A 144,179-nucleotide genomic window follows, 5' to 3' on the forward strand; every position below is an offset into this window, starting at 1 on the left:
GTTTTATGGTGCAAGAATGTTTTCAAAACACGATGTTTTTCATAGTCTTTGGGCTACTTATAATGTTAATGTCAAAGTTTTCGTTCCAGCAATACATGTAAAAGCAAATTGTATTTGAAATTAAATGCAATTGATAACTTTTCAGTAGCACTAGTTGTTCTCCCTAAGCCTTAGGCCTGGTGTATTTTTTTTAGATTAAAACACTGCTTTATTAATATTTTAATTACACCCTAACTGCATTTCATTTGTTATAGCTTGACCACCGACCACCTCAAACTCGATCCATACCATATAGCTATATGCAATTATTCAAAGACTTACAGTTAGTAATACACATTGTGTTGATTTTTGGTTTGTTTTGTTTTAGTTTAACGTCTCACGATTATGCTAAGGCGGCTAAAGGAGACGTGGAGTAACTAATCATAGTGGAATCCGACAAACTTCGGTCGTTGAACATTACCGCCACCGGAAATCGAACTCGGGACCATGCGAACCAAAATCAAGCTTACTAGCCATTACAGCAAATGGGGGTTCTTACATTGTGTTGATTTAAATAATTGAGTCAGTGTTGCCAGATCCAAAGATAAAAAAGTAGCGTGTCTGTGCTCCAAAAGTAGAGGATATGAACTATTTGTAGCCCAAATATATAGAAATGAATTATTTGGCAACTAATGACTGGTACTAATGAAATAATGTTTAAAATAGACCGAAAAATGTGATGGACATATTGCAAGACGAAATTATGATCGATAGACGAAAACAATTTTAGATTGGATACAACGTGACAAAAACAGCCTAGGAAATGTCCGCATACGAGAAATTGTGACAAAATCAGGAACCACTGGGGAGTAACCTGGAAAAGAATTACCCAAGATAGATAGTTATAGAGAAAACTTGGGAAGACTTCATCCAGCAGTGGATTGATAATACTTGATTATGATGATGGTGATGATTTTATATCGAGATCTCAGAGATAAACTAAACCAAGTCATAATTTCGTAATTTTACAGAAGCGAAAAACCGGTTCCTTAACTAAGATCTATAATACTGTTTTTCAAACTATACTAAGTTGTTACAAAGTAGTACGATGGCTTTAGACTTACATTATTACACCACTAGAAAGAACATAGTCTATTAAAAAAAAAGTATTCTAACTCAATTTGACCAAAAAGTGACTTATATATATATATATATATATATATATATATATATATATATATATATATATATATATATATATATATATATATATATAAGTTAGGGTAAAATTGGATCCAAAATTTAACGAAAGTCATACAGCGAAAAAATAATATATTTTTGACTATTTAATACTTCATGTTGCTGCAAAACTACGAAAATGAATACAAAAGAAAACTAGAATGTTAAGAATCACTTGTTTTGGCGAGAGAGAGAAAATAGATACAGCTAGCTCGAATTACCTATATACTTGTATAATATGTATGTTCATGTTTCGCAAGTAATTTTCAATCAATATAAAATTTCAACGTAATGAACGCTGGATTGGTTTTCTCGAATAAAGATCACATGCATAAAGAGCTCAGGAATAAGCTTAATCTATGTTACGGCAGTGGATATACGTATGTGTATGTAATGCATTACAACTTTAGGAACTTGTATAAGAAACAGAATGTACTAAAATTTAGACGCGAACTATGCGAAACATCTGACTTTGAATCTAACTTGTTTCGTGATGCAACCCGAGGCCACACATAGCAAAGATGAGTGCCGAAGCTCCCACCACAAAGTGTTATAAGGTGTCAATTAAACACGTAGATGTGAGACGGTAATAAAGCATTTGATCAATTTTAAACAAAATATATTGTAGTAATAATTTACCCTATTTGTTCAGATAATGAACGTTATATTATGTTTTTAAAATGACAGTCGAAACAGAATGCATTGGATAATAAATGAGAAATTGTAAAATTTCAATTTCGGTACGATTAAATACATTCATGCTGCTGTGTTGCGTTATCCTTTAGAATGTATTGAACAATTCTTATTCTAAGGAAGGAAATAAACTACTGTATAGTACTGAAGTTAATTTAATATAGTTTAATTGTATAGGCACTACTGAGGCCATATAAGAAAGTCTTTTGCTGAAAGTGAAATATGGGTTACTATTAGAATTTTGCTGGTGATTGAAACTGGAACACACGCATGGAAGGCATCAGCACTAGCAAATTAGCTCTGAAGAAGTACAACATACTATAATTCTAAGTCAAGAATAAGGCCAAAAATAAGAAGCAGAAACGACAGATTTTACAATAATAATAATTTTACAATTTTAATTTCACCTATTTATTTCGAGACTTTCGAGACGAGACCGAGATTTGGCCCTCGAGACCGAGATCGAGACAAGCATTTGTTGACCGAGACGAGACCGAGACCGAGACGGCGATTTTTGACTCGAGATGAGACCGAGACAGCTATTTTTAAACCGAGACGAGACCGAGACTGTACAAAGTCTCGTCTCGTCTCGTCTCGATACCATCCCTAGCTCGATCGCTAGACAAATTCTGAAACTTTCTTTTTACTAACGTAGGAAATCTTATGAAAGACTACAACCAATCGTATCCAGCCATTCCATTCCCTTTGTTAAATTTATGCTTCACACCATAACGTTCAACGAAGTTGTATGCTAGTGTTCGTATCTCTTGTCCAGTTGGAGCAAATCTTGCATTTTGTAGTTTCTATATGCAAACAAAGAGCAATTTTAAACAGTGATCATACGATGTGTTATGGAATATGTATAGAAGTGTATGTGCATTGTATACGAAGCGTTTTACTAATAACTAACTCTTATGGAACTCATAGCCACTATATCAAACGTTCGGCCTTTCCGAACTTTAAAATAATACCAGGAGAATAACAGTTCTGTATATTTTCATTTTCAACTTTCTTGATATTAATCACGAAGTTAGGAACTTCGTGACTACCCGAGCAATAGTTAAATTTGCATCTTTACCCGAGAAAATGTACACATGCATCTTTACCCGACATTGATGTAGTAACTTTCCCAAACATCGGGGAAAGATGCCAGCTGAATTTTCGCGCCAAAACTGCCACAAGGTATGCTGAGACTCACGTGCACTTAAACTATGTACGCGTCATTATTAATTGCATTACAAACTCATGCAGAAAATACGACTTATTCACAAACAAAAACATGTGTAAATTTATTGATAATTTGTACATTTTACCATGAAACAAGTGCATAACATATTCATCGACGTGACTGACGACGTCTCTTCCTTCTTCTTGACCTCCGGTAACAGCCTGCGCAAGCTCGTGCCATATGTTGTTGTTACGATGAAGTTATAGCAAAACTAGCATCTCTCCCTTATAGGCATCTCTATCTGAAGCACTCTAATTCTAATATCCTAGATCTCTATGCGCCATTCCTTCAATTTGCGTTTTCTTAGAATTAGCCTAGAACAGTAATTCTCAACCTTTCGAATAAAAGACATCCTTTTTGCTAGAACTATACGATCCTATCTTCTTCACAAATAATAACTATAATGAAATGCATTAAAATCCTTTTTATGGGCAACCCATCGAAAATCTGTCCGCAATCTCTGAAGGGACGTGTGCTCGTCGGTAGAGAATAACTGAATTAAGAAATAAATGTACTTATCATTTCGGAACGAAAAAGCAGTGAATTTCACACTTTGAGTGTAATTAATTGTTTGCACATTAGTTTATCACACTATGTTTACTTGTCCGAGACATCCATCGGAATCATAGTTATTCCTCCACAACGAAAAGCACGGTAGCTCAGTGATAGAAAAAAAAAGAAATGAAATCTTTTAAGTTTTACGTCCCACGGTTATGCCAGCTAGGCTAAAGGAGACAGTGATGATGAGGAATGAAATGGTAAAATAAAGAAAGTGAAAGGAAACGGGACAACCCGAGAAAACCCACGCACACGGTGTTTGTCCACCAGAAAGTTCACTTGGCGCAAGCTGGAATGAGCCGAGGACCCCATGTACCAGAGGTGAACGCTCTACTACTGAGACACCGCAGCCCAGCTCAGTGATAAGAGTGCGAGGATGTGGTGTGAAGGGTCTCTCGTTCGATCCGTGAAAGTTCGTGGGGGACAACATCGTGTTTGTGAGTGTTCTCGGAGATTTTCAATTTTCTCTTACAATCCGTCGCCATTAACCTAAAACACAACCGTAAAACTTTAAAAACTTCGTTTCACTTTAGTCCTTCCTACGAGCGTTTATTCTGCATTTCAAATTTGGTGTTGGGCATTTGAAATCTATTGTTGGCGCAGAATGCTGCGCATTTCATGGACCGAAAGGAAAAGGAAAGAAGACGAACTAATGGAAGCTAAGGAAGGACGACAGATCATGACGATGATTAAAAAAAAGAAGAAACAGCATGCTTGGTCATCTTATTCAGCACTCTAATTGGATCACCGTGCTGATAGAGGAAAAGACAGAAGGAAAACCAGGAAGAGGAAGACCTAGGCTAGAATTTCTAAATGCAGCTACGAAGAAGAGACCCTATCAAATTATAAAACAGCTCTCCCAATGAAGAGGAAAGTTTTAAAATTTCCATGTTGCCCACCAACCTATGGTTGAGGTGAGAAAAAGGAGGAGGAGGATAAAGTCGACGAATCAAATATATGTATCTCTGCTTCTTCCGAATCCTTACATTGTTCTTCTAACTTAAACAATGTACAATGATTTTTATTCGTTGAAATATTGTACATGATCGTTGTTTATTTTCCTCATTCAACTTTCGATAAAATACTCCAGGAATTCTACAGCTTCTTCGAAGTCACCCTTTCACCGTCCCTGTGCCACTTGCAATTGCACGTTAATAGAATCTACAACTAAAAGTAATAGGCATTCTCTTTTACCCGACCTCGATTCGACATGTTATTCTCGAGTTATGGTTGTTTTTGCATCTCTACGACAAACTTCCTGCTAGTCATAACGTCGAAAGGAAGCATTTCTACACCCAGGTAAGTCTATGCTTTTCGTCTCATCTTGGTGTCAGGAATCACCTTCCAAACATTGTCAGTCTTTTGGATTAGTGTGTGTGAGGGGAGGGGGTTATTTGTGTGCTGCTAAGTGTAACTCGGAGCATCAACTTCCAATTTCCTTTATTCCCTACATTTCATAAGTCAACAAATTAATTTCTACATAATAATAAATCCATTTTTTAAAAAAATTGATCTGTATTATTTATTAACAGGCATTCCTAGTTTACTTTTACTCTGATAGGGAAAATTGAATACAAGTTTATTATAGGTTTTCAAAATTCCAAAATTGAAATTAAGGAATAGAATAAAAATATTTTTTATACGGTTTTCAAGAATAAAAGGGAGGGTTCTTTTCAAATGGATTTTGTTTCTTGTTCCCACATAATGCCACCTTCATATATAAAATGAATGGGACAACAACAAATTAATCAATAGCAGTATTTCTTGCTGGCTTACCACCTGGGCTTCCCCGGAGTTGACCCTGTACCACGCCGGAGTTAAGGTAAATTAAGCTCTGAGCACTATTATGTCATTCTTGTGCGCATATCTCCTTTAACAAATAGTAGGGGAAGGCGTTGTACCTGTGAACACTTTTAGTGTCTTCGAAATTTTGGTGCTAATATTCAGCACTTTTCCCCCAATTTTTGTCGTATATTTGAAGTACCATCTCTGCTATCAGATAGGATGATTTTTAAACGTGTTACATAATTACAGTAGCTTTTATAGAATATAACAAGAGCATATCCGTTTTGTTCACAGGTACATTATGGTCGTGTACCATTGAACAGACCCTCTTGTACCTTTGAACACAGTGATAATTACAACATTTCTGAGGCAATAATATAGAAAGAAGCCGTAAATATTAACAGTTATAAATTGCAATAAAAGCTTTAGCCATAAAAAGTTCCCCAGAATTGAAATTTTATTAATTAAATTAAAAATTGAAGAGAAGTTCTAACAAAAACTTGTGAATAATAAAGTTGAGCATATACAACTCTTAACATTATGTTATACAATAAGCGAATATATAGAAATTACTTAAAATTATAAATAATAACTTTATATCCTAACTTAACCTATATAAAATATATCAATTGTTTTAACTACTTACATTGTGTAGCTTTAAACAGTATTATTTATCGTTCAAAGGTACACGATGTATTAATGTTCATAGGTACAAAAGGGTCACCATTACGAAAAAAAAAGTTCTCCACTAGCTTAAATCATAATCATAATCATAATTTATTGCATCCGTTCATCGTCATACAACGAAATTGGACATGTCATTATATATATACCAGTATACATAAACATACATACTATTATTACATATAGATTCTTATGGTTTCACTAATTTACTTACTATATATTTAATTTTACGTATGCGAATTATTTTCTACATATTCTTCAACCGAGTAAAAGCATTGTTCTATCAAGTACCTTTTAAGTTCGGATCTAAAGCTATTGACAGAGACCTGATTTTTTATACATGATGGAAGTAGATTGTATAATAGAGTACCTTTGTGCGTACCTGATTTATTGTATATATTTGTCCTATGTGCATGCAAGTGAATGTCGTCTTTACTTCTTGTGTTATAACTGTGAATGGCTTTGTTAACAATAAATTCACTACTATGTTTTTTCAAATACATTAATATTTCGAACAAATACATTGAGGGAAGAGTTATTATTCCAAGTTCCTTAAACATATTTCTGCAAGAAGAGTTCCATTTTACTCCTGCAAGTATTCTTACTACTTTCTTCTTTAGTCTAAAGATAGCAATATTTTTAGGTGCATTTCCCCAGAACATCAAGCCATATTTTATTGTAGAATGAAAATTTGAGTAATATATACACTTAGCTGTTTTTACATTAATCTTATCTCTTACACATCTAATTGCATAGCATAGTTTGCTTAGCTTACTTCTTACATGTTCTATATGTGGTTCCCAGTTGAAATTATTAAATATTTTAACTCCGAGAAAGGTAGCAGTTTCTACATATTTAACTGTTTTATTATTTATTTTTATTATTGCATTGGCTTGATTACTTTTACCATTGTTAAAATTTAAGGCACATGCTTTATTTACATTAATGATTTGGTCATTTTCATTCATCCAACTTGAAAGTTGGTTCATTGCCGTTTGGCAGTTTGAAGCTAATTCGCATTCATCTTTCCCACTAATTATTATGTTTGTATCATCTGCATATAAAGTCACACATGAACTATTAATACTTTCAGAAAGATCATTTATATAAAGAAGAAGGAGAAGTGGTCCTAGAATTGATCCTTGTGGTACTCCACGATTAATAATTTCTTCATTTGACACGCATTTTTGAATTTCTGAAAAAAATCCATCGAAATTATAAACATGCAGTTTAAATAGGATCCATATGCACGCTCTTAAAATACAGCACTATCCTTTAAAAAATGTCATGATACTGTTTTTTAACAAATGAAAATAACGAATGTTTGTACATTTGGTTAGAACTTCACATCCAATCATTTTCATCCAATCAACTATTTAATAATAGAGATAAATTATTTGCCTCAATTTATCTTTTTTCATTGTCCATATCTTCATTTAGAAAAAAAACTTTTACATATATCGTTCCATGCCTGTTCACGAATGTCACGCGTTTTGTATTTCTCACAAGAGGGATCCCATTAACATGGTGTAAATTTAACCTCCGTGACAATTGAAACTGAAACTGAAATTTGTTGAAAGAAAGACGAAAAATTACAATAGAAGCCAAGTACTGTTAAAAGTGGTACGTTAGAGGCACCACATGTACAGTTCCAATTAAGCAAAGACATTAATTGGAAGTTCCAATTAAATGAAGACATTATAGCTAAATTAAAAATAACACTAAAAAAATATGAAAATAGCATTATAGAACAGTATAAAATATTATTTAGCAACTCACTCTCAAAAATAAGAAAAGAAATCTGAATCAATTATCATTTTGCTTTTGCTACCATGCGTTTCTTTTTAGATTTTAAAGAGAAGTGGCTGCTCCGCGCGCGGAGTTCCGCTTGACTATGTAAGCATCCATGTGCTCAATGGCCCTATCCGCCTCATGGAGCGCGGATAAGGCCACGCAGAGGCCTCCGCATGACTATGTATGCACCCATAAGAACCAATAGAACAATCTTGCCACGCGGAACTCCGCGTGACTGTGTAACGGACCTTACCAAGAGCCGAGAATCATTTGGTGTTTATTACTATTGGAAAATGCATAGAATAATTCTCTGTATCTCGACTAGAAGTCGAATCTGGAACTCCTGGTAGCCTGCTACCGATAGGTGCTTTACCAGTTAAAGTACCGAAGCATTTTCATCTGGTAGCTGACCACTAAAAAGTCTGGATTTGGCTTCCAACCGGAGTGCTCTGTTAAATATTATCTCTAAAAGTTGAGAACAATGATCTTTCTTATGTAAACCTAGATGCAAAAATGACGACTTTTTTAAATGGCAGTTTCTTTCCTATAAGTCTAACTACTACATTTTCAGAACAATTTTGTCACCACCATAAACTTTTACTAAAACATCTTTCTTGTTGATCTACCTTTACAAAATAGTTCGACCTAAAAAACAAACAAAAAAAAAAGCTCTACGTTATATTGGAGATGAAAGGTGGAACGTAGTGTTACTTTTATATTAAAGTTCAAATAGTCAAAGAAGTCTAGTTTGTCCCGAATCCTTGTACTTCTATGCAAACTATCAACAATGAGTATTTATTCAGAAATGATGAGGCCTTTGAAGGAGGCTATGAGGAAGAACGGAAACAAGAACAATACAAAAACGAAACATGGATGCTGCACCACGACAATGCTCCTAGCTGTTTACCGCTACTCACCAGGGAAATTTTCGCCAAGAACAATACAACTGTTGTATCTCAACCACTCTACTTACCTGATTTGGCACCTGCAGAATTCTTTCTATTCCCCACGTTGAAATCCACATTAAAAGATCACCAATCTATAGAAAATTTAAAACAATCGCTACGAGAGCTTTATGCTGTCCTAAACTATTAGTTCCAGCAGTGGAATACACGCTAGGAACTATGGATTAACAGTAAAGGGAGCTATTTTGAAGGAGATAAAATTGAATAATTTGCATTATCCCCTAAGTACCATTATATTTAGAAACAGATTTTTTGCTAGACAGCTGTGTTTAAGAATAAAAATTGAGATTAAGGGAAGAAAATGAAATACGGAAGATAGTAAAAAGATCCATAATCTGCTATGTAGAATGTAACGTGGAAAACTGAATTTTCCATCTTATACTTTCTGTCGTTTGAGGAATCTTAGACAAATGGACTTCAGATTAAGTGAATTCATTATTTTCACGCAAATTTATCAGTTTTTATAATAGTTCTCAAGAAAGTTACTTAGGCAGCTCCAAGATTAAACTGTAACTTAAACTTTACAAATTTGTTTCAAAACTTACAAGTAAGTTAATTCAAATATCAAAGTAATGTTTACGGAACTTATTTGTGAAGATCACTGGCGCAAATTCCGGGGAAGAGGGGGACATGTTCCCCAATCTTGCACCTGGGGGGGACTGTCCCTCAATAATCTGACGTGAAAAGTGCTTTTTGGGATAAGTGTGATGATTTGTGTTCGACTGCCACAAAGGAAAGTAGGATGAAATTGGTTTCTCTTGGCTTTTCCATCTTTCAAACTGAACTTCGTGCTGTAGTGCATTTAGTAGTCTCATCAATATGTATTAATTCCACTCCCGCTACTTGGGCAGAAATTGGAATTAGTGCCAGAGGAGGATATGTGCCTCTCCTCATGCTGGAAAGTTGTCTCAGCTGTAGGTACGGGCTCAAATTCCGGGGAAATGGAGGGACATGTCCCCCCAACATTGGAACTGGAGGCTCTCCCAATAATCCGATTTGAAAAGTGCTTTTTGCAGATCAGTGTGATGATTTGTGTCCGACTGCCCAAAGTAAAGTGAGATGAAATTGGTTTCTCTTGACTTTCCCATTTTTAATGAAAGTGAAAGCGTGCGACTGTGTGTGACGTAACGTGATGTGAAATCCTATCTCCTCCTCTCCCCTAGGCCCTAGAATTCGAAGAGTATATAGACTACCCAATGTCAGTAGAACTCATCTTTTCAGTAAATGCGCATTTCATCTATTTGTAGTATCAGCCTAGGCATCTACTCATGCTTCGTAAGCTAACTCTATGGCCTATGGAACCCGGAGGTCCAAAGCCGTGTTCAAAAAACCCCTCCATTGACTTCTGTCTATAGCCATCTGGATCCAGTTTCTACTTTGTATTCCTATTTCTGCGAGATCCATCTTAATATTGTCCTCCCATCTGCTCCTTGGTCTTCCTAATGGTCATTTTCCGATTGGTTTTCCATTCAAGACTTTGAAAACGTTTCTACTTTCTTCCATCCTAGCTACATGACCTGCCCACCTAAGCCTCCTAGACTTGATGACCCTAACAATGTTTGGTAATCCGTATAAATTATGTAGTTCCTTGTTGTGAAATTTCCACCATTCCCCATTCCCGTTCCTCTTGGACCCGAATATTCGTCTCAGGATCTTGTTCTCAAATACTTTCAGTCTATGTTCTTCCCTCAGAGTAAACGACCATGTTTCGCAACCATACAGAACAACAGGCATGATTATCGTTTTATATAGGCCTATTTTAAGCTTCAAATTCCTCGACAGAATTAGCGACGACAAGAGATTTTGAACTGAATAATAACACGAATTTCCTGTTTTTAGTTGACATTTAATTTCTTCTTGAAATATGATTTTCGTTTGTTAATATTGATCCTAGATATTTGAAAGTATCCACTTTATCAAAAGTATTATTTAAGATTTTAACGCATTCATAATTTGCCGTATTACGGTCCCGACGCACTTCCATGTATTTAGTTTTCTCTGCATTTACTTCTAAACCTATGTCCATGCAAGCGTTTAATATGACTTCTGCATTTCTTTCTATTGTTCTCCTATCATCCCCTATTAAATTTACATCATCAGCATATGCAATAACCTGGCGAACAACGTTCAACTCTAGGCCCTGGTTGTTATCTTTGATTTTCCTTATGACGTATTCCAGACAAAGTTGAATAATAATGGCGACGACGCATCTCCTTGTTTCAGGTCATTCTCAATGTGAAAGCTCGTGGACAAAAAAAATCCTGCCCGCACTTTACTTTGGGATTCATTTAAACATGCCTTAATTAATCTAATTAGCTTTTTCGGTGTTCCAAATTCTGTAAGAACGTTGCACAATGTTTCTCTCCTAACCGAGTCGTAAGCCTTTCTAAAATCAATAAATAGTTGATGTACCGGGATATTGTATTCCCACTTCTTTTCGAGTATTTGGCGAATGGTAAATATCTAATCGATAGTTGATCGATTTCGTCTAAATCCGCACTGATAATCCCCTATAATTTCATCTGCCTATGGGGTCAATCTTGCTAATAGAATGTTTGAAAGGATTTTATGGGATGTTGACAGAAGAAAGATGCCTCGATAATTATTACAGTCAGTTTTGTCGTCTTTCTTGTGGATTGGAGCAATGATTGATTCTTTCCACTCTTGTAGCAATTCTTCCTTGTTTCAGATAAGGAGGATGAATTTATTTATGTTATTCCACAATTTTTCGCCTCTAGCTAAAATTAACTCCAGCCGGAATTTCGTCTACACCCGGAGATTTGTGTTTCTTTAATTATTTCTTTATAGCGATTTCTACTTCTATTTGGTTGGGTTCTGGAATATACGGTTCTGCGATGTGTATCTCTCTTTCTCCACTCACATTAGTTTTTGACTGCATGTTAAGCAAATCGTCAAAGAAGTATTTCCATCTATTTAAAATGCTACCTGTATCAGTGAGAACTGTTCCGTCAGCTTTCTTTAATATAAGCACGAGATTGATAGCCTTTCTTAAATCCCTGGATCCCTTATGTCCTTAATGTTTATATTTTTACTATTATCTTCAAGTTCCTTAATTTTAACTGTCAAAAAATCGCGTTTCTTTGTTTTAAAAATTTTAGAAGTTTCCTGCCTGATGTGTACGAAATTTTGTGTAGTTATTTCATTCGGACTTTGTAGCCAACGTAAGTTTGCCTGTTTTCCCTTCTCTGTTAGTTTAATGCATTCCTGGTCGAACCATGGTTTGTTCCTACATATTTCCGCGTGTTCCAATTTTTCTTTTGAGAGAGGATGCTTCGTAAGCAAAGAAAATAATTTAATTGCTGAAATATTTTTCTCCACAATCTTAAGATTACATCTGTTAACTAAAGTGTAGATGGCGTGCGTCAGATTTCTATAACGATTCCCGTAATGCTATTGAGATTATTATCATTTTGCCCAAATAAGAGTATTGTTGTGTCATACATAATTGATATTTTTTCTTCATAGTTTTGGAGAAATTATTATTTATATTATTTTATTAATATAAAACAATTTTAACGTGGATCTTTGTGGATGCCTATTAGAAACAAAAAATATGCATGTATTCAGTTTCCAGAATGTGTTCACGGCAGTGTTTTTTAATACTGATATGTACTACTACTTCATCTAATATATAATATACTCTACAACAGGTTCACCTCAGAAATCAGATTCATCTACCGTAATATGAGTTTCATCTCCCTTCCCTAGAATAAGCCTCAAATCTGCCCACCTCCCAATTTTGAAGACAACCAATGGCGTATTTAGGATTTGTTTTGAGGGGCTATACCCAACACAGGAAAGGAAGTGGGCAATTGCCCACCTGGGTTTGAGAATTAAATATATTTTAATTTATGCATAAATTGAAGTTATAATAGTAAGAATTGCAGACCGATAAATCCTATATGATATGATACAAAAATTTAGGAGTGAATCTAACTCTTTATTCTATTCATACAAGGAAAAGGAAGCATCCTCTTGGGCTATCTAATTTCCCGGGCTAATTATTCCCCCGTTTTGATTTTCTTTAATTCAAACATTTTCTTCTTTTAAAAATAACTAAACGATATAATTTTTCCTTTGTTATAATAACTAAAGTCCCGTCATGTTGATATCCGCGCAAGTTGGTGTGGAACACCAGTTTCGCTTATCAACACCTCTTAGTTTTGGTGTTACTAATGACGACCGACTTGAATCACAACTGACAACGGTCGATGAAGCATAATAGACGAAACGAAAGAAAGTAACATCAAGAAAAAGAAACAGAAAAGTAGAAAGGACGAAAGAAAGAACAAAAGGACGTAGTTCTTACATGGAATGAAATTTGACAAATACAGTATTATTTCTGAACAAAAAGCATAAGAAAATGGAAAGTCAATGACATTTTTAGAAATGGTAAGAAGGATTATTGTTGTACGTAGAATGCGAAAAACTAACAAATTTTTTCGGAAGAGCTTGAGCCCGATAGCACCCTAAATACGCCACCGAAGACGATTCTGCTCCCCTGATCCTCCACAGCATTGTTTTTCAACTTCATAAATTTTTGAGCATCGCTTATATATATATATATATATATATATATATATATATATATATATATATATATATATATATATATATATATATATAAAATATGGGAACGGTCTTACACGTCCCCCCAACGTTGAAGACAGATTTGCGCCGATGGTTAAAATGGAAAACGTATAAGCCATCTGTAGACTTCAATATAGCGTAAAAATGAGATATACCGTATATATGTTAATACAAAACTTCTATGTAGTGTCACATCTAGCTTCGCGCCTTCTCCCTATGGACGCACCTCTTCGTTGGCGGGGGCGCAGTGGCTCAGTGGTAGAGCGTTCACTTCCGGTGCTTGGGGTCCCTGGTTCGATCCCAGCTCGCTATGTGTGGACTTTGTGGTGGACAAACACTGTACGCATGTGTTTTCTCGGGGTTCTCCCGTTTCCTTCTACTCTTCATCCCACCATTTCATTAATTTCTCATAATCACCGTCTCCTTAAGCTTAACCGGCATAACCGTTGGACGTAAAACTTAAAGATTTCATTTCATTTTTCACTTCGTTGGCCCATTAGCTGAGCTTTGCTCTGAACCAGAATAGATAGAAAATTTGTTATTGTGACTACTTAGTACAGGTTTGTGCATGTTTTCTCACAAACAATAGCTCTAATGATTATATTACTTTCTAGATATTTTATTTGATATAAATGTGTACGCATTTTGTTTATCGTATATAAGTTTGTAGGTATATTATAAACCTGTACACACTTTGTGGATAGGTGGAATCTTGAAGGCACTAGGAAATAATTAACAAAACAAAATGTAATTTTTGAACAATTATTGTTGGGTTGAGTTGATTTTGAGTTTAATGTCCCGTTTAGCAGCGACGCTATATGAAACATGGACCTACTGATTAACGAAATCCGAAGTACATGAGCTCCCGCTGGAAATCGAAACCCGGTCTCCCACGCCAAAGGCGCATACGCTAACCGCTTAGTCATGAAGGAGCTCAATTATTTTTGGGTCCATCCTTAAATTTTAGCTACTGTTCGAAGTGGAGTATCTCATGCGCCGATACTGAAAAAAGAATAGTCTGACATGCAGGTCAAGAATATGGCCCTAGTACTTATCACTACATACACGTTAAATTTATCATAAAATAGATTCTTAGTGCCCTCATTACTCGTCTTTCGTACACAGATGGAAGGGATTATGTTGTTGGCAGAATAAACCATACCCATTCATTATGACTTTATTAATCGTAAATGAGCAGTGCCCACTCACTGGGTCCTTTAGGAACAGTACATCTTTCAAAAACAATGTTTCCGGGGGGGGGGGCACACAGCATTCCGGGGGGTACTGCTGGTACTATTCTATTTATTATTATATTATAAACGTATTATTTTGGTCTCTTCAGGAGGGGCAGTGCTCCCCAAAAAATGTCTGGAAGAAACACTGTACTGGAGTACTGGTATTATTTCCTATATGCGTAGCGATATCGCAAATTCATTGTCTAATGCAACAATAGCTACCTCTTGTACCACTGAATGCGGTTCGCTTCATGATTTGTGCAATACTGTGAGAAAAATTATATTGGCGACTGTGCAAAACTGCGATGTGCCGTATATTATACTTATGGCACAATCTTTGCAGTGCTGTATCTTTGTTAATATACCATTTGTCTGTCTTTATATATATATATATATATATATATATATATATATATATTTACGTATTACTCTCCTTTTGTAAATAGAGAGATGGTTAATATCATGGTGCCTTTTCCCTTGTTTCAATAAAAATGCTAACTTTATAAAACGTTACATGTATAAATCATTTCAACTTTGATAACAACATAGGCCTACATTATGCATCAGCACTCAATTTATTCAATCACGTGTTGTCACGGAAATAGGAAGTGAACGTTTATTGTCACGTGATCTGATCAGCCAATATGAATGAGGCTGTGGTTAGGCTGGGCAGGAAAACAAAATATGCGGAAAGGATTATTGTAACACACAAACTATCTCACATCAACGCTCATTCATGCTTTTAATTTCTCGAGTTGTTCTTTTGAATTACGTCTTCATTTTGTTTTACGTAAGTTGTAGAGCGCCAGCTTTATTACACTGATAAGAAAACCTACGGTAGAGTAGAAGCTAGACATTCCTTAGAAAAAGAGTAATGCAAAGACCGGAAGAATTGGGTAAACGAGTGTGAACTTTTAGGAAGGCAAAGAATAGTATTGCTGTATGAGGAAGCTATAAATGAGTATATTGTAAAACGGAAGAAAAACCTCTTTTACACAATCTTTATCATATTAACTTGTGTTATTAACATATTAAATTTTCATTAACACCTAATATTGCATGCGTTCATTTGATATCACTAGCACAAATATGTACATAAATAACAACAACGTTAACAGTTGTAGATTCATGGGCAACCAGTCCAGTGTTTTCTTACAGTATATATATTTATTTTACGTCTCATATAAAAAAATTCTTAAAATATTGTTTCATAAACTTAATGCATATACATATTTATCATTATGCTATTTGTAAGACGATTGCTTTATGGAGTGTTTGCAAGAGTTTGTTGCGTTAGATTTCTCAAGCGCGAGCACTGTTACCACAGTCCTAGCTCTGGAATGGGCTGAAAAATAGTACCATGAATTTCAGAACCAAATTTACATGAATTTCAGAACCAAATTCTAACATTGTATCTTTACAAAACATTATAGGGATAAAAAAATGGAATTAATTTTTTAACTTTGTTGTCAACATTCAGCAAACATGAAAGATGTCGACAATCACACCAAAGAATCTTGAACATATTTGGCTAAGCTTATGTAACAATTAGCGATAACATCTAACAAGCTAACTACTAAAACAAACTGTATCACAATAGCTGTACCACCTGTAGCCGATTTATACGATCCGTTACAAGTTACTTTGTCTTGACAAATAGTATTGTTTTTAGTATTTGTTCAATAGCTCTTCCTTATGAGCAGATGAAGAGTTTGATATTCATGAAATTGTGAGTGCCAACGGAACTTCTATTCAGAGTGCTGAGTACAGCACAATTATGGAGTACTTTGGTGATAAAATTTGACGCAGTATACTTAAACACGTTTGTTTATCCGATTTTTTGACTGCTACAGACAGAAGATACATTTTGAGCATAACTAAGTCATTCTCCTTTAAGATTTATGTTAGACTGCCGTGTTACCCACACCGTAGGATACCCGTATATTATATCAGGACATCCGGCAGGGGCGTCATTTAGGGAGGGCAGGAGGGGGCAATTGCCCCCCAAGAGTTTGAGAAATAAATATACTTTAATCGATTGTCTACTAATATACTAGTACAAAACGTGAAAGTCTTATGTCGGTGGTACTCTTGTCCCCCCCAAGCGAAGTCTGAAATGACGCCCCTGACATCCGGTAGCCCAACATATGGGTACATACAGATTGCTGATGAGGCCAAACCGCCCACAATGTATGCGCACCGATCACCGGTTTCTTATGATAGTTTCATTTAGCTGGTATAACAAACACTAGTGGCTGGAGAAAATTTGTTTCCAACAGTGGCGGTTTTAGCGGGTAGGCCGGGTAGGCACGTGCCTACCCAAAAATTTTGAAAAATATCTAAACGCTAAAAGATACAACAAAGAGTAAACTAATTTTCCACTATTCATATTACTGGTGTGTCCATTTAACAAATAGCATCAACCCCTACTGTAAAAGTAATTTCCTACTGTCATTAATCAATTAAATGTGTATATATATCCATAATCCAGGGAATGGGCCAACCCAAAATAAAATCCTAAAGCCAACCCTGTTTCTAAGGCTAGTTTTAGACGGAAGCATTTATCGTAGCATTTCTCATAGCAAAAATCGTATCATCGATATCCTACCGTGTAAAGTAGCAAATGCTATAGCATTTCCCATGCCATGGCATATCCTATGGCATTTCTTGTCGATAGAACCTGCTCTATTTCGTAGCATTTTCCCCAGCATTTCTGGTCCGATTGCAGCGCCGTGGTGTGTTAAAAAGAAGCGAAAGATTTTGTGCCAAATATCCATGTTCTTTGTTTTGTGTGGGAAATTGAATTGTAGTGAACAAAAAATGAGTTGGATTAGGGATGCTCTTTGTCCACATACTTCTGTGTGATTTTCGTTTTTTATTATGGCCGGCGAGAACTGTTGTTACAATTACTATAGCTTTAGCTACCTCACGCTTAATTTTAGAGCCATAATTGCGCTCTTCTCCAGTGATTTGTTTGCTACGTTACGACAGATGCTTATAAAAATGCTACCGTTTAAAAGCACCATATACTTTTGATGCCATAAAATATTATATGAAATTTTTGACAGCACATCTGCTACGAGAAATGCTACGATAATTGCTTCCGTCTAAAACTAGCCTAAGAAAAATATACATATGATTTTTTGATTACAAGAGTAATACGTGTACAACTTATGATACACATTGCATTGCCCATGATGTGGAAGAGTCAAAAATGTTTCTTATGGTGGCAGTTTATATGTGTTAATAGGGATTGCATAGGATTCGGTGACTCATTTTTCTTTGGTTGTTTGAAAGGAGAAACATCAACCATGAGATTTCTATCCTCCACGTCGTTAGAAAACAATTCTCATGGCAATGGATAGCGAGTCTTGAAGCTATAGTTAGAGTGCCGAGAACAAGATAAACAGTTCCACTGGCCATTGGCCAGTTGAACTGCTAATAGAATAGTTTAATACTTTTTGCATTTCTTTGATTGAATCTCTCCTTCAGGTTTAATCTTCGTTAAATCGAAGCCCGAATATTCTGTCGAGCTTTCGAGCCTGTCGCTCAATCATTCTATACTGTGTGGTATAATGCTGACTCATTGAATGAACCTTACAAAGTTCCTTCCACGTACTAGGCATAAATTATGAACCTTCGTTGGTAATAACATGTTCGGGGCAACGAGAGTTATAAAAGTGGAGTTTTGTTAAGATCTCGATTATCTTCTTCACATGTGCCATTCGCAGAAGGTAGAAACTAACGTATCTACTATATAAATCGATTATCAATTACCGTTAGAATGACCAAAAAACCCTGTTCTTTTGGCAATTTACTCACAAGATTTAGACATAGTGTGAATAGTTATCCTCAATATAATATACTTCACTAGCAATGGTTTTGTTCTAGCCTTCATTGTAGCACGCTTTAGGTAATCATTAACCTCCCTTACAAAATTCTGTCTGGCCCTGCCAATAAAACCTACAATATTTCAACGCTAAAGCGTCCCTTGATTTGTATTCTTTCGACTAAGTTTCGTACCATGGAATCACCACAACCATCGGTAATTAGTTTTGTCCTTGAAAAATTACAAATATTGTACGTGGTGATTTCTCAGAACATTTTCCGATTCCAATAATCTTCGCAGTTTCGTGCAGTAACAATCTTCTACACATTAGTCGAAAACAGCTCCGACTCTTCACGGAACACGAGGGGGCGCGGTGGCTCAGTGGTAGAGCGTTCGCCTCCGGTGCTTGGGGTCCCTGGTTCGATCCCAGCTCGCGCCGTGTGACTTTGTGGTGGACAAACACCGTGTTCATGGATTTTCTCGGGGTTCCCCGCTTCCTCCCACTCTCTCCATTCCACCATGTAATTTATTTCTCATCATCACCGTTTCCTTTAGCCTAACCGGCATTGCTGTGGGACGTAAAACTAAAGATTTCATTTTCTTCACAGAACACAAAATTCGGGCCCCATACTCCTTTCTGTTGAAGGTTCGCGTCTTCCCTCTAGGTACGGTCGCTACTTACATTTCCTACAGCAGTAGGTGCTACGGTCTATTCGAGACCATCATCGCTCAAGGAATCAGGTGTTTGACATCCAGCTTGACTTTTCTTTTGATGTTATTTACATGTGGATTTGCTTCGTTTCAATTATAATTGAAATCTCTATTACGACTATATCTCATCTACGCTAATGTTTCATAATTCTTGGTGCTGGATTGCGGTTATGATGCGTTGGTTTCAGATTCCTACTTCACCTTCTTTTACATTTATTTTAAACGTGATTCATTTCCTAACGCCCTTATTCCGTAGCGGTTTGTATAAATGCTATGCAAATTTTGTACTTTAGTTTATGATATAGCAGTGATAATTGATTTATCCGTATTTTGCGTTTCGTTATGTACCAGAATTTTTTGCGAAGTCTGGTACGGATTACGAGTTAGGGCTTAGTTAAAACCGATAATCGGTATCAGTGTTGAATTCAGGTATGTTTAAGGGGAGTGAGACCCCTAGAATATATATGTGCTCCCTAGAATATCTATATACATGCATTGAAATATTTACTTTTTTCTGTGTAATATTTTTTCGGAAATAAAAGTCTTAAAAGCAAAGATTCTTGTTTTTATAAAGAAAATTAGTTTCTTCTTTTGCCCAACCTAATTGTTCTCGTATAAAGTCGAAGTTAAATAAAAACTTGGAAAATAGATACAGAGGCACACAAACTCTTTATAACGTTGGTTACGGGGAAATGGCAATACTTTAGTTATTGCATTGCAACCGACCAGACAATAAGAAGTTGCGAGTTTTGTTGCGACAGATTCTTGCTGCTCTGCAATTTAGAACAGGGTCCTCTTAATTTTTTATTGCCTTCCTCTTATACGAAAGTCTGAATTCTTCATTGATCGGTATAGTACTCACAATTGTTTGTTGCAGCGTTTGTGTTGCTTTTTAGTGTGGAATGTTTTTCGTAGACTTCTGGGAATATCCACAAGGGCCTGTGAATCAAAGTAAAAAAATGCATAGAAAAATTATATGCGGATTATCGCAAACTAAAATATAAATTTTACCCTGCGTTGACGCAATCTTCTACGGATTAACGACTATGTCCTTAATTTTCTGTAATAAAAATAAATAAATAAATAAAAATAATGAATAACATGTTCTGTTTCAAACAAAAAGTTTATTTACGGTGATTGGCAACACTAAATTGAAGGAAATTTGTTTCTTATTAGTACTTGGCAACACTAACATGGAGGTTGAATTTGAAATTAGCAGAAGGTATTTGGAGTAGAATTTTGTCGGAATCATCTATGTATCTTAAGAAGAGATATATTATCGTGGCTTATTTTATATATAAGGTACGTATGTTTCTTTTACAGTATTATGTATTAGTTCATACAAAAGGAAAGGATCTGTTATGCGAAAGAATGTAACTCTATGACGTGCCTCTTTTGTATAAGAAGTTAGTATCTCTTGAGTAGATATTGTCAAAGTTTTAAAATGTGAACCGTAGCATACCCAATTCGTTTATATCTTGTTTAGTACGAATTCACTCATAAGGTAATCATTAACTACAGTAAACAAAGTGAAATTATGTACCTGAAATCCGTATAGTAACTAAGGATGCGCAACATTTTTAGTTAAGGGATCAACATATTTTTAAAATTTACCTTTCCATTAGTAATGTGTTATATTATTTTTGGAACAAAAATGTGTAAGTGATGAAAACATATACGAATATTAATCTATAACGTCCTTAGTAACATACAAATACATAATCTAAGGCCTATGTTTAGCAGAAGGGGTCCAGCTTTTTTCTCTAAAAAATATTACAATTTTGGTAATTTCTGTTCACATTCGGTTAGTTTAGGGTAGGTTAGGATAGGTTAGTTTGGTTTAGTTTATGTTATATTAGTGTAGGGGTTCCGCATAATATTCCAAAAAATGATAGAATTTCGCTTATTTCTACTAATATTAGGTTAGATCAGGTTAGCTTAGGTAGTTTATGTTAGGTTGGTTTTGGTTACGTTATGTTACGTCTAAGTACTTGCATCATTCATTTCTCCTGTAAATTTTGTGTTTTTCATGTGCTTCTGGACCCCTTGTACTAAACATACTCCTAATCCAACACGTAAGGTAAGTATGTTTGTCTTACAATGTTTTACGCTATTCTCGTTCATGTGTATACCCAGCGTCACTAACGTGTCTACTCTCTGTGGATGCATCCTTCTGCTGAGTTCCTACCCTGACTCGTTTAGATAACATTCGTGCTTTTTAGTGGCCACCTAGCACGAGTGTAGTATTTTTTTTGCACAATAGTTCTTATCGTGTACGTTCACTAAAGTCTTCCTAAAGTGAGTCTGCACAAAATGTAAGTCCACACTCTAAAAACTATTGTTTAATACGTATACTCGATTTACTGAAACAGAAGTATTTATGTATGAATCCGTACATTAAATATGCTTGCAAAAGATTTTTTCAATTGGTTGATCATATTAGATATAATTAGGTAAATTGAAATTTTCATTTAAGAAAATATTTTGTCGCAATATGGGTTAAGTTTAGAGTTACCCTTCCGCTTTTTATAAAAATGAGGAAAATTTACAGGAGAAATGAATTAAGAAATGATAATTTTAAGTGTTTATTTGATATTTAGGAATGTAAGTTCGGCAGGAGAGTTATGTTTAATACGAGAAAAGATATGTGGAAGTTAATACTATTTGCTGGTTGCGGAAGGTTTCAGCAGCATGGTACTTGTAAAATTTGGCGAATATGGCGAACAGGTATAACGGATGCGCAAAAATAATGAATAAAACCTTTTAAATTTTTGTTAAGTACACGGAGTACTTAAGTTAAGTGAAATGTAACAATTTTTAATACTTTAAGCACTGTTTTTTGTATGTTGCAAAGTCCGAGGGCACCTTCAGACTGGAGGGGCAACTCTAAACTTAAGCCGCAATATTTTTGTCTTCCTCAAATGTTCAAAGGAGAAAATCAAAAGTCATGTAAACTGACTAAACTGTTTTTGCCAAAGTAAACCTTCATAGCTTCTGTTTTAGTAAATATTAATTGGCTAAACTGCCGTAGATTGCGGCCCCGGATAAGGTCCACATAAGCCTCTTTTCAACGTTGTATTACTACTTATTTGTTCTTTCTTCAATGATGACTGTTTACTTTAGGTATCTTTTAGTTTCTCCCCCAATCGTGTTCATATAAGATTTACAGTGTTACTTGCGTCACGAAGTATAGATGAGCGAGTGAAGGGGGTTAGAAGCCCCGGAGGGCTCGTTTTCTACTTGTATTACAATTTAGACAAAACCAAGGTCCTCGGTTCTGAAGCCATGAAACTGGTTGTGAGAGATGCTAAATGCTATCCTTCACTTTTTTTCTTATTCCCGTGCTGACCTTTCGTCTGATTGTTTATTTTCCCATAAATTTTGTATTTCGGGGCTGCCATCTGCGGAAGTTAATCCTTTTAATTTTGTACGTTTGTCCTACGTTCATACGTAAACATTTATTGGAAACTAATTAGTGCCTTGTACGTTATAATAGGTTTGAATTTAGTTGTATTAGGAAGTGACATGACTGAAGGAGTTGCATTCGTCTGTGCATCTTCACTTTGGGAGGGTTTTTATCATTTTCCATATGATATAAATTTAGTTTCCGGACATATGCCATAAGAACTTCAGAGCAAGTAAGAAACCAACTTGTGCTAGGTGGTCATTAGAAAGCACGAATGCTGTCTGTTTGTGCCAGGGTGGGTGGAAGTTGGTGGGCCCACACCGACGTGTGTCCGTAGGGAGCAGCTGTGCATCAACGATGGTGAGTACACGTGTAGACTAAGATGTCACTAGCAACACTGGTTTAGGTCCAGTTAGTTGCTTTCACTCCTTACCACATTTATTGCATTGTGCTTGATTTCAGTAATCCGTGCCACTCCACGAAACAATAATTTTTATTTCTTTAACAACGAACGTTGTTATGAAAGTTGAAATATTAAAGTCACATCTTAGAATAAGTGCTCATTACATCCTAATGTCTGACGTGTACACGAATTACCCGAAAAATTTCCGATTCACCATTTCTTTCCTGTAAACTTTCCATTTTACTTCCGGAATTTTTTACCCCAGGAAGATCCATCATATTTATTTATTCTCCTAACAAGAAAAGATCATTCTTAGGTAGCAGGCTCAATATTGGACTTAAGAAGAAGTTGTCAAGTGCTATATATGGAGCATTGGACTGTATGGTTCAGAGACTTGGATATTACGGAAGTTAGGGAAGAAATATTTGGAGAGCTTCGAAATGTGGTGTTGGAGGAAGATGGAGAAGATAAAATGGACAGAGAGAGCAACAAACGAAAATGTTTTACAACGTATAGGAGATAAGATTACACTTCTGAACACCATTCTTCGTATTGGATTGGACACATCTTGCGAAAAAATTGTCTTCTTCACACCGCCATAGAAGGAAAGATGGAAGGGAAGCGTGGTCTAGGAAGAAAAACGTAGCTGATCGATGATTTGAAAAATAGAAGGAAATATTGGGAATTAAAAGAGGAAGCTGAAGATCGGGAAACGGGGAAGGAACATTTCCAGGCCCAAATCTAAAATTTAAAAAAAAAAAAAAAAAAAATCCTCATTAGTCCCAAAAGGCAGAATACTTAATAATAATAATAATAATGACCGATTCCATTTCAAATGCTCGCAGTAATAATAAAGCTGCTTCAATAACTAAAACAGTTACTGACATACCTGCACAGACTGTGTCTTCAACGAATTTATCTTTAGGTATGTTTGTTCCATGAACAATTTCAGCTCGATGATCTGGTACAAGCTGTGGTACCTCATTTCGGCTGCTATGAAATCCACTTCTTGAATCTGTAACAGTAGTGATTCGTCTTCCTATCGAATAGATGTTCCTTAAATGGTACGTTTAGCTACTCTAGTGACGCATGTCACTGGGGTTTCCCATAAAACACCCTCTCCCTTTTTTCGTGATCCCAATTTTAGCTCTATTTCTGGCCAAATACGCACTGCTCCTCGATAAACAGGATGTCTGCTACATACTGCCGTATAGTAGTACGTTCCAAATATGGTAAATTATCCACTAAGGGTGTACAATTTTCCGCCTCACATGTTTCAGCAGACTGACTTAGCAATCGTGGTAATTTTATGTAACTTTGGTAGTCCCAGGGATAGACCATGTTTGTGTCGTATTCTGTAGGAATTTGGTTGCAATTTGATGTCAAGCGGTGCAGTTTTGCAGTGTCAGTCTCTTGCCGCAGTACTTTGACCTGAAAGTTCTTAAGGAAGTTTTTATTATTATTATGAAATTTGTCGTTGTTTCAGTTTCGTTTTATGCGTAGTGTATTACGCAGATTTTTCGGTTTTTCACAACAGTAACAATTTTTCTTGTTGCAATTGTCGTCTGTCTAACTGGCTTGTTTTTGTTTGTCATTCTTTTCCAGAATAACTGAGAACATGTGGATTTCAGGGTGAATGTGCTACTATTATCAACTTACAGACAGATAAGAACACAAAGGATATAAAAAATATTTAATATTACGGCAATTAAAAAAAACTACATATTACATACTATATTAAGTGCGATTATCTGTGTGCACATGTAATAGGAATACATGCCCTACGCAATAACTTCGAGAGTTTGATAATTTCGTATATCAGCAGATATGTTTGGAAGTGTATTCATTATAGAATAGCAGAACAACAATTATTTTCAAAGGAACATAATGTAACCGCACAACAGTAAAATTATTGCTTCGAAATTATTTATATTATAGCATGGACGAACAAACCATGAAATCTTCCTGGGGGATTTCTCGGTACTGGGAATCTGTCATAATATAACGAATGAGAAAATCAGGTAAAATAATTTGGATCACTTGTTTTCTATAGAAAAATAAAACGGAACATTGACACAAAGTCATACTCATACTTCGATGAAAATCAATTATTACGAGCTCTGTGAAGACTATAAAATACGTATCTCCTCTGCTGCTATTTAATGGATCAAGACGAAATTTTCAGTTTAAGTTGAAGATAAAACAGAACACCTAAATACGTTTTATTCACCTAGTTAGCAGTTTTGCCGCGTAATAACTAAAAGAATCGCGAGAAGGGACTTTTTAGTGAAATTTTCTTAAATATCCCTCAATTAGTTTTCCTTTGTACACAGAAATGTTCCGTTCATAACGTAAACTGAAAGCCTACAGTCTTACAAATCGATCGAGGTATAACTTGTTCCAGTGTTGCACTAATGGTCTGATCTATGGTCATTTAAAGATATCCCATCGATGCCTTTAAATATACACGGGTGCTAAAGGGTTAAGGGCCCCAGGAACCCAGGTGTTGCACTTATATGTTGACCAACAACTATTTTTTGATTCTAAGGGCTCTAAGGAACATTTCTAATATATTGGCAAAAGTTCCCTAGAGGGGGATGGGGAGTTATCACCCCCTTGGCCCTTGGTCTATAGAATTATGATGAAGTTCAGAAAGTTGATTTGTATCAATATGATAATTTTTACGTGCGTTACAATTCGATTGGCAGTGTTGCCAATTGATAGAACTTTTATTTGTTTCCAAATAATACTACGTGGGTTTTATTTGATATTTGGTATTTATTAATGATTGTAAACATCACATGAAGCACAATTTTTCCCACATCACCACAGTTTTCGAAAACTTGCATGTATTTCATTAAAAGGTTTTATCCCGTGCGTTATTGATAGTTTGCAACAATAAGTGTGAATTTCACTTGATGTTTTCCATCATTAGTAAAACGAAAATGGGGAATATAAACTACGTCTGTGTAAGTTGTAATAATAATAATAATAAAATGAAGAAGAAAATTTATTTTTTTATTATTGCAAAACCTCTCGTAACTCCACGCATCAAGTTCGATCTTGTTCAAGAAGTTCTGCTGCAACCACGAAACAGTTTATTACATGATTCGGTGTCGTGAACATCGTCCTAGTGTTCTCTGGAACCGTGAAAATTGTTTTCACTGGTAACATGACATTGTAGTGCACTAGTTTCAGCGTTTGTGTGAATAACAATGAGAAGTCCTATTACAGTAAGGACCTGTTAAATGTGTTGATTATTCTAAAAGACATAAGAGGATTATGTGCAGAAAGAATTCTTGACAAAAATTTTATCTTCCGGTAAAATATATGTATTGCGTACAGCGCGTCTGCCAAAACGTAGTATTAGGAGAGGATGATCATTTGTGTAAAGGGTGCTTTGAATATTTACCGTGAACAACGTGAATCTGTGTGAGATATTTGTGACCACGGAAGGAGATGTAAATTTGAAATTATTCACCAGCAAGATAAAGAATTTGTTCCACTAAATGTAGATTTGGAAACCATTAACCAGCCAGTTAACATGTTAAACACGAATGTGTAGCCATTAAAACGGCCGTTATCGGTGAAACCTAGACTACGGTGAAGGATTCACCTCTCAAAATTTTTCATACTGCCTTTCAAATCGCGTTGTGTACAGGACACAAATAATCATCCTCCCCTAATAGTAGTGTCATTTGGAAACAAATAAAAGTTCTACCAAGTTGGCAACAGTGCCAACCGAATGGCAACGCACCTAAAAATCATCATATTGATACAAATCAACTTTCTGAACTTTATCAAAGCTTTAGCACACAGTTTCTGATTTAACGCGAAATATATATATTTTATTTTCTATTGTCCCGAGCCGATTTTGGGCCCCGAGCTGGAAACCCTGTAACTCGAAAACTAAGCGGAATTTGATTCATGTTTATAGGAACTATTCTACTGGATTTAATGTCAGGATTCATCACTCAAAATTTTCATACTTCCTTTCAATTCGCCTTGTGTATAGGATCTAAATGCCCATGGGAAATATTTACATTTCAAGTACAAAAATCAAAATTTCAATAATTGCGAATGTTAGGTGCTACAGCTGCATGAACAGTAAGCGGATTTTAAATACTTAGGTACTTCTCCAATACATGTAAAAAATTCAGATTTTTAAAAGGTGGGTTTTTTGAGAAAATGGCGACCAACAGCTTTTCATCATGCTATAATGTGGAATGTAATAATCAGAAACGTAAGTCCTTTACATTTTCAAGAGACCTTATAGAGTAGATGTCGATGCTAGAAGCAGATGGTTGATATTGCTCGTGAGGTCAGAAAAAAAATGTTTGAAGTTAGTAAAAATTTCACCAAAGTTGGCAACAGTGCGAGTGAATTGCGCCATTCCTATTGGACCAATAGACGAATTTTGGCCCTCCACCAAAACATACAAGTTTATACTCTTCCTGCTATTGCGATTATGTTACTAAGTACACTCGCTTCTCTACAATGACACTTTTTATTTGACATGTTTTTCTGTTTTTTGAGCAATCCGAGAGGAGGGCAGCCATTTTGGAAGGCTGTATATCGAAGAAAATTTTTTTTCAACAAAAGAAAAAATATTGTTCTACTAATTTTGTATGTAGTTTCTTATTTTAAAGAATAACTAAATCAGAGACAGTCGTGTGGACCACCCTGGACGTTTTGAAATAAAATCACCCTAATAAACTTTACATATTTCTGAAGAAACTGTCCGAGAGTTAGCCCAATTCACTATATAATAGGTTCAAAGACATGCAAAAAGATACGTTCCGAAGAAATATTCAATACTTTTCATGTGAATCAAGGGAAGGAAGTGCTTCTTTTTTTTAAAAAAAAAGCAGCACTAATTTTTTCTGATCAAACTCCTTGTCCATGATCGCAATTATTTTTTAGGAAACAATATTATATGTATATGCTATAAATTTTTAAGTGTCCCATAGATTAAGGAAACTATTAGTTACATTGATTACATAATTATATAGTTTTGTTCTTTCCTGATAAAATTCTATTTGATTTTGCAAATATGTTAAACAAAAGGCTAGGATTTTCATTTGACACAATATAATATATTTTTCAAACATTATATACATTTCTTACGCACCTTAATTATACCATTTCATACTTTCGATTACTCACTAATTTAGAAGTAAAGATTACGTGAAAGCGTGATACAAGCGTGCTCTAATATTAAAAGTAATACACATGGACAAAGGCCACACTGTTCACCTAATTGGAATTTAAGGCTTTTTTATTTTATTTTATTTATTTATTTATTCATTCAAATTTTATTTGTTCAAATTTTATTTCTATCTCCAAAAATAAGGGTAGTTAATTAGAGGGTTAAAATCGAAAACTAATATTTTCTCGGAAAGGTCTCTGACGATTTTGTTTCTATTTCATAAAGCAATGCTACTTCAGTTTCACTAATCAGGAGGTCCAAATTAGATAATACCTAATTTATTGGATTAATTAACGGGAATTCTTTGTGATCTCCATCTAATTTCAAATGTAACATGATGTGTTATATATTTTAAGAAAATATATTGAAATTGTATGGCAATATAGTGTAATGTAAATTTTCTGTGCTTTTTCTTTCAGAAAAGATGACTCCGAATGCTTCTTTAATAGTATCAGACATCAAGCAAGGAAATGTGAAAGATGCATTGTCTGGGATTAAGGTACGTTTATATAATTTGTGTGAGTACAATAGACTTTACAACTGTGAATATTGTTCAACTTAGATCATGTAATAGCTATGTAAATGATTATTATAACCGTTCTGATTTTCATAGTACCGAACGATAGTTACTGTTTAAATATTAAAATTTACGTTTGAAGGTTGTTTTTTAAGAGATGTTTCTTCCAGAAGTAAGAATTTACTACAGTGGAGGAGCCAGGGAAAGCCAGCAGCATTCCCACAGGATGAAAATTTCATAATCGCATAAGAAACAAGAAAAAAATTTGCTTCAATTTCATTGTTTAAAAGTTATAATTTGGCTGTCTTTCAAAAGAGCTAAATTAGATATTTACTCTTCAGTATCTCAAGCTCATTTCAAACTGGCCGCAGTATTTAGTTCAATAGCAGAGTGAACCTGACAAACAGTAATTGCTGACATGCTTTAGGGTGCATTTTTCTAAATAAACTCTTCCCTGCATCGCGAATGTTTCTCTTTAGATTTCCATTTTCACGATATTTCGGTTATTTCTGTGACCATGATCCATTGTGTATGCGATGTGAGCGGAAACTCACTTGAATTCCATTCAAATATTTCTGTTCTTTGTCCTTTAAATTAAAAACAGACCCGTATATTCAATACACCGCTGGGCACGTGCAACCAATCCTAGCATACAGTTTTGAATGTCCTTTTTCGAAATTGCCTCAATGACCCTCGTCACGGCAGAGTGGATGTGTGTAACATTGTCAAAATATTTCCCTCATTACCAATTTTAATTTTGGAAATAAGAAATAGTCACACAGCGGTAAATCAGGCGAATATGGAGAATGTGGAAGCACACAGATTTGTTTTTTAGCGAAAAAGTCACGAACTCCGACTGTTCTGTGACATGGTGCATTGTCGTGCTATAAAGACCAACTGCCTGGTTCTCGATATTCGGGCCTTACGCGAACGATTTACTTCCACAAACGCTCCATTACACCTGGATAAAATTCACCATTAACAGTTTGACCCTGTACAACGAATTCCCGAAATATAATACCTTCGGAATCGTAAAAACAAATCAACATTGTCTTTTCATTTGACTTTTGAAAACGCAATTTTTCGCTTTCGGAGAACTTGGGGACTTCCATGTAGCACTTTGGCGTTTTGTTTGCGGGTCGTACTTGAAGCACCAAGTCTCATCACCAGTAACAATCGATTCCAGGGATGTTTTATTTTATCTGGCTGTTTTAATCAGGTCCTTGCAATGTTCAACGCGAGCAACTTTTGGTCGTCAGTTAAAGTGTGCGGAACAAATCGAGCACAGACTTTGCATTTCTTTAAATCCTTTGTCAAAATTTCGTGAATCACGTCTTTAGTCTTATGTAATTCCTCCGCCATCCATCTCACAGTCGAATTCGCATCGTGGGCGATCATTTCATGCACTTGTTCTACCAACTCACCACGATTTTTGTTTTTCGGTCTGCCTGGCTTTGGGTCGTTTTGCAAGGACTTCCGACAGTCCCGCAATCGCGTATACCACACGAACACACGTGTACGAGATAAGCACTCATCACCATACACTTGTTTCCTCATTTCTATTGTTTGTGTAAACGTTTTACCTAGCTTGAAACAAGATTTAATATTGGCTCTTTGCTCCATTATATTTTTGTGACCAGGTGACACCAGATGCACCTATGTTTCTTGCTATAACTTAACAGTCTGTTAATCGGTTCTCATGATTGTGGTCTCGTTTTGTTGAGCAGATATCCAGCTTTCCGGTGATATGTTGCTTCAATAGATGGCGCTAGTGGTTATCTGTAAAGAAAAAAGTTTCGTTATTTTTCCGACATACTGTGTTTCAGAAGCCACACACTGTCAATTAAATTCAATACTTGTAATTTTAAGTTTATTCACTTCACTGAACGAAAGCTCCTTTTTCTCAGAAGTTATGGAAAAATTTTTGATATCACTTACCCTCAAATTCACTTAGAAGAATTATGTAGTTTCCATGGCAATTATTTCTTTGCGTATTAACAACTTTCTTCAGTGAAATACTACTTACCTTGTCAGTGTAACTATATGTCAAAAAGTCATATAATTTAAAGTGAAGTGAGAATCAACATTAAAACAAACCAACCTCAAAAGTGTTTTTATCTCGCTTTCATCTTAGTGAAGTTATCGATCAAATCCTCGAAATCAAGAGAATAACTCATTTCACTCTCAATAGACATCAACGCGAGATCGGAAATCTGCTCTTGTCCCATTGTAGCACTAAGTTTGTTCTTGATGAGGGTTAGTGTTGAAAATCCTCTCTCAGCTTCGCAACTGATCATTGACATCGACAAGAAGATCCAGTGCACAATTATGTTGGAAGAATATTCTCAGTGCCATTTCCAACCATTAATTTTGTATATTTCAATAGGTAAAAGATTTTTAAATTCTTATTGAAGTGCACGATTTCACACAAAGATTTTCCTAACGTCTATTTCCTGATAAAATAGTCCACTTGGCTCGGTACGAAAGACAAACAATGGGAAAGCTTATCTTCTATCCTTTTTTTCGTATTTAGTGTAATTATGTGGCATGTTTGGTCCGGAGAAATTATAAAATTTAAGAAGTGCAGGTGTCAGACAATTCTGCATGATTTCATAATTACAGTACTTTGATATTCGATCATATTGTTATAAGAAAATGCTGTTTTCTTCTTTCCAGAAACTCCTAAAGGGAACTGATGCCTCTGTGTCTTCAGATGACAATAAAACAGTATTCAGCATTTTGAAAGAACTCTCACGCTTTGTTTATGAAATCAAAGATGAAGAGAAACCCTCAGTTGATATTGACTCGGTGTACCAGTTGGCTTATACGTGCTGCAAATATCTGCATGACAACGATGCTTGTCAAGCTAAAGAAGCACATTTCTTTGTTTCCTTGTATCATATTATTTACTACGTGGGTAAAGAGGTAAGTTCTGTGTCTCTATTACAATACTATCTAAAGTCAAGATATAGAATATGCTGTTAGTTGAGATGATAAAATTTTGTTAATGGATGCTATAGGGTATTGTATCTATAGTTAAATAACAGGCACTCATCATGTATTCAAAAGTGATTAATTCTTCTTTGTATAATTTTGACCCTCTCTGGAACCTTTTTGAGCAATATTAGCTGTAGGTGCTCTTTCCTTACATTTTCATATTTGAAGAGAATTTTCCTGAGGACATGTGAGGGTCTACAAGAGTTACTAGAGACTTTTCGAACGATCCTATGTTCTTCAGAAATCAGGAAAATTCTTTTACACCCGCGTTATAACCTTATGATACTTAATATTATGTGGTAGTTACAATAAATTTTTATTATGTTATTAAAATAACAGAAATTCGTCGTAGAAGGAAACATGTACAAGCAGCCATCAACTTCACTATCCTAGCAGTTGGACACCTGCGGTTGCTTCGAAACTGTCCAAGTTAGAGGGGTGTCCAAGATAAAGAGGTAGAGGTTTATATGATGGCCATGTTAGAAGAAAAGCATCTTACATGACTGCATGCATCAATACAGCTATATTGTAAGCAGAACAGTACTTACACATCATGTTGATATTGTTGAATATCTTTAAAGTGTCTTTATGTAGAAACACATCTTAAATTGAACTATGCAATATAATATAGAACACAATGCAGTTCATAATGTAGATACGTATCTTAGCAGTTCACTAAGATGTTCCACTTGCAGAGATTTTTTTGCGCAACAAAGACGAAAAATGATCACCATATCATTCACTTCTTCGTATGGTATTTTACATACCCATTTCCTTCGAGCGCTACAATCTCGTTCCCATGATTTTACAATAACGTTTTTGTTTCTATTAATGTTCGATATTGTCGATTTTGAAATCCGAAATTCAGCTGCTAATTTCCTACGGCAGTCACCGTTATTCAAGTGATCGATTACCTTTTATTTTTTCTTCTAGTGTAGTTTGTTCAGCTTCCGCTTACTCATTTTTACAATGTCAAACATCTGCTGACATCGATCACCACAGACAAAACTGTAATGTTTAGTTTCTACAGAATAAGGAATGTATTACTGGCCACTCTACCTGTCACCCTCCATCTGTTCTCGAACTTTTATTGTTTTCTCAGGAAAATAGGTCATCTGTTCTTCCTCACCCACCATCTCTTCTCGGAATTCCAGCAATCTTATCTCGTGAATCATCAGAGGATAACCTTTTGTCAACAGTTCATTAATTCTCTCTTACCTGGTGGTGTATCTTTTAGGTGTCCAACTTAGTTTCAAATGTGTGTGTCCAAGATGCAAGATAGAGGGGTGTCCAGCAGGATTGGCAAAAGCCATGTTTTTTATTGAAAAAAACAAAAAACCCGGCTTCTTGGTTTAAACCAGGTTTTTCTGGTTTAAATAATTTGCTCTATGTGTTTATATCACATGGACAGAAATAAGTTTGCTTTCGCCTTGGTGTTATTATACAACAACCGGGTTATGCTGGAAGGGGTTACATAAGCTTAAAGCGAAATCCAAACCGCTTCTCGGCTTACATCCGAGAGAAATTGTCCTCCATCTGAACTCGAAACCGGGATTTACTGGCGATACGTCTGCGGACTCACCCACAAAGGACTCCTGATAAAAATACGTTGTACTGATCTTAACATACTTGTTAATTTAATCATCAAGAGTCATTTCAGAAGGACAAAAAGATAAACAGTTGCACAAGTGAAACCATTATACAAAATTACATATGGACAATTTCAAAATACTGCAGAGTACAGAATGCCTGTTGTTTTATAAAGAAGCCAAGGTTGCTTAAATATATTGATAGAAATTGGCAAAGTTTATCAACTGCCTACGCAGTTTCCAACATCAGCTTGGATTTGACCTTGTTTTTATTTTATTGAATGATATCTACCTACCTAATTTGTAATTTAATACCTCAGTTTTAGCGTAGTGATTATGATACGTTGACCTTTAAATTTTATATACGAATACATTTAAAGTAATAATAGGATTTTCCCAATGGCTGAGGCGGGAGTTTCCCGATTTATATATAATTGTATAATGTTTTTACTTGTGTAACTGTTTTGTCCTTCTGAAATGAGGCCTATGTAAAGATCAGTACAACGTATTTTTATCAGGAGTCCTTCGTGAGTGAGTCGGCAATCGCATTTGTAACCAATTAGTCCCGGTTTCGTGTTGAAATTGACAATTTTTCTTGGATGAAGCCGAGAAGCGGTTTGGATTCCGCTTTTAACATATGAGACCCCTTCCAGCATAACCTTGTTGTTGCATAATAACACCAAGGCGAAACAAACTAATTTCTGTCCATATCTAATATAAATACATAGAGTAAATTGTTTAAACAAAAAAAAAAAAAAAAAAAAAAAGGTTTAAACAAAAAAAACTGTTTTTTTGGTTTTTTCAACAAAAACCATGGTTTTTGCCAACCCTGAAAAGTATACTTAATACTTGACTGAGAGTTGTTTTTAAAATTTTCTTGCAATTGGGAACAATGTTTTATCATATTTTCCATCAAGTCTTTTGGTGACACAGTCTCATCATCTTCCATTTGATTCAAATTCGGTTCTCTCAGCATTTTCCTTTTTCTTCCTTTCAATTACCTTAATAGCATCTTCACTTTCGGCAGCTTGCCTTCTATCCTTGTCTGAATCGCTATTACTCTGTGCGCCTCGTTCCTTCTTTCTTTTTTCATCTTTCGTGTGTCTACGAGTCCTCTTAATTTTCTTTTTATTGGTCTCTTCTTCAGGTATTGCTTTAACCTCTCCTTCTTTTTTTCTTTCTTTTCGCTTTCACTCTTGTCACTTTTTCTAGATTTTCGCTTTCGTTCTTCATGGTTATTTTTATTCTTCTTCCTCGATCCTTCTTTCATCTCATCCTTTCTATTTTCCTCGTCGATACTGTTTTCAGCAATGGTTTCAGAAATTTTCTCTTTCACTGTTTCTGTATCCATTGATATTAGATGTTTCGTTTTCTCTACTTCTTTTTCCTTCTGATTACACGAATTACACATCCATACGACCGACGGACAAGAAAATGATACCATTCTTTACACTGATAACATTGTATCACTTTTCTTTTGTCTGCTGCTTTCATAATGTCCTCTGTCTTACAGCAAACACAAGAAACATCTTCGCTATCACTACTACACTTTGACATATTTCTCTTATTTCATTATAACTCAGAAGAGTCTCCTCCTCTTCCCTTTTCTTCTGTCTACCATCTTTTTCTTTCTTTTATCTTTCTTCTATTGTACACAGAAATTTAATCACGTTACTCTCACATCATCCCTTTTCTCTTGTTGTAATCAGAACAAAATCCTGTTGACCAAATTTTAAGTAATACTCCTGGATGGAAGTTACCAAGCTTATGAGATACTCTCTTTTGTAACTTCTATTTGAGTATTATTCTGATGGATTGAGTGCAACAAATGTAATGCACTAACTTCTAACCCTGTCGCTGAAAGTCGCTAAAATATAACTATAATATTTATCTTTATGGCGTTGCTACAACTAAATATTTGAATCTGAATAAAGAGGTTGTTACATCCATCGTAAAGACGAAATATACTACTTTTTTAAGTAATCTGTTACTTATGTGGTATGCATATTGCGCGTCGACGCATAAAGATGTCATCAGGTATACCATTAAATTCATTGGCAATACATCCACATCAAACAACAGTTCTAGGTTACAAACTGTGATAAAATTTTACATTATACCCTCATTTACACGATGGAAAAACCATTTAATTTTGACTTAGAAGAACTCAGTTAAAGGTCTTGGCCCTGCGCAGTGGAGTCGCCACCCATTCACTCCTGGAAACGGGAAAGATCAGAAGAAAATCAAGATTAGGGTAATGTGAAGAGCAACACATTTCGTATAATATCATAACCAAAAGTAGTAAACAGAAAAATCTTGCTGTAGCATTATACTAGAATATCTACGATGTTAACTTATTAGAAATAATCCAGAGAACTAAAATAATTTCAGTGGTAACGTTTACTTTATTATCAGTTTATAGTTTTACTCAATAATATTTCATATTTTATAATAATAATATAACAACAACATATAGTGATAGGTTCTTCTCGATATACGAACTCAGGTTAAGTTTATTACATTAGTTGTTTCATATAATTATATACGTATATTGTATATAAGTCTTCTTGTTTCCTTCATTTTCTGATCCTAGGCGCAGATTCTTTTACGTAAAACCCTCAACGGTATTTCATTGTGTGGTGAGGATAAATAATATATTAATTACCATTATATTTTCATTATTTAAATCCTATTCATAATTAAATTTCTTATTTACCATATATACTTATTTTCTTTTCTTCTATACATTTAATAAAACTCACTTTATCTCAGGTTAACTAAACTCCTACCACAATGATCTACTATTAACATTTCTGCAATTAATAATACACGTACTTAAGATGCAACATCTATAACTTATAACGATTCTAGGATCATGTTTCGTGTAGGATCATACTTCTCGAAGTTTTATGTGATATATTCTCAGAAAACATTATAAATATACGACTTTGAGTTCGTGGAATCCCATTATAAAACATCTAAACCGGTATTATCAAATCATTTTGTAGATATATCGTTAGGTTAATTTATCATAATCAGCTTAAAAAGAATAGACCAAGTTTAAGAAGATTTTTTATAACAACATAAATTTTGAATTTATTGCTTCAATTTATATTATTAATTATTTAATTTCTTTTCTAGAAATTTGGTGGACGATGATGGTAGGAAGAGGGAGTCTCCCCCGAATAAATTTTATTCTAGCACTTCATTCTTTATTGTTTTCTTTCCTTCTCCACAAAATTTATAATTAATTATTTCTAGTTTACCTGGTATCGTTATCTTAATTCTCAAATTGTGCGCTAAATAATTATATATATATATATATATATATATATATATATATATATTAATAATACACATCAACTTTTAAATCTTTAAGTTAATACACTTATATATCTTCTTTTCAATTCGAAAACATTTGTTAATTTTCTGTAGATTTCAGTTTTAACATCTTGAGATGCAGATTAAAATCCAATTTTAAAATCCTGGGATACGGATTTAAATCCGAATTGCAGTTTACGAACATCTAGTAATGCGCTAGGTACAGGTATATTTTAGTGGCGCATTACAACCAGCTTTTTTATTCCCTGAACAATCATCTCCGTAGAAAGTCCTTTTATAATGGAAAAGACCTGTGGCATATACTCACAGCCTCCTTTGCGTCCAAGACCCCCACTTTTATCGTCAGAGCATTGCGCAGCTGCAGAAACGTTGGCAAAGGGTGCCGGATGTTTTTGAAGTCGAGATTACTTCAACTGTGTGTGTCTGTCTGTTTCTGACAATCACAAACGGCAAGAACTTTTTTTGGTTATTTTGTATTTTTTAAGAATGTATTTCAATATTAAATGTAATTACTAACTTGTACGTAGAAATATAATACCTTGTATTGGCCTGAATATAGTACGATATTTTTCGTATAAGTGTAATTTCTTAAAAATCATGTTCGCATTATAATCGCATCTAAACCTTTACACTTTGAACAAAAAAGCTTATTTTATTCCACGTAGGGCTGTACCATCTATGCAGCCGTGATGGCTCAGTGGTCCTGCCTGGTGCGTGAGGCGTCTGGTTCGATCCCAGCTCTATTACGTGGGCTTTATGGTGGACGAGCATAGTGTGCATGGGTTTTCTCAAGGTTCTTCCATTTCTTCTCATAACCTTCATTCCATTATTTCATTCATTATCATCATCATTCTCCCTTAGTTTCGGCGCATAATCGTGAGACTTAAAACTGGAAATTTTATTTCATTTTGTATCATATATGTATCTTTCGCAAGGGTGCGTGACTCGTGGCTCTTCAAGGTCCGACGTATATACGAAATAGATAATGGTTATGTGGTAGTGTGTCGTATTGTGGTTCAATTTGATGGACACCTAAAATTTGCTGTAGATGTATTTCCAGTACTCTTTCACGGGGTACTCAAATCGATCCAAGTATACGATCAGAAGGGCTTTAACTTGGTAAGTTTTCCGTTACGTATTATTTTCAAAGTACGTATTTGTAATATTTTGTGCTTTTGTATTTTCATTTTTCCATTGAAATCATCTCAAAACTTGAGGTCGTATTATTTTCGAAGTTAGTCGGATATGCCTTATTAAGTCGAGGTCGAATACATTCAGTCTAATACGGTGTTTATGTCCTTCTTAATATGATTTTATTGTATTCTATTATGTTTGTTTATTTACAGGATCGGCTTGAAAACATATTGAACTTGAAGGAGTTCATGAACGTTCAGAAAACCGACCAGACGATAAAATGTGTGTTCGCTAACTTACGTAGCCTTTTAATAGCGAAAGGAGACAAGTTAGTGAAGAACGATAATGACTTAACAACTGCCTTACGTGTGTATAAGGAAGCCATAAAATGTTCTTTTCTGTCAGATACCAAGTTGTTGGTTAAATTTTGTAATTTAGTTCTTGGTTATGCGTCCATGTTTGAAAGCAGAAAGCATGATAATGAAGAAATAACAGAATTTTATTTCGATCTTCTGACTTTTATGAGCAAAAATATTGATAGTAGCATCAGCTGTGATCCTGATGTAACTTACAATGATATTTTCACATCATTGTTGAAAGTTCTGGTGTCTGTTGTGAAATGTGGAGTTAGAACAAAGAATACTGATAAAATAGTTAAATTAGTACAGTGTATTATACAATCTGTACGATCTTTATTTCCGTTGGATGGTATATACGACAAGGCCATGATGTCGTTTCTAAAGATGTGCAATATTCTCAATATTTATTGTGGCAAGAATCTTCATAACATGAAGAATGAACTACAGAATTATCACAGAGATTGTTCACGCTATTTTAGTCAAGAAATGAAGCCTAGTGAAAGTGATGCTATTATTACATTCTCTATATTTGTAGTAACTTTAGTGAGTGAACTAGTCAATTTAATAAATGTATCAGGGTACGAAGATTTAACAACCTTCATCTTGCATGCAGATAATTATCCACATCTTGTTACTGTGCTCTTTATGCATGCTTATTTGCTTAAACAAGAAATCTCAGACTCCAGAATTGTGTTTCAGCAGACACGTTATATGTTGAATGGAAGTCCAGGCTCACTTTACACCTGGAGTGTAATATTGCAATTAATGCGTCAACATCTTGATTTTAATAGAGACTCACAATCACACACAACAAACATTCTGCGAATTGGCAAAGAAATCATTGGGTTTCTTTCAGAACTTCGAGTATGTGACAGAGCAGGCCTGCTGAACGCATGGACAATATATGGTATGTTTGATTATTCTTTATTTTTAAACCTACTGTAGCGCGCGGAACATGTTAGTGAAAAACAAAGCACACTAACCAATTCCACCAGTGAATCTTCCAAATGTATTTGCACTTGGTAGGCTCACTCCTGTCTGTTTTATATGTTTATTTATTCAAAATTGTCTGAGAAAGGGAAATATAAGATTGAGAAACTTAATAGGCTAGTTTTATAAGTCAGTACAAAAAAGAGTAATAAGATTAAACGAAATATTTAGCATAGCACACCACGGTGACTTCAGGTATCCACGAACATGTTTTTAAATAGCTAGATGAAGTTAGATTATCGTAATGTACTGTTCTACTATTCGTGATAGTTATTATTTTTTATTCTACAAATCTTCAAAAGACTACCCTCTTAAGTTTACCAATTCCATACTCCTTCATGTTTTTCTTTATGAACTAGAGAAAATTGACAATGAACTACTGAATTCAAGTTCTTTTGGGAAATTTATGAAGTAAGGCGGAGTTGGTAGGTGTTTTCTTTATATTCTTTATTTATTATTGCGTGAGTTGATAAGTTTTCATAATCTCAAATTATTTTGTAAATTAAATCTTTCCTTGAAAAGAAAATACACAGATGTCCAAAACTTAAGCATAATGCAAGAAGTTGCACGTAATGTCCGGAAAGGCAATCGCGAACACAGAAATTGTGGTAGATGGAATGTATTGCTTGTGAGGAGCATTGAACCGGATGTGGCAAACGTCCGCCTGACATCCTATGGGAAGAAAGCGAACACTAGTGCTTGGATTCGAAATAGGCGCATTTCGTGTGTGCAGTGAGTGGAGGGTACTGGTAAGTTGAATGTGGCAATAGGTTAATGGAATATGGCACAAAGACGTCATTTGGGTGCATATACCAAAGGCCGGATCATCGGGCGCTTGGAAAAAAGTGACACACAGACAGCAGTAATACGAACCATCAATGTGCTACAAAGTGTCGTGTCTAAGTTGTGGAAACCATTTATCGACACAGGAGACATCAGCTGTAGGTCCGGTGGAGGACATCCACGAGTGACAACTCCACAACAGGACCGATACTTGTCCGTAACTGCGCGTCAGAACCCGACCATGCCCACAAGGAAACTGCCAACAGAGCTTGCAGCCGCCTCAGGACTGAGAATGTCACGCCATACTGTGTGCCGGAGACTGAGTGCCAGTAGTCTGTATGACCGACTACTAGCAACATGCGTTCCACTGACTCAGACACACAAAAGGACCCGTTTACAGTGGTGTCGAAAACATCACCAGTGGACCCAACGAATAGGGCCACGTACTGTTCACACATGAGTGCAGATTTAGTTCCCAAAGCGATTCCCATCGCACTCTGATCTGGCACGAACCGGGAACTCGTTTACATCCCAAGAACATCGTGGAAAGGCATCGGTATGGTGGTAGTGAAATTCTGGTTTGGGCAGGCATTATGATGAATGGTCGTACTGACCAGTACATCTTCAAGGCTGGTCCATCAACGGCAGAGGTACAAAGACTAGGTTCTGCATGTCCATATGCGGCTTTTCAGGGCCGCACTTGGCTCACAGAAACTGACAATGCATGACAATGCCCGTCCCCGTCGAGCCAAACTGGTGGAAGAATGTCTAGAGACGGAAGATATCCAACATATTGAGTGGCCAGTGCGACCTCCTGATCTAAACCCTATTGAACATGATTAGGACGCATTAGGAAGATTTATTGGAACCTCCAGCCGCCTCCAAGACACACCAGGAGCTCTGTACTGCTCTTCATGAGGAATGGAATTAGGTACCCCAAGAGCTCTTTCATAACCTGATCTTGAGCATGGAACGTCGTTGCCAGACATGTATGACTATTCGGGGCGACCATATACCATATTAACCTGTTTTCGATGCAGCCAGTGCCTCACAGTGTTTTTGTGGTATGAGTATTTTGGTACAAAGTTTTGAGTTTGTGTTGTGTGACTCCTTCTGGCATGTTTTCCTTCAAGTTTGGCCTGTTCTGTGGTAGTGTGGCCTTTAAGTGTGATATGTTGTTATGGTGGTTGCATTTGGTGTGACTTCTTTACGTTCTTCGTGCCCTATATACTCGAACAGTCATTATGCTTAAGTTTTGGACACCTGTGTATATAAATAGCACTTTTCACAACATATACATTGTATTCTCGGTAATAAACCGGTTAAATCATGGAGCTCAAATGCAGGAAATTATGCCTCAAATTTTAACTGGTCACTTATTTCTTCTTTCTTACTATTCATTGATCGTTTATATGTATTTCTCTTCTTTTTTTATTATTTTTATTAATCTTTGGCACAGGACTGGATGTATAAAAAAGTTTGTAAAGTCTCCTGACTGGCTTTGACATTATCACATTTAATCCAAGTGAGCAGCAATGAAAATATTATCATAAGTGAACATTGAAAGTATTACTACGTGAAAAAAATATAATCTCTCATGGTTATCATGAGGCTAAATTAGGTGGATGATAAATGTAAATAGTCGATGGTTAACGAATAGTGAGAGGAAAGAAAGACACCCGAGAAAACATATCTGTCTGTCTGAGTATTCTGCCCGAAGGCAAGTTTTAGTTCACTTATCCTAACGTAGCCAGGTAGTCCTGCCAAACAAGTTAGGCAATGGTAGCGTGGCCCTCTTCTTCAAAAAGGGACATGGCAAACTGGTAATTACGAGCTATATTAAAGGATCAAGTTGAGAATTGTGATTAGAGATATGTAACAACTGTGAATTAATTACACAGATAGTCGTTTGTACACGACAGTCATGTTGAAGTTGGCGTGAATATTTCAACTCATAAATTGGATCATGAAATTTCCTGTTCTTTGACATCTAACCTTTTTTTTTTTTTATTCTGTACAAAAGCTTGCAGGGGCGGGGATTATTATTAACTTGTAGAATTGTGTTAACAATTAGTGAAATTACATATCTTCATGTGTAAATTTTCAGGAAGCTCCTCTTAACTTGATTTATCTGATTAAAACTGATGACTTGTGACTTAATTAGAATTTGTACTTTTTCATTGAACACTTCATCAGTCGTGAACAATGGAATTTCTTTTAAATTTTCTATCCAGTTGATGACATGTAATATTATATGCAGTTCAACTTGTCATTTATAAAATCAAAAGCTTAATTGCTTTCTAAAACTTTCTTCACAATTACACTAAAAGTTCTTTAAAAAATCGAAGTTTGTTCACCTGAGTGGTGCGTCGTGACATTTTAAAATAACTGCGATATTTCGTTCACTTTATTCCTGTTAACATTGAAGAGCATGTTATTATTCTGGAATTATTAATTGAACTGCTCTATTCCGTATTTCTTTCTTTCTTTTCTTTTTTTTTTTTTTTTTTTTTTTTTTTTTTGCAAGAAAAGAACATCTTTATCACATAAGTCAAAATTAATTATCTTTGAAAGCAGGTCTTCTTCTGAAAACGGGATAACTTAACTGTCAAACATTGTACGAAGAATAAGGTTGACATCGTTGTTTAACAAGAGAAACAGAGATGAGAGCAGCCTTAGGTTTTTTTTTTCTTTCTTTATTTATTTCTTCAAATGGCACGACGCACCTCTCAGGTAAACAGACTTTGTCTTTTTCAAAAAAATAATGCATTGAAATGCAATTCTTCTTCAGCACAAAATCTCTGATTTTTAGTTATTCCGCTTTTAACATACTATGTACATAAATCTGTCTTTGTTGTATAATTTGTCACTATTGTTTTTCAGTGAAATTTATATGAAGAGAGTCTGTAAGTTCTAAATATATATTTTTCATAGGTTCAAAATTCTGGAATATGAGCGTGTATTACAACAAAATTGGCCAAATGGAATCCTGTGAGGTATTAATGCGTATCTATTGCCGGTATTTATGCTTGCTTACTTCCACAGATATCATAAAGGTAAGTATTAATTCTGTGTCTAAAAGACGTTGTATAAACTAACAAGGAAAGGACATGAATCTGTCATCCGGACATCCGAATCAAACCTAGTTCATTCGATACACATAACAAAGATACATTCATTAACAAAAAAATTAGGTGCCATGGACAACGGAGTAAGTCCCTGGGGCCCATTAACCTTGTTAGTATAAAGAAAATCGTAGACACGCAGTGAAATAGCTATAGCATCAACACTGTTCATTGGAAAGTCATGGTTTATAGTTCATTCTCTTCAGCATTAAACAAGCTTTCTAGAGGTGCTATAATCCATGAGCCAGACCTCTAAAATCCGGTCAATGGTACCATTCGGGGGGGGGGGGGTGGCAAAATCCCCCAATACTTTTTTAACAGATACGTAGTCCAGTATGTCAAAACTGCTTGGTGGACTTTCGTCCGGCACAGCTTTATGCAAATATGACGTCATCAATATGGCCGCCTACTGATTTCACCATAGCAACTTTAAACGATTATAATTACACTATCGTTCAAGATAGAAACTTAATTCTTGCTTTATTATCGAGAATATACTCCAGGAATACATTTTAACACCAAAACGTTCCTAATCGTGGCCGCCATTTTGAAATATAGTGCCTGAAAGTGGAGAAATGTCATGGTCACACATTCAATCGCAACTTTTAATGGCGAATAACTATAAAACAGCTATATCTACACAAAAACACCACGAAATAAACAAAATTGTGCATTTCAAGAGCCTTCGAACGACACCTGAATCATAACTGTATCTTTACAAATAACGGAAATAATTCATTTTATGCACTGCTAGATGTAGGTTTCTAAGAATTTAAATACCAGAAATATTACGTTGTCAACACATGGCTCTGACTGTTATTATACAATATGAATGAAAAATTGTGATACTGATTTCGGCACAAATATGTAGTTATCATTTATTGCATTTCTAGGTTTACAATTGCAATCTGCCGTGAAACATTAAAGGAAATTAAGCAAACATGCATACACAGTAAAATTTACTAAAGCTGGTATGAATAGATTATGTAACCGTAAGTGACGTAATTACTTATATACTGAAGGTAGGTTATTTACGAGGCAGTATTGAACAGTATTTATATGAATAAACTCTCTCTACACTTTCACGTCCACGCAAACTTATACATACAGCTTATATATAGGCCTATTTATACTGACAAAGTACTTAAATGTTTCAAATCATATGTTGTATTGTGAAGTATTTTTCTATTGTCATAAGCTTGTTTATTTATTACTCTTACACACACAATACTTTACATGTTTATATACGCACACAACCCAAAATATTTTTATAATGTGAAAAAAGTAACTGTGTTGAAATCTTAAAGTATACGGGAAAATTTTCTGTACCTAATTTACTATGCCTCATAAGTATTATATGAACGTTATTATACCTGGTTTCACACCCTATTTTACATGTGCTGTCGATAAATGTGCTACTATACGAAAATTTATCTACTCATTTTTATTATTATTTAGTATTGCTTCTAAATGAACCGTGTATACACTTTGATGGACCACTCTATCATGTTACATGTCTTCATCTATGTTCTCCTAAATCTAGGCTCATGTCGTTCGGATTCCACGTTATAGCCTCGCTGCTGAAAGAGACGTTAAACTCAAAATGAAATTAAATCCTGAATGTAAAGATTATCCTCTTCTAACATGTTACTACATATCTGAAATTTACAGCAAGTGTGCATTTCAGGTTGTTGCTAATACATTGACAACTAGAAGACCTACATTTTTTGGTACATTTGTACGCGAGGAACTCCAAAATTGCATCGGAAGCTGGAGGACCTGTCATGCATTCAATTTGTAGCTGGTCATCTTGGAATAGCCATCCATGGCCATCTGGTGTGGGAATGTTGGGATGCTTTTTGAGACTTCTCTTCCAGAAAGCTGCCTGATAATTAGCTCCTTTAGCGTGAAGGTACAGTGTATCTGCATACGGTGACAACTGCTCAGATTCGATGTCACCTATCTTCAGCCTGAACAATTATTACCGGAGCTCATTGACGTTGGCGATAGGTGAATTCGATACATAGATCCTACATGTAAATTCCTATAGCTTCTAAAAGAGTTCTGGTGTAAGGTGCCATTTTTTCCCCAAGAGCTACCATTGCTTTTTGAAGTTTATTATCATTATTTATAAATTTAAGGCCTCCAATCTTCCCACGGCCACTACAGTAAGTGCACTGACTGTATCACAACCAGTGAATGAATGGAAACCAACAAAACTTCTGCATGCATCTTTTCCCAATGAGGGGACAGCCCGTTTCACATCAATGTACTTTTTTCTGTTTTTAGTGCCGCACTTAGGAATACATTACTAATATCAAGAAAAGGCTGTGAGCAAGAACATTGGTGTCATCTGACACAGTGATTACAGATGGATGATCAACACTTGCAGGTTTTGCGTGAAGAAGCATTCGGGTGTCAGCTTCTTTATGAGACGTCTGAAGATCTTCAAGTCATACTTTCTTTACAAGTTAGTGGTATGCATTCGTCTTTCAATGTAACAAAACATGTTTATCATCAAGTTTCTTGAGATAGGTGGGAGATTTCCAGTTTTTAACTAGAAACTCAGTGAGTGCTGTTTTACTTGCAGAACAAGCAAGTAACCTTTTCCACTATTTGTTTTGATTGGACATTATGTTTTTGTACAACAAATCAGAGATGGACCCTCGATTAATCCTCTCTGCATTATTTATGGATTTATCATCGTATACATCGAATACAACGTCAATCTTGTCGCTGAATGATTCAGCTAGCAAGGCTACTGCAAATATGCTCTTTGCTCCACTTTTACCCCCGGTTCCATCTTAATTAGTCAAAGCCCATGGAAGTGGTCCTAATTGAAGCTGTAGAACTAATCTCGTGTCCAGTTTTCTCTTTCCAGCTACTAAGATCATAGGCCTAATAGCTTGATATCAACTCTCAAAACAAATTTCTTATTTAAAATTCTCAACTTCTTGGATATTTGCATATCCTTAATTGCTGGAGGTGGTCATGGAATTTGGTGGATACCTCATTGTGTTTCATTCTGACTTGCTTAAAATTGTTAAAAGCAATTTTTCTCTTCTCTTTGGCATTTAGCAGATCTCTCCCAGTTTCGGTAGTAGCAACTATGCCAGTCGATAATGATAATTCTGAACCATCAAAAGGTTCTCCAACTGTTCTCCATTCTATAAAGAAGTGACTACATTCTATTCATTCCTCTGTATCCTAGAAGATTCGAGATCAGCATTTGACAAACCACCTCTTTTTTTTTTATATCAGTTATCATTCTTAGATTCCTAAGGCATGCGCACATGTATTCTGCTGTTATGCAATACCTGGCCACTATACCTGTACAAAGACTATATCCTTTAACTCCACTGGGGGTTTGAATGTCTTTTTAACTTTTTCCTCTATTGCCTGGTCAACTGGAATTCTTGCAAAAGGATTGCTTCCTCCAAACCATTCAGAGAATCCTCTGGTGAGGTGATCATACAACTGTGGGTAGTCAATTTGCAGCCTAGTCATTTCAAAGTAGTAAACCGATAGATATCTAAAGTAAGTTTGCTCATCATATACAAAACACCATGGAATCATCTCTTTAATCATACCAAGATAAACAAACCAGTTTCCTTCTCTGGAAGCTCTAACTAGGCCAAGAACAATCTACCATATCAATATAGCTAATCCAAAATGAAAATAAATCACAATTTTCGCTTCGAAGGAATTCCTGGTAGTCCTTGAAGAGATTCAGAACGCAAATACTGGATACATTCTTTAATACACGTAACTTCTCGTGGCACACATTGTCGTGAAGTAATTCAGTCTGTGTAATAGCGTTGTTAAGATCTTGGGTGGCATTTTGGTTATTTATTTCCATCCATTTAAAAAAGCCTTTCCATGTCCATCCCATCAAAGCTTCGTAGAGCAACTTATGCACTGCCCTATTATAATTTCTACCATCCAGTGTTACATGTAACATATTAAAAGACTATTAGTACCGTGAGCTAGACAATTTCTTGGTATCCTTCCAGTGGGGGTGAACCAAGTGATGTTTATTGTACATGGATCCCGAATCTAGGGACGTATAATGTAAGAATAGTGTTTCTTTTTATTACTGTATGCTTCACGCCAGTATGAATATTGTAATGTAAATCTAGAACTGCAGTAAATGATCAATTCATATTGAAGGTCTTGTGTTTCTGCCGAAATCAATATCCCCATGTCTCATTCACATTGTATAATAAAAGTCAGATCCACATGTTGACAACGTAAAATTTCGGAGGACTCCCGCTTGGTGTAGTGGTTAACACGTTTGCCCTCAGTACGCGTGGTCCTGGGCTCGATTCCCGGAGGGGATTCAGCTCAATGAAAAAAGTAGTTCAAATTCCATTATAATGAGTAGGCCTATGTCTTCTTTAGCTACCATGACATAATCGTGGGACGTTAAACTCAAGCCAACCAAAATCAAAGTATTTTTTCTAATATTTGAATTCTTAGAAATTTACACCTACTAGCGCATAAAATGAATTATTTCCGTTAAGATACAGTTATGATTCAGGTGTCGTTCGAAGGCTCTTGAAATGCACAATTTTGTTTATTTCGTGGTGTTTTTGTGTAGATATAGCTATTTCATAGTTATTCGCCATTAAAAGTTGCGATTGAATGTGTGGCCTTGACATTTCTCCACTTTCAGGCACTATATTTCAAAATGGTGGCAACGATTAGGAACGTTTTGGTGTTAACCTCCTCGCATTGGTGTTAAAATGTATATCCTCGATAATAAAGCAAGAATTAAGTTTCTATTTTGAACGATAGTGTAATTATAATCGTTTAAAATTGCTATGGTGAAATCAGTAGGCGGCCATATTGATGACGTCTTATTTGGCATAAAGCTGTGTCGGACGAAAGTCCACCAAGCAGTTTTGACATACTGGACTACGTATCTGTTCAAAAAGTATTGGGGGATTCCTCCCCCCTCCCGAATGGTACCAAGATGTTTTCTGGCTCATGAACTACTATGTATTGGGGCGCATAACGTACTTAAACATAGAAAATGGAAGAATGTCGGCAAAATTCTCTAAAGAAATCCCTTCCAATAACTTTGGACCCCTCTGGATTGGCTCCGGGTAAAAGCACACAATCCAAATGATAGTATAGGGGATAAGAAATGTGTATACCAAGTTTTGTATTGATAGACGGAATAGATATGAGGGAAAAGCTTGTATACCAGCTTGGACTAGGTTTGATTCGGATGTCCGGATGACTGGTTCATGTTCGTTCCTTGTAAGTAATTCATTCTGGTTCAATGACGAGATAAATTGAATCTAAACTAATGGTTAGGACGGACATTTGATTAGCGGTTTTGAATGAATTCCTCTTTCTAGCACAGAGGTTTACAGTATATCAATCATGGGTCTCAAGTAGAATATTGAATCCGAAGCACTATCTCAAGGGATGGAACTCAGGTCTTCCCCACGAATTTGAAGCAAGTACAGAACATACAGAACATAACATATCACGTAATGCATTTTATTTGTGTAAATAGAATCATTCTAAAGAAATACCAATATTCATCTTTTATAATTCAAATTCAATCCACGTCGTAGCAGTAAACGCCAAATTAGATTTATCATACCATTACAATACGAAACATTCATATTTCAAATCTACATTTTTTGTAAAGGCCAATTTCTTGAGATTCTTCTTACTATGAACAGATTTCGTAACAAAGACGCATGACAAAGAAAACTTCCATTGTATTTATTTACTGATGGATGCTGTAGATGCATATTTAATATTTAAAATAAAATAAAATAAAATAAAAAAAAAACTTTGCCTAAGGTAGGAGAAAATGATAGTGGTTAATCAAAGCTACTGTTTCCATGAAACTGCATTTATAGTTCGCTAGATACTGGTTTAATTAATTTGTAATAGAATTTTCTCATAGCGTAATTAAGTATGTGTAAGCAAATTGTATTATCAAGTGTTATCATTAACGATTATTGAAAAAAAGTCTATAAATTAAACACATTTAAATATGCATTAAAAATAGCTCGTAAATTTTCACAAGTCTAAGAATTTAAAGTCTTTCTTCTATGCAGCTGAGTGATCAGTTCACTTGTCTGTGATGCCAATGATTTCGATACCATGGTGGAGGAGCACAAATTTAGAAAGCGCTAAAACTCAGAGAACTGATGATGCCGATGATATATTAATTGGAGAGTTACAACTCTTTAAGCTGGAGATCGAAGTTCGGGTCACCGTCATTTCTGCAGCCAATTTCACTCGATCCGATTCGTATAAGTTATTTTCTGGGGTATAATTGAAATGTTTTAATAGACAGAATTGTACTCGTGTATCTGTATGTTAGTTTTCTTCACTTCTTACTTCGTTCGTTTTTGCACACCTAAATAATTTGTGAATTTCAGTTCTTACTGTATCAGTTAAATAATAATGGCGTCGTGCTTACTTTCAAGAACAGTATGTTTTGTTTTCTGATCTGTGTATTTCACACTTATGAATTTGTCTTAACTGAAACTTCAGTTTTAATTCTTTTGATTTTTTATTATTTTTTTTCTATTTACATTTATATTTTAGCACTCACTTTGGCAATGCACCGAAAGTTATTCCAAAGTTCTTCTAAAACTTGGCAAGTACAAGGACGCTTTAATCTACCTAACAGTTTCTTTGATTATTATGCCAGAAAAACAATGTGACATCTTCAAACAGTGGGCTGCTATTAAGAAATATGCTTTTCTGAATGGAGATTACGAAATTCAGGTAAATAAATCTTCAATATAGAAATTTACTTTAATTTATACTATTATTAACAAACTGAAAAATAAATAGAATACTCTTTCTTCCGATTGTGTGTAAATTCATTACGATTATTTCTAAAACTACTGGATTGATTTTGATTAAACTTTTACTTTCCTGTCCCTGTAGCTTCTGGGTTATTAGAAAAAAAAATGGTAAAAATAATAATTTTACTAGATAAGAAAATGTTTTGATTTTCTATGAAAGAGACACTATTTTAAAATATATAAATAGGAAATAACATTCGAATTTGGAGGCGACAAGAATTAAGTATGGCCTCGTAAGATTTTTTGTTGCTGGCTCATCGGCTTATGTTATTCAAGGCTTCCTAACAGGGAATCTAGTTTAGTAGTCAACTCGTGGTTGTTAAAAGTAGTCTATCGATTTTGTAATGCAGTTTGGCAGTATATCATACAAGGGTTATTTCTGGTTTCATGAACAAAATAGATTGAAGGTTGATACTTCAATTTGTGCAGTAATATGAAGTGGTAAATCTGGCGTTTATTTTCAAATAAAAAATCAAATTTACTATAGTTTTAAGTTGAATCAATAATTAAAGCTACGTCATAAATTCTTTTATCGACTTCATTCTGCAAAATTGTATTCTACAAATTGCTTTTAGTTCATTTTAATCCGATGAGGGAGGTGCTATTTTTTATTTTTTAAAGAGGAGATTCCATTTTCTAATAAAATTTTATTTCCATTTGTTGCTGTTTGTGTCTGTTTGACTGTTTGTTGGATGGGAATATTTTATTAGATTTTCTCTATATTATAATTCAATCACTTGTTTCAAAAACTCGACTTGTCCCTAAAACCATATATTGAAAAAAGAAAAAAAAAGTTTTATACTTTCTGTTAATTTTTTCCCAAAATTTACGAACTCTTTCTTTGTAAATCATGCTATAAAATTTTATATGGGGACACAGTGGCTCAGTGGTAGAGCGCTTACCTCTGGTGTATGGAGTCCATGGTTTGATCTCCGGGCCAAGTAAGTCTGTGGTGGACAACATCGTGTCCATGGGTTTTCTCGGGGTACTCGTTTCCTCTCATATTCTCATCTCACCAATTCTTCTATCATCATTCACTTGCCTTAATCATCTGTCTCCCTTAGCCTAAAGGGCATAAACTGAAAGATTTAATTTCAAAACGTTATATACAGTATTTCGAATAGATCAATTTTAGATGATGAGAAATCCAATCGATTGTTCTGGAACAAGTTATCTTTCCCATCAATTTAATTTCATTTAGAACTGCAAGGAGTGAAAAGTTCTATCTGGTATCTTAAATTTAATTTTCACAGAACAATACATTGCTTCGTAAAAATGTCAAATTATCATGTATGCTTACAAGTTGTATATAAGAAACTACGTTTTAATTTATTTTGAGGTGTTGATGTCAGATGTGATCATAAAATAACCACCATAACTTTTTTTTTTTTTTAATCTGTCATTTAGTACTAAAAGTTATTTACCAATTTATTACTTCCATTTTGTAGATTTCTTTTCTATACTGAGAGAAAGTGTGTAACTACAGCGGAATTGCTATTGTTGTTTGCGTTAATATAGAAAAATATTACATACAGAGTTATGAGGTATTGGTAATTTGGAATTTAGTCGATAGTAATTTTTTTTTAAAAAAAAGCAGTTTTGTTATTTGTGCTTGTATGATAGTAATTATTTATACACAAAAAAAACTACTCGTATATGATAGAGGTATGTACCCCAACATTAGTTAAGAAAACCTTGTATCACTTATGTTATGAACAAAGCAAAGTTTACAGCTCCTTTTAGATTTTGAAGCAACATGAACAGTAGCCAATGGTACGCGATATTTAGCGAAGCGTTGCCGGATTGTGGACTCACCTTTCCTTTCTTGCTCTCCTCTATTTAGCATTATAGCAAATGAATTGATAGCATTATTCATAATGTTAAAAATGTTATTCCAATAAAATTTAGAACATTCACTATTCATACTGGAAATATGAACTAAATAAATTGTCTTGTGGTTGGTTTATTGTGAGTCCATTGATAGTCTTACCTTTGTTGTACCTTTTTAGTCATTTTACCTCATTTTCTTTCTTTAAAGGGTCGCGTTATCCATTTTATGTGAATATACGGAGCAATGAGAAAGCTCCCACCATTTTGGCATTTAGTTGTTTTGTAAGTAACGCTTGTTATCTTGCAGACTTGTACGGTACATCATATTCTTACAGAAGATTATGATCAGATAAAAGAAATTTATCCAGATGTTGATCTCTCTATGACTGATACCTTCCAGCTTCTGAAATATGAGATTCGATCATATGCTCTTGAAAGGTAAGCAGTATAAACCACTATTTTTTCCTGTAACATAAGGATTTTCCTTCCTTACTTCTGAAGTTTAACTATCAGCATAAAATTGTTTCAATTAAAAAGATTTTAGTCTTTTTAATCTTTTTTTCTGTCACCTTATTTAACCTATTTATACTATATGCCAGTTCTATTCTATAATTTCTGATGATGTTATTGCTGGACAAAATAGAAAGAACTTTCCTAAATTGTCTTTCACTATGTCACTCTCAAGTGAATCCGTTTTGATTACGTTTCTGAGATCTTTTGGACACGGAGTTACTTTGACTTTTAGTTACACTGTATGGAAACTACAAAATTTGTGTTTTAGATGTGGTATGGAAACTATGAAATTTGTGAATATGTGGAGAGATATCTTGTGTATTAAATAAATTGATTCTGACAACGATGATCGTGAACAATTTTTCAAGGACATATCGTAATTATATAAATATTTCTTTCAAATATGAGGGACATTGTAAGAACAAAATCGAGATTTACAGAAGGATGATCGACATACATCTGACCGATTTTCAATGTGTGAAAAGCGTGTCGCCACAACAGTGTGTGTTTCGTCGAACTACTAGCATTATGGGTTATCGCCTGACATCGAGCTGGCATTCATAAAAGGAAATAATACGGATTCCCTTATCCAGCTCCATGTCATGATAAAATGAAAGGATGATCTTGGTGTGGCTGGACGCGTTGTCCATGTGGATCCGCATCTGGTTCTTGTTGGCTCCGTACAAATAAGGATGTCTTTCACATTAATTGGGGTCATGATGAATTCGTGGAAATAGGTAGCATTTATCTCATGCTTTTGTCCACTTCATATACCTGTTGTGTTGGAGTGATGATTATCTTGGCCTGCCAGTCGACGAATTCCACGAAGTGTTTCAGGACACCGTGCCAATGGTGACGTATTATGTGACAATTCGACGTGTATTCGAATTCTACCAACAACTTGATTAGTTCTTACGATGAAGTCTTGGAGATAATTGAGATTATGAGATCAAAGTGGAGGCTCTCAAGAGGAACGTGGAAGTGTCCTCGCTAGATTAGGCGTATGCGATAAAACCCTTTCCCAGATTTAAACATACAGTTTGCTGTGCTTCCTATTTCTACAGCTTTGGTTTAGCGAAGCTATTAAAAATGTCTTTGAGGAACACAAGTGGAAATAGGTATAAGTGACTTACTTTACTCTTTATTAATAGAGACTCATCTTTAGAAATCACTGCCAATAAAGTCATCGAGCACGAGTAGTTCCAAGCACCATGCCAAGTCCTGTCTACTCCAAGTTCGAATCTCTTTTATATCATAGATGTTCTATGTTATCCTTCCAGTATTATTGTTATTCTTTTCTCAGCTTCGTTAACCCAAAAGGCAGAGCGGCAAGCAAAATTACAATATAAAATTAAATATGGATCTTGGAAAGTACTTGTGACTCGGCTTCAGAATGTAATTAAAAATACTTTATTGATAATTGTTTTTCTGCTATTTCAGTCCTATATCGGCATGTAACTTAACCATTGTTTTTAATGAAGTACGCTTATATAGAAACAAAAGAATTAAATTGAAAACTAAGTTCAAACGAGTAGATTTTTGACAAAACTTCATCAATTCAGCATTTTATTAAAATCATGTTACTTTTAAATAGGTAAATAGTTGACATGTTATGTAAAAATGTGATGATTACCCCTTTTATCATAGCATTCACAGGGAAAACGAAATCACATTTATAGTAAATTGTAATGTTTTGGAAAAGGGAATTTCCTGGTAACGAATATAATGAAATTCTGTGTACGGTGCACATGTACTAATGTTATACACGAGAGCGATATAACCACGTATGAGAACTATCAAGAACTCAGTAGGCAAAAGATCCTCTATAAGGCTTGTTTGTAATTACGTCTAGAATTTACCAGAATACAATTAAGCAAAAAAATCCTCAATATAACGATTATTTGTAATTAGATGTAGGATTTACCAGAAATGCACTTTGTTATTTTATTTTCATAATGAACACGAGGTATAACAAACTGAATGAAATATGTAGGAGCTAATTAATTCTGTGAGTTTCATTCGCTGTTAGTGCCGAGTGCTCAAGCAACGTTGATAGTACAGCACGAATTCAAATTTTTGCCTCTTGCGCATCCTCAGCATGACGTTACAACCAAGCAGACGAAAGAAAAATATGCAGAGCTATTGTACTGGCTGAAATCATATACGTTCGTTGCTAAGGAAGCAAAAGACGTCCATTGGAAAGCTAATACACACGTGTTCTGAGAAGAAAGCCAAGATAACTGAGCAGAATTAAAATGATTGGTCACTGAAGCTAAGAAGATATCTTAAGTCATTGCTCGTTTTCTGAAATTATGAATACATTTTGAAAAATATTAAAATTAAAATTTGCAACAAAAATATGTTTAATAAAAGTACCACTGCTGAATTCTTGTGAGAAAAAACTGATGTTTGCTTAAAACTTAGATTATAGCAATGTACTTAGTAAAATTTATAAATATAGTTAATGTTATTGTACATCTCCACCCTGACTTTGTACTATCTGTCTTTACAATTTCAATTCCTTCAAAAAAAAAAAAAAAAAAAAAAAAAATAATAATAATAATAATAATAATAATAAAAACCGTGGGAATATAGTTAGCGAACGCACCATCGGCGCAGAAGACCTAGGTTCGATTCTCGGTGGGAGATCATGTAGTTTAAATTCTACGTTAAGCTGTAGGTCCACGTCTCGTATAGCTCAATGCTGAAAAGAACGCGAAACTGCGTTCTAACGAACCAACCGATATTAAAAAAAACTGCGTACGTCTGTGGCTGTACCTAATGATGTTTTCATTGTCCCGTCAAGTCTTCAATATGCTGTGTCAATATGCATTGTAAGTATTTATTCTTGCGTTTCTATTATTTGTGAGTAAATACTGTATATCGTAATATCCTACACGTGGTCTATATTTGTAAACACACAACACGTGCTTTTCATTTGTAAACGAAACCAGGTGTTCTTTTACTACAACTATTACTAGCAAACAGATGGTAGTCACCGCTATCATCACCAGGACACGTGACAGAAGAGAAATATTAGCGCCACCGCTGTCCATAAAGAGAGTATAAAATAAGCTGCAAGATCATCAGTTCAGTTTTGGCAGGTCATCCCCTCTCTTAGCGTACCTGGAGCTCTGTGGGAACTTAAACCCTCTCTTGCTTGCCGGAGCACTGAGAATTTTTTTACCCTCAACCACTTACTTCACCTGGAACTGTGTATATCCTTCCCTTGTCTGTCTGGAGCTTGGAATACCTATTGAACCCAAACAGAACTACATTTAGAACATTGTATTGGTCTCCGGACCACGATTCGAGTGATTTTGTGTATTATATTTGTATATAACAACACTTTTATAATAAAAGGTGTGGGAGAAAATCTAAAATCCTGTGTGCTAAATTGCTCTACCTACTAACTTAGTAAGGTAATTTTACGGTATATTAAATAAAATGGATATTGTATTGAAGTGTTCCTATTTTATTGTTGCAGTATTGCATTATATGATGCTATAATGTCAGCAGGCAACATTCTTCAGTGTGAAGCTTTAAATGGATTAGACAAGGCAGAAGGAATGTTACATATTGTTTCTGTTCTTTGGGATAAAGGCGAAAATCTGGAAGAAATGGAAGCTCTTCTCTTGTGTAAAAAGATCATCTCACTGTTGAAAGAAGAAGAAAAGGTATTATATGAAAATATATTAGCTAAGTTACAAATCCCAAGTTCAAATATATACTCAAATTTAACTTACTAACTAAGAATTATAATAGCAAACATCTGAATTAAGTGTGATTAAAGTTAATTTAAATATTGTTAATCTTTTTTTTATTATTTTTTTTATCTCACCTACATATTTAAATATGAATACCAAGTTGGAACAATACACCTTTGGATAAAAATCACTCTAAACTCATTCGTACATTTAGAAAGAGCGATAATACAGAATATTTCCGTAAAAAGACAAACAGCAGAAAACAGAAAGCTCACAATATTAAATGCAAAAATTCCGAAAATTGTACACAGAAGAAGCGGTTGAAGGAGAATCAAGAGAATATGTCTATTTGAATAAGCAAATACTGAGATTTGTGAAATATTGTAGAAAAATAATACCCCTTGACGCACCACACAACAACAATATTTGCTCTTTTATATAAATAGTGCGATACTACAAATACATTGATGTATTATCTTAGTAAGATATCGAATATGATAATTTTATTTGAAATATCTATCAATATTTATTCCTATTGTATTGAATGTATCCAGATTTACGTCCTGGAACCCCTTAAATTATCCATAAAATAAAAACACCATAAGTGTAGAACTTCCAACTAGTTTTCATTTACAGTAAATTGTTCTTACATTCTTCCAAACACAAGACAAAACTATGTCAGAGAAAATATATGATGCTTTAAGTACACCCTTTATTTGGCACAAGTAGGGCTGTGCAATACCTGATTTGGATATCGAAAATCGATACCAACAAAATATCAAAACTATCAAAGTATTATGGTACCAAAAATAAGGTCATATTTTGAGAAGTCTAAATACGAAATAATAATAATAATAGAAAAAGAAAAGAGGGGAAGATGTTTCTTTCTCTCCTTTCTGTAGATTTAAAAAAAAAAAAAACACACACACACACACACAAATAGGACCTCCAAGGTTTATCTGCGACCAAGCAAAGAGTACCTGCTGACCTTATGTGTACTTTTGTTGTAAATGCGCAGAGAGAGAAAAGTATTTATGCAGAGTAAGTTATTAACTAAACAAAATAGCGCAAGCACATGAAATACGCTATTAGCTTTTGTCGACGATAGCACATATCACATAATACAACGGAAGAGAGTTGTGCTATTTATGCCCAAGTTGATAACTTTTTTTCTGTATTTATATGAGATTCGGGTTCGATACTTGCTTTGGATAAAATAAACCGAGTGTGGTTAGGATCCTACTTTAACTAGTAGGTCTTATCTTCCTAGCCTTAGAAATGAAACGGGATGTTCAACTCCAATCAATAAGTGAATAAAACCGAAAGTAATTCAGTAGTAAAAGGGACCTAAAATTATATTTTCTATGGGCTACTCTTCAAGGGAGAGAATTATAATGAACATTTTGTAGTCGACTAGAGAGAAACCCATTAAGGGGGTCAACAATATAAACACATATGGTGCGAAATTTTCGGTTGGGTGGCCGTTATTGGCGACCAAATATTTTAGTGTGGCGATGTATACTCATCTCCAAAATTATTGTCGCATGTCTATAAATATGTTGTTGTAGGAATATAATATGATAATGAATCGTTTTTATCGTTTCACTTTGACGAGCCAACATAGCGGAGGGGGAGGGGGAAGTATATATGTAAAAAAAAAAAAATGAATGCCTTTGCGACTTCATCACTCTTGAACCACCCGACCGATCTCGATCAAATTTTCAACATACATGAGTTTAGGGGCAGGGATTGCTTTAAGCTATTCAGTTTGACGAGGCAACGTAGGGGAGGGGGAGAAATTTCAAAATGATCAAAAATGACCGATATTAGTGTTTAATCCATAGTTTTCGGGGTCGATAAGAGAAACAGTAACACTTCTGATGCTGTTTTGAATCCAAGTTCAGCTCTGATAGTTGGGGAGGGTACAACATAGGGGAGGGGAATAAACATTTAAAAATGATCGAAAATGACTAATATTAGTGTCGAATCCATAGTTTCAGGAGTAACTGAGATTGACAGTGACAATTCTAATGCCGTGTGCCGCAGCAAGGAGGAGGGGGAGCTATATATAATAATGATCGAAAATGACCAATATTAGTGTCTAATACATAGTTTTTGGGATCATTCAGATGAACAGTGACATTTCCGATCCGGTTTAAATCTAAAATCAGCCCCACCACTTGGGGGAGGGGAAGAAAGATATATATATATATATATATATATATATATATATATATAAATGATCGAAAATGGCCACTATCAGTGTCGAATTTATAGTTTTCTGGATCCCTTAGATGAACAGTGGTAATTTCGGTCCCGTTTAAATCCAAATTCAAACTCACAACTTGGGGGAGGAAGAGATATTTAAAAAATCATCGAAAATAACCGATATTAGTGCTGAATCCACATTTTTTGAGGTCGCTGAGATGAACGGTGACACTTCCGATGTCATGGCCCGCAACATGGGGGTGGGGAAAATATATATATGTATATATATATATATGTATATATATATATATGTATATATATATATATATGTATATATATAAATGGTAAAAAATGGCAGATACTACTGTTGAATCTATAGTTCTTGCGGTCGCCGAAATGAACAGTGACACTTCTGATGCTGTTTAAGTCCATTTTCAGCCCTGACACTTGGGGGATGAGGAGGGATGACATACATTAAAATGATCCAAAATGAGCAATATCAGTGTGCATTTAAATTATTTATTTCAACCCAGCGAAGTGGGTAATATATGCTAGTACGTATATAAAGGTAACCAAGAAAGTTCTGTCGCTTTCTGTGGAGATCTGTGTTCCATTGGTCCTCACACCCTGAGCTGAATGCGAATGGAGGCGTGGGAGACCCGAGTTCGATTCCTGGCGGGAGCTCATGTGGTTCAGATTCCACGTTAATCAGTAGGTCCACGTCTCATATAGCCTCGCTGCTGAAAGGGACGCTAAACTAAAATCAGCTCAGCTCAGCTGAATGCGAATGGAGATAAGGCGAAGGTCAGTTGTTGGTGTGGGTATATCTAACGTACTACCTGGTTGTGGCAGTTCAATTATACCGTGAATTTCCGTAAGAACAGAGTGAATATGGAACCTTTACAGAGCGTCATAAGGGCGTGTATGCTGTATAAGTTGAAACTGGGGTCAAACGCTGCTGCAGCGGCGCGGAAAATATGCCAGGCCTTTGGTGAGGATGTAGTGACTACGCGGACAGTGCAGCGGTGGTTTAACAAGTTTAAGGATGGTAACGAAACACTCGAAGACGCACCACGTGCCGGAAGACTAACACATGTACAAGATGAAGAGCTTCAGGCAGCAATTGAGGCGAACAGTAACCAGACATGTTCGAGGAACAGGGACTACAATTAAGTGTGAGTGGAGAAACAATTCGGTAGCACCTCCATCAACTTGCGAAACACTAGAAGTTGGGTCCCACATGATTTGACTGCGGGCCAGAAGGCAACGCGAGCGTACACCTATGTTTCTTTGCTATCTCGTCTGAGGAAGGAGCCATTTCTGGACAGTAGGTTGACATGTATGAGAAGTGGGTCCAGTACGAAGCTCCACGGCGCCGTCATCGTTGGTTAGCGTCCCATGAACCGGTTCCAAAACAGCCGAAATCAGCACTGCACCAGAAGATCCTCCCGTGTATTTAGTTGACTGCTTGCGGCATCGTGCATCGGGAACCGCTACCAACTGGTCAGAGCATCAACGCAACTGTGTACTGTCAGCAGTTGAGCCGTGTTCAAGAAAAACTCAAAACTTTGGAGCCAGCACTTCTGAATCGCAAAGGGTCTTCCTGTTACAGGACAACGCTAAGCCTCACGTGACTAGGATGACCCGGGATACCATTCTTCGCCTTGGATGGGAAATACTATTGCATTCGCCATACTCCCAAGACATTGTACCGTCCGATTATCACCTGTTCCATTCATTGGACAATCACCTTAGAGGACGCCAGTTCAAATCCCTAGTAGAGTTGCAAAATGCATTTGATATCTTCTTCGCTCCACGGCCCATCAAGTTCTGCGATGGAATACGTGGCCTTCCAGAACGTTGGCAGAAGGTCGTTGATTCTGATGGGGACTATTTTTTGATCTTCCAGGCACGTGTTTGGTGATATATCGATGTTCGAAGGTGGTGGGTGAAAAAGCAACAGAACTTTCTTGCTTACCTTATATGCATATCAAAGGTAATACTATATCGTACACAAAGCACAACCAAATCACTTGTTTCCTTAATGTACTATTTTCAGCCAAGTCTGGGCCTGCCATGATTATAGCACTGTAATTCACATGTTTACCTAAGGACCACAATTTGTTTTATTTCTAACGTAGTAAATGAGCGGAGTGAGTGCATTTTTACGTCTGTTCATTATATTTACAAGTTCCTCCAATTGTTTAGGAATAAATGTATATTTCGTTATCATTATTATTTTGTAATGTAAGTTATCTATTATTAAATATTCTGTATGTTTTCCTCACAGAAGCCGAAAGCGCAAAAGCAACATATATTATTGTATTTTGGGATCGCATACTATTGGCTATTCTTCTGCGAAGTGCAATTGGAACAGAAAAAGCTTAAGGTAATTTGGAATTTTAGGTAATTCATACATCTAATTTAAGTAATACATAGAAACTTTATTACAATAGATTGATTTATTGTAAATTTGTTAAGGTTTTGTACAGATTATCATCACTGTGTATCCTTGGAATTTTTTGTCCGAATATATGCAGCCGTATTCCGGTTAATAGATGGATGTTAATTATGTAGGCAGATTCATTATAGCTTATATGCCTTTTGTATCATCTTCATCTACAGAAATAAACGTGACACAGTAAACTAAAGATTTTATTTATAAATTGAATAGGTAGATACCTGTAATTGAATAGGCAGATATTCGAATCTATTTTCTGGATATGGAGCGATCAACATTAAATGTTGAAGTGAAGTTATTAAAAAAAAAAAGTCCTAAATTAAACTTGGATCAAGACAGTGTATCTAAATTGTGGTTGAGAAAATCATTAAATAAACTGTAAATTAGAGTGCATAGATAGTTGCGACTGTCAATTGTTGGTTCAGGCCATTCCTATTTCAATGCTTGATACCAGATCGTCAATATTGGAAAATTGACAAAGTATGAAAGTATCTTTTACTATTTTTCCATTTTACCTTTATTTATTTATTTACCGTTCTTCGTATCTTTGATAAAGACGCAGCAGGCGTCCAAAATATTAGAAGTTCTATAAAAACAAATGAAGAAAATTTCAAATGATTTGTTTCTTGTTTCCATACTTTCAGTATGTAATGAGTTTGACACATCTATGTGGTTTAGTATACTAAGAATTATACTAATAATTTCATAAACAAATGTTCAGTTGATCTGGCAACTTTGAAGCCAACTTTTAGTCGAATGCTGCTGTGGTTTAATATAATTTATGAATAACTAAGATTTTCTTTTTTAATATTTCAGGAAGATATTGAACAGTCAGCTTTAATTCCATTAACAGCTGCATCTAATACTGGTGTAGACGAAAATACAGAGGAAGGCTGTGATGTTACTCCAGCATACAAAGACCTCGTTGTAACTAGGGAAGCCAAACTTCTTGAAAAGCTTAACATTGCCATAAAGTGTTTTGAAAAAGCTTTAGTAAAGGTATATTGAAATAAGTAACAAGTTATGGTATAGATAAGTGTTTCCCAGTCCCGTCGGGGAAAATTGATTGCGAGATATTAAAAGAAAGTCCACGGAAATTTTTTTTTTTTTTTTTTTTAAACTTATGTTGCTTACATTTGTTGTAATGTACATTAGGTTTCAATCAATGGAGGAGAATAGAATACCAAGAAATAACAGAAGAAATAACAAAATTACCAACCTAGGCTGAAAGATGCATCACCAGCTTAGGTAAAAAGGCCTTCAACATAAGGCCTAACATACATTATCGCAATTTTTCGAATATCTCCATTTATAACAGTAGTGCATTATGTCCATAAAATGACACATTTAATGTTATATTGTTATTTACCATTTTATTTTTACGATACGTAAAATATATTTTAAAAATAATTTTTGATTTTATAGAAGACCGCGGAGAACTAACAATCGCTACAAAGGATCCCCGGCATCAGAAAAATTGGGAAACTCTAATGTAGGTTATAATTAAAACTAGTGTAATCCTCTTCCTACCATTCGACTTGACCCGTATTTGTTTTTCTGTTCTACGATAACTATCGTAGAATTTATCTAATAATGATGTTAGTGTGTGATATTTTTGTAAGTTTAAGAAATAAGCCTATTTTTTGCGGATGAAATCAGTCGAGGGTAGTAAGTTAGAAGGAGTAAATTAATCTCACCCTAACTTGGAAGGTTTTTTCGTCTACTAAATATGGTGATAATTTTTCCCAGTAACTTTTGTAAAAATTAGTCAGTTTTAATAAAGTATGGTTTATATTTTCTTTGGGACTTCCTAATTATTCTATTCCCTTGATGTTGAAATCGGTCAAGAGTAAGGAGATGAAGTTATGAACCATATTAAGATATATATTCCGTGTTAAAATTCGGAAACAAATTGTCTGATTTTCATCAGTCAATCATAGGGTGTTTTTTTCTGTGAGACTTAAGGAGAATTATGCATACTGTTTGGGTTTGAAATCAATCAGGAACAAGATGATTTTTCAAAATGGTTAACGTTATTTTTTGTAAATTAATCCGATGAGTGTAGAATGGTGCTATGTTGGAAAAAGCATATCCAACCATAATTTTCATTAAATTAGCCCGGTGTATTGCATGGGGTTGAATCGATCAGGGCAAATGGGGTAAATTTCACTCATCTTTAAAAAATGTTTCAAAATATGACATCCCTAGAAGTCTCACTGAGACTGTTGCTTGATTTTAAGATCAGAGGAAGTGAATTCAAGCGTATCTTGCAAAATAAGAATAAAATGTTCCCTTTAATTTTTACGGAGATTCCTGTAATTAAAAAAACTTTCGATATTCCAGCCATGTTTTAGTTATTTTAGCAGATGTCTCAAAGGTAACGACTGCCTTTATAATTAGTGTTGCACCAATTTAGTACAATTTAGTTTCATTTATTTACATAAAAAACATTTTTAGCTATTGTACTTCCTTAAAAAGATAACCCGACTTCATAAAATATAGTGTGTACTTATCTGAAAGCTTTCCAATGCGAAATATTGTTTGGGATTGAAATTGGTATAAGACAGAGGGGTGAATTCCAGCTAAATTTAGGGAAGTGTTTTAGAATCAGTTTCGTAAAATAAATAAATAATAAAAAAAAGGCCCGAGTTTTGTGAAACATCGCGTATTTCATGAAACGTTTCTTTGATTCTTAAAAAAGTCCATCTACTTTCGGTGTTGCAATCAACTAGAAACACGATACATTCTTCTCTCACTTATTTTGTTCCCTTCACCTCTGATTTAGGAGAAAGGAAAGTAACTAACAACAAATGCGCGCTTCGTTTTATCTTTCTACTTACAGATTTCAGTAATTCCTGAATTTTTAGAGTTCCAAGCTTTCGACTCTCCCCTGGGGTCTTGGTCACGGAGGTTAAAAAAGAAGAATAGAAACATCAAGGAATGAAAAGGAACGGACTTACCACAGAAAGAGCTGTGTTGAGTGATGTACATAAAGCACGTTGTTCAGTGCGTCAGCGATCTCCAGATGAAGTGAACTAAAACATGATGGAGTCAATGAAGTCAATTTGTGCTCCTTTCCTGTTCCTTGTTCGAAGATTGCCAACTCATGTTATTATTTTTATTGTCATGCCACTGCTGTTAACATTTTGTAATTACCGTCTCGAATTTGTCATTCAACCATCCCTTGTCTATTTTTTTAAAATTAATTTTCAAAAACAATCTCTCTACTTCATTTCTAGCTCCAAATAAAATTTTTGAATCTTCCGAAAATTTGAAGAACATACGTAGAAATCAAAATTAAAATTAGGCAAGAGATGATTGAGTGACGGATGGGAGACGGTAATTACAAAATTTTCCCAGCAGTGAGATGACAATAAAGATAATAACATGAGTTGGCAACCTTCCAACAAGGAACAGGAAAGGCGTACCATTTTGTAGTTCCACCATTTTGTAGTTCGCGTCAATTTCGTCGGGAGATGGCTGACACACTTGACAACGTGTTTTCTGACAACACTGCGCTTCGCTTGGTAAGTCTGTTCTGTTTTATTCCTTTATGTTTCTATTCCTTTACTTCCTGTTTTTACCTCCGTGACCAAAACTCCAGGGGAGAGTCGAAAACTTGGAACTCTAAAAATTCAGGAATTACTGAAATCTGTAAGTACAATGATAGAAGTCCTGAGCGTGGTTTTGTAATGTCTTTGCTTCGTTTTAGTTTATTTTCTTCCCTCATAATTTTAAAAGGAATCTGACTACAGGTCCATTTTGCCCGTGAAGCAAATATTGTTTCGGAGAAAATAATGCATACGGAAATCTTAATTCAGAAAGTAAGTTTGTAGAGTTACTTGCTGATGATTAGAGAAGAAGAAAAAAGTCTAGTCAGATATCTTTTTGCAATTCGTCAGAACTTTCATGAACATTTTGAGTCCCGTAATGTGACTGGTCTTTTTGAAAAAAATTACGGGACTATTTCAATAACATTGCAATCCACTGTTACAAAGTACATATGTGACTCGTTTTTTTGTTAGAAACTACTCATACTATTTGTATTATTGAATTAATACATTTTTAATTTTGAAATCGGTGACTAATTCATCTTTTCTCTCTCTAATCATTTTTTCTCTCTTTTTAGAATTTTTGTTCTAAAACTCTGGAAGAAATGGATATTCCAGCTGTTACGAAATGTATTCCAACTGTGGCATGGGTGTTCAGCATGTATGGATATGATTTACAAAAGATTAAAACTTGGATCCTGTATTATAAGCTAGGGAAAGCCCTGTCGAACAGTGAAGTTATACTTACAGGTACATCATAATACTTTTGTTTTATCTTTCTCCCAGTTTTACGTCCCATAGTTATGCTCTGTAAGGATGGTGATGATGAGAATGAATGAAATGGTTGAATGGCTAAAGGACGGTAATGATATGAAAAATGAAGAAGGTGAAGGGAAAACGGGATAACCCCGAGAAACCCACTCACATGGAGTTTGTCCACCACAAAGACCACTTGGCGCGAGCTTCTTCTGTTGTAATATGGATAAATTCTCTCTTTGTCTTTCCAACTAGAAGTCAAATAGGGCCTAATAATTTTTATTGTTATACAGCGTTAAGCTGTAGCTTTGTGATTACCTTTTCTGAAAGAGCAGAAATTTATTTTCTTATTATTTTGAATTTACTTTTAGCAAATTTTATTTAATCTTTTTTCACATAGCAATATACAGAAGTTCATACATAATAGCTTATTCACATTTTTAACAGGAGAAAGGAAAGAAATTTCGCATTTTGATATTTAAAAAAATTGAAAAGTACGAGGCACTGTACTATACTTTCGTACTTCACTTTATTAAAATAAATCTTGTTATGCTGCTTTTATTACTTAAACATTTATTTGTGAAATACTAACAGTATAATAAGACATTTTTGGGAAACTTCGTTCGAGTGAAAACTCAGCCCCAAAAATTAATTACTTCATGCGGATTTTATATAAAAAATTAATTATTCTGTATTGCAGAGTTACTAATGAAACATTCATTACTGAAATATGAACAAAATATCATACATCTTATTTGAGGAAATCTCATTCCCAACAGTAGACTATCCCTTGTGATTTTTCTTTTTTAATAAATTTATTATGTTATATTGTGAGGTTATTGATGAAATATTTATTTTTGAAATGTAAACAAAATCGCTTGAGTTATTTTCGGAAGAAACAGTCACCCCAAATGAAATGTTTATTTATGAATAACCATATTGTTAGGTTATCAATGAAATATGTACAAAATCGCCTCAGTCGTTTTTGAGGAAACCGTCCCAAAGAATTCATCCCTTTTGGATTTCTCCCAGAGAAATGTCATACCCTTAGCTTTAATGAAATATTGATGTATATGAAATATAACCAAAATCGTTAGAACCGCTTTTGAGAATTTCGAGAATAATAATTTTTTAAGTTTCATCAATCAGTAAACTTCTCTTGTTTTTGAATAAAAAAATTAAACAAGAAAGAGAGAATCTTATTAAACCTTGGGTTTAAAATTTGGTGTGGATACGTTGAATGGTATGGCCTAGGCGAGTGTACATACATCAGGACGAATGAACGGATATTCAAAATATGTTCTTTGGCATGTAGGGGCCAATTTTAAATCCATTAAAATTTGGAATTCGATTATTATTATTATTATTATTATTATTATTATTATTATTATTATTATTATTATTATTATTATTATTATTATTATTATTATTATTATATCGGTCACCATACTTTCTTCTCCTATTGTCACTCGAAAGTAAAAAGGAAAGAACCAGTATCTTAAATTGTAGAATAGAATATTTATTTCTCCTTTTTGAAAGACTGAATATTTCTGTAAAATATTAAAATAAAGTATTCCGTCATTGTAAAATTAAATATTTTATCATAATTAATTTCAGCTGAGTTTCACAATTACAAGCAGAGCAGTCATTAACCATTTTCCTTGAAATAGTGTTATCATCTAAAGTATTTGGAACGTAAAGAACTAAACTGAGGCATGACTACAAATTTTAACTTGAACTAACTTTCGTATACATCAATCATTTAATATGTGAGGAAATTCTCTGAGTGCTCCGTAACAAATTATACATGATATTAAGTGTTTCGTCGACTACATGATTTCGTAGTTTGTTTTGTAAGTATGAGCTATCCATGAAGAAACTTACTTTTCTCTTCGAATTTTTCGTTTATTTATTAGGTCGAAAGAGCGAAGTTTGTACCATTTTGCTCACTTATATGGCCATTAATACTTCATTTATTCTATTATTTAGTTGCATAATATCTTGAATTGTATTTTTCATTTCTATTTCTTAGCACTAACTCAGTTGCTGAAAAGTGTAAAGTTAGAAACCGAGTCAGACTGGATATCCGAATGCGAAGAGATTGCGGCGAAATTTGATGAATCTTCTTCTTTTGTCGTAAACTACTGGCTCAGCAAATCGTGGTACTATTTGTTTTCAAATCAGGTATGTGAAGGAAAATTACCATCTTGCTTTATTTTGCTTGCCTATTTGTATTGTTTTCTAGGAAATAACAAGATATGGGGAATTAATTAAACCTAGGTTTTTATCAGATATTGTTTCTTTCCATGTTGGCTGAAGGTAAAATTATAGTTATTTTCGAAGAACCTACTGATCAAATAATCCTAATATAATGGATATAGTTCATAGGTGTCAGCGAGAAAAATGAAAAGTAAAATGAGGTTGTGATAAATATTCAGCTAATGTTTTCAACTACTTTGATATTAATTTGTGAACTTATTCTTTTATTTACTTCCTCTAATAATGTTGTTTTGGTGTTCCCTTACACCTTCCTCAGCAGATCGGGCAACTCACTGACGAGCCGTCTCACTTCTCAGAATTTCTTGTTGCACTTTTCGTTAATATAATGATGTAAATTCTTTAAGTTAAAATTTAATTTTCTTCTTTTCAAATTGTTATTGTGCAAATGTTGCGCAGATTTTTATGAAGACTTGTGTAATTTCGTGCTAGTTTGTAAAAATTTCACTCACTTTTAACAGGCTAATCTTATAATATTTTGCTAGGTCACGTGCTTATGTGCACTGACTCGCAGTGCGGTATAAAAAGTCTTCAGAATGTCTTTAGGAAATGTCCTCGTTCAAGATATTCTGGAGAGATACCATCTGCTGCAATAACGTTGGTGTATCATTGTTTCTGTTGGTACTGGTTGTATGTCGATATTCGGAGAAACGATCGTGCCGACACAGTAGCCAAAAGGCCACATTAGCAGGGATTGCACTGGAGCACTCTATCCCGTGCTCCGATCTAACATTGTGAGTAGCTATTTCTTCCAACGGATGCACTCTCACTGGCAAGTGGATTGGAACCAGTCTAAAGAAAATAAACTCTACTTACTGAAACCTATTTTGGGCAATTGACACGTAGTCGCGTTCTAGCCATCGAGATAAAGTGATCCTGACTCGCTTGCATATCGGACATTCTCATCTAAATCATTCCTATCTAGTGCGAAGCGCTAACCATCCTTATTGTGGAGACTGTATCGTCTACTGAGCATTGTACACATTCTTGTAGAATGTCCAGAATACTCAGACCTAAGAGAACGTTCAGGAGTTCCTGATAGTTAAGTTTTGGAGGTTAATGCTCTTTAGTAATTGTCACTTTTGTTCGTGGAATGAGAATGATTAACTCCTTTGAAGTTATTTGTCGATTTTTCCTGTTGGGTTATTATTGCTAATTTTGAGTTATTTCTTGTTGTATATTTCATATTTGGTTATTTATTCTTGTAGGCCTTCCGCGATCCGTTTTAATTCAATAGTTAAATTGTTAATATCTTATTTTCTAGAACTTATGTTTAAGATACACTTCATTAGGAATTTTATTTTGAATTTTTAATGTGTAGCATGTGTTGACCATCAGCTGTATCGCGACGGGGACAAATAGCCTCATTGGTGCTATCCCCATTAAATCATAATCATTAATTTAATACTGGTATATTGAATGTTCTTTCTTCTTCTGTAAGCTGGAGTAACGGAAATGTTCTTTCAGTTAAGACATCTGACTCACAAACAATTGGAAAAAGATTTCCGTCAATCCAGCAAACAGAAAAAGAAGCATTAAAAAGATCAGTTATAATGCTACATCGTAACAAGTCACTAAGTATTTTACTATATAATGTAAACATTTATATGTCTTGAATAATACTATAGTAAGTTAAAGAAAAGCTTACTAATCAAGTTTTTATGAAGACTTGTAATTTTGTACAGGATTCGGCAGAAAATCCTGGCAATTTTCAAATTGAAATTGTGTTGTAGACTGATATTCCTCAAACTATATTTTATGTCCGATTTGAGCAATGACTCAGTGTTTTGCTAAGAACATTTAGGTATGAAACGTCCTGAATATCTCTTCTTTACAGCTCAAGCTGTTTCTCAAAATTTCCTAATCCACACTACTATGGTGTTGTGGCTTGAAACACTACTTCTGATGAGTGTTGAGTTGCCGGCGAAATACACAGTGACTAACGATTACTGACTTTTTTTTTTAACATATCCAAAATTAGTGCTCGATGTTCTACCTGACTAACGCTCCATGACAACTGAAATGTCATAGCGAACTGAAAAGGAGAAAGAAAGTTTTCAGTTACGTCAGTCGTGAATGTGCCTCTCAAACATGAGAGACCTGAAAAATGTTATTTTCAGGAAGTAGGAGCGGTATGTTTCGTAACTAATAGTTGGAAGCAAAACACTTCGTGTTCAATTTGGAAATAAAAAGACCATACGTGGAAATATCAGCCTGGTCACAATTTCAGTTTGAAAACAGTCTTTTTTTTTTCTGTCGGACCCTATATAATTAGTATTTAACGTAGCTTTTGAAAACATAAGAAGTGAGCAAAATTTCTACAAACTAGTACAGGATTATTCAAGTCTTCATTGAAAGCTTCTGCATAACTTTTTCACAGCAATAACAATTTTAATAGAAGAGGAGCCTAGTGGAGGCAATTTACATAATCATATTAACAAAACTATGCAAGAGGAAATTCTGAGAAATGAGATGGATTGCCAATGAGTTGCACAATTTGCTGAGGAATGTGTCGAATGACAGCGACAATACAGTTTAATAAATTTAATATTAGATGTAGGAAATAAAAAGACATTTGCAAATTATTATAAACATGCGTCAATTAATATCCTTAAACAGTTACTTTGATATTATTTACCATTATACCCAAGGTTTTTATTTGTATTACTATAGCTTACCAGCACATTTTTAAGTGTTCATGAACTAGAAAAATATTTTGATTGTTTTATCATTTGATGTTCTGAACCAAAAGAGAAATCAATATTTTTGAGTTGGTAATGTTAGAAATAAAGACATCTATTATGTGCTATATAAGGCATAAACACTAATGTATCTTTAAGTTATGAAAAATGGCAATTTTGTACATATGTCTTCATCAGACTGTTTTAAAATCTTCTACATAAAGTACCGTGTAATTTCGGATGTCTTACTATGTGTTAAACTAATTATATGACTTAAGAAACCCCAAGTTCATCGTCGCAGGAACTTCTCACGATTTCCTAACCTATACCAAACCATTTTAAATAGATCTATCACTACCCACTTCCGTAAGATGTAGTTTTTATATTTTCCTTCAGACTATTTTTGAATACCACTAGCCTGTGATTTCACCCTTGTCAGTTACAAAGTGCGTTCAGTAAGTTATCTATCTCGGTATCTTTTCTTAATGTTGGAGAGCTGGGTATCCACGTTCAGACAGGTATATGTCTTGGTTTATGACAGAGGCAGTTACAAGAGGATGATGGCGAACGTGGAAAACCGGGGAAAGTCACGGAATTTGAGAAGACGGGGAAGTTAGTCAGGAAATTTCGAAGAATGAAATTTTATAAATATTGTTATGTTTATAAAAGTAATTGTTACGGTAAAATAATACTTTATACTAACGAAATGTGCTTGTCCTGTTCAGCATTCTCTAATGTAAGCTTAGTGAACTCACGAAGAATTATGGCAGGCTAAGTGATGTAAGCAGGGACGTCATTTAGAAGAGGTCAGGAGGGGGCAATTGCCCTCCTAAAAGTTTGAGGAATACATATACTTTAATCGATTTTCTACTAATATACTAGTACAAAACGTGAAAGTCTTATGTCGGTGGTGCTCTTGCCCCCCTCAAGCGAAGTCTGAAATGACGCCCCTGGATGTAAGGTCAAGGTGATTAGGGGTCATCGCATCGACTCATAGAATCATTATTTCTAGCTTTCTAGACCAAACTACGTACCATCTTAATTTATGTAGCTTCTGAGTAGCTTAATTTATGTATGAATTTATGTAGAATTTATGAATTTATAATTTATGTATGCCTTACCTCGTGGGTCGATACTGAAATTTCTGTACTTCTATTGCAAATAAATCCAGGACTGATACTAACATTAATTAGCTACAATGGAACGTTAGAATTCTGAGCAGTGTGTATTAAGCAAGTTAAACCGAAAACCGTAAATAATTGTTTCAGTAATTCAGATGTAGTGGTACACTCGTTACTTCTGCTGCTGCAAATATTTTTTACTGAGTTGGACACCGTTTTCATACAAGTTTGAATCTCTTTCATAGCACGAATCTACACCTTCCACAATATTATACCCTTCAAATTAAGAATAATAAATTGAAATGGTTGTACCTACGTTGTAAGTTTTGGTACCTACGTTGTACTTACGTTGTATCTATGTCGTAAGTGTTGGTCAGTTTAAAATATGTATTATGACCTTTATCTAAGTCTTAAGTCTATATGTGTAATCGAAAGCTGCAGTTAATATGTAGTGTTCTCAGATTTTTATTTGCAAACAAAAACTAATATTTTATATGTATATTAAAGTATAATAAAAGAATAAGACAGGAGAATATTATACTATTTATGAAATGATTATGGAAGGTTTCAGTATTTTATGGTCAATCTGACCATCTATATTTAAGACATTGCCAGAAAATTAACTGTGTTTAGTACATTTTGTATTTTGAAACCTATTCCTTCACTTTCAGTTGGATGAAGGAGCTAAACTCCTTAGGAAAGTATTGAAGAAATCGCGACAGAGAAATGATTTCCATAGTGTATTAGCGTACACCGAAGCTAAATATCTGCTTGGCTGGTACTTAACATTTCCGAAGGATGTTGTGAAATCTTTGGAAGAAGCAGATAAATATGGTTCTTTAGAGGCAGTTTCTTTAGCTCTGAGCAAAGCGTGCAGCATTTTGAAAGGAATTAATGCATCATGGCGTAAGTATTACTAGATCCTTGCGTGTGGAAAGTCAGTGGGTGATAAAATGATTTTCCGGATAAATATAATCTAAAATCAGAAAAGGAAATAGTAATGTAACGCCGCAGACATTACCTATTAAATACTATTCTCTGTTTAATAATGATTAGTTGGATTTCAAGTTTTCATATGTAGTACAACAATAAGACAAAATAATATTTAGGTTAATACACTAAAGACATACAATTCAATTACCAGCTGGAGCTCCTTCGTGGCTAAGTGGTTAGTGTACGCGCCTTTGGCATGCGAGACCCGGGTTCGATTCCCGACGGGAGCCCATATGGTTCGGATTCCACGTTAATCAGTAGATCCCGTCTCGTATAGCCTAGCTGCTGAAAGGGACGTTAAATTCAAAATGAACTCAACTCAATTACCAGCTATAGGATATGTTAAATTATGCTCTAATTTCCATCGAAGAAAACTAATATTTACTGTTAACTTATAGTATTGCAATTGGAATAAACTAATATAAAAGGAGGGATAATCCAAATCAGTTAATGTGAATATTTTGAAAATCAGTTACTGTGAGTGTAAGAATCTTTCCTCCTATTAGTAATTTAAATTGAGCGATTAAGTTCATCTCCAGCGTCAAAGAAATTTTATTTATTTTAATTTTAATATTCACATTTTTAATTTATCGTCACACAATTATTTTACAATTGGAAGGAATTGGTAAAAGAGAACGATGAAATGTTTGATGGAACGATTTACAAGGAAATGGAAGGAAAGTATCAAAGAAAATTCAAACAAAGTCCACATGACCTGCAGTTAAATTTGCGAAGTGAATATCAGTTGAAGCTTTCAAATACTAAACTACTGTGGCTCTACTAAAAGTGCTGTACATTATTATATAGAGAACAGATCAAATTAATCTTTCGTGTCTGCGTTTAAGATTTTTTTATTACGCTTACTTCTATTAAAAAGTAAGCTGAAGACTGCTACTTATCAAAGTGTTTGTCATATATAGACTTGAAAAAACAAAGAAAAGAAATTAAATGAAATTTCTAGTTTCACGTCCCACTATATGCCTTTTAACCTAAAGGAGACAAATGAATTGATGAAATTAACGATTATGAAATAATTGGTAGAATGTGGGAAGAAACTAGGGAACCCCGAGAAAACCTACGGACTCGATGTTGTTCATCACAAATTCTTGTAGCTGGGTATTGAACCAGTTACTTTTTGCACCAAAGCTAAATTGTCTACCACTGTGCCACCTAAATAAATAAATAAATAAAAACAACTTAAAACGACTGAACGTAGAACTCATTGCTACAGTTCGAAGCATAGAAAATGTTACAAAAAGTTTAAGTCCAACTTAGGAACAAACTCTTGCGCCGTGTGCTTATGCATTCCGAAATATACTTCTCATCGACTAGTTACTTCCGGTATTCAACCCAACTCATCCCCTCCTCCACCTCTCCTTATCTAAAGCGGTGTGTGACATAATGTACTCTTTCCATTCAGACGGAAAAAACAGGAACCAGTTTACAAGGTTTATCGCTCTAAAACCGTCTCTTTCATTCGTTTGTTCTGAAATGTTTTTCTAGAGCCTGAATAAAACAAAACGACACAAAACGTTCCCATAGCTTCATAAACACCCTTATTTAAGAATGCTTATTTGCATTCTTTCCCTTCTTCAAAGGCTGCAAATCACATCAACCTAGGAAGATGCTCCTTATGAATTCTATGGAAATTGTTAATCATGGCAGTAGGTTTTGTGCTTCCCAAAGTCTGTAAAGTGGGCGCAGTGCTCTAAAAACTACCGTCAGAAATGAGTGTTATTCATTTCTTGTCAGTAATTGCAAGCAAATGTTCCAGTTGGCGTCATTTGGACAAGACAGAAGGGTGTAATTGCCCCCTCCCTTGAGCTTGAGAAATACATATTGTTTGATCAAATGTGTAGTAATATAACAAATAGAGTTCGATCCCAGCTCGCGCCAAGTAAACTCTGTGGTGGACAAACACCGTGAGCGTGGGTGTTCCCGTTTCCTCCCACTTTTTCATTCCACCATTTCCTTCATTGCTTATCGCCACCGTCTCCTTTATCCTCCCCGCATAATCGTGGGACGGAAAACTTAAAAGATATCATTTAATTTTTTTACTAATTAAAAATGAAACTATTATGTCGGCGAAGAATCACCCCCCCCCCTCCCCAATATTAGTATTGAATTCATAGTTTTCGGAGTACGCTTTACGTAGTTATGCTGAAGTACGAGTTAAGCCTTGGTTGGCATGGAGGTCAAAGTGGGAGGGTGACAGGCAAAAAGAATCATAAACGTTCTATACTTGTGTCGAATGCATAGTTTTCGGGATCACTGACAAATAGTGCCATTCTAGATGTAGTGTATGTCCAAGGTCGGACCCATTAGCATGAGAGTCAGAGGGGAGAACCAATGAATTTTTCCGAACAGTTCTTTTGGCATGAGTTTCAATACACTGGGAGTGAAAAGTGGTAATGCACAGATACTGGTGTCACATCCGGACCTATCAGAGATATGATTTCTGGGGAATTGTCGTTACATTATCCCCTGATCACTAGCTAAAATCGTCACTGCTTTGCAGGGGGCATAGACAGGAATTTATTTCAGGAATAGAAAGCTCTTTGAGGGGTCCAAATTTAATATGAGGACATACTGTACTAAAATGTCAAACATCATATCTAAAAATAGGTAAAATTTACAGATAAGTAGGGCAGGGGGTTCGGGACCGTCAGGACCTACATTATGTGTATGTCCCTGCTGCTCTGAGTCGTCATAAGCTTCTCTTCAAACATATAAGACATACCATGTATATAAGAAATGTAGAACAGAATAAAATATAAATGTAATTATAACTAAGAGGTAGAAAATAATTACAAACTAAAGTTGAAGGACAAGTTTTTTAAACAATCACACTTAAAAGGAAAAATATATTTGTAAAGCCATTTTCCACTTATGCACAGCTAAAAACAAGTGGGGAGCGCTCATCTGAAGTGCCACTATTTATCTCTTCGAACAAGAAAACTATGAATTCGACACCAATATATTTCGTATTCTATTACTTTTTTACATGTCTTCTCTTCCCCTGCTAGGGATGGTTTCAGTGTCTTACACTCCACAATAAATTGTTCAGATGATAATTTACATACAGATGGTGATCAGAAAAATGGAAACACCTGAACGAAATCGCAACTTACCAGATTAATATGGTGTCGGGCCACCTTCGGGACAGCCTTGATGCGACGTGGGATGAAGGCATAGAGGTCGTGAATGGTAGCAAGTGGAATTTTACACCATTCCTCGTGCAGGGCATCGGCCAGTTCTGTTAGAGAGGATGGAGGTGAAAATCGTCGCCGGAGTCGTGTTTCCAAGACGGACCACAGATGTTCAATTATGTTGAGATCTAGGGATTGGGCGGGCCAGGGGAGGTGTTGAACTTCATCCCGATGTTCCTCAAACCACGCTGCAACAACGCCAACTGTGTGAATAAGTGCATTATCATCCTGGAAGATGGCGTCATTGTCCGGGAACAACATCCGGACCATAGGATGCAAGTGGTCTCCTAAAATTGCGACATAATCGTTGACAGTGATTCGTCCGCTAAGTGTGACCACAGGACCCAATGAAAACCATGATATGGCGGCCCACAGCATCACCGAGCCGCCGCCATGTTTCACAGTTGGGCGGAGACACTGCAGATCATAAGCTTCTTTGGGCGTTCTCCACACATAAACACGGCCCGTGGTTGGGAATAGGGTGAAGGATGACTCATCTGACCATATCGCACGTTTCCAGTCCTTAACGGTCCAAGTTGCATGGTCGCGGCACCATTTGCGGCGTGCAAAAGCGTTATGGTCCCTGATGAGTGGTTTGGCCCGTGAAACACGACCCCGTAAGTTAATGTCATGTAATTCGCGGCGGACCGTGATTGTCGAAACAGGGTGTGGGAGGTGCTGATTGAGTTCCTCCGTCACTTGCTCCGCAGTGGCACGACAGTTCTGCGCGACAATGCGCTTTAATACCCGGCGTGACCTGTCACTCATGATTTTCTTCCGCCCACTGTTCCGCTTCCCCGATGTGGTTTTCCTGTGTGTTGTGTAGGCCGTCATCACCTTTGACACTGTCCCACGCCACTGCCGTCACACTCACTCCACATAACCGCGCACCAACAATTTGCCCTCTTTGAAAATCTGGGAGGTCTCCCATTTTACACTACCTCCGTCTGCTGCAGCCGCTGGACACTGCTGTTCCACTGCGCCTGACGTAGTATGGAGACCGACCTAACACACCACCACCAGCGGTCCGGCGCTGCGGGCACCATGACACTACTGCCAACCCATACATCTGACGTGTTGCCAACTACAGGTGTTTCCATTTTTCTGATCACCATCTGTATATACTACATACGTTTGAATTTCCTCCTGGAGTCCTATATATATTACAGTAACAATGGAATTTTTTATTACCGCCCGACTGTCTTCATTGTGCAAACATTCAGCATGATATGACGTAGGAAAATGAATTCCATAAAAGTAGTAGGATTTAATATCAACATTGAACCATCGTAAGTTAAAGAAAAGCATGTAATAACAAATATCATATTTAAATATTAATATAATTTCGTCTTAAACTAGCTGTGACTCATTAACTTCAAAATTAAGTTTCTCGATTGCACAGTATGAGCGTGGATAGAAGAAAAAGTCAATAAGAATGGTCGGGATTCGAACCTAAGACCATCCAAGTAGGAATCCCTTACATTAAACAGTCATATAACAGACAACGACGCAAAGTATTTGGCACTATTTTATCATATAGTTCTATCAAATATAACTTAATGAACACAATAAGAATAAATTTTACTGACTTAAAAAGTGTTCCTGAAAAAAAGGAAAGTTCATTATACACCCTATAACTAAGCTACAAGAGGTCTGAGTCTCATCTGAACGGCGCATCCACCGAGTCAACGTTTGGAATATCCCATTCTAGTAGGTAAAGGAAAAGTATGTGATAGGCTACGTAGAGTTCTCCGTGGCTGAGTGGATAAAGTTCTGGATCGATAACTAAAAGGTTCGTGGTTCGAAACCCGGCTCGGAAGCTAAATGTTTTTTTAAATTCGTAATTCTCCAGATCTTAAGATCTTTCTCTCCCTTCGTAATCATCTGATGCTCTAAAAAGAATTCTCCATCTTAATTCGACAACTGCCTAATGTGATCCTCGCAATTCGGAACCTTTCCTTCTTCTGTTTCACAAAGTTACAATTTTCATCGTAATATGGATGCTGTCCGATCATTTTCTCCAATTCTAAACTTGTATATGTAAATCATTCCTTTCTCTCTCCATATTTGAATATCTCTCTCTCTCTCTCTCTCTCTCTCTCTCAATGTTTTCCATGAACTGGTATGGCCTGGGATCAAACCTTCTACTCTTGAAACCAAATGTAAGCGCTCTAGCAATGTGCTATCATAACTATATAGGTTTGTTATTAAAAGCAGCGTCATTTTAGATTTTGCCCGGGTCGGGGAAGGGCGGAGGCGGTGATTCTCCACCGACATAATAGTTTCATTTTTTTATTAGTAAAAAAATTAAATGAAATCTTTAAGTTTTTCGTCCCACGATTATGCGGGGAGGATAAAGGAGACGGTGACGATGTGATATGATGATGTGATATGCAGCCTTTGAAGAAGGAAAAGAAGCATTCTTAAATAAGGGTGTTTATGAAGCTATGGGAACGTTTTGTGACGTTTTGTTTTATTCAGGCTCTAGAAAAACATTTCAGAACAAACGAATGAAAGAGACGGTTTTAGAGCTATAAACCTTGTAAACTGGTTCCTGTTTTTTTCCGTCTGAATGGAAAGAGTACATTATGTCACACACCGCTTTAGACAAGGAAAGGTGAAGGAGGGGATGAGTTGGGTTGAATACCGGAAGTAACTAGTCGATGAGAAGTATATTTCGGAATGCACAAGCACACGGCGCGAGAGTTTGTTCCTAAGTTGGACTTAAACTTTTTGTAACATTTTCTATGCTTCGAACTGTACCACTGTCTAATAACATTACTTAAGTTTTAATATCAGTTGAAGTGGTTAACTGCTAATGGAAAATTCACAGATATATATTTGATTTGTTGTAGAATTCATTTCTTGAATATTAGTTAGTAATTTGTTGCCTAATTTGTCATGTTGCTTTATTTAAAGGTACTAAAGGAGACTACGCTCAGGTCATGTCTCTCGCATTTGATATTGCATTGTGGCTAGCAAGGCAATATTTCTTACTGGATTCATTCAGAGAACCAAGATGCTATGCAAAAGAACAAGTTTTGTTATCACAAAGACTGGCCCTTCCTACTAGGTAAGGAAAAAATCTACATTAAATACAGCAAATAAATTTTTATTCCTATTTATATAATGTAAATATTTCATTCATGATGTAACTTAATTCAGCTTTGTCAGTATGTGTTTGAAAGTTCAAATATTTATAAAAGAAACTTGAGCTCAGCGATCTAAATTTGAAAGTAGTAACCTGTTAAATAAATCAAGTGGGCAAACGTATTTTTGGGGCAAGAATATACTAATTCATAACACCTATCTTATACCAAAAATAATACTTAATTCAGAAAGATCAAATTAAACTTTTTGTCTTGAATACGGAAAGAGGGAAATTAAGATCAAATATAGGTGATTAAGAACTTTGAGAATAAATTCAATACAGGAAAATTAAATAAAAACAGCAGCTCAAAATGATGCTATTTAAAAGTTATTGGCAATAGAAAATTTGCAGAACAGTTCAACTAAAATACACTCACACACTTAAACACGGCAACATGCGTGTTAATCTTAGTCTGACACCGGAGGTAAGAATAATAGTGTAAGCACACTGGACAAAAAACAGTCACCCACTTCATGTAGATCTTACCTAAATCGGGTAACACCGCCTATGTCCTGGATTCTGTTTGGAAGTGACTTCACAAGGTGTAGCAGTTATGTCATATCAATGTGAAACCACTCGCTCGCCATTAAATTCCATAGTTCCAGTAAAATACAGGAATGCCCGTTTCTATGTTTCAGGAAACTCCGCTTTGATACACCAAAAAAGCTGTTTGGGCAGCCTTATTTACTGCCCTAATAAATAAATGGGCTTTAAAACAAAGATGGCGTATTTATTCAACACCGTTAAGGTATGTCTATTGACAGCTAAACATGTTTCATAAATATAAATAAACAAATAATAATTTAAAATAGAACTATGGTTTTGAAAGCATGAAACAGAGGATAATCATTGTGCAGAATTACTAAATTCAGCAAGTGGAAAAGAAACATTACATTATTGTCATATTTAACGTTGTCTGAAGAGTGCTTGCGTTTTATAACTACAAATTACTAAAACACAGTATTTTCTTTTATTTCTACTAAACCTCGATTGACGAAAGGTAAATGTGTATTTCGGTCACGTCAATTACACTACCCGTTATTGTTGTGAGAATACTTCGATCAGTTAGCCAATCGAATCTTCTATATAGCGTCTGTTATTAGTTCGATCTTTGTTTGTATTCAGTTTTTGCAAGTATGTAAAAGTATTATATTACTATGTATAACAATAAAAGTAATTCGAACGTTCACCTCTGGTGCTAGGGATCCCGGGTTCGATCCCAGCCTCCATCAAGTGAACTTTGTGATGGACAAACACCGTGTGCGTGGGTTTCCTCAGGCTTGTCCCGTTTCCTCCCACTTTCATCATTCCACCATCCATTTCATTCATTTCTTATCACCGTCTCCTTTAGCCTAACCGGCATAAGCGTGGGACGTAAAACTCAAATATTTCATTTCATTTTCATTTTCAAAAGTAATTCGTAGTGCTATTTTTATGCGAGATATTTCCAGTGAGAGCACATGCGTTGGAAAAACTCTGTATAGTTCGGATCCTACTTTAAGCAGCAGATTATGGTGTTTGAAAGGAACATTAATTAATCAAGTTTATTCTAGATATTCACTATATTTTCAACGTTTTTCATTGTTTTGTATGTTCACTTGGTTGAAGTTTATCTGTGCAAATTTTGGTAGCTGTCACATTTTAACGTTATTTTTTAATGATTATTTTTGTGTCGTCCACTCATAGTAGTTCGTATTGGTACTATAATAACTGAAAATGTGAAGTACGTTAATTTTATTTATGTACTTTTTTTTTTTTTGTTTTGTTTTGTCAATCTTTCATATTATCGAAACATATTTTCTATTTTTTTCTTTCTTTTCATTTCAGAACTGCTCAGTTTTTGTCTGTGTTGGCTAATGTAGATATTTTGACACATGAAAGGAATGATTGTGAAGTAAAATTGATTGGATTGTCTAGAATTCTGGAGATTAACGAAGTAGACGCAATTGAGAATAGTAAGACAACTCACTTGAAAGTGTTTACGCCTTCCAAAAAGAAAGCCATTAACGTGATGGATTTAAGTGCCACAGCGCCAGGACTTAAATTCTACAATGATAACGTTGAATCCCTAAGGGATTTCACTCTCAATAAATGTAGTCCCACAGATCGTGAGTTAGCAGGGTCACCGATTTTACGTCGTTCGGCATTTAAAATGCCGAATTCTGTGCATCATGAAAGTGATTGTATGTGCTATCAATGTTCCAATATTCTTTACCATAATGAAGTGTTGAGAAGTACACTGTTGCAAGCTGAATTGTTCGTGCTACTGGGCCACTACAAAGAGGCTGGAAACATTTATAATAATTTCTTCTCACTGTTTGAAATCTTCGAATCTAAAAGAAAGACTATTGAAAAGACCATTATGTCTGTATGGAAGAATGGATGCTCAGAATTAGAAGATAAAGCTTCTGTTTCAAAAAGCTACTTAGATCTTAGTTTAAGTATCACGTATGTTGATATGCTACTGTCTTATTCAGAGTATTTTGGGTACCAAAGAAGATATATGGATGCACAGAAGTATGTTGTTGAAGCTATCAGGAACGCGACGAAGTTGATGCCTACACAAATTAATCTCAGTTTCAAGGCATTGGAACAGGAAATTTCCCTACGTTTTGCAGAAGTGGATGAGGAAGAAGCTATCAAAGGTATAGTTTTTATTCTTTTCTCTCTCTCTCTCTCTCTCTTTTTTTTTTTATCCTAAACTGTAAGTAGGATTGTAATACAGCAAAACTTTATTTTATTTTATTTTATTTTATTTTTTTTTTTTTTTTATGTTTTGCTGTGTTACAATTCTACTTACGGGTTAGTCTATGTGTTAGAACATTTTAGAATACATTGACAAGTTTCTTAAAGTAGTTGACCAATTTTAAACTTGCCTGTACTTCATGTGGTCATTTTGGTTTTATATTGTCGAAGTTTAAAACGATTACAGTTTATTGAAACACTTAGAAACACAGTAAGAATCTGCCTTTGTTTGTTTTAATTAGTTTAGTTTTGAGTCCCATGTTTATGCTCTGAGATTAGGGAAAGAGTGATGATACTGAACGAAATGGTGGAATGATGACAGTGGGAGAAAAAAAAAAAAAAAAAAACACCAGAGGTGTAGTAACCAAGTTACAACATGGGCATTACACATTTTAATGCCTGCCCTTAAGGGAAAGATTTTTTTTTTTTTTTAAATATAAAATATTTCTTATATGATCACACTCATGGACCAGAAATAGAGTAATAGTAATGACGGTATTAGAGGTAATAGTAATAATCATCTCAACAGGTGATCGAATCTGGTTATTTCACACCAAAGTCGATGATACTAACCATTCAACCACAAGGGAGAAAAGCAATAGGATTTTTTTAAATAAATGGTTGGCTTAAAAGTTTTTCAAATACCACTAGTATCATCTAACAGATAATGGCTTGAAATTCTATTGATTTCCTTGTCAAATATCTGTTCAGTTGAACCTTATCTTCGATACAGAAATCAAACTGTCTTTTATTATTTCTTTAACGAAAGTTGAAGTGACGGGTATTAAGTTTTTCTATGCCTGATATAGCATCCATGTTAAAACAGGTGGTCAACACAATCCATCTTTTAATGTTTTTTAAATACTCAATCGTAAATATGACGACTATCTTCTGTAATGAATGTACATTCTGTACAGTCTATCTTGGTGGTGGTGGTAGTGATTATTGTTATTATTATTTAATGTGATTGCACAGTCGATTCAAATAGTTAATCCATGAAAATCTTTGGAAGTAAATTTGAATGGAATTAAGTTTTATCGCCTGCAGATGTGTTCATTAGGCGCATGAAAATTAATATCAGAGTAAATGAAAGCTTGAATGATTGAGAGAATTGTAAACTGGGAAAATTAATTTTCAAAGTTTACAGATGTGATGAGAGTTGGAATATACATTAAATCATCATAATCCTTACTCGGAAACTAGAAAGCTTGAATGTTTAACTACTCGGGATGCATTTTAAAGCAATCTTATATAATCAAAAGATTTGCATGCATTCGGTCTTACAGATATTACTTTTTTAATCCAATATTGAGTACATTTAACAGCTATGAATTAAGAACTAGCAGCATATTACTATTTCGAAAAAGAGCAATAACAGTTAGAACTGATATGCTGACTACATATTAACCAACAAAATCAGTCTGACAGGTTCTTGATTTTTATGGGTTGTATTGTCATAAACAAAGAGTTTTGAAATTTTCGACGTCTTTAGTATTATTAACGGAACAAACTTTTTTTTTTTTTTTTTTTTTTTTTTTTAACTGACAACACAATCAGCCAATAATAGAACGCTAACCCCTGGGGTGTGCTGTCCCTGGTTCGATCGCAGCTGGCATCAAGTAGGTTTTGTGGTGGGCAAACATTATATGTGTGAGTTTTCTCAGAGTTTTCCCGTTTCCTCCTATTTTCTTCATTCTACAATTTCGTTAATTATCATCATCGCCGTATCCCTTAACTTCGCAGTATAATCGTGGAACGCTAAACTTTTTTTTAAAAAAAAAAAAAAAAAAAAAAAAGGAATCATCTCTCATCATCATCGTCTCCTTTAGCTTAACCGGCATAATTGTGGGACGTAAAACTCAAAAATTTCATTTAATTTTTTTTTTTTAAAAAAAGAACAAAACTATCCTTATCTTCTAGATAAGGATGTATTAACATAGTTAGTAACTATTCCATTAAACAATACATTTGCTATTTAAAAAGTGCAATAAAAGATATTAAAAATGGAAAGACAGTTAAATTATGAAAACTATTGTTTCAATGGCGTGTATAACTTGTGTGGATATGAAAGTTTATTACTAACTTGTAGAGAAGCAGGCTTTCGAAAACAAAAGTATTGAAGAAATATTTGGTGCAAAATTAGACGAACAAACTAGTGAATACAAAAAGTTGCACAATGTGGAACTTTACAACAACTATAGACCACCGTATAGCTTACTGAAAATAAGATAGATAGTTTAAGATTGCCACGATACATCACGCGCATTGCAAGACATGTGGAGCGTACAGAATTCTAATTGGTAAATTTGTGGAAAGAGACCTTTGGATACACCAAGAATAAGATGAGAAGATAAAAAGGTTCTTGAATATGTGGCTATCAGTAGTTCCAATTAGATTAAGCTACAGCCTTTTTATTTGCGACATTTGAGTTTCTTAAGTCATGAAGAGTGAAGGTTTGTTTTCGTGTAATAAAGTAGGATGAAATTGATCGATCGGTAACTGTATACATTGTATTTAAAGAGATCTATTTCTTACATAACTCTCGTCGTGGCCATGCTGGTCTTCTGATGGCTTCTTAGGTTTGTATTTCACCATTAAGTTCAGTGGAAGATTTACAAGATGTCGAATGTATGAATAATTGATTAATCAGAAATTTTACGTTCCTCAGCATCAAGGCACAGGATGTACTATTTATGGTGGTACAGTGGAATTCGGACCACAGGGATTGAACCCGAGACCACACACGCAACCATAAGTTGCAGTGGTGTGTTCAGTGCTAGATACAAATAATCAATTTTTAGTTTTGAGACCGGTAAAGACCACAAAAGACTTAGATACAGGTTATGATCATGTTTGGAGGAATGTAGTACATATCAGATGAATTACTGCGTTTGTTTTGTAGAGACACTGCTGTTGTGTTTATGTGTATTATTGAGTGGATGTAGCGTTGGGATTGGGAGTGGAGGACGAATGGTTTTCTAAATAACGTTACAAAGTTACCGGAATATAAGAGTAGTAAAAGTCGATAAACATAGTTGATTTCTCATTTTGTTTTATTATTGAGAAAGAAAATCCTACATTGTAGACGCATTAATGTTGATGCTTTTCTTAAAAATATTCTTTAATGTTTAAACTTCTTCCTTCGTATATGATAATTAAATTAGCAGCCATCTGGATATTTTATTGTTTGAGCCCATGTTTCATTGTTTACATATTCAACACGTTGCGAAGTATAGTTTGCTCTCGCACAAATTTGATTAAAGCCTGTGACAAACATCTTGGCATTTCAGCTAAACGAATAAAACGGAAGCTCTGGCGCGACGTTGCCAAGTAGTAAAGGGGTGTGGCTATGGTTAAGCAGACAAACTACAGCGCGATCAAGTTACAGGGAATAGACGTGGATGTGTACAAAATAAACATGGCAATACCGCTGGCCTCTCACTAGCTAGCAGCATTTAAAGGGAACTTGGAGCGCCGCCTTCAAACGCCACGAAGTTTGTCACGCCGTTTAGTTTCAGCCTATCATTTTTGTTTTCTTGAAAAAAAAAAAAAAAAAAAAAAAAAAGCGTGTACAAGAAATTTCACGTAAAAACAGTATCTTGGATAACACTGTGATATATCTGACGTCACTTGCAAACAACATAATTAGTTCTTGATTTTGCAGTCTGCACAACTATATAAGACGCACAATACTTAGGATAAATAATATACAACTTTGTCAACCTCTCCAAATATCACAAACAATATAAAGTAAACTCATTCGCAGTACGGCTAATGAAGGACCATGGTTAGCCAGATGGCCTGTACTTTGGGTAGTTAACACGTTGGCTCTTACTACTGTTATGTCTGGCTTTCGAGACTGACATTTAAACAAATTGTATGAAATTCGTTTATGCGATTTATTTTCGGCGACGTTCTAAATCAATATTATTTATATATCTAAATTATATGTATTTTCTGATTCCTTTGCAGACGTTGAAGATGATGAAATTACAGCCATTTCTAAAGACGAAGCACAGACACCAGTTCGGAAAATACATTCTACTAACAAAAGCAGTTACATTTTAACAAATGCTACAGTAATGAAGGAAGGTGTGAAACTTGATGAAGAGCGGATTATGCCTGTAGTCTCTAATCTTAAAGTTAAACAACTTGTTTTTGATAGTGATGACGATGATGATGAATATGAAAATGCAGAGAATCAAGACCCAAACGTACAAATATTTAACGATAAAGAGGAAAATAAATTCTTCAAAACTCCTCGACGAAAAGTAGAGAAAAACTCAAATAGTTCGCAAAAAGCAAGCACGAAGCGTATGCTTCAGAAGACAAGAAAACAAGTGCCTGTAATATATGTTGATCCTCCAAAAGATGAAGATGGTAAGAAAAGGTCTCAACATAAGAAAAATACTCGAAAGGAAGAAACTGCATCGAAAGCAATTAGAAGTGTTTCAGAAAGTAGGTATAACCTTGATTCCAAAAGTGAGAATGACACGGATGAAGAGGATGGTGTATTTACAGCACCAAGTGAGACAGTGTTGCCTGGCAAGAAACAACAACGTTCTGTACGTGGTGGTGCTAAGACAAAGTCTAAATCTGAGTCGGATACTAGAGAACTAACAACAAAAACTTCGAAACGAGAAACTTCTCGCAGGAAAGTCTTGGATGACAAGTTCTTTGAAAGCAGTACTCCATCTTTGTCTTCCCTGGCGTCACTACTCGAAGAATCGTGTGCAGTGACGAAAAACAAAAACACTTCTGCTCAGAAAACTAGAAGAACACGAAAACTATTTTAAGATATTTTTTTTAATTCATCAGTGTGCTTTGTAAGTGACTGTTCTGTTAAATATATGTACTTATTTGTAATGTCGATTTGTGGAAATAAATTGGTTTTTCAAATTAAGTGGGTACTTATAAAAATGAAACTGACAATGTCTGTTACATCATAACGGATAAACGGTTGAACCGTTTGAAATTAATTTTTGAACATTGCATTTTGCTTGGCCACTTTCTATTAGTATTATTTGTTTAATCATATCATCTTCATTAAAATGTGTTTCCTAAGGGGGAAGGAGCTTCAAGATTTATGCCAAAAATGTATCTTATGAGACTATCAAAGTAGATAAATGTTACTTGGTATATAAGCTCCTTACTAAATTGAAACATGTTCCAGCATTTTCCGAAATTCTGCTTTTAAATGTTATTAGGAGGAATTTCTGAAATATTTTAATTCCCAATTTTGTACCGATAAAACGGCCAAATTGACCAAATGTTTAAATCTTTTTAAAAAATGCGTTTTAGAACATAGCCAGCACTTGGGTAAGCGGGAGAAAGTAGTTCAAGTATTACCTTTAAATTATTTTCCAGAAAACTATTCTTCTTGTGCGAAGAACGAGTATTTCAGCTAGTACAGTGAAACCTCTCTAAAGCGGACAGCCGTGGGGAATCAAAAATTGTCCGCTATACAGAGGTGTCCGTCTTAGAGAGGTTTCGATATTTTCTTACGTAAATTAGTAAATAAGGTGATATGTAATTACAAACTATTGAAGGTAATTTATCAAACCGTTCTATGACTGTGGGCATGTCGACATCTGCGGATTCTCCACAAATCGCTTTGAAAGAAATTTTGTGTCTAATCCGAAACTTCTCTAACCACTCGTTCGAGACCTTGAAATCTGAAACATTCATTTCTGTTGCTACCTCCAAATTCTTAGCTTTTAGCATCGACCCTAACACAGGAATTTTTTCATTCCGCACTCTATAAAAACATTCACTTGCACACCAACTTTGTTCAAAGCAATGAGACACTATTTTTATTGTCATTTTCACACCACAACCTTATTAACTTATCTTGGTTTTATATTATCTCAGGTGCTTGTGTTTTACCGATACAAAAATTTTCAGCTATCCTTCGCACACCTCAGTATCTTCGAAAATTCAATCAGTTCGATTTTAACATTAGCGCCTCTTGTGGCATTTCGAAAGCTCACAACAACTTACACCTTATTGCTTATTCGATGCAGAATGACTTAAAAAGATTTCCGTCTACAAATAGAGGCACTAAGACAATATGCGAATACGCGGACAAAAAATACCAAACATGTCTTCTGCTTGATTCCAGCGGAACAGTAGAATGACGTGTTATCCCAAATGGCAGGCAACTGTCAATCACTTTTGATTCTAAAACAGGTTGGGTGGGAGTGGAATGCAAGCAAAGAATATGAGGGTGTTGTTAAACAAAGACGCTTCATCTGAGTTTCTGAACAGCCAGTTGACGAGGAAAAATGTTATTACAATGCTTTCTTGGTGATACATGTATGCATTTCTGAAAATGTATTTTTTCTGTACTTTTCAACTTGTTTCTAGAGAAAGTGTCCGTAATATGGAAGTAAATAATACCTATAAGAGACAGAAAAGACTGTCCTGTCCGTTCTAGAGAGTGTCCGCTTTAGAGAGGTTTGTCAACATGGTTTTTTCCTATTACAGTGTTTGGGGATTGCAAGATATGTCCGTTATGAGAGGTGTCCGTTAGTAGAGGTTTCACTGTGTATATATATATAATACTGTACATATTGCACTTTATGCACAACACAGTTGATGTTTTGAGTTTAACTTTCCTCTTGAATACTAACATTATATGAGGCATGTACGTACAGTTTAATGTGGGATGCGAATTATAATGCTATAATGCTAACCATTCAGCCACAAGGTTCCCTACGCAATACAGCCGAGAAGAACTATATCATTTAGTTCTTTCATGAACCACGCAGCTCAGTCATATTTAGGCTTCTTTTCTTGAATTTCGTATTTCTTCGTAAGCTTTGAATTCTTTTAGTTTCTCTGCGTCAAGATGAAAAAGTTAAGCAAGGGTCTTTTCAACTTGAGGCAAGCAATATGTGTGATAATGATACAATTTTTGCGATGATGGTGTGTGTGTAAAGAGCAAAACATTCTTTCAAAAAGTATGTAGAATTTATTTTAGGATTCTAATTATAAAAGTCTTTATATTATCATTGCATTTCATCTTTCGATTATAAATTTGCCATGAATTCTGTGAAATAACCTTGCGGAAGGTGTTAAATACTGGAAATTTCTACTTGTCAAGAATATCAATGAGAGAACGTTTTGTTGCATATACCTAGGCATCTACATGCCTACCTTGGAACAAAGCGTTGATTGTTACGGAGGATTACCAAATTGATGCTCCTTTTTGTTCGTAAATCCATACCTACTAATGATACGAACAGAATATCGAATTCTTAAATAGAAAAATGAAATAATTTTCTAATATGACACATCAAAATGTTTCATAGCTGTTACTTCTGATGCTATTAAGACTCATATTATGATTGGGTAGATGAGTGGAGTGAAGCGTCCCTTTCAGCAACTGAGGCTGTATGAGAGGTGGATCTACACAGGTTAAGATAGAATCCGATTCACCATTTCAAATTTGAAGGCGCTCTCTCATCAGGAATAAGCTTGGACCCCTGCACCAAGACACGCACGCTAGCCGAACAGCGGGGATGACCAGGAACAATAATGTGTCAACAGTTACAATTTTGTTAAATTTATATTGTGATATTGTCACACAAGTTTTTAATTATGAAGTATCAGGTATCAATTTAATGTTTGGTTCAGGATAGTTGCTATGTCTTTGCATTGAACAGCAACATGAGTTGGAGAAGTACATAAGTTATGGACACGGTAACTGTTTAGGCTAGTGACTGGGCCTTTCGAGTAGGCAAAAACAGATCTCTCAATATCACGAAACTAGGAAACAAGGAATAAATTTGAATAGGAAATTACCTTATACATAGTCAGTACGTATTATTGTTTACATAGAAAAATATTATAACATGTAAGAAGTTTTAACTGATTTTGTTTGAGAGAGAGTAAGGCAAATGGGATTTCGCCATAGTCTGCCATAAGCGTGAGGTATCAGTCATTATTAGGATTTGCATTATTATTATTATTATTTATTTTTTAAATTGTGCTGAATGTACATCAAATCAGCTGTGCTTTATGATAGCCCTGTGAATGCCGTACGCACATAACAAACCAGTTACAAGAAGTGCGTCTAAGTATACTATACTTACTAGCCATCCTCTTCGATAATTCTTTAGCATCAAAGTGCTACTCTGAGTAAAAGCACTTTGTTTTTTAAAAACTACCTACTTTAGTCTCGCGTAAGGTCATCCAAGGAGAGATTTTCCACTCAGACTTACGAAAATGCTCGACTTGCGAAGGTATGTCAATCAAGATAATTTTCACTTAAATATCGGTGGTTTAATAAGATTAAGGGCGGTGGCGAAACACTCGAAGACTCACCACATGCCGGAAGACCAACACATGTACAAAATGATCTTTAGGCAGCAATTGAAGCGAACAGTGGCCAGACATGTGAGGAACTGGGGCTACAATTCAGTGAGTGGAGAAACAATTCGGCAGCACCTCAATCAACTTGGGAGCCATTTCTGGACAAGGCGTTGACATGTGATGAGAAGTGGGTCCTGTACGAAACTCCACGGCGCCGTCATCATTGGTTAACATCCCATGAACCGGTTCCGAAACAGCCGAAACCAGCACTGCACCAGAAGGTCGTCCTGTGTGTTTGGTGGACTGCTTGCGGCATCGTGCATCGGGAACTGCTACCAACTGGTCAGAGTATCAATGCAACTGTATAGTGTCAGCAGTTGAGCCGTGTTCAAGAAAAACTCAAAACTCTGGAGCCAGCACTTCTGAATCGCAAAGGGGTCTTCCTGTTACAGGACAACGCTAAACACCACATGGCTAGGATGATCCCGGCCACCATTCTACGCCTTGGATGGGAAACTTGCATCCGCCATACTCCCCGGACATTGCACCGTCCGATTATCACCTGTTTCATTTCTTGGACAATCACCTTAGAGGACGCCAGTTCAAATCCCTAGTGGAGGTGAAAAATGCACTTGATACCTCCTTCGCTTCACGGCCCACCAAGTTCTACTGCGATGGAATCCATGGTCTTCCAAAACGTTGGCAGAAAGTCGTCGATGCTGATGGGGACTACTTTTGATCTTTCAGGTACGTCTTAGGTGACTTATCGATGTTCGAAGGTTCTTCGTTACCTTTATGGAATTTGATTTTTAACTTTTAAAAGTTTTCAGAGTAATCCATCTTATAATATTACAACTATCAAATAAAAACAAACAAACCATAGACAATTAAAACTGTGATTCTACAATTTTAGGCCAAGAATCTAAATTACACACTAATTGGTACTTACAAAAAACGAAAGTGTTTTGTACATGTTATAATACATCGGGAACAGATATAGTATAATACAACATACAAAATGAGTAAATAGAAAGGTGCAGATCAAGAATAGTACAAGACTGGGAAATATTACGAGAAAACAGGTAACTGGCATGCAAGCAAAAAGTGATTACAACCTAGATTAACATGAAGGAGGAAGAACCAAATTAGATAAAATTTTGTAACGATACGGAACGGACCGTTACATCAGTAAATGCTAATAGGTCTGTTGTAATCATATTACACTGGAGGACCAAGACAAATTTTTCACCCGGACAAAGCGACTTTTTGGTGCCTCTCTAGTCCTGGCCTATATTTTACATTTTATTACAGTGATAATATTTTAAACTCATTTTTCAAAAAGAAAAATTAATACTCAAATTCATGATATAGGCATATTAAGTACTTAAAAATATTGTAATGTTTACGGCTAGAGTCAATGATGAACCGAGATTTATCCCTTCACCAATTTATTATAAAATTAAGTCTTTTTGGGCCTTATGCAGAGTCGTTTTGACGCGTTATTAGTGCTATACTAAAGAGTTCGACTAACATATGTTTCCTGCAGTAGTCAGGCCTTTAGTATGACGCTAATCATATGTCAAAACGACTCTGCATAAGACCCTTTGTGTCTACGAAAGTTCTAATAACAAAGTTTCTCTATAATGACCAAGGTTTGCAAGTTATAATGTTTTATACGGGTAACCCCTTAGCTTCATAGTAGCCTCCAGGATCTCAAGGATTTGATTCTAGGAAACCTCAGTTCATAGTAGCCTTTACGAGGTATGTTGCTGTTTAAGATGATCCCCTTAGCTTCATAGCAGGCTCCAGGGTTTAGGATAGGTTGCGATCAGTTGGTCGACTGATGCCAGGTCCCTCCGTGATCCCTCTTTTGTTTGTTCTCTTCGGGTCCTTTCGTGAGGTCCGTCTCCTTTCAGCTTCCTCCGGTGTCTTCCGTGTTGACTTCTCGTCTGTTTCATTGTTTGTAACCAATAACACGTGTTGTATTAACATGTGCTTTTGTCGTGATGTGGCGTTCCTTACAACCCTCACACTGGAAAAAAAAATAATCTGCAAGATTATTTTTGGAAAAATACATAGTTGTTATTAATGAAAGTTATTTGCAGCACAACACTAATCTTGTTGGAAACACTATAAAACATAAACACTATGATACACTGGAAAATCACTATGAGAAAACTTGTAATATATATATATAATATTAGTGGTCAAAGCAGTCATTATCATTTCCCTCAGAGTGGGCAGAAGTGTCATCGCCGTAATTAATAAATGTATACCAGTTCACTTGTTGGTATTGGTAGAATGTGTTGGTCATTAAATCGATATTTATATTAACGTCACATCCAGTATTTGTAGTTTGTATTGTTTGAATTTCGATTTCAGTAGTAGGTTCCGGTAAGTTGAGTCTTTCTAATGGTGAAAATATGTGTAGTCGATTAGTTAAGTTTTTGTTTTTGTAACGGGACTTATAAAAGATTAGGCACAAATAGATTATTATTGTTATTAGAACCAAAAAAAGGAGAATTATCGGTATTAGTATCTGGAACATATTTCTGGAAAGGAAAAGATGGTATTAGTGTTGGCGTTCTCTTAAACGTTTATATAAGAAATGTAAAGTTATTCCTATAGCAAGTAGAAGAAGAAATAGAATACAAGAAATAATGAGAATAGAGTGATGTAATCCGGAAAAATGATTTGGTAAATTGTTTCGTTCTTGCTAAAGTAAAGCTTGAAGAGATGTCACAGTTTGTTGAATGCTTTTTGGGTTGAAAGTAAAATTGAAGTTACAGTTGGTAGGGAGTGTGCGATATTCTATCTTGAAGTTAGCTGTATGTCTAGTAGGTAAACTGAGGGTCTCTGTTTTAATATATTCATAATCTTCATATGGGAAGAAATAAATTAGAGTGTGATCCATTTCATCTGTGACAACTATATGATTTCTTTGGTGATCTATTACTATTTTCCGTGTTGTGAGTAGCAGTCCCGTTGTAGTATACAAATAAAATTATTCTGCTTTTGATAACGTGGGTTTAATATGACAAGCTATATTTCAAAAAAATAAATAAATAAATAAATAAATAAGATCATACAAACAATCAGTTTTCTGGGATCTGGCTTGAGTTTGAAATCTACAGATTTCCATCATGCGATGTATTTGGCAAAGTGTAATATCGAATTCAAAGATCCCTGATGATGTCCATATTGCGAATTCGGGTGTTTGTAAGTGAAGATATAAAGAATCCGTCAGAAATCCATTGTTAAATATTTTATAAAGAAAATGGTAATTACTGTCCCTTATGATGGGAGTTTGTAATATGAAGTATCTAAATTTGCTTTGTTTGAGTCAAATGATACAAGATATGCCTTGGAACATTGATAAAAAAGTCCTAAGTCTTGTTCCATTAAAGTGCCTCTTAAATTTGCATTACCCTGTATAATATTTTTAGCAAGTGTTGGCTTAATTAGTGCATCATTGATTCTATTATCTAATATACTTTGTATAATTAAGTCGAAATGCTGCTCTATGAGCTGAAAGTTTAAAAGGGTTATCAAAAATCACTCATTTGTTGCTGTAGTACACATTAGTTGTAAGATTTCATGATGTGTCTGAGAAACTAATTTTTCGATTGCTACTGTGACGATGTGGGTTAGTCGAAAATTACTTTCTTTAATTTCCTGAATCTGTGTATTAAGGTATTCCATCTGGTCTTTAAGAATGTTTAATTTATGGACTTCATATAGCGAAAAGCCACTAAATTCCAAATTTGAGTCCCATTAGAAGGCTGAATATCATTCTTTTATGCCTATGAGAACACTCTTGCCTAAAATCACATGGGATTATAGTATTAATTTTATAAATAAATTGTGTCTCTTTTTCATGTAATAAATTAATTAAATGTTCATATCCAAAACATTTTTCGTTTTTGAGTCGGACTGCGGAAAAGTCCAAATGTAGACGATACGGTACAAATCCGTTGTCATCATCATTGATGATTGGTTTATATCTAGCGACTGTAAGTCCCAGCTGGCTGAATATGAGTTGTAGAACTTAGAAATATGCAGATGTAAATCGCTGAGCTGGTTATTTGATCCGCCGTATGGAGAGAAAAGAAAATATAATTCATTTAGTCGAAAATGGTTGAGGCGAATAAGCAGTTGATAAAAAGGACTTACAGAATTTTGAAAAGAAACAAAGTGAAAAGATACATAGAAAAAATTTATTTGCGGTCTCAAGTATTTGAGGAAAATACGTGAGTCGAAATTAAAAAAGTTAATAGCAAAATTTATTCTTGAATATAAAAGAATTATTCAGAATCGGAGAAAGAGTGAAATCATCGTTTGGGTGAACAAGAGGGTTGTTGCTGGGAAAAAGGAGCATTCTTTTTATTAGGTGAGTACTCTTAAATTTTTTTTTTTTTTTTTTTTTTTTTTTACTTTTAAGTTCCTATCAAGTTTTACGGTTTTATTTCCTCAGTGTAAAATGGTTTCAGTCGATCTATCGAAATGTCTTGTGTTCGATTCTTGAATTTAGGTAGTAATTTGACTCGATATAAATATGGATTAAGCTTCTCCAAAGTTCTTGCTGGCCCTTCGTAATGAATGGTAAAGTGTTCAGGTAAACCTATCTTTCTTGTAGGGTAGTATACTAAAACGAGGTCTCCTGGGTTATAGGATGTCTGTGGCGTTTGTCATAAAACTTCATTTGTTCAACATACAGTATGCCTGTTCCAGGTTAGTTTGCACTTTCTTCCTAATTGCTGTTAATTTATCCCTGTCAACTTGTATGTGTTGTTTAGATTCGAGCGTACATTCTGTCGGGATCCTAGGTTCGTATCCAAATAATAAGAAACTTGCTGAATATTTGATCCCATCTTGTAAGTAGTAATGCCAAAGATAACGTGTGGTAGACATTTCTCCCAATCCGTATGGTGGTGTTGTATAAAAAATTTGAGACAATTTTTTATAATTTTGTTACTTTGCTCTACTAATCCTATGGAAACATGATTATATGCTGGCGAATATAGATGAAATCGTATTTCTGCGCAAAGTGTTGCAAACGAGCCGCTCCATGTACTGGATATTAATCCCAATACAGTGTCGTATATGCTCCGAATTTGAGAATGATGTCATATTCAAAATATTTCTCTATATTTTCCGTATTTATTGCGTCCACTGTCTCTGCAATAACATAACGGGCACCTGATCCTGTGGCTACTAGTATGTATTTATTTCTTCCTTCTTTACTTGGGAAGGGCCCCAGTTCGTCATATACCCATGTTGTTGCTATATCTCCTACAGCGTGATGTAGTAATTCGGCCTGTTTCTTTTCTGGTAGCTTCTTTAGACGTTGACAGTCTTGACACGTGTGTATTTTGTGAGCAAGGTAGTTCTTAAGATGCGGCATATAAAATTTCTTTATGGCGGTTTTATATGATTTCGAGAAATCAAAATGTGGGTTGGTTACTTGACGGTGGGAGGTTGTAAACCACAAGTTGGCTAGCGACTTGGGTATGCATAAAAGATATAATAAGCCATAATCAGGATTTTGTTTCCTGTATAATATGCCGCCTTTGAAACAAAAAAAAATCTTGCTGATGTAACTGTGGAGGTTTTGTCAGGCTCCTTACCCTCTAAGACAGAGATGATGTCCTTGTAGTTGTCGTCCTTACGTTGTTCTCTTTCAAAGTTTGGTAGATGGTTGTTTTTTTCTACTTGTAAGGTATTAACTTGAAGACTATTTGATCTAAAGGCATGATAATCTTCACCCTTGGCTATTTTCTTCATTCTCTTCTGCCATCCTGATATCTTTTGTTTGTTCAAGCCTACTAATTATATCAGTGGGATGTTTGGATCCTGGTAAATACTGTATATTGAAATCATAATCGCCTAAGAATAGTTTGTATCTGGTATATTTCCTAACCTTATCGGATTGCGTGTCCAACGTCGCTGTGCATTGTGCGTCTACGTAAAGATTGGATTTTCTATTTAGTAGAAAGTAGCGAAATTTTCGCAAAGTATATATGAGCGCGTATAATTCTTTTTGACAAATACTAGCTCTCTGTTCGGTCTTCGTCAATCTTCGAGAACAATAGGCAACTACCTTCTCTGTGTCAGTTTTTGGGTCATAGCAAGCAAGTATTCCTGCTATCTGCATTTGGCTGCTATCGCTATACACACGAATTTCTAGACAATCGTCGAAATGAGAGAGTGAAGGAGCTTGTAATATGTCTTCTTTCAATTGTTCAAAGAGAACATCATGCTCTTTTATCCATTTAAACTTAGATTTGAAAGTTACTAATTGCTGGAAAGATTCAATTTTTATTGTGAAATTTTTGATATGCGCTCTAAGATATGAACATAACCCGATAAAACTTTTGAGAATCCGCTTTGTAGTTGGCTTTTTGAAATGTATTTTCTTAGCTATCTTTGGAGATATTTTAATGGATTCTCCATTAACGAGGTGTCCTAACACGTCAAGCTCTTGGTAACCGTGTGTGTCTTCTTAGAGGATGCACGAAAATCGTGTTTTCTAAGCTTCTTAAATAGTAATTCTAAATCCTGTAATTGCTGTGGAAAAGCTGTAATCGCTGGAAATCATATCATCTGCAAAACTTGTAATCCTATCGGGTAGTCCTTCCAGAATCATCCTCGTTACTATGCTGAGCCCTTGACTTCAGATCCGGTGGCTCATTGTGTACCTCAAAAATTCGTATGACTGTTATAATTGATCTCGAAGGTCATATACAGTTGACTCTTAGGATGCAACAAGATTTGAAAATAAGAAGTAGAAAGATCGACACTTGTTATGGAGGTTTTTTCCCTTATAAAGCTTAAAACGTCTTCCGTAGATTGAAATGCGACTGATACTGTAAATACTTGATATAGCTGTTACATTTCTGGAAATTAAGAACTATCCTGAATTCATTGTCTGTAGGTCTAATTATTTTTGCTTTAATAAGTTCTTGAATGTTTGTCTACCTGGTCCCGGATGTGTAGTGGAATCGGTGGGGAACGGTTGTAAAATACACCAGACTTAGAAATTCTAATTTTATGAACACATCCCCTAAAATATCCGGTGTCGTCAGGAGCATACGTAAAATCATCCCTATACTTGAATAATTATTCATAAACTGCTTGTGTTTGCTTTTCGTCTAAGTTGGGGTTGACGTCAGAGCTCTTTATTGAAAAGTTTTTCCGTGTATTTTAAGCGTTCTTCAGTTTCTTCTGTTGTAAACTGGTACGCTTTTTATTTTTAAAAAATGTGTCTTGTAAGGCGTTAAAAGAGATTTCGTGCCCTTCCTCTAGAACCAGCACTGAGGTATTCTCTTTATAGTGACGCTGTTACTATTAGGATTTGAGATTAAAATTGTCACTTTGCTTGCCTCTATCTTCTGGTCAAGAGCATTTAATCTGTTTCTCGAGTATTCCAGGAAGCAATGATATATACAAGAATCCCGCATCAGCTATTTTTTCTTTCTTGCTACTTGAATGAACGTGTGTGAGGCGGAGGTAATGTTATTTGCTTAGTCACATACAAACAGTCTTGCTTTGGCTGCATTATTATTCGAGTCGTAAATGCTGACAGCGTATCTTCTTTGTTTGACTGCACAGTTCGGGGATCAAACATTGTCAAGGACGTGTGTGTATGCCTGGCATAAAAATTTAAAGAAAGGACGAGAACGTGTGGAAAATCAACAACACGATCGCCATCCTCGGACCAGCATTACGGACGAAAACATTCGTGCGGTTAAAGGCATTATTGACGACGATCGACGAGTAACTTTTTACATGAGCGACGCACAATAAATGCTGAATACTACTGCGAGCTGTTGAACAACGCGAGAGTTGCATATCGCCACAAAAGACGAGACCAATCGATTCGACAGATCCTCCTCCTGCACGACAATGCGCGACTCCATACTGCAGCTCAAACTGTCTCGAAGCTAGAAAAATGCACTGGACTACACTTGAACATCCTCCTTACAGCCCGGACTTATCGCCCTGCGATTTCCATTTGTTCGAACCGTTTACAGAAGCTCTAGGAGGGCAACGATTTGAAGATGAGAGTGTGGAAGAGTTCGTGTGCAAGTGGCTGGTGATACTACCCTGTTCTTTTTACGATGAGGGTATCAAAAGGCTGCCCATACGCTGGGACAAATGCATTTCCAAAGGAGCAAACTATGTGGAATAATAAATTGTAAGTGCCTTGTGGTATTCAATAAATGAATTTAAATTTAAAAAAATAGAATCCCGTTTATATTTGATCCACTCTCGTAGCATAACAAAACTTAAGAAAAACTAAGTAAAAAGTTGATTCCACTATTACTGAAAATTAGCAACAAAGTAAACCATTTTAAATAAATTTCTTTTCAGCACCTCATAACAATTACAATATAACCTTCCGAGTTTTTGCCTGCAAAATCTCTGTCAATGACATCTATTTCAATGTCTTGAAGAATGTCGAACTAAATCGAAATCATGGCTAGCCACATGAGGCGCTCCTGGCACATGGTAGATCTAAAAATAAATTTTAAATTAATTTTAATTTTGAGAAGCTCCTTTCGCCTGAAGCCAGGCTGACAGGAAGAGTGAGGGCAATTCTGAGTGCAATTGATACATTAGTGAAATTTTCAGTCACCTGGTTACTCGTCAAATATTTTAACACTTCAAGGACGTTTTTAGCATTTTTTTTTTCTGGTAGTAGGGGCAGTAAAACCAATAGTTCCTGTTGAAATTGGAAACCCTCAATATCACAACGCTCTTCATCCGTTAAAGCCACCTGAAGGTCAGCACATTTCTTCATCACGGAATTCTTGTCTACATTTTTGATCCTGTATTTGTCTACATTTTTGTTATTTGAGAAGACCTTCTAGCGACATATAGCTTGATTCAAAACATGAAAATAAAAGCTACTTTTGAAAGAAATTTTGGGATCCGCAATGCGCTCATCAGGTGCCTCATATTCAAACTGACGTTTGGTTTTCCGTGGTCGTAATTGAAACTCACTTGGAAATAGGGAGTCGATTTCGAGAATCTCTGCAATTTCTCTTGCATCCACTATAGTGCGTCCAGTAAGAGAACGTCTCTGACAGCTCGCAGTGACATTGCCACTACTCGCGTGTCAAGGTTTTTTTTTTTCGGTGCAACTGTAGTGGCAATTTAATTAATGGTATAAGACAGAGTGATCGTGGTTGGTAACACTGGTGTCAAAGTAGGGGCTGCAATGTCCCACCGCATGTGGTAAGAAACGTCAGAGACCATCTATGTTGGCCGTGCTATAGTAGCTCTTCAAACCCTGTATCGATTCGCATTGCTTCAAAACGACTTTTCACTTTTGCAATCATTTCAACTGCTTTTGAAATGTTCATTTTGAAGAATTTTGCTTACAAGACTGATTCTGAATAAAATTTTATGGCAAAGCACGAGACAGCAAATTAACTTGAAACTCTTAATCTTGTGGGCTAGACTATTAGCTTTGCCTTTTGCAAACGCACCACTACTGGGATCAATAGACAGTGCATATTCCTCCCGCTTAATACCGAATAGCAATCATTGCATCAATACGACTTTCCCACGAGTTTCACTTAAACGTTTCACCGTTAGAGAACTGACATGTTCTGTCAGTACAGACCACCTATGTGTCGAAGCAGAGAAAAAGTTATAAATTTACTGTATAGTGCTGAAGAAATCAACAGCATCAGTGTAAGATAAGGCATTGTCATTTACGACAAGATTAAGAGAATGTGAGCTACATGGTACGAAGAATGCACGAAGGTTCTCATGTTCAATATTCTTTGTTGAACTACAATGTGTTTTCCCTTCATGTTGGCTGCGTTGTCCACGCATGTTTTGTTAGTGGTATCTTCATTTCTTCAAGTTGTATTCACGCTACTTTACAAGAATATAAACCAAAAAAGGCAATAGAAAACACGTTTTAAAATTTACTTTTTGAGGCTCGTTTTGGCGTTGCCTGGGTTGCCTGGCCCTTCGTTCGCCCCTGATATTACACCAAGTTCTATATCCGAGAAAATTTGATTTATATATAAAAGATTATAAGCATGTTCAGGGGCCTATACACGCAGACACATGCATGAAGAAACATTCTAACATGCTAAAACAATCTAAAATGATAAAACCACAGGCAAATTGATCGTGTATGCCTTCGTTCATGCATGTTGAAAGTTTTCAAAATCTTTAAACTTGCATGATTGTTTTGCTGTTTTTCATGCGTGTTTATAGTGTATGGGCTCGTTCATGCAAGTTGGTTGTTTTATATTTAGGTCCGCCAATATTCACGGAATCAGGTGACTTTCCTCCGATTCATTCTTCTAGTAAGTTGGACAGCAAGTTGATACGTGTTTGAGCAAAAAATTCTTCAAATATGCATGATGAAACAAATCTGTAATGGATGTTGGTCATGCAATTGTGTATGTCTCACTGCCTTCTACATCCGTCCGCTCCCTCTAAGCTGCCTGCTCAATCAGCCAAAAAATGCGTGTACCGTTCATCACGAATTCGCCACTAGGTGGCAGGTCCTACCATGGCATTCTACCGTTTGACAGTCAATCCTGTTGCGTTGCAGTTTGACATCTGTACGTACACAATACATGCTAATAAAAAGAATGTAAAGAAATCTAAATGGTTTGCGTAAAAGTTATAATATGCGGTAGTCATTGAAGAAGTAGAAAAAATATTTGTTCAAATAGAAACACATTTGTTGATGTTACGGCTGAGGCACAAAAATGAAAATACGCTCAATCATATATTGGCCTAAATACAATATATATAATTTTATGCTTTCGTGTGAAGGAACTCCGATGCTGTAAGCAAGAGTATCGATCCTGGGGGGCGGGGGCCCCGGCCCCCCGCATTGTACTTATGAATATGCGATATTCGGTATAATTTGAATGCAATTTGTCTTAAAATCCTCATATATGTCTTCTGCATCTGAATGCCCCCCTCCCAAATTTACTGAGAAATCGGCGCCATTAACTATAAGAGTAATTATACAGGGTGGTTCAAAAGTAGGTACACGCCTACACTCCTGCATTGATCAGGTATACCCTCTAACATTCTAGCTTATAGGTTCATTTGTTTCGGTTGTTCCGAGCTTAAGATATAAGTACAAATACATTAAGAATAAATAATAAAGAAACTAAGTCTACCTTATGGATAGAAATAAGAAATGATATAAAAAGCAATGGGTTGATCAGTAAGTTACTGTATACCTACTTTTGGGCCACCCTCTCTCTCTCTCTCTCTCTCTCTCTCTCTCTCTCTATATATATATATATATATATATATATATATATATATATATATATATATATATATACCCTCTCTCTCTATAGTTTTACTGAAATATAGGGGTGCAGAGGTTATTTCCCTGAGACCATTAATCAATTTCCGAAAACAGTTTGTGGCTACTATCGCCGTTTTGAGTTATAAGCTTTACTGTTGAAACCGGAAGTGGTCGATTTCAACCACTTCCGGCTTAAGTAGAAGGTAGTCCAAGGAAACGGAAAATATTCCTGGGACACTGAATCGATTCCCGAAAACTGCATGTCGATAGCTCTTGCCGTTTTTGCTCTGATACCTGTCAACCGAAGGACATAGCCGTTCTATAAGACTACCAACACTTATACATAGTATAGTTTGGAAGTCTAATACTGGAGAGATCTTTTTCATTTTATAAATCCTCGTCAATATACCTCATTGTTCAACTCATCAAATGTGGAGTATATAGTTAGTTTATTGACTTAGAGAGTTTCGTATATGCAACTGCCAAAGGCTTGAGGAAAAAAAAAAAAAAACAGAAAATCTAGTATCATTCATGTATACCCCTATTAATGTTCTTACGTAGTTCATTATCGGATGGTATTTCATGAAATAACACTCCATTATATTCCAACTTGGCTTTTCTTGCTTTGCAGAATGATACCCAACAATATAAGACCATTTTCTTTTCTAAACTATTGGAAAAGCGTGCTCATTCCTATGCAAACCATAAATATTTACTTACAAAAATGGGCAGTACGTGCTGCACTCTAGCGTCGAAATTAGAAAACAAGCGTTCACGCGGGAGACAATGGTTTTTGAAAAGAATGAACAGGCAGGTAAGTGAATCGAGGAGGCGGTGGTATGTCTATGGCCATCATTAGGCATGGTGATAGATTTTTTGAACGTAATGGTTATTATCTACCTCTTTGGCTGCGCCACTGGATAGACGCGTCGTTTTATTTTACAATATCCCAAATGTAAAATTTTTCACACAGAAGTCGTTTCTTGGACGTTATGTTGTATACCAGTAACGCCGGTGCATATGAACCTGCTATATCCTTCGGCACGTTGCGTGTGTACACAGGACTTCATTAAAGACGCAGATTCGGAATACATACGGACGAGATTCCACCACTTAGATGAAAGTTATAGCTATGACTGCAAAATAAATAAATAAAAAATAAACAAAATAATAAAACAATCTTACCCTCTTTTAAGTCAACAGTGCGTAGAAATACATCATCTGAATAAGCAAATATTACTTTGTTATAATAACAGTATAAACAACTTAATAGAACATTCTATCACATAATCATAGCATAGATCATGTCGGGTGGCTCATTTATTAATATCTGGTTGATAATTGCAACTCCTGGCATCAGACTCATCAAGCTAGAGCAACAGAACATGAGAGACTAAAATGCAGAGGTGTGTGTCACATATAGTGGAACAATGATCAGAATTGCAACTCCTGGCATCAGACTCATCAAGCTAGAGCAACAGAACATGAGAGACTAAAATGCAGAGGTGTGTGTCACATATAGTGGAACAATGATCAGAACGATGAGTCACTATAGCTGGATAAGGCTAGTGGAGGTGTTGGCTGGTGTCTCTAGTTGTATGCTCTGTGCAGTATTCTGTGGTGCTAGAAGATTAAAGTTGAAGATCAAACATGTCTACACGATGTGTTGGACATAATAAAATGCGAAGTTTATGGTGAACAACACCGTGTCTGTGGGTTTCTCGTGGCACTCCTGTTTCCTCACATTCTAAATCCACCAATTCTTCCATTATTCACTTGTATTAATAATTGACTCCCTTAGCCTAAAGATCATAATCGTGTGAATAAAGTTTCTAATGGATCCTACCATCTACTACAACGAATCTTTATTTACACCTAGCATTCCCCACACATGGTTTTCCTTACACTGAATCTTCCTGCTCCCAAAGATTTCATTTCATTTATAGTAAAATGAGTGGCTACATAATTTTCTGAAAATGTCAATCTGAGAACAATACGAGGTGTGATTGGAAAGTTTTAAGACTGGGCTTGTAATTTAAAAATGGCAGTACTTACAGGCTATTGTGATGGATCTCCTTCAAAGTAGTCCCCTGCTGAATGAACACACCGATTCCAACGGTGTTTCCACTTCTGGAAGCATTCCTGAAAATTATTTTCCGTGGTGGTGTGAAGCACTCTCTCCGTATTTGCTTGTATGTCCTCAATTGAGTCAAATCTCTTTCCTTTCAATGACAATTTTAATTTAGCAAAGAGGAAGAAGTCGGCCGGGGCCAAATCTGGAGAATACGAGGGTTGCGGAAGCACAGAAATGTTGAATTTGGCAAAAAAAAATCCTGGATCGAGAACGCAAAATGCGCTGGTGCATTGTCGTGGTGGAGAATCCAATTCTTTTCTTTTCAGAGGGCAGGCCCTTTCCACCGCACATTTTCGCGCAGATGGTGAAGGATACTTTTGTAGTATTCCTGGTTGACTGTCTGCCCCCTACGGGCAAATTCATGATGCACGATACCCTTAGAATCGAAAAAAAAAAAAAAAACATTGTCTTAACATTCAACCGACTTTGTCGCGCTTTCTTTGGTCTTGGTGAATCTGGGCTCTTCCACTGAGAAGATTGGGCCTTTGTTTCTGGGTCATACCCATAAACCCATGATTCATCACCTGTCATTATCCTATTCAAGAAATCTGAGTCCATTTCGGCTCGATTAAACAGTTCTTGAGACTCTTAAAGTCTGTGTTGTTTCTGCTCTGTGACAACACTTTTGGAATGAATTTCGCGGATACTCGACGAATGTTCAAATCATCAGTTACAATTGACTGAACCGCATAGAAACTTAAATTCAGGTCTTCAGCCATCTCCCTAATTCAGTTCGAGCGCACCAAGTCGCCAACTTTCGCAATGTTTTCGTTAGTTTTTGATGTTGAAGGCCGGCCAGACCGCGGGTCATCCTCTACTGACTCGCGGCCATCTTTGAATCTGTGAAACCAGATAATTAAACACGTTTGACTGGCTCAGACATTTGTCTCCAAAAAGAGTTTTTTTAAGAGTTCGTAAGTCTCCGAAGAAGATTTCCCAGCTTTGTTCCACTTTTTCATCCATTTTGCGCACTTAAAAATCCGCCAAGACACACACACATGCCCGCACGCAACTGGTTGTTACGCCGTACTGAATAAAGATATCTCGGTGCATGTTTCAACATGTCTCAAGGACACACCAAGCCACTGCTTCCATGCTAACGGGTGATTATATCTACTCCTCCTGAGCAATGTTGCCAACTGTCTGAAAACTTTCCAGTCACACCACGTATACAACGTATTTGCGAGATACGAAAGGAACATTAACCCTGAAAATAAGAAACCGAAAAGAAGACAAAATACGTATGTAAGTGTTTAGACTTTTAGTTCAAATAAATAATTTTAAATATCAATAAGTAGAGAATAACTAGTTGTTAAGTCGTGTTGGGTAGGTTTGAGGCGGTAAACTTCCGGGGAAGGGGAGAGTAGGGTATGGGAACAAGGCACTAAGTGCTTACGAATTTGATAGACCGTTAGGTAGTTAAGAGATATAGCATATGCAAATAAGGTTAGAATATAATGTAAGCTAATCAAATTATAATGGAAGTTAGAATATAATGGTAGAGATCATGAAGACATAGTTTGTAAAGATACTGTAGATAGATTATGAAGATATAGATTGACGTGTAAAACTGTAATTATGGAGTACGATTGGTATAAACAGCTGTGTTACAAAAAGGCACAGATTGAAAATAAATAGCCTATATAGAAGAATTCAAGTGTATATCTTGTTTAGTTTGATCTTTAATCTAAATTGTTTTAACAGGGGGTTCAGTAAATTCAGTCCTCACTATAAGACTGAGGAATTCCACTCATATTTTGGGGCTTTCTCGTGGATATATGGTTAGCAAACACGTCTTCCACATGGGATATCAGGGTTCGATTTCCGGTAGGGACACATGTGATTTAAATTCAACGTTAAACAATAGGTCTGCGTCTTGGTATTGAAAATCAATGGTCGAATGAATTCACATTTGCTTTACAAACGACTGAAATCGAATGAATACTTGAAAATTTCAATGCATCATGAAAATAAATATAGGTTTCCTATTACTAAATATTGTAAATAAGTGAAAAATGAGGCTAGTTTTCATTGTTACTTGGTTTTTGTATCCGTTTCAAATTACACTTACGGTGCGGATAGTCGGTCGAAAACGTATATAAGCTTTTTCAGGCCAGCCATCTTCAATGAGGTTTTTCCTGGGTTTCCTTCATTCATACCAGGCAAATGCCGGGATGATACCTGAAATAATGGTCCCAGCCTGCTTCCTTCCTTCCTTTTCCTCGGATAGTGTGCTCGCCGAGGGACGTCATCTCTCATATACATGACAATCTAAATGGCCTTAGGATTAGGATTAAGATTTCTGGGCTGTCGGCATCTAATTAAGTTACACTTAATAATTATGCAAATTATTTTTATAGAATTAATTGTGAAATTCATTTTGAAGAAATAGCGTTATGAGCAGTGTTGGCAACATCAATTATTTTCACTTCTTGAATAGGTTGAATTCTTTGTGATGAGTAAAGTATGTAAAATTAAGTTAAACAAGGGGTAAAAGTGCGGGGGACACCGTCCCTTACCTCCAAAAAAAAATATGTACGGCGTCCCCCTAGTTCCTAAAAAATTACAATGGGCAAAGATAGGCAGGTGGACGGTGTGACATCATGCCGCTGCCTACAGTCCCCCTACCTTTTAGATCCACTGTAGGTCACGTACTGGATATATGATTATGCAGTGACAAATTCGTCGTTATTTTTCCTGTAATGTTTGCAGGGCCGTAACTTGTAGAGGGCAGGGGCAATTGCTCCTCAGGGAAGCTCCCTGCCGTTCAAGGGGGGCCGATTTTAAGACAATATTTTCTTACTCCATATACGATTCGAACATGAAATTATAAATGAAGCATCGAACAGGTTCACTACATTACAAAAACAATACAACACACAAAAGGCAAATAAAACAAAAGTGAGTAGTGGGCCCATTTCAGTAAAAAATGTCTATTATTAAGGATCTTAGAAATAATATTTATTCGTATGGCTTTGAGATTTGTCAATATTGTTCCCTTAATTTGTAATGTAAGGAAAGGGATCAGGAGCGTAAGTAACGACCCCGCAAACTATGCTGTGCGAGAGGGTCCACGGACTCAAGGAGGCCCATAAAGAGTAAGAGAAAGATGGAAAGAGGGGCCCCGGGAATTAGAAAATCAACTTTTCTAGGAGGCCCAAATACGCTATTAATGCTTGCCCTCCAGAAAAAAATAAGTTACGGCGCTGAATGTTTGGGCCTCATCAGCAAAGTAAAAAATCACTCTAAGCACTGAAAGCGACTATTGATTTTGCAGGGGAGCGATACAAAGCCAGTTTTGTTGCCATTGTCGATGTGACGTCCCAAATGTAAAGGTCTTGAGCCGCCACTGCTGACATACGAGCTAACTGATTATCAAGAAAGGTCTTCTCTCCCAAGAAGTGATCTATATCTCGGAAGAGGTGGTAGTCAGGGGAATATCGGGGGAATACGGTGGGTGAGGAAAAGCTTCATACAACTCATGCAGAGCCTATACTATCCACTATACGACATGTGAGCGAGCAGTGTCGTCCAGCATGGGGACAAAATGTTTGCTGATCATTGATGGACGTTTGCCGATCAGTTTGCGGGATGCGTGCGGGTCTCATCCGAACATGATGCTGACCGGGACCCACGCGGCTCATATGTCGTGTCAGCGAAAATGTGAGAAACCCACGGCCAGTGATGCGTTCGTTCGCCATTTCTAGTCTAATGCACTATTAATATTTTTTTTCGGTTTGTTGTCCAGAATGCTCCAGTTTGAATTCGTAAACAAAAATCACTAGCAATTCATTGTGTGTTATCACACGATCCTGTTCAACAAAGCGTTCGTTCTAACTATCTGGGTATCCCACGCTCTCTGCTGGACATGTTCAGAGTTTGGAATGTTAAACACCTGACCTTAGTTCAAAAGTCCTATCAGACGTCAAAGCGGACATTTAATTCACAATAATCCAATAGCTCGGAAAGCAATTTGCATTAATTACAAAAAATGAAACAAAAGAAAAGTCTGCGGTTTCGATTATACACACTGTGTGTGTTCTTTTTCTTATTTATAAATGCATACGAGTACTTTACCTCAGTACTTTTGTTTCTAACTATCATTTCTGGGCTAATGATATGAAACCTACATAGAATGAGGCAAAAAGAGATTTTAAAAAATCGCGAAATGCAAATGTAGTGCTAAACTATACTTTTCCCCTCAATAGTTGATATTCAAAACAAACTTTCGTAGTCTTGGAATTGTGTAGATACCTCAATATTTTCAGGATAGTATAACCTGTGTGAAAGTAGCAAATCTTTTGTTACAGATTCTGTAAATAATAAATAAACAAACAGTTCTATGGTGTTCCTTGATGTGTGTGTCATTGGCTCCTCATCATTAATTTCTGCTTCCTCTAAGAAATCGAGCTGGCTTAGGGCCTATGCGAGAGAAAGAAAAGCTGCACTAAGTTTTCTTAATCACTAAGCATCTCGATACTTATCTACTGACCAAAAATAATATTAAGAAATCACACAAATGATTTTGTGCATTTGAGAATAAGTCAGCTGTTTTTCTAACTAAGCTTTCACTCTCACTTTGAAACAACTTCTCCACAAGGTCAGACGCTAGACTGGCGCTTTGGTATGTGTTTGTGATAATGCATGGCTCACATTAAAATAACAAGCTTTACAAATAGCTATTTTATTAGTGTTTTGTTTAAAAGGAAATAGAAACCAATCTACAGTTAACCTTCAGAAAAGTGTCATTTCCGATTCAACTAAACCTTGCGTTCTTCAGATTGTTTCCTGGTGGGTGCTTGGCTTACTGCAATAACTCAATACCATTTCTTTCATTCGAACAAATCAAGGAGATGCAAAAGGATAGGAAATTTTGTATACTTCGTAAGACTTGTATTTTCCTAGCCATATTCTCTTGGAGTCGCCTTTTTAACTATAAAATTCAGAAAGCTAAACAAATGGTCAAATAGTTAGCATCAGAGGACCACCCGGTTCAGACCCTCCCATTAAGCTTCGTTATCTCAACATACAATTATACAATTTCTTAATCTTACAGTTCATTTAATGCTTTCTTTTCTTATAAGAACAATCTAGTTTCTTATAAAAACAGTTCTATATTTTTTCTGAGAATACAGATGACAGTACTTAATGTTTACTTACTGTCTCTTCGGGTGTAAATTAACCTCAATTCAATACTACATAGGGCCTAGACGTAGTTTCTAGGGCCTAGACGTAGAGTCTAGTATTGGACCCCTCCGAACAAAAATTTCTTCTGTGTGCGCGTCTGGTTAGCGCACACATTTTCTCTTCGCATAGCAAAGAGTTCGATCTCAGTTTGGGTAAATGTTAGTTATATCGATAAAGGCCCATGGTGAGGGGACTACTAACTTTATGGGCACCATCGAATTATGAAGCTCGATTCATATAGGGTTTGTTTCTTTAGTTCTGCAATGGCAGGAGGCAAAAACCCGCCGCCACTGTTTTTTTTGTATCCTATCTTAAACTGTACACCTCAGACTTGGAGGTCAAAAGCTACTTATACATTGTACCGTATAATCTAAAGAAGACAATGTGAAACAATATGGTTCTTTTCATCTTTATCTATAACTGAAACCGATTGGCATGCACCAAATCACGTATGGGTTAAAAGCAGCATGGAACGATAAGGTTTACAAACAGGGAGAAGCGTCCAGGTAAAGAGAAGACATGGAAATCCATGATCTAGATTAAAGCAATAAATTATACATTGAACAGTGTGTAAAGAAAATATGTAACAGCATTAATCAATAAATTTCTTTCAAAATGAAATTTTCGTCCTGTCTTTCAAAATGAAATTCATTTCAAACAATATCATAACCAGTTTCACTTTCTTTCGCTTCTATTTTTCTCCAATATTTCCTAATTATTTTTGCGTTGTTCTCAGCTAATAAATTTTCTCCCTTGTTTCCTGCATTTGTTAGATCCCGGCGTAAGCATATAAAATTTCAGTAAAAATTGATTTTTAAAAATAAATAAATAAATAAACCTACTTTTAGAATTGAAGACCTCGGTGCAAGAAGGGAACAGCTCTGCAATTTGACATTTGTTCAGGATTGAAACAAAATATTGTTAAAAATCAACTTCTTGTATTGTCACACCTGTAATCTTTTTATAAAGAAAGGTGCTACGAGGAGCATACTGAAAGTCGTAACCAACATTTTTTCACAACCGTAATCTTTCTTTGTAAGTGAAACCAAATATATCATCTCAATCTACAGACCTTTCTTTCACTTTTCCACATAGTCTCCGTTTTCTTGCACACACTTTCCCCATCGTTCCGCAAGTTTGAAAATACCCTTGCGATAGAATTCCGTTCCAGCTGTCCGTAGACACTGACGCACTGCTTCCCGAATATCCTCCATGCGATGGCCTCGCATCTATTCCTTCACAAAACTGTAAAGATGGTAATCGGAGGGTGCCATGTCGGAGCTATAGGGAGGATGTAGAAGTGTTTCCCACCCCAAATCTCGTGATCTGCTCCATAGTGGCACGTGCAGTATGCGAACCCTCATTATTCTGTTGAAGGATGATCTTTCCAGGACGTTTATAACGCTAGGCACGACGGAGTTTCAAAAGTGTCTGGATGTAGCGGGCAGAATTTATGGTTTGTCCAGGCTCAAAAAAGTCAACCAGAACGCAACCCTGTGCATCCCAGAAGACGTTGCCCATACTTTCTCTACCGATTGCACTGTCTTCGCTTTCTTCTTCGGTGGCGAATTCAAATAGTGTCATTCCATACTCTGTCGTTTTATTTCAGGCTCATAATGATGGAACCAGCTTTTATCTCCAGTCACAATACTCGTCAAAAAGTTATCACCTTCATGTCGAAATCTCTGAAGAAGGGTTTGGATAATGGTTAGTCTCTGACGTTTGTGGTCCTCGGTTAATAAATGTAGAACCCAATGGGCACAAACCTTCCGATAACCTAAGCTGTGAATCATTTCTTGAATGCACTAAGTCCAACACCAAGTTTTGCAACTGCTTCATTCGCAGTGATACGCCTATCTCCCCTAATCAGCTCATCAACCCTTACCTCATTGCTTTCCGTGGAGGCAGTTCGAGGGCGTCCGCTGCTAGGCTCATCTTCGATACTCGTGTTTCCATCCTTAAAATGTTTCACCCACTTCCTAACACTGATGACACCCATGCACACACCATAGGCACGCTGCAGTTTGCGGTGAATTTCAGAAACAGATCGGTTCTCTTTAACAAGGAATTCAATCACAGCACACTGTCGAAACGAAACATCGCTGCTCGCCATTTTGAAAATCCTGCCTGTGGTCACGTGCTAGCGACAAACAGCGTCAACGTCTGGAAAGAAAGAAAGAAAGGTCTATAGATTGATATAATATACTTGGTTTCACTTACAAATAAAGATTACGGTTGTGAAAACATGTTCACGACTTTCAGTATGCTTCTCGTATTATAGGGTAAAACTTTTTATATATATATATCAGTAGCGGCTCGTAGTCTGTACAAGCACCGGTTACAATGTTGCAATATCAAAGGTATGTAGGTACGCGCAAGTGTTACCCTCCCCCAGCATTCTTGAGTCCTATCCAAGAAATATTCAGGAAATATGAAGAGGAAAGTCTTTTAAGCTCTATTTGTATATTATTGATTAAATTATTTCTCGAATATTAATTTAATATATAAGCTATTTCCTTTTTTTCAAACAACCACTATCAATGTACGTTTATACACTATTTATATACAAAACCTCTACACTCATGTTATTGGACACGAGATAAATCGAATATATAGTATGTGCTGTAAGCCATGAATGATGGCGTTAATCCGAAAAGAAGAAAAAAAGCAAGAAAATTGCATGCACGCAGTTAAACAAAATTATTTAATTATATAAACTATGCATTATTTTAGAATGGAAGGTCTTTCTTCGATCTTTCGGGCTTCAAATTTTTCTATGACTTTATTAAAATCTGAAATGCTGCTCGCCAAGTTTCTCTGAATAGAAAGCATCGCTACCGCAAATATTTTCCGCTTTATTTTCTTTGGGGTCCAGAAACACCTCTCTCCTCCGACAATATGCATTTTGTTAGTATTTCTTTGTATAAATATACTGAACAAAAAGTCCATTTTTAGGAACCACGTATTTTTTGTCTGTAAAGAAGCATGAAATCTAAGATGTTTTCCTTTGAAAATGAAAAAAAAAATGCTGTTTAACATTCCAGCAAATTAGGCTAAAGAAGACAGATGAGTATTGGAAGTGAATGATTTTATATTAATTTATGCTCTCCGCCGGAAATCGAACACGGAATCATGTGCACGAAGGACACAGAGCTAGGAATTAGACCCGTAGTAAGACATTTTCTTCTTGGAGACTCGATTGACCCCCTTCCCCCCCCCAGAATAGGATTTTTTTAAAAAATAAATCTTATCCCAAGAATTTTCACCTTTGTATTATAAATGTTAAATAAAATCTATTGACTTCGAACGACCGCCCCCCAAACTTTCAGCCTGGATCCGTCCCTGCTACCACCAGACTTATATTTGTTCTTTGCGAGTTTGTTTTGTGAATAACTTCTTTCTTCCACGCGTCTGTATCTTCCTCACCCTATCAACTGAGTCAAGCGCTGCTAAGCGGAGGAATTCGTAACTATTACAGAAGCTGACCAGTTGCGGAAAAAATGCAACCGTAAGGGACCAATACGGGAAGATAGGAGCGTTGCAAGAATAAATCCACTTCCCCATGTTAAGAGATAGGAGCTCGCTGCCATATGCTCAATGTTACTGCTTCCAGTGGCAACGTTCGCTGCCACTGGAAAGGTAAATCTCTCTCTTTCTTTTCGTTTTTTAATTGACTTTTTTCAGAAATGCATCAATACTGTTTTGCGCTCAAGAGCAAAGGTTTATTTTTTACTGATACACTACTTTAACACTTAAAAATATTTTTAGTATTTAAAAAAATATCCGGTTGCACAACCATGCAACATATAGTACCAGCCGCCACTGATATATATATACAAAAAGATTACAGACGCAAAAATACAGTAAGTTGATTTTTATGAATATTTGTTTCAATCCTGAACAAATGTAAAATTGGAGCACCTTGGAACTCTTCTTGCACCTAGGTCTTCAATTGTAATGCAGTATATGCGTGTGTGGTACTTTATTTCTCGGTAAGTACTGGCTGTATCTAAACCAAATTTGATGGACAAGTAATCCATTGTCTAGGAAATAAATCACTGTATTTGTTGGCCGAGCTCGGCTCTGCTAGGCTTCCTTGCGTATACAAAATCTAAAATACGAAAAAAAAGACTGGAGCAGCAACAATGGAAATAGCACTGTCATAATAATTAATAAAAATATGTGTTCACACTAGTTAGGTATCATATTTGTTGGGTTGGTAAGAATTTTTTACTTAAACTAGTAGTGTTGATTTGATTGCCTTTTAAAATAGAGGAAAGACTCTTAAAAAAAAAAAAAAAAAAGAACAGTCAAATTCCAATGTTTCTTTTTTTTAAAATTCTCACTAACCGATGCAAATTTAAGTCAAAAAAAAAAAATCATCCAAATTTTAGAATTGTAATATTGCCCAATTGCACTACCAAACTCCAATTTTTAGGTATCTAAATCCATTAAAACGAGGTAATGAGTTTTAAAACTCAGGAGTTTTAAGAAACAACAACACTCAATACAAGTATATTTTTTAAAAAAAATCATACGGTAGTCAGGTACTAAGTCACCCGAGATATCTAAAAGGTTGGGCATCCCTGTTCAATAGGCCCTAAGCTGTTTGTTGTACATTTAGTTAATTATAATAAGAACCTTTGTAACTTCTAGATTTTCCTTGTTTATTACTCTTGCTTCTTAATATTTGTCCAGTTCTGCTTCACCTCTCCTTTGGGCGTTCAAGTTTCCTGAACTTTCCACTCAAGGTGAACCAGTGCAGATTAAATAAATGTATTTTATAGAATGAGTTTTGACATGTACACGTATGACGGTAACTGAATGCCAATTAGCGAAGATATGGCTGCTAATATGATAGGTATTTTAGCTTTCTTTCTCTTTCCTGTAATTAAAATGTATTTAATCATAAGTTGTGTGTTTTTAACTGTTTAGATATTGAAAAATTTAACTTTCCTTCGGACTGAAATTAATTTCTTGCTAAATACACAAGAGGTATCATCTATCTCTTTTTAACTTAAGTATCCTCACAAAAATTAATTTATTGTTGTGAAAGAAGCCATCTAGACATGAGATTCTTTTTACGATATAACATCATATACGTATATAAACAGAATTATTTGTTTAAAAATACAAATTAGAAAAGAAAAAGAAAAAAAAACAAGACAATAAACAAGGATGCAGCAGAGATATTTGTCATCTGAAGTAAATAAAAAGATTCTAATCCCTCCCTCTGTTTGCAAATAGTCTTTTTTCTCTCTCTCTAATTTAGGGTCAACTTCACTTTAAATGCTTATTTGATTATTTTTTCTTACCTCAAATTATTGTAGTTTTAACTTTTCCAATATTAATTTAAATGCAGTCTACTTCAAATTGACACATCCTCTAGTCTCTACAAATAAACAAATAGTAACTAAATTTTAGTAGAAGTGTTCGTTCTTCGCACGAGAAAAATAAGATTTAATTAATATAAAACTGTAAATTTAAATATCGTAGAAATTGCTCTATAACTCCCTTTACAAGTAGAATTTTCGGAGGAACTGAAACACGGGTAGGCTTCAAATTATGCTATGCAAAAAGTTCAGAAGTATTATAAAACGACTATTTGTCCATCTGTTCGTCTGTCGACAGGTATTAGAGCAAGTGGTAAGAAATATGGAGATGTAGTTTTCGTAGTTGATTCACTGTCCCAAGAATAGGTTCCATCTCCTTCGTTAATATTTTATTCAAACTAGTAGTTCAAATTAGTCATTCCCAATTTCAAATCACCAGAGAACGAAAACGGGAACGGGTACCGAGAAGCAGTTCCTGCAAACGATTCAACGTCTCAGGGCAGCGTGCTACGACTATCCCGAACACTCTACTAAAACCGGAAGTGGTTCAAATTTAATAATACTTCCAGTTTCAATGCGGATTTTCACTAAAGTAAAAACAATAAGACGTATCAAGATGCGATTTCCTACAATCGAGTCATTGTCCAAGAGTTGATTCCATCTTCATTAACGCTCTTTACAAACCGGAAATAGTTCAAATGATCCATTTTCCGTTTCAGCCTTTATCGCCATAGAACAAAACTGGTAGTAGATACTGATAAGCAATTTCCTGCAAACAATTCATGGTCTCAAGAGAATATACCATCACAAATAGCAACACTCCACTGAAACCGGAAGTGATTGAAATTTGCTGCTCCTTCCTGTTTCAATACTGATTTCCGAAGAGCGAAAACGATAAGAAATATTGAAATGCAGTTCTTTTTGTAATTGATTCATTTTCCCAAGAGTAGGTTCTATTTTCTCCTTCAACCCTCTTCTGACTCCGAAAGTAAGTTAACTGCAGGTATATACGCCAAGTGTTCAGTGCTGGGACGTTTCCGACGAAGTCCGGTAGAATCTGCCTTCAATATGTGTCACGTCTTGGACAAGTCCAATTTGACGAATACTCCAGGAAACAGCGCTAAGACCGCCACGTCATGCAGTATAGTTTGCTTCGGGAAGGTTCCGTGGAAGGAAGTTATTATTTCAATAGAGGTAAGAATCCGTTATTAGTACCGTGCTAACTCAGAACATTGCCAGTTGTTTACAGCAATGTACACCTTATTTCGTGACTATCTAGGAACACTTTGTTTTCTAAGTGTAATTTCAGTATTTGTGATTTCATGGCTACTAAATCAATACCAAGCATGGTGCAGCGAAATTGAAATGCAATTGTAATGCAGTTGGTCGCACATCTTCCGTGTAGTATCGGTGTAGTCTTTTTAAGTCACAGTACAGTGACACCGTTTGTTTATCTTCTTATGGAGTAAAACTTTTTACTTTGGAACTTCATTTCAACATTGAAGATTATAGTTTTTACATTTTACCATTTTTATCTTCTTGTTGCACTTTGGTTATTCTATTTTTTCTTCAGCCATGTTGTGTAGTAATATTTGAGTTCGTATAATACAGACGATGTAAGCAGTTGCAAGATTCACTACAGGTTTCTAGTAATATCTTAGACTTGGCGTAATTACCTGCACGTGTTGGTAAATACCCCACTTTGTAACATTTTTTCTTTTACTTTGAAGAAGTGAGTGGCATCATTGCCACATTTTTTTTCTACATGCGGAAAAAGCTACTCTGCAACGCACATGTCTTGTTCTTTGTGTTCCATGAAAATTAAGTCCATAAAAAATCCAACACCCTTAACATGGCGTATTTACGTGCACCTACCTTAGTTCAAATTAACCATTTCTATAACATTGATCGCCATAGAACGAGAAAGGTAATAGATAGGGACAAGCTGTTTTCTGCAATCGATTCATGGTCTCAATAGAACGTACACTCCGCAGCAAAAAACCCTGCAACATGAGCATTAAGTTTATTGTGAAACGACGAAGTCTTTTGCTCCAAAAGAAGTGTGCAGGGGAGGACGTCGAGGTTTCTCCTGGCGTGATTCGTGCCACTTAGACGTTATGTTGATTCCCTGGGTTGTTAGGCGTAGTTTCACAATAAACTTACATTTTAATGTTGCAGGTTTTTTGCTGCGGACTGCTGTAATCGGTCATCACAACCCGCAGCTCTGTACCAAAAACGGAAGTGGTTTAAATTTAATCTTCATTATGGTTTCCATAGAGCAAAAATGGTAAGAGGTATTGAGAGTATCTTTCTTGCAATCGATTCATTGTCCCGAGAATAAATTCCATATCTTCATTAACTTTATTCAAAATGGAAATGATTCAAATTAATCATTTCTGGTTTTAACGTTTATCGCCAGAGAACAAAAACGGTAACAGATAGCGAAAAGTGCTTTTTGCAAACGATTTAGCGCCTCAAGTCCACGTGCCATGGCTATCCTGAACGCTCTATCAAAACCAGAAGTGGTTAAAATGTAATATTACTTCCACTTTCAACGTGGATTTCCACTAAACAAAAACGGTAAAAGATATCGAGATGCGGTTTTCTGCAATCGATTTATTGTCCCAAGAACAGATTTCATGTTTTTCATTAACGATCTATACAAACCGAAAGTGGTTCAAATTAACAATTTTCGGTTTAAACATTCATCGCCATGGAACAAAAATGGTAATAGATAGCGTCAAGCGGTTATCTGGAATCGATTTATTGCCTCAAGAGAACATATCGTCAAAATCCGCAACGCTCTGTCGAAACCAGAAGGGGTTGATATTTACCACTATTTCCGGTTTCGATACTGGTTTTCATAGGGCAAAAACGGTCAGAGATATTGAGATGAGGATTTTGCAGTTTATTCAGTGTTCCGAGAATAGATTACATCTCCTCCGTTAAGTATATTTAAATTGGAAGTTGTTCAGATTAACTATTTTCAGTTCTGACCTTTATCTCCGTAGCACAGAAACTGTAAGGCATAACGAGTAATATATTTTTGTTATAGATTTAGCTACCGAGGAACAGGTTCTATTTTTGATTTTATTAATACGTATATTGCAACCAATAATTTTATAGATGTACTTGTATAAGTATGAGTTTTGAATTTCCATAGTTTGGAAGGGTACAGTAGTTTCACATTGTGAAACGAAACTCATTTGTTAATGAAGAGTTCATACACTGAATTTCACACCTCCAATTTAAGCAAATCCTTACATCTAGGATGGACTGGTCCACCGCGAAACTGGGCAAATGTCGGTGTGCAATCTCATTTATGTAGGGATGGTACCGAGGCGGTCTCAGTCTTGTATCGTCTCGAAATTTTGAGACGAACTCGAGTTGGACGTTGATAAATCGAGACGAGACCTAGACTCGAGAAGAAAACGAGACTCAGACTCAAGAACGAGACTATTCAAAAAATGAAGATGAAATGAAATAGTTGAGTTTAACGTCCCACGATTATGTCCTTTATGCTAAGAGAGACGGTGATTAAAGCAAGTGAATAATGATGGAAGAATTGGTGAATGAAAAAGTGGAAGAAAACAGGAGTACCCAGAGAAAACTCAAGGGCACGATGTTGTCCACCACAAACTTACTTGGGCAGGGATTGAACCAGGAACCCCACACACCAGAGGTAAGCACTCTACCACTGAACCACCATGCTTTCCACTTATAATTGGAAACTATACTGAGCCGGAACTAAGTCCCGTTTCGAAAGTCTCGGTATCGTGTTGAATATCAACAAAAAATACTAAAATTATATGTAGGCCTACTTAAAATTTTTGTATTGTTACGTTACATATAAGATAGTGGCACAATTCACTTGGATGACCGTAGTACGTACCGCACGTATAGACGAGAGAAAGGGAAATATTTCCCACCTCTAATCACGTGTTTTATAGAAAGTGTTCTGAAGATCATTCAATTAATTTTGAGTTGAGATTCAATCTATTTTATTCTCTTTCCAGTCACTTTAATTACTCAGAGAGCAAACACATTCCCAAATCTAATTTTGTAAAACAAACAAATAAGGTTTCAATCAATATTTTCCCTACATAATTTTTCCATACAATTCAGGAATTCTCTAGAGAAAGATATGTTTAAAATTTCTTGTTTTAGTACGACCGCTCCTATAAATAATGGTACCAACTTTCCTTTAAAACTGAGGGCAAAATCTTAAAATTTGAGGAGACTAAGAGCAAAAATTTTGGAATAGGATACAAGATCATGAAAGGAGAAAGACCATTACATTATACCAGAAAATTGGTCACAACTATGAACTAACGCTTTACATTTAAAACACATGATTAAAATTGTATGTTAATGGGCCTTATGCAGAGTCGTTTTGACACATGATTAGTGCTATGCTAAAGACTTTGACTAACATAAGTTTCCTGCAGTAGTCAAACCTTTAGTAAGACGCTAATCATACGTCAAAACGACTCTGCATAAGGCGGAATATTTTTAAAAAATGAATCTATAAAAAAGTGCTAGAAACATTTTTCTTTCTTTATCTTTATGTGGATTGTAATTTTAGATGTAATCCTAATATTTATAGTAAAATTACGTATTTTGTGTTAGGAATCCTGTAACTCAACCGTCATAACGTATTCTTCATCACACACGATTCTTCTTGCCACAGTTAGTCTCAGGCTAGTACTCAGGAGAACTTGTATCTCTTAGTATCTTTTGTTCTATGCTAAGGCAAATTTAAAACGCTCTGTGCTAAATTTTTAATGGTATAGCAGCCTTATTTCGTAACATTTTAAAGTAGGATGCAAACATTCCATAGAATTCAAATTTATTTTCATATTTGCAGAATTTCAAAGAGGAACTTCATTTAAACCAAATTTTTATCCTAAACAAATTTTTCTGCATTCATGAAATAAGGAAAAGTATTCCTGACACTTATTATGCAACAAATTTCAACATCCCAAATTTTGATCTTTAACTCAGTAGTTTAAGTTTAGATTATATACATAATGAGGAACGTTCTTCCATGAAAGTAGAATATACAGGCACGCTCTCTATTTGGATCATTCTAACATGCCCATGAGTTGTTGAAGGTATTTCCATGACCTCGGCATTAACAGGAGGTGAAATAGTCAGTAACATTCCCGCCACCTTTTCCATCAGTTTTCCCTGGGTATCTATTCCACAGGAATTGGATGAACTTCTAAACCACACTTGAACCAGGGTAAATGTGAGAATGCCTTACTTCATAATCGAGGATCAAAACTGGGTTTCCTATTACTGAGTAGGCGCCTCATCGCCTTCATCACTGAAAAACCAGAGGCGGTATGGTATACCACTGCATATCGTCTCACTTCGACCACTGGTCTTGATACCATTTCTACTTTTATGACGCCTCCAATAAACTGTTTAATGTAGCATATAAAATGAATAATTTTGCCTTAATATTTATATTACTTTTTCTGGATCATACAGAAAACATTTCCCGTATCTTGCGAATCTTTGCTGGGAATAACTTTTCAGGGCGTGTACATAAGGGTAGATAACCTGAAACAACTATGTTGCCACGACAGTCTTTTGTAATCAAACATCGGACTAAATCAGCACTTTTGTTTGGAGCATCTTTATTTTAATATTATAGCTCATGTTATAGTTGAAATCATACGTGTTTATAGGCATATGTCTAGAACAACAGGCATCTGTGAAGGTCATAATACAATCCTCCAAATATCTGTACAACCACCCTATTTACAGGGCCAGGCCACCCCTGCTCATATCGGGCACTTGCTGAATAAAAACACGTTAATTTCAATATTATAGAAATTCAAATTCATTATTTTCTGTAGTGTCATATACAACATGCTTATGTTTATCATAAATAGATCCTGAAAAAAGTTTTTGGCAAAGATCACACCACCCTTGATTTATCCAAATGCATTCAGAATTATGGTCTGTCTATGAGTGTTGTTGTCAGGAATTATCTCATTGGAGGCTTCGGCAAGAGTGGCGATTCAACGCTTGGCAACTCTGTATTTTGAAGCCTGTGAAGCATAACACATTTATTTCAGACATATACAGTATATTGAATGGAACGAAGCTTATGGCATACTACAAATTACAGCATTGTATTACATGTTTAAAAGAATGAGATTGGTTTTGGGATTTACTCACATGGCACATAACTAAGAAGTTCGCTTTCAGTGTCAAAATTTTGTTTTAATTCACACCTAACATAGTTCCAGATTTCAAGGTTCAAGAATTTTATTTTTAAGCTCTGAAATTCTGGAATGACAGATCTCCGTTCAGTTTCCATCATAAGGATCTATTCTAGGATTCGGGATATTCCTATAGCTTTAGAGAGCAGGTAATAATGGATCTGCTCTTGAATCGTGTAGTTGCCTAAAGTCAATTAAGAATGAACTCAAAAGAATGGAGTGAGATTGGAATTTGAGAAGATATCGTCTGGTACAGTTGAAGCAAGGGTTAAGGAACTGGAGCCGTGAAGGTGAGATTGACACGATCGGTATTTTTATGTTGGAAAGTGAAAGCATCGTCATATTCTACAAAGCTTTTAGCATAAATATGCTGAACTTACGAACAGGAACGTTAAAAAAAATATATATTTTCGCTTTCTTGTCACATCTTTATCCGGTTAAGTTTTGAAATGACGTCAGCTTTCCTCTTATCCTTCTCATTGTTACATATAATTGCCACACACGTTGTGTAGCCGGGGTGGTGGCTGCAGCGATGTCCTTCTGCTCCAGAATTCGACCTTTTCGCAATTGTCAAAGCGGAGATAGGTGGTCACAATCGTATGTACTTTTAGGAGCATGAACAAGGAAGACTAAGGACATGAAACCTAATATTCATATTATTTTCGTGGAACATAATATTATATCCATTGTATTCGAAAAAGTATCCTTGAAGTTGCAACTTATTTTAATAATCAATTCCTTTCTTAGAACAGTTTTTAGAAGAACTTTTATCCTCGAATTGGTTAATACTATAGGCACTATTTCTATGTAATAAAACAATGTAGTTGTTCATTGTGTGTAAAACTGTGTATTTTATTCCTTCTTGTTTCAAGAACTGTTGGAAGGAGTGGTACACAGGAATGTTTGTATCTCACTTCCTTCATCTGCATGTATATACAGATGACATATCATTTCCTACATGATTTTTTTTTTTTTCATCTGGACTAGCTTAAAATGTTTATGACAGTATATAGGTATATTGTTTTAACTATAACATATTTCGATATTTAAACATTCTCTTTCTAATTTTCGTTTCAAAAACAGCTCACCATTTTAACATATAAAAGTTTTACAATTCATAATTCAGTAAGAATTAATAAAAAATAATTCGTCTACACCCTTCATTCCAAAAGAAACTGAACGTTTTAAAAAAACAAAAAAGCAATGTACATTTTGGAACAAATCATTTTTATTAATCAATGTATTCCCCTTCTGCATCGATACACATATTTGCACGCTCCAACAAGTTGTCAAACGACTTCTCCATGTCCTTTATTGGAATGGTCTTTAGGACGGCGGTCGTCGCCTTCTCAATGGCATCAATCGATGCGTGCCACTTTCCTTTCATCGCCAAATGCAGTTTCGGGAACAGATAGAAATCGCACGGAGCGAGATCTGGTGAATAGGGCGGATGATGCAACCGAATAATGTGATTTTTGACCAAAAATTCAGTTACAAGTCGCGAACGATGTGATGGTGCATTATCGTCCAAAAGAGTCCAACTGCCGATTTCGCGATATTCGGGCCGAATACGACGAATTCTTGCCAGCAAACGCTTCATGACGCCCAAGTAAAACTCTCCAATGACTGTCTGGCCGGGCTGAACAAATTCTTTGTTGATAATTCCTTTTGAATCGTAAAAACAAATCAGCATCACCTTAACTTTTGACTTCACCAAGCGACTTTTTTTGGGTGTTCCTTCATCCGGCGCTCTCCATTCAGCACTTTGCCGCTTTGTTTCGGGCTCATATTCAAAACACCACGTCTCGTCACCAGTTACAATCGATTTCATGAAGTTTCGATCCTGCCGAGCACTTTTAACGATGTCTTTGCAATGCGCAATTCGATCAACTTTTTGTGTTCGGTGAGTTTGTGTGGTACAAACCGCGAATTAACCTTCTTAAGGCCCAAAACTTCGGTCAAAATGCGGTATGCGGTTGTTTGAGGAATGCCTAATTCCATTTTAATAACTTTCACCGACGATTTTTTGTTATGTTTGATGAATTCATGCACTTTTTCGATGTTTTCTTCCGATAATCCGGTTCTGGGACAGCCTGATCTTTTGTCATCATCCAGCGTCTCTCTACCCGATTTGAATCGCCTGAACCACTCGTAAACTTGCGTACGGGATAGACACTCATCACCATATGCATTTTGTAGCATTTGGTGCGTTTCACTAAAAGTTTTACCCAGTTTAACACAAAACTCAATTGCAGCTCGTTGTTTGAAACTCATTTTCCGACCGATGTACACAACACACTGACAGTTGAAACGCAATAACTTTGTTGCCGTGCATCCAAATGTCATGACATTTATACCAGTTGTCAATGAGGGACTACGCCATCTACCGGTAAAATATTATAACAGATGGCACTAGTGGTACTATTTGTTTTCAAAAGTTCGGTTTCTTTTGGAATGGAGGGTGTATTTACCTGAATGGTTCTCTGTTTCTCTCATTGTCATATTGACTAAAACTTAAATACAAGTGTGCCCAGGTGGGCCCTATTAGTACACATTAAATAATAATACAGTAATAGAGTAAGTCATATAGAGTAATAATTTGGGAATCAGTATTAATGACTTCACTTTGTTAATAAAGTATGTTGGTAATGGTTTGATATCCTTGGTTTCTCGAATGAAAATTTTATGAATCGAGAGCATCTATATGATGTTTTTGTGTATCCATAATAACCATTAAATTTGAATAGATCTAGAAGAATGAAAACTGAAATTCCACTTAATTTCTTGTTGTCTGAAACAATATTCTGCCATCTTCTCTATTAGTAATGACAAGAATGAATGTAATGGTGGTATGAGGAAAAAGAGAGGAAACAGGCGAATTCCGGGAAAACACACACACACAATGTTTGTCTACCAGAAAGTCCACTTGGTGCGAGCTGGGAGCGAGCCAGAACGTCCATCCATCAGAGGTAAACACTCTACCACTAAACCACCGCGACCCCATATTTTAAAAAAAGCGATAGTTAAAGGAGATACATTTTTGGTGCGTGGATGAACCAAAACAAACTTCAAAATATGTCTACATAAGAGCTTAAGAAAGAAAAAAATTATTAAATATGGCTAAAGGCATATTGGTCATTGCTCCCAGACATATGCCCACAATACCAAACAAAAGGTAATGTTTTTTCTGGTTAACAATGTATCAGAAGCCAGAAAGTAGCATCCAGGAAGTAACTTATTCTCATTTGACCATGTACCAAAGATATATCAATACATTTCAGGAACTAAATATCTAATTAAAATTACTCTTAGTCAATTTACTATAATAATATAGCAGCCAATTACATCATGTATTAATCAATAAATCATTGTCATACAATGATTTAAAATGTCTGATAATGAATTTATAATTTGTGGATTTTATTTGTTATTTCATGTTCAAATTTAACGTTACACGCATTTTCCCTAAATAATAATATAATAATGAAAAAATAGAAATTCTTCTGAATAATTGTGGGGTTCATTATACAAAATATGAATTCCTAATTAAAATGTACGTAGATTAAGTTGAAAGAATAACTTTTATTTTAGCACGTAATAGTACACTTGACGATAAATGTTACACTAGAGCGAGATTTGGTAGGCAGTACTACTTACGTCCCTGCACATTGTACGTACCAAGATAGTCGAATTTTTTTTTGAATTCTTTCTTTCCTTTCAGTAACAACGAAAGAGAAAGTATAGAATGGCTTGGGATGTTGTAAAAATTCCAATTCGAAATAGATTACGGAAAGATGTTTTCTGTTTGCATGTATAAGCAAAGGTCTAGAAGACGCAGCCTTCAATATGTCGAGATCAAATTTTAAATTTAAGGTTATTATAGAGAAATTTCCCAGGGGAGAGATTCGATTTCTCCTTCTATACCCCCAAAATAAGAGTAGTCTACTGGCGGATCGAAATTGATAATTGCTATTTTTTCTAAAACGATTGTGGCGCTTTTGAAATGAAATGAAATGAAATTTTTGAGTTTTACGTTCCATGCTTATGCCGGCTAAGCTAAAGGAGACGGTGATGATGAGTAATGAATGAAATGGTGGAATGAAGAAAGTGGAAGGAAACGGGAGAACTCCGAGAAAACCCACGCACACGGTGTTTGTCCACCACAAAGTTCACTTGCCAGGAACTGTGACGCTTTTGTTCATATTGCATAAATACATTTTTTTAAATATTTCATTATTAGCCCTACAGAATGATAAAGTTGAAGATTGAATTTAATACGAAATAAGAGCTAGAAATATAGTGTTTTATATTTTACATTTTTTTTTGTGATAATTAAAGCGCTATACTCTATTAACAAACTTTGTTCAAAATTGAGAATATATACGTGGAGCGAAAAGAAAAGGAATGAAGTACTAAAGGAAGCTAATGAAGGACGACAGATCATGAAGAGAATAGGAAAAAGAAGAAACAGCATGCTTGGCCATCTTATTCGGCACTCCGATTGGATCACCGTGCTGATAGAGGGATAGGCAGAAGGAAAACTAGGAAGAGGAAGACCAAGGATTGAATATCTAGATGCAGTTACGAAGAAGAAACCTTATCGAAGTATAAAACAGCTCTTCCAAGCGAGAGAAAAGTTTTAAAATTTCCATGTTGCCCTATGGATGAGGTGAACAAGAAGAAGATACTCAATCTTGCTTCGGTTAAATCCGACTAAAATAACATAAGATATAGCCGCTCAAATATGATAAATCTTTAGTTTCCTATGCGTGAGAAAATTGGTTCATTTTTGAACTGTATTATCTTTTTAGTCCGTATAATCCTCAACATATGGACAATTACTTAGTCTCAATTTTCTTAAGCGTGTATAGTACAAATATCTTCCATATGACCATCACCTGACATCCTTAATTACTTTGCTAATTTGGAAAAAATGTAGTAAAATTTCTAAAGATAGACAGACCAGTCTTTAATAACATAGCCACTTGCTTAAGTTGATTATGCAAGTTGGTCATTTGTGTAATTACACAGGTCTCTTTGGAGCCAAAATGTAGCCAGCTTACAATTTTAACAGTGTCAGGTTTACTTTCACACAATGACAGGTGTGAAATGAATGAAAAAAATCGAGGTTCCAACAGATTTACAGGTTTCGTGACGTCTACCTGCCAACTTTTTTTTTTTTTTTATGTCCGTCCTCCACATTCGGACACTTCATTCTTTCTTCCATTGAAGATGCCGCACTACCCCTAAACGACATAAGACCTAAAAATCTTTTGTGACGTTATCATCGTGTCTATGCTAAGAACATTGTAGAAGCAGTACGAATAGGTAGTGTATACTGTCTTGTTTTATCGAATATTTAAGTTTGTAGTTTGTAACAGGGGTACTCACAGACGTGAATGGGTTACTGAAATTTTAGGGGATCTTTCAAAGGCAGTGTAATTGAACTTTATGAGAAACTTAAGAATATATTCAAAATAGATATAATTAATACAAGAACAACACTTAAAACTAGTTAAGAATCAATAGCTGAACTTGAGTTTTTTTAGTTTCTGTGTTTTCGTCCTTATGCAACATCATGGTTACGAAGGATGGAACCTACTATTAATGTGAGTTCTGAGCCACGACTGGAATTTGAATTCGGTACATTGGAAGTTCACAGATCATCCCTCAACCTCACAGTACAGGCTGTTCCAAGCAACAATAGCTACTGTATTGAGAGTACATGTGAGGGGTGATGTATGAAAGCGGATGGGTACCCCTGGTTTGTAGCATAGAAAAGTGGACCAGAGTCGAGTTCTAATAGAAAACGAAAAATATATGTTTGTAAGTTCCGAAAGACGTTTATCCAACTTCAGTTGCAATCAGAGGTAATTCTTAAGCTTCCAAGAAAACGCATGTCTTTCATGATTTATATTTATTTATTATTAACAAAAGTTCCGTGGAATATAATCTGAATTTGCCTGTTGTGACATTGCTCAACAATAGGCCCCATTGGAAAGTCTTTTAAAAAAAGTATTTCATAATAAAGTTATTGTTAACTTGCTTCAGGTGATGGGGTAAATCAATCCTCTTCCCCCTGATTAATTGCAATTCTGGGCAATAGCTTTTACGTCCCACGCAATGCTATGTTGGCTAAATGGGGGTGGGTGATCATTAGAATAAATGAAATGGTGGGATGGGGAAATTGGGAGGAAAGAGGAGAACCCGGAGAAAACCCACTTTCACAGTGTTTATCCACCACAAAGCCCATTTGGTACAAGCTGGGGTGAACAGTCTACCACTGACAGAACAAGGTCCCCAACTGAAAGTACAGAGTTATACCACAATGAAAAGCCTAACACTTCATCTAAGGTATTTCGGTAATATTTATTGTTAATACTTTTTACGATATGTTTGTTACAGATTTTTTTTTTTTTTTTTTTTTTTTTTTTGATAGAGATATGCATATTTCTGAAGGCACAGTTCATTGACATATAAATGTGACTTATGAACATTCCCTCTTGGTGAGGCTTTGGCTATCTCTTCATGAAGTCAGTTTCTATATTCATGACGGAATTTATATTTTAAAATAACCTGCTTGTAGATCTTTAAAAAAAAAATAATTCTTTCAATGAAGTATACTATTGTTTTTGTAGTTCAGGTGTAACTGCATAATAATAAAAATAATAATAGTTTCAGTAGTAAGTTGTTACCGTTTGAATTAACTGTTCCAAACAAGGTTGAAGCAACTGTTGCGCTATCGTAGTTCTATGTGTTTGGGGCAAATTTCAGAACTAAAGCAAGTGAATGAAACAGGCACAAGTCCTAAACGGCAGAACCTAAAATTTAGGCTTTGCCCATATTTTTAGAACTTAGGCCGTTTAGGTCTTTTGAACGTTACTCCTTCTGTTCATCGTTTCGTTTTCCCATTCGTTCGTTTCTTCATCCGTCCGTTAGTGTATACTAAGGTCTAGAAACTACACTGTTCAACGAATCAATATAAATTTTGAACTTAAGGCTTTTATGAAATTTCTAGAGAAAATAAATCCCCTACATAAAAAAAAAACACACAAAATAAATAAATCAAAGATAATTTAGTGATAGATGAAAATTGAGTATTACTAATTTTCTAGAAAAGTCTCCAACGTCTTTTCCGGGAAAATATTTTTTAAAAATTCCATCACTAGCTTATTAGTGGAACAGACTTCCAAAATTATTTCCTCGGAAAGACTCAACCGATTTTGTTCAAGTCCAATAAGTAAATGTTTTACCAACAATTTTTGCTCTTTAGTACAACGTGAATCATTTCTCTTGGAAGTATTCAGAAAGGATAGCTTATTGGTTGATTTGATTCCTTTTTCGAAATCTGCTCTCGCGATTTTATTCGTATTTTCATGTTTCATTCAAGTTCATTCTTGTTTTTCTAGAAAATTCTCTCCGGAAGTTTTCCTCGACACGAGTTTCCATGTAACTAATTTATTTCATTAATAACACAAAAACATAATTATCTTTTTTTTAAAATAAAATTTCACAAAAGGTGACGAGAAAAGTTTTCCCTCTTTCGGATGAATTTTTCAAAAGCAACTGTAACAATATTATTGGTATTTTATAATAATAAGTATTTCGTTGACAAAATCACAAATTAGCATAATTCCTTTCTCTAAAAATAATTCGAAAAATTAAGTTTTACTGGTAAAAGAGAATTTTTCTGAGATGAGTTTTTGAAGAACGGCTGAAATGATTTTGTTCTTATTTCATAAATGTTTATATCGTTAACTCTTATAATATAGTATGATGGAAAACGGGATTCGATCTGAATATTTAGGATCAAAGCCACATTCAAAGGGAGATCGTTTTTCTTGGTTTATTTAAGAAAATATCATAAAGGATAGTTTCTGGAAAAGTGAGTTTAGTTTGGTCAGTTTTCGGAAACGTCTATAACGATTTGATTCATACAATGTATTTCAAAGATTATGAATTTCATTACTAATCTTACAAAAAGGTGCACGGAGAAAAATGCATAATCCAGTCGGCATGTAAATGCTGTTTTTACCAGGTTACGCGCGTCACCACATTAAGTAATGTTGTTTCATCAGTAGTACGATCTACACCACCGTCCAGAGAAAATTTTGTATTGTGGGACCACCATTTCAAATCTAGAATTAACGCCGTACCCATTCCGACGGTGGTAACTTACGTATATAATGTTGTTACCACCTTCCTACGACTGTCCCCTCTTGCTTCTTTCTAAATCTGTGACTCCCTACCTTACGAGAGTAATAGTTTTTAACACGAAATCAATCATGTGAATAAAATTATCCAATCACAGCGAGTCTAGTTCGACGCCGAACTCCAGACTTGGCATGGTGTTCCCACCTGCTGTACTTTTATACATGAAATTACATTACTTAACGGGATGATCTACCTTTTCTCGGCACAAAAATTTTTATATTGGACCTTATGGGGAGAACATGGCTACCGAATTTCCTCAGTTTCTAAGGAACTAGGTATCTCTAATGGGAAAGAAAAATTTTGCAGCATTCTACAGAAGTTTATTAACAGGTTGAAATACTTAAATTGTATATTTGTCTGCTAGTTTAGCAGAAATAAATTATTAAAAAATAAATAAATTAGTTTCTTTTTATACAAATTATAATATGTCTAACTTTGGAACCAATTATGGTAGAAAGATCAACTTTTTTTTTGTTTTATTCCTTGAGAAGAAACGACTCTAATAGTTTTAATCTCAACCATATCTGATACGCCAATTAAAAAATAGTATTTTAATATAAGTATTAAAGTCCACCTGTCAAGAAGTTTGACGAGGGTAAGGCATTCGCGCCCACCCTTTTCTTTTGTTTTCGTCCCGAGAGATATGAAGGGACCGTTTTCACAGCAGGTGTCAATGTGAATGTAAATATCCTGTCCTCACGTTCAATAGCCCAAGTTCGGCCACTTTCTCTCTCTTTTTTTTCTCTCTCTTCCGAGGAGAGAGAAAATGGTGATCAATTATTTCTGATAGCCAGATGATAGACAAGCATTCTAAAATGCCTTCGAATTCCAAAAATGTATCGACCATAACTTTACCATCTGGTTATTTTCAGGAGGCAAAAGTTATTATTATTATTATTATTATTATTATTATTATTATTATTATTATTATTATTATTATTATTATTATTATTATTTGGAGTTAGAGCTACAAAGTGCCGCAAGTGTGGGAAAATGACATTCAAAGCTCTATAGTTCGACTGTGGTGAATGATAAAGCTAATGCGGCATGGTCACATCAAAGACACCGAAGCTGCTGTATTCAAAAATGCTTAGGTCGAGATCGTGCAATTCGTGTACAAGGGATTCCCCAAAGGAGGGTAGGGATTCCCGGATATTCTGTCAAGAAAGATGGGTCGAAAAGGATACGGATGAATAGCTGTCCCAACTGCTAGCAATAATGCGTCTGTACTAAGTCGATATCTCGCACAAGCACAAAATGGCGAACAGTTTTATACGTGCCACGTATGGTTGCATCACGCGCACTAAACAAGAGTGGGAAACATGAAAGGAAAATGTGAATAATTTGGTACAAATAATAAATACATGATATTACGCTGTCCTATCATTGAACAGACGCTTTTAATAAAAGGTAATAGTCATGAAACGTACTAAAATGTTATAAAAGGATCACACTATTAAAGTCTTTCTTCCATGTATTGTTGTCATTGAAAACAAATAAACAAATTGAACGAAACAACCATAATGCAAAAGAGGTTGTTTCATAAAAACAAAAGTCACAAGAATGGGAATAATGTCTTCAATCAACATTTTACAGCAGGATTGAATGCAACCAAGAACATAATCAATTACCTGTAAACGACACAAATCTCCCAATTATCCTACAACAGGTGATGGACATGGCGTCCCTCTACTTCAACACAGGCGTTACAGCATCGCAGTAAGTTTTGACGCATCCGCTGTAACAACCCAGGAGCTGTTCTTAGAGTATCACAAGCAGCGAGTATTCGTGCTAATAGTTCTTCTGTGTTATCTATAGGCGTTTCATAGACAAGTATTTTGGCATGACCCCACAAGAAAAAATTAAGTGGAGTCAAATCTGGGGAACGTGCAGGCCAATTACAAGGACCGCCTCTTCCAATCCATCTGTCACGAAACGTTTGATTCAAATACTCTCGAGCACTAGCTGAAAAGTGGGCTGGGGCGCCATCATGTTGAAACCACATCCGTTGACGAACACCGAGAGGGACACCCTCTAATAACTCTGGAAGTATGTATCGCAGGATTCTCGTATACACTGGTGCAGTTAATCGTGGTGGTAGTAAATATGGACCTATTACCTGATCACTGATAATACCCGCCCACATATTTATGGCGAATCGGTCTTGGTGGCCCCTTTCCACAATTGCATAAGGATTTTCGTCTGCCCATACATGAATATTGTGACTATTAAATATCCCGTCTTTCGTAATACAAGCTTCCTCGGTGAAAAGCACGTAGGAAGCAAACTGCGGATCAATTACAGAGCGTTGGAGAAACCACTCACAAAACCGAACGCGAGGTTGAAAGTCAATTGGACGTAAGGCCTGAACCCTCTGCGGATGATAGGGGTGTAACTGTTGCTCGTGTACTACTTTCCAAACTGTATCTTCTGCTACTCCCCTTTCACGTGCTACTTTCCGGGTACTTACTGTTGGGTCTTGGGCGAAACGATCAAGCACTTGTTCTTCAAAGTCCGGAGTCCTTGTGGTTCTTCGTCTTCCTTGGTCGTAGTATTGAGGTTGTAAATTCCCCGTGTCTCGTAAGCGTTGAAAAAGTATGGCAAACATAGTATGGGCTGGATGTCTTCTTCGTGAATACTTCAGTCGATATAACCAACCTATCAGCTTCTCGACTGTTGCCATTTGCTTGACAGTATACAAATATCATGTCCGCAAGTTCTGCTATCGAATACTCCATTTGATCTCACATTCGAACAAGCAAAGCACAAACTGCACTAAGGAACTCGTACGCTAGGAACAAACCACATGAAGAATGACCTTCCACCTTCCACAACGCCTTCTAGTAGGGTTGTCTTATACTTTCCTTACCTTCGATTGTTTTCTACGACAGAAGGAAGAACAAATGTTTGTGATTGAACCTGCAAACTGTGGCGTACTTCAGGGGATAACACCGTCTGTGAAAACAAAATATCTTCTAAACGATAACAATATGACAACATGTTAAGCATTCTAGACAAAATCTCGGAATCAGTCCTGCAAAACATCGGAAGCAACGACTAAAACGTCCTGATAAATTGTTTTTCAATGTTCGGGTAAAGCATATTACGGTTAATGATAAGAAACGGATATTTTACTGTTGTTCTCTGGCAGTGGTCACATTAACATGGATGGCGGAAAAATCCACCTCTCGTAAAAAGTATCCTCGGCTCGTATCATCAAATAAAATAAGATTTCTGGCTGGAAGAAAACACCCATATCCCCCGGTTTTTCCCCTTGGTTTTACTTGCTTTCAATGACAAAACTACATGGAAGAAAACAATGTTACTGTGATGTGTGTACAACACTTTAGTACGTTTCATGATTATTCCCTTTATTAAACGCGTCTATACGTACAATGAACAGGATAGTGTACTATCATCTGTTTACCATTTGTGCCAATTTATTCACATTTTCCTTTCATATTTTCCCACTATTATTTAGTGCGCGTTATGCAACCACATATGACACGTATAAAACTGTTCGTCATTTTGTGCTTGTGTGAGATATCGACTTTGTACAGACGCATTATTGGTAGTAGTTGGGACAGCTATTCATCCGTATCCTTTTCGACCCATCTTTCTTGACAGATTATCCGGGAATCCCTACGCTCCTTTGGGGAATCCCTTGTACACGAATTGCACGATCTCGACCTAAGCATTTTTGAATACAGCAGCTTCGGTGTCTTTGATGTGACCATGCTGCATTAGCTCTATCATTCACCACAGTCGAGCTATAGAGCTTTAAATGTCGTTTTTCCACGCTTTCGGCACCTTGTAGCTCCGAAATTATGTACGTTGGGCAAAAGTTTAATTGAACTTTTTTCTTGTTTCCGTGTCAGGAATCATCCCTTAAATTTTGTAACATAGTCACGCGGTCACCCTGTATATTCCCAAGACATTATTTAAAAAAAACTTAGGGGACATTTTTTTTAGGGACACCTATATATAGGGGCCAGGACTTTACATTGTCGGAATCCTGTGGGGGTACCCCTCTGCCCCCCTTTACTTCGCCACTACTGTATGCTATAATATTTGTCCGGATGGGAAAAAAATCCCAAAATAACAGCGTTTTCTGATATATACTGTTCTTCCCGCGCACTCTAGAATGCATCTTGATGAACTTCCAGAGGTAACGTGGAAAAGAGGATACTCCACACCACATCTTTTAGTCTCTTAGTATGGAACCATTGAGGGAGACAAACTCTATAAAGCTAACAGTATTTGGCAGCTGACAGGTAATCTCAGAAACTGGTCGAGAACCTGTTTCATTCAGACATCCACCCCCTTCCCCTTCCATTTCACCAACCCCCGCCCTTTCCGCGGCCAAGCTTAGAGTGGGGCGTGACTTACCCTCGTCAAACTTTGACAGGTGGACTTTAATACTTATATTAAAATACTATTTTTTAATTGGCGTATCAGATATGGTTGTGATTAAAACTATTAGAGTCGTTTCTTCTCAAGGAATAAAACAAAAAAAGTTGATCTTTCTACCATAATTGGTTCCAAAGTTAGACATATTATAATTTGTATAAAAGAAACTAATTTATTTATTTTTTAATAATTTATTTCTGCTAAACTAGCAGACAAATATACAATTTAAGTATTTCAACCCGTTAATAAACTTCTGTAGAATGCTGCAAAAATTTTCTTTCCCATTAGAGATACCTAGTTCCTTAGAAACTGAGGAAATTCGGTAGCCATGTTCTCCCCATAAGGTCCAATATAAATATTTTTGTGCCGAGAAAAGGTAGATCATCCCGTTAAGGAGCGCACCCGCGTAAATACGATGTATCCACACGGAAATCCTAGTCCTTTTTTTCTCAGTGTGCAATCTTTTTTTTTTCAAAAGTTCATGAAAAGTGCCTGTAAGAAAATGATATGAAATCTTTAAGTTTTACGTCCCACGTTTATGCCGGCTAGGCTAAAGGAAACTGTGATAATGAGAAATGAATGAAAATTATGGAATGAAGAAAGTGGTAGGAAACAGGAGAACCCCGAGAAAACCGGTGCACACGATGTTTGTCCATCATAAAGCTCGCTTGACGCAAGCTGTGATCGAACCAAGGACCCCATACACCAGAGGTGAACGCTCTACCACTGAGCCACCGCGACCCTAAGTGCCTTTAAGAATTTTGATTCTCGGCTGGAGCTTCTGTGGTTTGGATTCCACTTTAATTTTGTAGGTTCACGTCTCATATAGCCTCGCTGCTGAACGGAACTTCAAATCAACCAGCTTATAAGGATTTTGTTCATTTTTAGAAATACATATTTTAGTAATAACTCTACATTGTGGTATGAATTTGGATTCATTTTTATTTAGAACGGTGATTGAAAATAGTCCATGACTTTATTTCTGATTCTGAACCTGCATCCTACGTGTCTCTTTATTCCGTTTATGACAAGGGAATCGTAGATATGAAAGTAGGTCTAATTTTAATTAACGATGTGCATCAAGTTATTTGTTTCCAAGTTCCAATAATAAATGAAGGATTAAAAAATCAAACATATAGTTGAACATAATAGCTCTTGATTATATAAAAGAACAATATCACGTGTTTATTGCTCTCGACTATGAGTTAATACGCAGAGAACAAAGAATTACTATAAACACAATGCCTAGTAAATGGTTTGTAATTTAGAACAAAATACTTGTGTTAAAATGACCTAGTTCAGCTGGAAACCGCAATCGATGAAGCGTAATGAGTGTTGTGGCTGTATTATCGGGATAAACTTCTCATGAGTAAATTGAAATCTCTCTTTCCCTCTCTCTCTCTGTCTGTCTGTCTATCTCTCTATCTCTGCCTAAGTGTTTACGTGAAGTATGCATTACATATAGGTCATTGACTGTATTGAAATTGCTCACTAATTGACACTGACAAATCAAAAACTGCTATCGGGCCAAGAACGAAAGAAAAACAAAATTAAATATCCTGTGAACTTTGTTACACGTTTTATTTTGTTGAATGAACACCATAACTCGTAATACATACAAAAGTAATTGGTCATAGAGAAGTAAATTACAAAATCAGTCCAGCGTGATGAAATTACTTAGTGTGGTGACGGCTAGTGCAAAAATTAAATTGTTTTCTCGGTTATTTCTATTTCAGGAGTTTTTGGAATAGGAGTTTTTCCAGAAGTTTTTCTAGTACAAGAAATAAAATAAATAAATAAAGGAAATAGAGTTGCATTTTCAATAGCTAGAATTGTCATTCGTACCTTTGTCGTTGAATCTAAATAAGACATAGAAGTCTTTGTCTGGCGGACAAACTTTCTCTTTAAAAAAAAATACCCCATATTCTCTATTACAGGGAGGCTATGCAAACTTGGTAGAGATAATCGAACTGTTCAGAAGAAGAAGATGAATAACCGAAATGCATTTTTCGGAGAATACAAAGGTATCATAAAAGAAGTACTGCTACACTATGCACACTTAAACCCCTTTACATATGTTCTCTTCAATATATTTTAAGTGGCAATGCCAGCAAATAGCAACGCATTTCTCCAAAATATTTTAATTGACAATTTCTGTGAATAGTACTAGTTCTGGAATCTTCGGAGTCCTATTCTTCTGCACTTCTTGCTCCGGCTCTTACGCTTTGCTGTAAGTCACGAAGAAACGCTCCAAAAGTATGTGCACAAGTGATTGCGCCTGTTCAGATGTCACACAGTAGGGTTAATGATCGAATTTCTGGCAAAAACTATTTTTAAGATTCTCTCCTTTTTAAATGGTAACGAAAACACGTATATGCATTGATAAATACTTTTAATCATATTTTTAACGATTTGAACATATTTTACAAAACATAAACATTATTCTTCTTTAATTGTAAGAAATTTGAAGTCTAGTCAAATTGAAGTTTCAGTTTCAAAATTACTCCCCGACTTACTACTGCTGCCTTGAACTCAATCCACTTCTGATGATAATAACATCTTGATTACTTCTCTTTCAAATATTAAAGCTGGTTTCTTTGGGGTTTGCCACAAGCTTGAAATCGTCGAGTCTGATGAAATAAGTAATGAGTTCAGAATTTATTCATTGGTTTTGCTTCTGGACTTTTTTATTGCGAAAATCACTGTACATGTTGAACTCTTTATTTCTTGCGTCCCGGACTTCTTTAGTCAGTTTCCGCATTGCAATCAGCACATGTTCAATTACAGTTGAATAGTGGATGGATACCTTGTGTTGGGGGTATAGGTTATCAAGAGTACTTCTCCACAATAAGATTTGCTGTGTCCAGAGTGTAAGTATGAAACTTGCCTACATCTATTTCATGGCCACTATAAATAGCTTCTAGTACAATTTAAATCCTGTGATTATATCGACATCGATGCTACAAATGTTTGTTGACATTTGGTACATAATCAGGTTAAAAAAAAATAACTCATGGATGTCATATGACTTGACACCGCTCAATAAGAATCACTATCTGGAGATATGCAAATCTCTGCATAGAAGGAATAATCGGGAAAGTTTCCTACATCGGATTGTCATTTCAGGTGACAAATGAATTTGCTACGAAAATCGTAAACACTCAGGACAAAGGTTGAATTTTGATCAAAGCTCAGGACGGTTTCCAAACCTGCTAGCTGTTGTTGCTGGTATGATTACTACGGTGGAGTAGATTTCATATCTTTCGATTGAAATCGTCATTATGGATCGTTACAGTGCTAAGCTCCATGAAATACATCTCAACTTTGCCCACAAGTATCCAGAAATGTTTAAAAGACATGATGCCCTCATGTTACATGACAATGCACGCACGCGGAAAGGTTGTTACTTTGCTGATTACAGTCTCTTCTGGCATCTCGAGCACTTCTTGGGAGGGAATACTTACCCTCATGATTGGTGATGTGATGATTTCTTCGTATCATATGGCGACATTTATGATTACCCAGGTATTACAGGTAGATTTATTTATTTACTTATTGCCCTTGGAAATTGCGTACTTGAGCAGAGCATTTCATTCGCACCAGTCTAATGTTGGTGGTAAAAAAAAAAAAAAAAAGTATGGTAATAAGACGATTTGTAATAATAAATATTTACTTATTTCTTACAAGGCTGTTTCTATTGTAATACACATTTTCGAACTCTACAAAATAAAGTTTCAATCTGTTTTTTCTAAATACTTCCAAATATCCTTTACAATGTTCACGACTTCTGGACGAGCTGAAAATTATCAGCTTCAAAGTTATTTATTTGTTATTGTTATTATTCCAAGAAAAGAACTGAGCGACAATGGTCAAGGAAAATCACAATTTGTACTCGTATCTCTGTAAGAAATCTCTAACTTGCGCGAAGTGTGATCGTGAGAGGAGATGTGTTCCCAATATTTGAGCCATTTTTTTTAAATAGAAATTTCATACATTTGTGTGTGCAGTACCTCACGTAGTTCAGTTGTAAACAATTAGTGATTATAATCAGTATCACTTTTAGCAGCATTTTCCGCTATCCTGTGGTTATGGATTTACCATTCTCCATTGCGAACGGGTGTTCTGTTTCATCAAAGAGCTCTGAACAGAATATATTCTATTCATCAGTGCTCATGAGTTGTGAAGTGCGTACAGTTACTTTCATTCAACCTTTGGACACAGTCTTGCATTACTTCTTTTATAATTTCTTTCTCGCGGCAGTAGCGGCGCCAGGCTCGTAATAGTAGGGGGACAAGATTGAAGGTGAGGCAACCATACTTGTTTTGCTTTGAATATTATTATTATTGGTTGTACATATTATTAATATTATTATTCAGCGGTTGTACATGAACAAATGGAGGGGCAAAGGGGGACGAGAAAAAATATTGAATTGGCGGTCGCCCCTCTTCACCCCCTGTAGCGCCGCCACTGTCTCACGGTTATGCCCTTTACTGGGCGGCTATTCCAAGTGTTCGCAAGGAGTTTTTATTGCTCATGCGTACGCTTGGAATACCCTGACCATGTGTTTAAATGTGGATGGCTAATCACAAAGCGCTACAAAAGCGAAAGCAATAAAAAAAAAAAAAACGCGCAGAAAACATCGGCTCGAACGTATTTGGTGCGTTTTAAAACAATAAACCGCCTGCTGTTTAAACGATGTCTAAAGAAAGTTAAAAAAAGGAAAAACGTGTAGCCAGACACGGAGATTTTTAGCAAGAAACTGCTCCTTGGAAGATGCTTTGTGCAGAGTATTGGAACGCTGCTATTATAGAACTGGACCTGGAAATCCTGACTGGCTCACAGTATGATTTATAACTCTGGCGAAAGTAAAATTACGGATTAGCCATCTAGGTCTCGTTGGCTGCGAGGGGTAACGTATCAGAAACGCATTCTCGAATAGCCAAACCCTTAGGTTAAAGAAGATGATAATTCTGCAAAAGTAATTATTCTGCAAAAATGACAATAAAAATATTGAAGGAAACGAGACAACCCCGAGATAACCATCGGTAATACCATTTTGAATCGAAGGGATAACTGATATCAAAAACGTTTCTATAGCTATACGAATATATATATATATATATATATATATATATATATATATATATATATATATATATATATATATATATATGCGTGTGTGTGTGTGTGTGTGTGTGTGTACAGAGACTCACTTTAATATTCGGCCACCCCATATTCTTGTCATTTATGTCAAAGATGCATTAATGTAAATACATAGGAATTGGTAAGCGATGACAGGGAACAACTATCATGTCTCGTGTATTATTTCGTAATGTGTAAAAGTTGTAAATGCAAACTATGCCTAACTAACTCCTATGTTTCTACAAACTGCCTTAATATCATGCCACTTTAATATTCGGCCACTAAAGTGACTTGATGATCTTATTGCTGTATCTCCAGTTTACAGAACAATATGATTGGGAGAAGGAACGTCGTATGTAGAACTCATTTCTCGTCTTCGTGTTAGAAAGTGTAAATGGGTATTGGCTTCGCAGTATAACACTTCCAATGGGGCGAAAAAGTTGTAACACAACGTTTACATGGTCATTTTTCTTCATAAAAGGGGATTCCAATAGGTATATTGCTCGTCTTTTGAATATACCACGAAGTACAGTCGGTGATATTTTGCGACGTTATAAGAACGAAGACAAGATAGAATCCGTGAAGTAGAAGGGTCGGCCTAGCAAGCTAAATGAACGAGACAAATGTGTGATTGTGAGAGAAGTGAAGAAAAACCCAAAGTTAAGTGCACCGAAGATAGCAGCGGAATGGTTGTAAGGGTGTGGAAAGGATGTACACCTAGACACTGTTCGGAAAGTACTGAGAAACGAAGATACCGCGGAAAGGTAGCTACAAAGAAACCATTTGTCAACAATGTGAGCAGAAAGAAACGTCTTCAGTTCGCTAAAATTAATGTGCAAAAGGAACCAGAATGATGGAAAGACGTTATTTTTGCTGAGGAAAGCAAATTCAACATTTTAAAGTCAGATAGCAGGGTTCCAGTGTGGCGAAAGGAAATGAAGAACTAAGGAAACTGAATTTGCAAGCAACAGTGAAATACCGGTATGTTGATGGTAACTTAATTGTTTAGGGGTGCATATCTGCTGTCGGTGTGGATGAACTCTGGTTTATAAATGCTAAAATGACAAAAGAACAATTCCTGAGCATTCTAAAAGAGACTTTTCACAAGAGTGCGGACAAATTTGGAATCAGCGATACTTCTAAAATTTTATAACGACAACGACCCAAAACATAAGGCGTAGGTTGTACGTGAGTGGCTTCTGTACAACTGCCCGAAAGTCATCGAAACTTCACCACAAAGTCCAGACCTCAATCTCATCGAAAATTTGTGGGATGACCTCGACGCTAGAGTTCGGAAAGTGGCGGTAACATTAAAGTAGGAACTTAGGAGAAGTTTAACAGAAGAATGGGCTAATATTGCTCCTGAATATACGGCAAAAATAACTGGAAATGTGCAAAATCACTTGAAGGAGGTGATACGCAATAAAGGGTATCAAACTAGGTATTAAAACTTTTTCCTTGCATCGAAGAAGGCGACAAGAAGGTTCCACATTATGTGGTGGCCGAATATTAAAGTGATTGTAATTTCTGTGTTTGAGAAGAAATGGTCTGATTTTTGTACGTTAGAGTTAAAATTTTATAGTTTAATTTTTGTAAAAAGTTGCAGAAAATATAGAGGTTTCTCATAGCATAAACAATATTCTCACTCTACTTTACTGTAGTTCATAATATAAGATAAAACGCCAATACAATGTGGTGGCCAAATATTAGAGTCTCTGTATGTATGTATGTATCAAGCGCCCATTAAGAAGAGTATAACTCTGTAAGTGCTAGAAACATGGATATTAGATTTTGAATGAGTTCGAAAAAGAGAAAGAGTGTAAAGCAAAACAAAAAGTAGAAAACTGAAAGAATTCAATTGATGTTTTGTCTACTTTTACTTGTAATTTAATCTTCTTTTTCCAGCATCGAGTGCACATGAGAGGAGACCTGCTATTTGAAGTGATAAAGACAGATGGCTCAATGGTAAGGTGCTCATCTATGGTGTGAGGGATTCCTGGTTCGACCCCAGGCTATGTGAATGCGTGGTAGGCAACATCGTGTTCTCGGAATTTCCCATTTCCTCCAACACCCTGACCAATTGCACAAAATCGTTTTTTCATTATCTATTACTATACCATTTTTATTCTATGGCGAGAAACGGGGTTGAAAGAGAAAATGGTTTATTAGAATCACTTTCAATTTGAATAGAGAGGTAAATGAAAAAATGGGAAGTATTCTCGGCAAGCTGAATCGATTGCATAAAAACAAATCTCAATAACTCTTACCGTTTATGCTCTTCAAAATCAGAATTGAACGCGGACGTAGTAAATTTCAGCCACTTCTGTCTTTAGCAGAGTGTTGCGGCTTGTGAAGATATGTTTTCTTGAGACCCTGAATCGATCGCAGAAAATAGTTTTTTCTTTATCTATTACCATTTTTGTTCTATGACGATAAATGTTGAAACCGGAAATTGTTAATTTGAACTACTTTTGGTTTGGTGGAGGAAATGGAGCCTCTTCCTAGGAATCTGGATCAAGTGCAAAAACCACATCTCGATATCTTTTACTGGTTTTGCTCTAGGGAAATCAGTACTGAAATCGTAAATAGTAGTAAGTTTGAATCACTTCCGGTTTGGTAGAGTGTTGTGGATAATAATGTTATTTTGTTATTATACTGTATGCTGAATCGTTGGCAAAAAGCTGCAAGGAAAAGTTGACCGATATTAGCGTCAAATCCACAGTTTTCATGGTCACTGAAATAAATAGTGACACTACCAATACAGTTTAAGTTCAAATTCAACCCTTATTGACATGACTGATAAGAAAGGGCGGAAAGTAAAATGTCCGAAATGACCGAGATTATTGTCGAATCCATTGTTTCTGGGGTTGCTAAGTCGATTGATGACAGTCCCAATGTCGTTTAAGTTTAGCTCGGCAATTGACAGGGACAAAGCCGAAGGCATCGCTCATCCTTATTTCTTATTCTAAGCTCTTGATTTTCTTATAGGGCGTAATGTCAAAGGCGTTGTTCGTCGAGTAGAATAAATAACAGGCTGGGAAGAAGTGATATCTAAAAGTAATCGTAAAAGATCGATAGGGCCTATTAGTATAGAATCCATAGTTTTCGGAGTCACTGAGATGAATAGTGACTCTTTCAATGCAGTTTAAGCCCAAGTTCACCCCCACCCACCCCCGCCATCGGTATTTAACGTGAGGATGGAAATGCCGATGAGCGCGTCAATTTTCCACACGTGTGCCAACGTTTTCCAAAATTCTGGCTTTAAAGGGGAAAGGTGATATAGAAGGGGGAAGGGTTTCTATAACAAGATTGAAATCCAAGTTCTCTGTTGTTTGTGATTGCGTCCCTGAAAAAAGGTTGGCCCCTTTGATATGAATTTTGATCTGTCACTTTCATTAAAGGGCGTACCTAAAAGGGTAGGGGATTCAAAATTTATGGTAAAAAATAGAATAGAATCATTGCACTTAAATTGGAATGCATATTTTAAGAAAGAAAAAAAAAAAAGAAATGCTATAATACTTTCCACAAACATATTTTCTCCGTGCGAAGAATGTGCATACATATATACAAAAAACGGCAATGGTATAGGACAGTATAAGATGGATTGAGGTTTTAAAAAAACTGCTAGCTTCATTAATGCTCCTGGATATAGTAAAGTTCACTTTCTTTATCTTGCGTCTGTTTTTGATAACTTCTAGCTTAGAGCACAGGGCTTCTGTATCCAAAAATGCCTAGAGTTATCCGATATGATGAGCTACCCAACATAGTTCTGACAGTTTAATTTGCTACACAGCATGTTATAAAGTTATATTTTGTATCGTCGCGTCTCTCCATGTTGACTTTGTTGCTCTCCTCTGGTGACAGCCTATAACGGAGGGGGGGGGGATAAATAATAATAATAAAGAGAAGTAATCTTTGACATGATTGATGGATGGATTTTCTATGTCCCAACTTAATATCGTACACAAATAAACGTTCACATAGCGAACACGTTAGATGAAGTTAAGGGAGGGGGAATGATCGATTCTGTGAACTGACATATGATTGGTTTCAAATCTTCGTCGTCAACTCCTTTCACAAACACTTTTCTTCCCACAGTTTTTTTTTTTTTTAAATCTGTCTTTCAGGAAAAAGGAAATGGTAGTTTGAAGAACAAATTTCGTTTGGGGCCAGTGTAAATGAGCGCAAATTGCCTATAAATGGCATCACGTTATCATTATCTTATGCTATAAATCTATATGTTATATTTTTATGGATTGACAATATTTAGAACAATACAGTGAATTTCAAAAGATAATTGTTCACAGTTTCTATATAATAACGAAGAATCAATAATTAAGGATAAATCTGTGATTTAAAAAAAAAAAAAAGAGCAAAGAAAATATCATTTCATTTTGTATTATGCAAATTTAATTATTGGAAGCATGATTATGTATAAAGTACTTAGTCTTTCAAGAAAAAATGAAACAAAATAAATAAAATATGCACTTATGTTCTTTTTAGAATTTCGACTCCGTACTAAACTCGTCTCATTATATTGTGCAACTTTTGTTTTGATTGTTTTTAAGTTTTCAAGATATTTACTTTAAACGTACATAATTCCATGATATAATTTTTTGGATATTCAAACTTTGAGCCTTTTTGCTCCTATCCTTCTGGTCCATAGCATCTTAAATTTTGCTCATTTTCATTTCTCATGATGCTCTATCAGATATGCTATATGGTAATCATTTGAGTGACAACTTGTGGGACCTTCCCGTGTGAGCATTTCACATTAAGAAATAAACGCTTACTGTGAAACTTTGTTCTGAGAAATCTTATTTAACCCCGTAGCTGTAAGAATTTCTAAAACAAAGATAGTTAAACTAAAATTTACTGTTCCTGAGTATAACTGGGTAAAATTTATTGTTAAGTCTGGTTTAACAAACGGTTCTGCAAACTGAAGATATTTTAACAACCGGTTCTAGCGAACCGGTGCTAACCGGCTGAATAGCACCACTGCTCATACCTAGTTTTTTAATGTAAATTTTGTTTTTGGCGTAGCAGTGAGAGGTTATCCTTGGATTCAAAACCCATTCTCATAATAAATCACGTACATAAATACACATAACAAAGGGCATAATAACAATAATATAAAACACTACAGCTCATATTTAATAAACAATAACACAGAAAACCTGGTGAAGAATCTGGTATTCTATCTGGTCTTGGGAAATACTGTAGGTTCGGGCGGAAAGTGCTCGCTAATATACGAATGGCTGGTACGTTATTAGAGAAGCACGAGTGAGTTTTCGATATGTGTATCATAATAAGGAAGATTTAGAGCATAGAGATTTGGTCTAGATGTGGAATTATAACTATGATTTGCGTTAATCCGAGAGTGCATGGGGCACAGATTTAGAATAAATATTCATACGAAGAATTCTAGTATTAGTAAGATAATTAAAAAAGTAAGGCAAATTGCTTTTACATATTGGTGCAGTCGGTAGGATTAAAATAAAACCAACAAGCTATACTTAGCACAATGATTTTATCGAAACCCGTAACAATTTCTTTACGATGAGAAATCAAGATATTAAATTTATTCTAGATACAGATGCTATCGTACCTGCTATAAGTGTTAAGCATAAACAATAATAATAATAATAATAATAATCATAGGTATTCTGCCTTTATTGGCAGGTCACTTGCCGCAGCTGAGAAGCTTCCATGCTCCACGGTCCTCCGCTAACCTCTTCGTCTTCGCTATGATCTTTCTGTTTTAATATCTTCCATTAAAACCGGTAATGAAGTTTCCGTATACATCAAGAAATGCAGATACATTCTCCATTGCTACTATGGGGCATATTGATATCATGGATACCTTTCAGAATCAAAACTTTAATCTGTCTTTAATCATTATTCAATAAGATATGCCAATACCCATAATGGGCCACGAGTGTTAGATTTTTTAAAGCCGAGGTGGAGAGAGCAAAGTATAGATAATTATTTGAACAAGAATCTGGAAGATTAGAAACCTACATTAATTCTTTTGGAGCTGTATAAAGTTTCTCTTAGTAACCTCTCTCCGGATGTCTATCCACTTCACATGGATAAATGGACGTTTCTCATTTTTCAATTTGATTTTGTAATTACTTTCAATAATAATAACAATGAACATCATTTGATCGTAAGAAAGGTTATAAATGTGAGGAAAAATCAAGTAAGTACAGAGGATACGATTGATCATCAAAACATGCATAGGGGAGAGAGGGGTAGCCCCGGTCAATTCGATATAGCGTGAAAAACTTGTCGTAAATAGAATTAGATGATTGCACCTTGCTGGCAACTGTCAGATAAAGTAATTTTGAGCGCGACGCCATTGTAGGAGTTATAGGTATTAAATGAAGGCGTGTTGTTTTTTCGCTTCGTTTGATGTAATATTAGGCAAAATATTCGACACTGTAGATAAGTACCATTCCATTTGGTATTTTTATTAAGTGACTTTTTAGGTAGACACTATGATTATATAGTTCTAAAGCAATCTATACATTGATGCATTCATTTGTTTGTATGCTGGTGTTGACCGTGTTTTACTCAAAACATGCGTTTTGCATAGCCCCGGTCAAACGGATGGGGTAATGGCAGTCAGTGACCGGGGCTCCCCGACATTAAAATAAACGTTAATAAATAATTCTTGACAGTAAACCCCC

The 144,179-nt window shown here is 35.7% G+C and overlaps 1 protein-coding gene and 1 non-coding gene across 2 annotated transcripts; both read left to right on the forward strand.

The window, feature by feature from the left end:
* The first annotated feature begins 18,967 nt into the window (after nt 1-18,967).
* Nucleotides 18,968-19,039, forward strand: TRNAR-CCG (transfer RNA arginine (anticodon CCG)). The gene has a single exon. It is a non-coding gene; the product is annotated as a tRNA-Arg (tRNA).
* Nucleotides 19,040-20,466: 1,427 nt separating this feature from the next.
* On the forward strand, nt 20,467-86,116 carry LOC145668391 (uncharacterized). The gene is made up of 16 exons (XM_081736179.1): nt 20,467-20,613; nt 28,749-28,828; nt 31,523-31,771; nt 38,121-39,174; nt 42,975-43,096; nt 49,745-49,927; nt 52,148-52,278; nt 55,841-56,030; nt 60,559-60,657; nt 61,546-61,728; nt 64,859-65,030; nt 67,069-67,220; nt 71,787-72,021; nt 78,237-78,390; nt 80,296-81,113; nt 85,186-86,116. Exons 2-16 carry the CDS (start codon nt 28,754-28,756, stop codon nt 86,007-86,009), a joined length of 4,641 nt encoding a protein of 1,546 aa, XP_081592305.1. The 5' UTR covers nt 20,467-20,613; nt 28,749-28,753; the 3' UTR covers nt 86,010-86,116.
* The last annotated feature ends 58,063 nt before the right edge of the window (nt 86,117-144,179 follow it).

Source organism: Thermobia domestica, chromosome 13 (genome assembly GCF_964235325.1).
Source record: "Thermobia domestica chromosome 13, izTheDome1.hap1.1, whole genome shotgun sequence".
NCBI classification, from domain to species: domain Eukaryota; kingdom Metazoa; phylum Arthropoda; class Insecta; order Zygentoma; family Lepismatidae; genus Thermobia; species Thermobia domestica.

Excerpts from the sequence above, each read along its gene's own strand:
- LOC145668391 (XM_081736179.1), top strand. The coding sequence starts at position 28,754 with ATGACTCCGAATGCTTCTTTAATAGTATCAGACATCAAGCAAGGAAAT. Across the intron at positions 39,175-42,974 it reads GAACGCATGGACAATATATG|GTTCAAAATTCTGGAATATG; the intron begins GTATGTTTGATT and ends TATTTTTCATAG. Across the intron at positions 43,097-49,744 it reads CTTCCACAGATATCATAAAG|CACTCACTTTGGCAATGCAC; the intron begins GTAAGTATTAAT and ends TTTATATTTTAG.